The 135,605-nt window shown below is 59.2% G+C and overlaps 7 protein-coding genes across 12 annotated transcripts in view; 5 read left to right on the forward strand and 2 right to left on the reverse strand.

Annotated features, from left to right (window-relative positions):
* Positions 1-21,431: 21,431 nt before the first annotated feature.
* Positions 21,432-33,140, forward strand: Sema6b (semaphorin 6B). Of its 2 annotated transcripts, none has more exons than XM_026404222.2 (17): positions 21,432-21,778; positions 22,288-22,437; positions 22,582-22,705; positions 24,162-24,222; positions 24,331-24,393; positions 24,875-24,976; positions 25,369-25,459; positions 25,828-25,947; positions 26,480-26,568; positions 27,861-28,078; positions 28,551-28,682; positions 28,898-29,047; positions 29,461-29,643; positions 29,717-29,863; positions 30,559-30,636; positions 30,750-30,808; positions 31,357-33,140. In XM_026404222.2, exons 2-17 carry the CDS (start codon positions 22,317-22,319, stop codon positions 32,268-32,270), a joined length of 2,652 nt encoding a protein of 883 aa, XP_026260007.2. In that variant the 5' UTR covers positions 21,432-21,778; positions 22,288-22,316; the 3' UTR covers positions 32,271-33,140. The 2 variants fall into 2 exon arrangements, with proteins under 2 accessions (XP_026260007.2, XP_026260006.2); XM_026404221.2 differs by having other exon boundaries at positions 21,432-21,639.
* Positions 33,141-35,499: 2,359 nt separating this feature from the next.
* Positions 35,500-38,711, forward strand: Lrg1 (leucine rich alpha-2-glycoprotein 1). The gene is made up of 2 exons (XM_026404239.2): positions 35,500-35,608; positions 36,557-38,711. Exons 1-2 carry the CDS (start codon positions 35,526-35,528, stop codon positions 37,536-37,538), a joined length of 1,065 nt encoding a protein of 354 aa, XP_026260024.2. The 5' UTR covers positions 35,500-35,525; the 3' UTR covers positions 37,539-38,711.
* Positions 38,712-39,066: 355 nt separating this feature from the next.
* Plin5 (perilipin 5) lies at positions 39,067-46,543 on the forward strand. The gene is made up of 8 exons (XM_026404238.2): positions 39,067-39,158; positions 39,894-39,974; positions 40,665-40,860; positions 41,607-41,689; positions 42,146-42,326; positions 43,000-43,199; positions 45,163-45,273; positions 45,588-46,543. Exons 2-8 carry the CDS (start codon positions 39,915-39,917, stop codon positions 46,119-46,121), a joined length of 1,365 nt encoding a protein of 454 aa, XP_026260023.2. The 5' UTR covers positions 39,067-39,158; positions 39,894-39,914; the 3' UTR covers positions 46,122-46,543.
* A 2,762-nt stretch (positions 46,544-49,305) lies between these two features.
* On the forward strand, positions 49,306-60,160 carry Plin4 (perilipin 4). 3 transcript variants are annotated; one of them, XM_077796620.1, is made up of 8 exons: positions 49,314-49,410; positions 49,484-49,551; positions 49,916-50,063; positions 50,818-50,894; positions 53,040-56,982; positions 57,073-57,260; positions 58,340-58,426; positions 58,499-60,160. In XM_077796620.1, exons 2-8 carry the CDS (start codon positions 49,501-49,503, stop codon positions 58,826-58,828), a joined length of 4,824 nt encoding a protein of 1,607 aa, XP_077652746.1. In that variant the 5' UTR covers positions 49,314-49,410; positions 49,484-49,500; the 3' UTR covers positions 58,829-60,160. The 3 variants fall into 3 exon arrangements, with proteins under 3 accessions (XP_077652744.1, XP_077652746.1, XP_077652745.1); XM_077796618.1 differs by having other exon boundaries at positions 49,306-49,551; positions 50,833-50,894; XM_077796619.1 differs by lacking the exon at positions 49,916-50,063 and having other exon boundaries at positions 49,396-49,410; positions 50,833-50,894.
* A 1,257-nt stretch (positions 60,161-61,417) lies between these two features.
* Positions 61,418-85,517, reverse strand: Hdgfl2 (HDGF like 2). Of its 3 annotated transcripts, none has more exons than XM_077796622.1 (16): positions 85,338-85,517; positions 83,558-83,634; positions 83,326-83,464; positions 74,631-74,831; positions 68,878-68,991; positions 68,714-68,785; positions 67,751-67,910; positions 67,521-67,596; positions 67,053-67,359; positions 65,739-65,842; positions 64,472-64,545; positions 64,118-64,188; positions 63,644-63,745; positions 63,248-63,461; positions 62,312-62,441; positions 61,418-61,694 (listed from the first exon to the last, which is right to left on the reverse strand). In XM_077796622.1, the coding sequence occupies exons 1-16, from the start codon at positions 85,407-85,409 to the stop codon at positions 61,598-61,600; spliced, it is 2,010 nt and encodes a 669-aa protein (XP_077652748.1). In that variant the 5' UTR covers positions 85,410-85,517; the 3' UTR covers positions 61,418-61,597. The 3 variants fall into 3 exon arrangements, with proteins under 3 accessions (XP_077652748.1, XP_077652747.1, XP_077652749.1); XM_077796621.1 differs by having other exon boundaries at positions 61,418-61,697; XM_077796623.1 differs by lacking the exon at positions 61,418-61,694 and having other exon boundaries at positions 62,325-62,441; positions 63,270-63,461.
* Positions 85,518-98,033: 12,516 nt separating this feature from the next.
* Ubxn6 (UBX domain protein 6) lies at positions 98,034-112,456 on the forward strand. Its single transcript, XM_026404375.2, has 11 exons — positions 98,034-99,467; positions 102,388-102,551; positions 102,922-102,986; positions 103,723-103,851; positions 109,305-109,402; positions 110,005-110,080; positions 110,573-110,657; positions 110,770-110,989; positions 111,077-111,207; positions 111,409-111,557; positions 112,049-112,456. The coding sequence occupies exons 1-11, from the start codon at positions 99,385-99,387 to the stop codon at positions 112,175-112,177; spliced, it is 1,329 nt and encodes a 442-aa protein (XP_026260160.2). The 5' UTR covers positions 98,034-99,384; the 3' UTR covers positions 112,178-112,456.
* Positions 112,457-113,182: 726 nt separating this feature from the next.
* The window catches only part of Chaf1a (chromatin assembly factor 1 subunit A), a 25,369-nt gene continuing 2,946 nt past the window's right edge, over positions 113,183-135,605 (reverse strand). Inside the window, exons 3-15 of the mRNA XM_026404449.2 lie at positions 133,048-133,907; positions 127,644-127,700; positions 125,139-125,341; positions 124,708-124,768; positions 124,272-124,340; positions 122,650-122,876; positions 122,156-122,324; positions 121,951-122,031; positions 121,432-121,524; positions 120,300-120,558; positions 119,364-119,833; positions 115,620-115,719; positions 113,183-115,269 (exon numbers count right to left, since the gene is read on the reverse strand). Of these exons, the coding sequence (XP_026260234.2) occupies positions 115,169-115,269; positions 115,620-115,719; positions 119,364-119,833; positions 120,300-120,558; positions 121,432-121,524; positions 121,951-122,031; positions 122,156-122,324; positions 122,650-122,876; positions 124,272-124,340; positions 124,708-124,768; positions 125,139-125,341; positions 127,644-127,700; positions 133,048-133,907 (2,750 nt within the window). The 3' untranslated portion in view covers positions 113,183-115,168. The remainder of the gene's footprint in view (positions 115,270-115,619; positions 115,720-119,363; positions 119,834-120,299; positions 120,559-121,431; positions 121,525-121,950; positions 122,032-122,155; positions 122,325-122,649; positions 122,877-124,271; positions 124,341-124,707; positions 124,769-125,138; positions 125,342-127,643; positions 127,701-133,047; positions 133,908-135,605) is intronic.

Below are 135,605 nucleotides of genomic sequence, written 5' to 3' on the forward strand. Positions count from 1 at the left end.
CAGTCTTGCTGTAGGGGGGGTGCTGGGGTGCTCTGCTCTCCAGGGCATGATTTGGACAGGGACAGGGCTGAGAGGTGCCAGTCCTCCAGGGCTCTGCTGTCACCGAGTCCAGACAGAGGAGAAGGGTGGTGAGGGGCTGAGGGCGCCACCACGGGGACCCAGCAGCCCTCAGGCAGGGCCGCCCCTCCCCCACCTGGCCTGGCAGGTGCCCATCGGGTCCCCTTCTCATCTGCCAGTTGGCCAGGCTGTCAGGAGGGGAAGGGAAGGTGTGGGTGACTCGGGGGACACAGGGGCTACCTGTGGGCCGGTTTCCCAGGGCGCTCTTCATTAACCCCTGTCCACCCTGGGGCAGGCCCTCTGCCTGGGACCCGCCGGCCTGAGCCGCCCTTCCCCGCTGTCCCCGCTGTCCCCCCGCAGCATCTCTCCCGCGCCTCTAGCCTCCCCCCTCCATGGATCAGCGCTCCTCTGTGTCCTGGCTCGCCGCTCGTCGCGTGCCAGCGTTGCCCAGAGACGAGGGGACAGCAGGCAGCCCCCGCCCTGTGTGCCGACCCCTGCCCGCCCAGCCGCAGAGACCCCAGATCCAGGACAATGCACCGGCCAGGGGAGGAGGGGGACAAGCAGGGCTCGGGGTCTGGGGGGCCTGGGAAAGACGCTTGGGTTTGTGTCCAGGAAGGGGGCTCCGGAGGAGGGGCAGCTGGGCCTGGAGGGCTCAGAGAAGCGGGGCTCGAGCGCGGGGGGCGGGGCTGGGGAAGGACGTCGCTGGGGACCGCGGGCTCCAGCGAGGAGGCGGCCCTCCGGGAACAGGTGTGGGCTCCTGCAGCCCAGGAGGGACGCGATCCCTTTCGGAAGTGCAGTGGCCCGGGCGCCCCGCTCTAAATACGGACACAGCTGACCGCGTGGGGGGGTCCGCAGAGGGACCCAGAGGACCCGGGGAGAGCGGGGAGGGCGCAGGACAGGGCGCCCTGAGCCCTGGGGATGCGGTCAGGTTTCTGGATGGACATGGAACCCGGTGACATGATACGGTCCTGACCCTGGCCTCCTGGGGCCCCAGGGGAGGACAGAAGGAAGGCGACCCCAGCCTTCCGGCCAGGCGCCTCAAGCCCTGCCCTCTCTGAGTCCCTGCTTCTCAGGCCCCTCTTCTTTTGGACCCTCCCCTGGGAAGCTCCTCCCCTCTGGGAAGCTCCTCCCCCTGGGAAGCCCCTCCCCTCTGGGAAGCCCCGCCCCTGTGAAGCTCCTCCCCTCTGGGAAGCCCCGCCCCCAGAAGCCCCTCCCCTCTGGGAACAGGGAGCAGGTGGGTCCCAGAAAACCTCCCCAGGAAGTGCCACCTGAGCTGAGAGGTGAGGCTCCAGGGAAGGCCAGGAGGGCTTCTCCACCATGCAACCCTGAGTGGGCGCAAACCTGGGCTGGGAGCTGAGGATAAGGAGTGACCACAACAAGGCCAGCCCCACCTTCAGGGGCTCACAGCCCAGTGGTGGGGGGAGTGGTCAGGAAGCTCCCTCTGGGAAGCCCCTCCCTCTGGGAAGCCCCTTCCTCTAGGAAGACCCTCCCTTCCCTCTGCTAAGCCCCTCCCCATCAGCTAGGCCCCGCCCCTAGGAAGCCCCTCCCCACGAAGCCCTGCCCCCTAGGAAGCCCCTCGCTCTGTCTCTCCTCTGCTCACCCTTCCTCTTGCGGAGCACCTTCCCTCTCAGCTTCTGCAGAAGGCCACCAACCAATCGCTTGGCCTGCTCCTGTCCTTGGTGACAAGAACAGCCAGCGATTTCTGGGCTCCCTGCACAGGTCCCCCGATGCCTCCCCAGCGACATCAGCGGAGACCCCCTGCCTGTGCACCAGGCCTGGGCTGGGCTCAGGACCCTGTCAGAAGGACCGTCCCCATCCACCCCGGTTTCAGGTCCCAGGAGAGACTCTGGGCACCTGGTCCCATGGAGAGCCAGTTTCCCCAGCTCTGAGTGGGGATGGAGAGGAGGTTGGGCGTCACTCCCCCACCTGCTTCTCCACCATGCGACACTGAGTGGGCGCAAACCTGGGCTGGGAGCTGGGGATAAGGAGTGACCACGACAGGGCCAGCCCCACCTTCAGGGCTCACAGCCCAGTGTGGGGGCAGTGGTCAGGGGTCCCGGATGGGAAGGACGCGGGCAGCCATGGGGAACAGGGAGCCGGTGGGTCCCAGAAAACCTCCCCCAGGAAGTGCCACCTGAGCTGAGAGGTGAGGCTCCTGGACGGGCCAGGAGGGCTTCCAGGCAGAGGGCAGGGAGCAAGGCCCTGCGGCAGAGCAAGAGCCAGGGCCGCTGTCCCTGCTGTGATGACCCAGTGACTCCGCCTGGGGGCCTTGTAAGGGGGTCGGGTTCAGCGGGTCCCTGGCACCCCTAGGAGACAGTACCATTTCCCAAATGTGGGTGAGGAACGGGCTTCTGGGCCCTGGTCACCAACAGGAAGTGCGTGGCTCCCGCCTGCGGGGGCAGGGGCAGGGGGCTGGGACAGCTCATGACCTCATTTTCTGGCCAAGGCCCCTCTCCCCGGCCCTCCTCCCTGGCCACCAGTCTCCCGCCAGCTGTCCCTCCATGTGTGCGGCGGCCTGTCAAGAGCAGGCGCCCTGTTCCGGGACACCTGATGCCTCACTTCCCAGGGAATTCTGAGCTGCAGGTCCACGGAGTTCAGCTGCTGCACTGGCTTAACCCTGGAGCCTGGGCGCCGGGTCCTCAGAGGCCCGACGCCGGCCCTCTTGACCCTGTGGAGAGCCCTGGCACTGCTCCCAACCTCAGCTGGAGAGACCCTGCTTCAGCTCCTAGCTCTGGCACTGCTGCCGTGTGACCTTAAGTACACTAGTGAACCTCTCTGGTCACCTTCTCCGCACTTATGACAGGCCAGCACCTGTGCCAAGAGGCTTTCTATGCACACATATTCTCCTCAATAAGTCACCAAGCGTCACTGAGGCCACGGCACGGATGTCTCCCAAGGCTCCTGGGCCACGGGACTTACAGGGTGGGATACTCCGGTCAGAGCAACCTCGAGGGTCATCCCGGGCTCCCTGCGACCCTGGTGGGCTCTCTGCGCTCTGCATGACCGACTCGTGGAATTCTCCCCACACTCAAACGTCCATTCAGGTTTCTTTCTAGAGATACGGAAACTGAGGCCCAGAGAGGACAGGCCATTGTCCCAAAGTCACACAGCCACTCAGTGTGCAGCGGGGACCCCTGGGTGGACAGCACACTTCTCTGGCGCCCTCAGGCGCCTGCCGTGGAGACATCCACAGCACGGTGCTGGCTGGCATGACGCTGCTGAGCCCGTTGAGGAAACTTAGAAAATGTCACCAGAACTCGGACATGAGACGGGGGTGTCCTGCGGGCACTGCTGCTCCGCTGGGGCGGGCCTGCGCGGCCAGCCAGGGACCTTCACCTCACGACTCGCCCAGCCTGGCTGCCCCTGGCCCCGAGGACGCTGAAGAGCTAAGCTGAAATCATCAGAACCAGCGAGGGGCAAAGTCCAGTCCCCCATCTGGCCGAACCGGCCAGTGGCCACCGCATCACAGGACTCAGAGTTCCGGGCAGCACAGCCCTCAGGTCCCTGCCCTCTGGCCTGTGTGGCACTCTGCTGCGAGGGCCGGGTGTCCTGGTGGGAGAGTGCCCCGTGTCGGCCCTGCCATGCTCCCCTCCGGGCACGGCCTGGTGGCTTCCTGGTGGCATCCTCACATCCTTTAAAACATCCCGCAAAGCCGGGCGCGGTGGCCACGCCTGCCGTCCCGGCCACTAGGGAGGCTGAGGCAGGAGGATGGCCAGCCTCAGCCACTCGGTGAGTGCGCGAGCCGCTCAGGTCTCAATCCCAGGAGCGACCCCAGGGCCCTGCTCCTCCGAGGCCCGGGACCCCCGCCCACCGACCCGGGGCTGAAGGGGGTGGCCCGCTGTGTGCCCTGGAGTCTGGGGGTCCGGCTTCCAGGTCTCCACAACCGGGCCCCCACGTCCTTGTGTGGCCATCGGGGAAACGAGGCCAGCTCCCGCCTCCCGCTGCCCAGCCCAGGGTGCGGGGCGCCCACCTGGCCACCTCGCCGGCCGCCCGCCCCGGAGCAGCCCAGGAGCAGCCCGGCACCTGTCTTCCTCCCGCCGCAGCCAGGAACCAGGTCAGGAGCCCTGGGGACATCAAAGGCATCTATAAATACACTGCGGGAGGGAAACAGCGCTGTCCCCGCGGCCTCCCTCCCGCCAGCGCGGCCGGGCCCAGCCCCTGGGACCCCACAGAAAGCGGCGAAGGCCGGGGTCCCCCCAGGACGCCCCTGCCCTCCGAGGTGGGGACTGGGGAAGGGGAGCCGCGGCCTGTCCCCAGGTGAGCAGGGATCTGAGCCAGGGCTTCCCGCCCCCGGGGGCCACCACAGGGCTTCTATGGCCAGGAGAGGTGACAGTGACCTGCAGACAGGAGCCGGTGGCCTGGGGAGTGTCAGGCCCCTGTGGTGAAGAGGCCACCGACCAGGCCTGTCTGCCCTGTCCCAGGGGACTGCGGAAGGTGGCCCTGGGAGAGGCATCCAGAAGCCAGTCCACATCTCAGATCGGCCCCTCTCCAGAGGGCCCAGCGGCCTGCCATCCCAGCGCTCAGAGGCCCAGGCGGGGGCCAGGTCCAGGGGAGCCCCAGCAGCTCAGCCATCCTGCGTCCAACCAGAACTGGCCACGGGGCGGGGCGGCCAGCGGCCCTGGGCTCCATCCTCAGGGTGCGCCTCTGTCCACTCCTCCCCTGACCGGCCCCCTGCCCTGGTTTGGCCCCGCGCACACCAGTGCACTCACCCTGCTCCCCAGGGGCCACCCTGCCCTGGGTGGGCCTTCTCCAAGGCGGCCTGAGGGAAACCCTAGACCACCCTGTTGGCCCACTGTAAGCAAGAGAAGCTTCAGTCTCCCACGGCTCCCCAGCACCCTTGAAATCAAGTCCAGACTCTGCCCCGACCCCGCTGCTCCCCTCCTCCCATGCTCCCCTCCTCCCACACTCACTCAACCTGCCCCAGGGCCTTTGCACAAGGCCTCTCCTATTTCTTCTTCCAAAATGGCTCCTACGTTGCTTCAGGACCCGTCTCAAACATCACCTCCTCAGAGAAGCCCTCCCTGATGGCCCAGACAATCGCTGCCCTCATTCTCTCTTCTCCCGGGCCCTGCAGTGGCCCGAGAGTATTCCGGTCATTTACCCTCCTCCCCCTTGTCCGTGGAGGCTCAGCGATGGCAGAGGCCCTGCCTGCACCTTCCCTCCGTGGGCCTCAGTGTCCCCATCTGTAAAGCCAGGTGGGCCCGTGACAGGGTCCCCAGAAGAGGGGCCTCCTTTGCCGTCACAGTTACCGTGTCCCTCCACTTGCCTGTTCTGGAGGCTCTGGGGACGCACGTGCAGATTTTATGCAAATGACACGTGTGTTTCTCTCTCCGTAGAAATTCCCCCCTGGCCTGGGGGGTCCGAGCTGGGAGGGGGTAGCTGTCAGCCCACGTGCCCTGGGGACCTGCTGGCACCCCAGGGGGCCGGCTGTGGAGCACCTGGCCCCCCCCAGCTGCAGATTCAGACCCTGGAGACCAGGGGAGCCAGGCCCGGGTCAGAGGCCCAGAGCCGGGCTGCGGAGGTCGGGGGCTGCGGAGGTCGGGGACAGGAGGGGTCTGCGCACCCTCCTGAGCAGAGCAGGGACCCTCACTCCCCATCCCAGTCAGGGCCCTTGGAACCTTCTGGAAGGGGAAACTGGAGCCAGCCGGGGGAAGCCACCTGCCACAGGCAGCTCCGAGGATGCTGAGGGCAGAGGGTTCTGCGACAGCAGCCCGGACCTCACCCAATCCCGAGTCTCTCCTGAGCGCCTGCTGTGTACCTGGGCTGCAGGTGTGGCTGGGCTGGAGCTGGGCCCTGAGGGCGGAGTGAACAGGTCAGCTGCAGGGCGGAGTGAACAGGTCAGCTGCAGGACAGGCGGGCAGAGGCCAGGAGGGGCAGCCTGGAGTGGGAGGACGGATTTCAAAGGCCTGTCCCCTGGCTGCTTCCTGTCTTCCTCTGCTCCACGCCAGGCCGCGCTCCCTGCCTGGGGCTCCCTTTCCCTGTATTCCAGCTCACGTCCTCCCTCCCCTCTGCCCTGGCCAGACCCCGGCCACCTCCCAGCCAGTCCCCTGGGTGCCTGCGGTGGGCTCCGGCTCCTGGCCCCGCAGCATCTCCGACCCAGAACACACCTCCGTCCCCTGCCTGCCTCCCTGGGCAGCAGCCCCTGGGCCAGGCCCTCTGTCTCCTGTGCACGGCGGAGTTGATGGCCAGAGCTCCATGGGCCCACACTGGTCCACGACTCAGCCTCCGCCCCATGGAGCTGTGCCTGGACGGGGTGTCCCCAGGCGTCCTGGTAGGGCCACGGCGGTGGTGCTCAGTAAGGCGGGTGGCCCGGTCGGTCACCAGGCAGGACCTGGGCCCCTCCGCCCAGGCTGAGCTCATCCAGGTGCCGCGTGAAGGGTGCGAGGGTGACGCCAGTGTCACCTGTGCGGCTGGCCCTGGTGGCACTGCCAGGAGGTGAGAGTGAGGTTGTTCAAGGCGCTCCTCGCCCCTCCTCTCCACAGGCTCCGACTCCCTCCGCCCTGTCCCTCACCCAGCCCAGGGACAGCACAGCACTCACCAGCGCCACCGTCTTGAGCCTGGGTCGGGCCGGCACCACCTTCTCCAGGGCTTTCCCCTCCGGGCTCTGCCCCCACGTCCCCTCCCAGCCCGGCTCCCACAGGCCTCCCATCTCTGTGGCTCTGACCCTGGGCCTCCTGGGCTGACCCTGCCCGTGTCCTGCTGTCTGGCCCGGGGCACTGAGCACCGTGTCCTCAGGTGTCCCTTGTTCCCTGGTGTCGATGGACCAGCCTGAGTGTCCACGGTGCTCACCCCTCAGTGGACACTCAGGCTGCTGCTGCCCTCAAGGTAATGCCACGGACCCCGGTGGCCAGCAGCTGTCCAGCGGCAGTGTTTGTCCGGTGGCGGTCTCTGCTGTCCAGTGGCCGTCTGTGTTCTCACCTGAACCGCCTCCGGGTGCTGGAGCGCCTCACAGCTTCCCAGGGAGGGAGGCGCGGGAACCAGGGGAAAGGCAGAGCCTCAGAACCCGCGGGCAGCGGGAGCAGGAGACCACCTTCATCAAGCACCTACTGTGTGCTGTGCAGCTTAGAAACGGGCTCACGTCACCCATCTGCTCACGGCCAGCGGCAAAGCCTGGTCTGGGTCCTGGGGCCGGAGTCCTGAGTCCCCCTCCCTGCCCTGGCTCCAGAGGTGTCCAGGGCACACAGAAGGTGCTGACTGTGTGCTTTCCAGGTGGTGGTTTCACTGGACACGCCTGCTCACTCCTGGAGAGGAAGCTCTGCGGAGGAAGAGAGCCGTGACCCTGGCCTCATCCTGCCTCCTGGCCTCTTCCCCTCCATAAACGAGGCCCCCCCAGGCTCCTGGGCTCAGACCCTCGCCATCCACTGTCCGTCCACTCACACACACTTGTGGAGCGCCGACTACATGCCAGCCCTGTTCTAGGTCCCCAGACACAGCAGAGGCCGAGGCAGACCCAGGCCCTGAAAGCTGCCCGTGGTAAGGAGGGTCCCGAGGGCCGAGACATTCAGCAAAGGACTCCAACAGGAGGGCTGCAGGGACGTGTGCACGGAGCCGGGAGCCCTGAGGGATGGGGAGAGCACCCAGGCAGAGGGAGCCTGACTGGCCTGATGTTGGAGGAACCGCGGAGGGAGCAGGCCTGTGGTGCTGGAGGCGCAGGAGGAGGGGACTCAGCGAAGCTGCCCTGTGGCCTACCCACGGCTGCCTCTGTCCTGCCCCCAGCTCCCTGCCCCTGAGATTCCCAGGTAGCAATCACCCATGGGGCGTCCACTGTGTGTCAGGTGCTGTTCCAGACACCCGAGGGTCACCCAGCAGGAGCCAGGGACTATAGTGGCTGTAACTGGGAGGTGGGGTGGGCGTCCCCCAGTGGAGGTGACAGCTGAGCTGAGACTGGAGGGCAGGAGCTCCCTGGAGACTGCAGGAGGCTGGGCGGGGGGGGGGGGGGGGCAGCCAGTGCAAAGGCCCTGGCGCAGCGCAGGCTGCCCGGTGCTTACGGTGTCCCTGATGCTTCAGAATGCGGCTGCGGCCTTTTCCTACAGGAAGGCCCCGTCCTCCACAGCTCCAGGATGGAGATGAGGCAACGGAGAGGGAGGGCCCAAGTCAGGCCCCAGGGCACCCAGGCAGGGGACCAGGAGGTGTTGGTGGCAGCTCTCTGTCTCCTGCTACATCCCAGGTCTTAAGAGTCCCCCAAGTGAGGAGACCCCGCAGACCCAGACGTTATGCCCCAACCCTGGGGTCCAAGAGTGACTGCACCATTCTCTGGCTGTGCGGCCAGCCAAGCCCAGCCATTGGTCCCCAGGCCCCAGTTGCCACTTGAATATGGGATCATAGCTGTAGTTCCATTCTAGAGGACTGCCCCTGCATACAGTAGGAACCTAATACATGCTAGCTCATCATTCTCACCATTAATATGCACACAATATAGGGTATTTTTCTGGGCAGCAGGCTCGGGAATGCTGTGCCTTCTCTGAGAGGGCTATACCCTCTCTGGGCACCAGTTCCCCCAAATCCTCTCCAAAGATCCAGGAGGGAAATGGAGCTTAGGAAAGGTCCTCGAGACGACCCCTCGGGCCCGCAAGGGGGCAGGGGGCAGAGGTCGGACAGCAGAGAAGGGTCTGGAGCAGACCACCGACTCCCCCACCCCGGGCTCGGGCGGTTAGCTCGCGGAGGGACCAGCTGGGCGGATTTATCTGGCGCATCTGCCGCCGAGCAGCTGCCGCGCTGGGGGGGCCGGAGGGGGACTCGGGACGAGGGGAAACCTGTCCGAGGAGAATCGCGTCTGCGCCGCCCAGCTGCCAGCTCCGGCGGGGGACACCCGAGTCCCCGCGACCCCGGCCCCTCCCCCCATCGCCTCCCCCACGTGCCTCGGGGGGAGGGGGCGTCGGGGAGGCCCTGACGTCACACGCGGTCTCAGCCAATCGGAGCTGCCCTTTCCGAGCCCCGGGGGATTCCCTGGCCGGAGCCGGACCCGGGGGCGACCCAGCCCCAAGAGCCGCGGAGACCCCCGGCCTGGGCTCCAGAGTGCACGCAGCCGGCGGGAGAAACCGAGGCTGGGACCTGGGAGGAGGGGGACCCAGGTGACCCCTCCAAGAGGCTGCCCACCAGTGTGGCTGCAGCCGGGCCCAGAGAGGGCCAGAGACCTGCGGGAGGCACACAGCAGGGCGGCGAGCGCGGGCGCGGGGCGGGGCTGAGCTCCCGCGGGCGCGGGCGCCAGGAGCCGGCCGGCCGCAGCCCTCCCGGGGCCCCGCGGGCCATCAGCCCCCTCCGGGTGTCCCCGGGCCCCCTCGGACCCGGGGCCGCTGCCGGGCCGCGCTGGGAAGAAGGTGTCAGGAGCCGCGGGCGCCCGCAAAACCCGCACTGGAATCGCTCCGGCCGGAGCGGGACGGGAGCTCCACGCTGCGCAGGCCGCCCGCCCAGGCCGGGGAAACTGAGGCCCAGGGGGCGGGGCCTTCCCCAGAGTCCCACTAGGGGGACGCTGCTGGCTCCGGTGACCTCGGGCTAGGCCTGCCCCTCACTGGGCCTCCCGGGCTCACCCTGAGGGCGAGCAGTGAACTTCCGTCACCCCCCTCCAGGTCAGGTCGCAGACAGCCAGGAGCCCCGGGCGGGGGGAGCGAGCAGCCCGGCCTGACCTTGCCCTGGTCCAGGGCATGAAAGACCCATTCATGGCCGCCCAGCCTGGGTGGCAGCTGAGCTGGCCGCGGGGGTGGGGCCTCCCTCAGGGCCTTTGTCCCAGCAGGTCTCTGCCTACCCCGCCCTTCCCACAGCACCCCCACCGCGCCCCCTGTGCTTTGCCACATCTGTCTGTGACCCTTCCAAAGCTCTAGTGTCCCGCCCCCCTCAGGCTTCCTGGGCCCCAGGCGCCCGCAGTGCCGGTCTGGACCCGAGTCTGCCCTTGATCTCCCAGCCCTGGGGTTTTCTGTCTCCTGATTGCACTGTAAGCTGAAGGCAGTCTTGTCAATTGCCCAGGTCAGGTCCTGGCACACACTTGGCACTCAATAAATGTTTGTTGAATGAATGGAGTGCAGAACTGCCCCTTGGGCCCAGGGCCGCAGGTGCAGGAGGGGGTGCCTGGGCCTGCCCAGCACAGGGATGTGAGTTCAGCCGGAAAACAGAGGTGCTGGGTGGCACCCCCCTGGCCTGACAGGCCTCGGTCTGCCCAGGGCAGGACGGGAGCGGGCTGCCCGCACACAGGTGCTGTGGCTAATTTGTTTGGGAGGCTGGGGCCGCCGGAAAGCAGCCGGGAAGGCCCTGCTGCCTGGAGGTTGTGGTCGCCCCAGTGGCCAGGAACACCCTGAGCCGCAAGACCAGGGCTGTCTCCATGGACACCGGGAGCCTGCAGTCTGCCCAGGGCCAGAGGGACCCGGACCAGGGCTCAGTCCGTGTGGCCACTGGGAAGTCAGCACACACTGGTCTAAGGCTCTGGACACATGGGGAGCCATGGTGGCCCTAGCACACAGCGGCTCTGCAAGAAATGTCACTAAGTACACAAGAGTCAAGTGTCTGGGGACACCAGCTGCACACCAGAGATGCTGAGGACCAGCCCAGCACCGGCCCAGGGGGGTGCTCCCAATCGGCCACATGGGGAGGTGCTTTGATCTATGAGGGAAACTGAGGCACTCGGTGACGTCCCTACCCTCCTGATGACAGAGGGCCAGGGAGGTCAATGAAACCCCAATGCAGTCTTGGGATCTCAAGGACAGTGGACAAGAGAGCTCCCTGGGAGCAGAAGGGACCTGACCCCCCAGAGAGCCCTCTCTAGCCAGACCCCATGGGCACTGGGACGGAGGAAGAGCTTCCAGGGTCCAGAGGGGTGTACCTTAGAGACCCCTGCAGCCAACCTGCTGAAGTTCAAGTCCTCATTCTATTGGTGACCTTGGTCCAGACACCTCCCTGTGCCTCAGTTTCCTCAATGTCCAGTGAGTGCTGCTAACGGGAAAGCTTGTGGATGGAATAAGTGACCTCACTCATGCTGGGGGCCATCCAGACCACGAGGTGACTGCATCCACCCAGCGTCCATGCCCGCGGCTCTGATTGGGGATGCAAGTTGGAACAGAGGAAGCCGGGGCAGAAAACCGGAGCCCACCACCTGGACAACAGCAGGGTGACCCCTCGGGCCGCCCCCTCCCGCAGCGCCCCCCACGCGGCTCCGCCCTCCGCTCCGCGCCGCCGCGGCTCCGCGCCGGGTTTTGCGCGGCTCCGGCCGGGCTTCGGGGCGGTGGGGGGCGCCGGGGAGGGGGCGGAGGTGGCGGAGCCGCGAGTCGCAGCGGCCGCCGCGGCGGCGGAGGAGATGGAGATGCGGCCGCGGCGCGCCCCCGGTCCGGCCGCCGCGCAGCGCCCCCCCCGGAGCCGACGCCAGCGCGCGGGGGGCCGGGGCTGAGCCCCCTGCCCAGCCAGCGCGCGGCCGGGCGGACAGCGCCAGCCCCCCCCCCCCGGGATGCCCGGCTGAGCGGCCGCGGGACAGGTGCGCGCACGGCCCGCGCCCCCGCCCGCCGCCCGCCGCCCGCCGCCCGCGCACTCGCGGCCCCGCGGCTCCGAGGTAAGCGCCCCGGGGCGTCTGCGCGAGGGGCCGGGGGCGCCAGCGGGGGTGGCGGGCGGCAGCCGCGGGGCTGGTGGCGGCTGGGTGGCCGGGCGGGCGCTGGGACGGGGCTGCGGGCCCTGCGCGCACGGGAGGCTCGGGGCCGGGAGCGGGCTCGGGGCGCGCCGGAACGCGAGGACCCGGCGGCGGCGCATCGGGGCGGGGGCAGGGTTTGGGGACCCTCGGGCGGCACCGGCGGCGTCCGGGAGCCTCGCGCGGAAGCGGCTGGATTTTGGCCTGGGGCGCCGAGCGAGGCTCCATCCCGGGGGTGTCTGGTGGCACCGCGGCTGGGGGCCTGGACTGTGGCCCGGGGGCCTGTGGGGCGCCTTGAGGGGTCTGTGGGCACCGCAGCGGGCGGGGACTTTGTCCCTGGGGGGCCGTGGGAGGCACAATAATGGGGGCTCGTGGCTGCGCCGCGGGGAGCTGGATTCGGGCCCAGGTGGGGGGCTCGGGGCAGGCTGGCAGGCGGGGGCCTGCTGGCCCGAGGGTGGCAGGGTGGGGGGCGGGGCCCCAGAGCTAAGTCGAGGCGACCGGGGGCTGGCGCGGTGGTCCCGATTCGCGGAGGCCCCTCCGCCCGCTCCGCGGTCCCGCCGCCGCACCTTGGGCGCCCGAGTCCTCTCGGCCTCCTGCCTGGCCGCGACCAGAGCGAGTCCGGGCCCCGACCGCGGAGAGGAGCCGCGGTGCGGGGACAGGCCCGGCCAGTCGGATCCCCCCTGCTGCAGTGGCAGCCTGGGGGTTCGGGGCCCCCCAAGAGCTGACAAAGGGACAAAGAAAATGTCTCTCTCCAGGCGCGCGGAGCTGGGTGGGGGGCGCGGAGTGTGGCCCCCCGCCCGCAGGCGCTGATTGGTCCCTGGGGCGGGGGTCACGTGCCCCCCAATCCTGCTCTCCGCCTGCGGGAGTTTGGGGCACCTCCCAGAGGGGGCGCTGCTGTGGTGAACCCCCACCCTTGCCCGGACCTGCCCACACCACGGCTGGGAGTGTTTGCAAGAGTCCTGGGGTTGAGGGACGGATTTGCAGACCCTCACCGGAACCCGGCCCTCTCTGGCTAAGGTCTTTGACACCTTCCACCCAGGTGGTCCTCTGTGACCCCCAGACTGGAAAGGACCTGGAGTTGGGGACTACAGGAGGGTGTGCTCCAGCTCTGAGGGGGCTGGGGTCAAGTTCAAGAGGGAAGGAGTTGGGGGCTGACTGAAGGACCCCAGCCCCATTTGCAAAATTCGACTCCTTCATATTGTTCTGGGCGCCCTCAGCTCCTCAAGGCCTCCAGACCCCTCAGTGCTCCCGGGACAGCCCCCCAGACCAGCCCCCTGCTCCCTGTGAGGCTGGCGGCTCCAGGGGGGACTCCAGTGTGAGGCGATGGCCAGGGGTCCTGGGGGCATCCCCATCTGGGAAGGGTCCTCAGAGCTCCAGGAAGTGGCAGGGGGTCACGGCCACCCACTCGAGGTGCCCTGGATGCTGAGTGGGTGGCTGTCTGCAGAAAGCCTCGGTAGCTGTCCACGTCCACCCGAACCTGCTGCTCCCCCGAGCACCTGGGGACAGTGAGGCCCAGGGCGCTGGCGGTGAGCAGGGAAGGAGCCGGGCTCCTTCACCTGAGCAGCTGGACAGGGCTGGGGGATACACCCCTCTGTCACCTCGGAGCCAGAGTCACCCCCTTGCATTCCCTTCCCAGCCCAGGGTCGCCTGGACCCCCCAGATGGCAGGAATTAGGGCTGGGCCTTGGAGAGAAGGAGCCTTCTCTGTGTCCTCGGGCAGGTCACCCGCCCTCTCTGGGCGGCCTCCCTGGAAGATGCTCTTTGGGTTTAGGCCTGGATGGGCTCTGCCCCCAGCTGCTGTGCGGGGGCTCAGCACCCATGGGCCTGGGGTCCTCGTCACCCCTTCTGCTTGGAGGTGAGAAAGGTCGGGTCTCTGGGAGTCAGTGCTGGGCTGGAGGCTGGGGCTGGGGGAAGGCGCGGGTCTTCAGCGGCCACCCCGCGCTCCAGGCACATCTGCTGGGGTCACCTGGGGTGGCACCTAGGGGGTGAGAACCCCACTGCCCTGGGAAGGTGACCATGACGTCAGCGGGCAGTGCAGGTGAGCTGGGTCCCTGGGGATGCAGGGTGTGCCGGTCACTGCCCATCTCCAGGGAAGGTGTCCTGAGCTGGCCCTGGGGTGTGGCCTGGGCCGTGGTGCTGGTGGGGGGACAGGCTGGGCTGGCTGGAGGGGCACGGGCCCTGGGCTGGTGGAAGATGAGCCAGGGGACAGGGACGGACGTTGAGGGGGAGACTGTGAAGAGCGGGAGAGTGGGAAATGCGCCCCCAAAGCTTCCAGCTTCCTGCCTGGGGTCCTCGGGCGCCACTCGGGGTCTTGGAGAGGGGACCTGGCAGCACTCAGCCCGCCGCGGTCCTGAGGGGGCTGCCGGAGCCGGTGAGCAGAGGTCGGCCACTGCGGGGACAGGAAGGGACAGTGGCTGTCCCGGGGAGGGCCCTCGGCTCGTGGTCCTCTGGGCCCCGCAGCCCTGTCCTCACTGGATGGACGGTTCCTGCTCCCTCTCGTGCCAACGGGAAGACTGAGGCTGATGGCAGCTGAGGACACGGGTGGCCAGGCACCTGCCCACGTCCAGGAGGAGAGTCCTGGGAACGGCCCGGGGCCCTTCAACACTGAGAAGGGCCACCCGGTCTTAGTGTCCGTCACCTCCCTCCTGGGGGCCCAGGTAAGGTGTGGACATTAGAACGAGGTGGCTTTGCAGGCTGGGGACCCCGCCTGTAGTCCTTTGGGTGGACATGTGTCCCCTGGCCACTGGCCCCGGGGCCTGCTGGGAGCTGGGCCCAGCCACAGAGGACTACATGTCCCAGGATGCACCTCGGCCCTGCCCAGCTGGGCCTCCAAGGGCGAACTTGGGAGGGAACTTGGCAGAACTGGAGCCCAGGAGGATCATGGTTCTCGTGGGCCTGGGTTCAGGGCAGCCTCAGGGAGGACAGTGCTCCCAGGCCCCACCCGCAGTGGCCCATGTCGGTGTGACCTGGACCCCAGACAAGGAGTCGGAGCTCTGGGGTCTGGCCGGCCTTCAAGAGGCTTCCAGACGAGGGCAGGGGGACAGATAGGCCCCTCTGCCGTGGGGCGTCAGGGCTGGGGAGTTGGGAAAGAGGAGTGCGTGAGAAGGGCCTCGCAGCTAGGGCCTCGGTGGATGTGTAGGAGTTCGCAGGGAGGAGGCCACCTTCTGCCAGTCGCAGGACTCCTTCCTGCTGGGGACTGGCCGGCCTTCCCTGCAGGCCAACGGGTCAGAGCCCTGGGGCAGCAGAGGGGCCAGCTGCCCTGAGCTTGAACCCCCGTCTTCCCTCGCTGGCACCCCATCTGTCAACAGAGGCCACCACCAAGGCAGACTGGGCCTGTCCCTGTGGAATCGGCAGCAGGCGGGGCCGTGGGCATAGAAATAAACAGGGCCGGTCTCCGCGGTGAGCTCCCGCAGACGGAGGACCAGGCTGAGGGGGCGGCTGTTCAGCTCAGGGTGTCAGGGAGGCTGTCTCTGAGGAGGTGACATTTGAGCTGAGACCAGGAAGATGAGATGGAGAAGGTCCAGCCAGGATCTGGAGGAAGAGCACTCCAGGCAGAGGATGCAGCTGTGCAAAGGCCCTGGGGCAGGAGCAGCCTGGCATCTTGGAGGCAGAGGGGGGAGCACGTGTGGCTGGAGCAGGGGGAAGGGGACAGGAGGGAGGCAGGAAAGGAAGGGTGGCCAGGACCTGCAGGGTCCCGTGGGCTACAGGGAGGACTTGGCTTTGACACTGAAGGAGGTGGGAGCCTTGGAGGGCTGTGTGCAGAGGAGGGAGGGGCCTGACTCAGGTGCTCACGGGCGCCCTCTGGCGGCGGCTGCAGGACCACAGGCCGTGGGGTGCAGGTGGAGGGACCAGGGGTGGGGAGGTGACAGCTGGTGCAGGCTGGGGAGGCTGGGGACTCCCGGGCAGGGGCTGTGGGGAGGAGGGTGGCCCCAGGGCAGCTCTGTGGGGTCTGAGCCCTGGGTCTGGTGGATGAGCGAGGTGGGTTCTGCTGTGGTCGGAGTCTGTCCTGGACCACACAGGCCAAGTTCAAATCCCAAGTTCAAATCCCAAGTTCAAATCCCTTCCAGGCTGGGCAACTCGGGCCTCACCTGGTGCCCACTCTGGGCCTCAGTTTCTTCTCCTATTAAGTAGCAGAGCAGTGCCCTGGCCCCCCTGCTGAAGGAGGCACCTCTCTCAAGGGCAGCCCAGGGCTGGGAGGGCGGTCAGGGCCCTCCCGTAGTGTCCGCTGTGGCTGCCCTGTGAGGCCTGAGCCAGGTGACGGCACAGATAGGGCAGCATTCGGAGTGCCAGTCCCCGCGGTCACCCAGCCCCCAGGGGCCCCTGTTCCTGGCCATTTCTCTCCACTGTGGGACAGTTCTCACGCCCCATCCTACAGCAACACCCTGCCAGCTTCGCCATTCCTGAGCCCTGACTCACCAGACTTGTGGTCCACTCTGACCCCAGGGTCTTCCCTGGGGACCTGTTTCCTGCCTTTGTCTTCTCTGAGTTCATTTGCCAGTCTTCCACTCCCAGCAGCTCTGGCCGGGCCCCTCCTGTCCCCGCCCGGATCTCTCAGAGGTGTCCCCCTGCAGGACTCTCGTTTGGGTACTGCCCACTCAGGGATCCCTGTGTCCTTCCAAACAAGGCCCCTGCCAGGGTGCGTGGCTGGGTGAACTCTGAGGGGCTCCCAGGCCCAGGCGCTGGGTGTCAGGGTCCCTATGTTCTGCTCCTAGATCAAGGACTCTGAGGACAGGGACCCAGACCTGAGCCCAGCCCGCTCCTGGGCCCCTCCAGGGGGTCTGCGGCCTCGCCTGCCTGGCCCCGGCTGCAGGGTTGGGTCTGTGGGTGTCTGGCCCTCAGCCGGCCCGGTGCCGGTGCCGGTTCCCCTGGGTCTCCTGCCCCCCAGCTCCCTGCTGGGTGTAAATGACACTTTAATTTCACTGAATGGCCGCGGCCCCCCCACTCCTAATTAGGAGCTGCTGCTGCCGCTCTGCCTCCTGGAGGCCCGATTTCCAAACAGTGATTAAAATCAATTACCGGAGGCCCCCCTGTGCCTGGGGACCTGTCGGTGTCCCACGTGAGGTCCTGCCTCTGCCACCTCGTCTCCCTTCTCCCCGAGTGGCCCAGGGACAGGGACAGCCTCCCCGGTCTCCATTTTTTATCTGTAAAGTGCTTCCTGAGGCTGTGCCACCACGGAGGACAGATGGCACCCGCGAGCACTCGGCAAAACGCTGGCGGGAGGCAGGATAGCTCTCAGCTCCCCGCGTGCTGTGTGATCTCAGCCCAGCAGCCTCACCTCTCTGGGCTCCAGGTTTTCCATTGGCACAATGAGGCTGACGTGCCAGTCTCTGAGGCCTGGGGTGGCAATGACGCCAGCTCCTACCCGCCAAGGGCCTCTGGGCCCAGCCTCGACGCGCATGTCCCCGTCAAGGCTGAAGCCCTGCCGTATTGGCACACAGTGGGTCCTGGCATGCAGTGGGTCCTGGCACGCAGTGGGTGTGCAGGAAGCCTGCAGTGGACACGCCCTGGCCCCTGGGATGAGCGGGCCCTTCCTGGGGCGCACACCCTGCTGGCATGTGTCAGCCCCTCGTGCGGGCACGGGGTGGGGGGGCACAGTGGAGACCAGCCGGAGGCCCTGCCCTCGGGAGCCCGAGTTCTCCTCCCCATTTTGCGGAGGAGGAACAAGCCCAGAGAGGGCGAGGGTCTGGCCGGGGCTGCAGAGCGCCGTGCGGTTGGCTGGGTGGTCCTCGCGGGGCTCACGGCCCTGGAGACGTCCCCTGGGACCCTCACTGTGGACGTCGCTGGCGGGACGGCTGAGGGCGGGCAGGGCCCGGGCCTGTGGCCTTCCCGCCAAGTTCCTGGACAGCCCCGGAGCCCGGCCGGGGGGCCACGGGGGCCACCGAGGCAGCTGGGGGGCCGCTGTAAGCAGAGCCGGTAACCAGACCTGCGTGGCGCAGGGGCCCGGCTGCCGGACCGGTCACTCGATCCCCCCGAGGGACGCCTGGCCCTGAGCTGGATGCTGGGAGGGCCAGGCCGACAGGAGCCCCTGCCGTCTGGAGTCAGGGGCCCCGAGTCCCTCACCATCCTGTGCAGAGGCCCAGAGAGGGCGGGCTATTGGCTGAGGTCACACAGCAAGGTCACTGGACATAAAGTGAGTCCGCGGCCAGCCGAGCTGGGGCCTGGGTACGAGGGAGAAGCGGGAGGAGCCGGGCCTCCCTGGACAGGCGCCTCCTGACCCTCCTGCTGCTGCCCTCAGGCTCCCAGCCCGCCCCCCCCCCCCCCGCCCTGGCCACTCCCTCGCCCCGCCCACCTGTGCCCTCCCGTCCACACCACCTGCCCCGGTCCACACCACAGTCCCTGTCTACATGGCTGCTTCCCTCTTGCCCCAGGCCGCAGCCCCCCATGTGCCCCCCTCTGCGCTGGCCCTCTGCGCTGGGCCCTCGGCCCTGGGCCCTCTGCGCTGGCCCCGTGTGCAGGGCGGGCCTGGGTCCTCTGCAGCCTGGGGGTTGACGGGGACGGCTCTGCCACTAGCCACTCCCCAGCCCTTTTAGCTCTTTATTTTGAGACAGGGTCTCACAGAGTTGCTCAGGGTCTTGCTAAGTTGTTGAGGCTGGCCTTGAACCTGGGATCCTCCTGCCTCAGCCTCCTGAGCCGCTGGGGTTACAAGTGTGGCTACAGCACCCAGGAGCTGGGCCTTGGGAAGGCCAGACAGGTCCCCTGGCAGAGGGGCAGGCTGAGAAGAGGTGGCCTGGACCCTCTGGCAGGGGTGAGGCAGGAGGAAGGTGGGGGGGTGGGTTCTTTCCCCTGAGGGGCACTAGGGAGCCATGGCAGGGCTGTGAGCAGGGCAGGGCAGGACTCAGCCTGGCACGAGGGAGGCGCAGCCCGGGGCTGAGGCTGGAGCAGAGGGAGTGAGGGGGGAAGGAGGAAGGGGTCAGGGAGGGACGGGCAGGTTGCCAGGCCCTGAGGCCTGCGGGAGGCTGGGTTTTGACCCCGAGGGCGGTGGGAGCCCTGGAGGCCGAGGGCCGAGGGTTCAGCGCCCTCTGGTGTCCAGGACGGTCTGGGGTGTGGGCGGCCAGGGCTGAGCCCGATGCTGACCGGGAGTGGACAGGGCGGGGCGGGATTCTGGATGCGTTTGGTCGGCAGGGAGAGCGCCCAGGAGGGCGGGCGTTGGGTGTGAGGGGCAGGAGTGGACGGGGAGAGAGTGGGCGCCCTGGGCGTGGGTGGACCGGGCAGGCTGTGGACGCGACCGTGGAAACCCACAGGCATCTGCCTCTTTGTCTGGAACTTAGAAGAGGGTCCCCGAGGGCGTCCTGGGGCCCGGGAGCGCAGGGTGGAGGGGCACCAAGGACGGCCAGCCGGGGGCGTGTCGGGTGGGCACAGCCCGGGCGCAGCTCGGAGCAGAGACACCAGGGCCACTCGGGGCGCCAGGCGGGTCAGCAGCTGGTGTCCGGTGCGCGAGGTGGAGAGGCTCAGACCCAGGGGCCTGGGGAGAGGGGACGCCCAGGAGCCCCAGCAGGGACCAGGAGGGACGGAGCTGGGGGGGGTGAGGGCCGTGGCCTTAGGGAAGGCCACCACCAGGCGGCTGTCTCCTCTGTGCCGTGGCTGGTGCCAGAGCTGGAGTGACCGTGGGACTCGGGCGGGGGACGAGGTGGCCTCCTGGACGGGCTCTTGCTTCCTGGTGCCTCCCGTGGGTGGGGGACAGGGCTGCGGGCCTGGCCCAGCACACACAGTGGACGCCCTGGGCCTTTGTGGCTCTGCGGCCTGGCCCCGTGGCGGCTCCGTGGCCAGGTGCTGGGCAGCCCTGGCCTGGCAGGTGGCAGGCGCGCCCGGGAGGCGGGTGGGCACCGGCGGCTGCTGCCAGAGGCCCCTCAAGTTCGTGGCGGGAAGCAGATGGCCCTGGGGCGGGGGTGCCGGGGCCCTGGTAACGCAGGCCGCGGGGCGACTGGGCAGCGGGTGAGTGGCCCCAGGTGGTCAGACGCCCCCAGCTCCCGGGTCCAGTGCTGCACCGGGAAGGTGTCCCAGGGCTCTGGCCCCGACGCAGGCTCCCGGCCTGGGCAGTGTCTGCCCTGCGCGGGGCCTCGGTCCCTTGTCTGTAGAGGGACCTGCGAGCTGTCCCCGTGTCTGAGGGCGTCAACCGTGGACTGAAGGCTTCAGCAGTTCCCGACGCGTAGCAAGTGTTTGCTGTTTTTCTCACTTATTGAGCTCCTACTGTCTGCTGGGCCCTCTTCTGAGTGCTGGGGACAAGTGGCCAGTGCAGACCAGCCCTGCCCGGCCAGGCTCACCGTCCCACAGAGGAGACAGGGCTCGGTGATCAGGAGGCTGACGGGACGCTGCCGCTGGGCTAGGGACCACTCTGGGAAGGGGCGACACTCAAGATCCCCAGACGCCTTCCCAGGGCCTGGGGCCAGGCAGGGCCAGGCAGGGCAGTGGCCTTCGGTGAAGATGCCCTGGGGGGGAGCTCAGGGGACCTGGGACCGCCTCAGGGCACTGGGCAGCCGCTGCGGAGGGACACACAGCAGTGGTTCCGCTGCAGGGGACTCAGCCTGGCCTGGGGACATTTGTGGCTGTCAGGACGGGGGCTGGAGAGGCGGAGGCCAGGGACACTCCTCAGCACCCTGCTGGGACCCACCCAGAGAGCACCCAGCCCGGGACAGCGGTCCTCTGGCGCCGAGGGGACCGGGTTGGTGCAGGGAGGGATGGGGAGGCCTGAGCCGTGCAGAGGGAGCCGGTGCCCAGAGGGTCAGGGGGCCCGGGCCAGGCCGGCACAGCGCGGGGCTCAGGAACGGTGGGTCATATCAAGTCACAGGCCTGGGGGGGTCCAGGCCACACGGGCAGGCCTCGGGGCCCTGGGGGCACGTCCCGGGCTGGGCTGGGCATAGCCAAGGCCCAGAGAGGACATCCCTCTTGAGGTGCCCAGCTTGGGACCTCAACTGCCCATCTGTTAACAGGGCACAGAGTCACCGCCGGCCCCTGGGGGGTGTTGAGCGACTGGGCTGGCTTGTCACTCCTGTTCTTGTGACCTCACAACTCCAGAGGCAGAAACTGGGGTCCCCTGCTGTGCTGTCCCGGGTCAGGCCACAGCCCCCTCGTCCAGCGCCTGCAGATGAGCTCTGCCACGCCCGCTGGCTGGGGCGCTCGGTGCCGTGAGAGCCTTCACCTCCAAAGACAGTGAGCACTTACTGAGCACCCACTGCATGCCAGACACCAGGCCTCCCAGGCCAATACGGTTGGAATGTCACTAAGGTGAGGCACAGAGAGGGCGAGTGACCTGCTCCAGGAAGAGAGGGAGCAGCTCTGGAGCCCAGTCCTACACCCCGGGGCTGCACAGCGTGAGGGGTGAATAGTAGCCTGACCAACAGGCGGGGAGTGTTCCACCTCCAGGCCTGGCCCTGCGGCCACGTGGAGGCTGAGGCAGGAGTATTGCAAGATGAAGGCCAGCCTCTGCCACTTAGCAGCACCCTGTCTCAAATAAAAAATAAGAAGGGCTGGGGCGCAGCTCAGCGGTCGGGCGCCCGGCTCCATGCCGGCAACTCTCAGCAGAAAATGCCAAGTCGGTCAGTTTTATGTCACCTGTGTTTTATGATGGTCAAGGGAGGCCCCCTGTGAACAGCACTGGGCGGGGGTTCTAGGCGGGGGCCTAGACTCGGTCCGGGAGGCACCGGAGGCTGGGAGCTGGGCAAGGAAGGAAGCGCTTGAGGACAAAGGGCCGAGCCCCCAGCACGCGTGGCGTCCTCTGAGTCACAAATCCTGGAAGCCCAGGGTCAGGGGAGGAAGCCAGCTGGTCCCGCGGGGCCTTCCTGTTTCGGGTCTGACTGCCCCGAGGCAGCGCTGAGGCCACCCGCCCGCCACCTTCCCTGCAGGGTCTCCAAGCCACAGGGCCAGGGCAGGGCTGGGACACGCTGCTCACATGGGGAGACTGAGGCCGGGGCTCGGCAGAGGCGCCCCAGGAGGCGGCCAGGACTCTCACTGGGGCCTCTGAGACCAGGATGGCGGCCCTTTCTGGTAGGGACGTGGCCCGGGCGGGAGGCGCTGGCTTCAGAGCGTGAGTCCCCCACGGTGACCTGGGGGGGGCCTCCAGCCCCACACCCAGAAGGCCCGGCGGAGCCACCCTGCGTGGGAGCAGAAGGAGCAGCCTCCGGAGGTACCGAGGCGCTGCCCTGCGGCAGGGTGGGCCCGCAGAGGGCGACGGCGGGAAGGGCCCGGCCGCGGGCTGCAGCGGGGTCCGCACTCCTGCCCTGGCCAGGCGGCGGTTTATAAAGCACTAGGAAACTTTGACTTTTTCTTGCATCATTAAGATCTTTGTGTTTTAATTCCAAGAATTTTTAAATCCCATTTTGAGACTGAATCTTAAGTACAGAGTGAAGTGTATCTATTATTGTAATTATTGTGATTGGCTTTTAATTGCCCGGTGCCTTGTCGTCGGAAGTCGTTTCTGCGCTTCACTCCGTGTGGCCGTGAAGCGGGCCTGTCACTCGGGGAAGTGCCCCGGCGTGGCTGTCCTCGTTACTGTTATTGCCGTCGTGGTTGTTTTCTTATTCCCACCCCCGCGGGGGTTTCCGGGCCTGCAGCGGGGTGGAGGCTCGCGCGCCCTCTGCCGGCCACGGGCGGGACTGCAGGCCGCGCCGCTCACCGCCGGGTCCTCGCCCGCAGGTGTCACCTCCCGCCACCTGGCGCTCGCCATGCGGACCGCGGGGGCGCCTCCTCCCGGCCCGGCCCTGATGCTCTTGCTGCTGCTACTGGGGGACTCCCAGGGCCTCTTCCCCGAGGAACCGCCTCCGCTCAGCGTGGCCCCCAGGGACTGTGAGTGGGAAGGGACCTTGGGGGCGGTCGAGTCCTGACCGAGGCTCTTGCTTCCAAATGGGGTCCCCTGGCCCTTCCAGGAGGGGCGGCCCCCAGTCGGGAGCCAGTCTAGAAGGGGCGTGACCCCGTCCCACCTCTCCCTAGACCTGAGCCACTACCCCGTGTTCGTGGGCGGGGGCCCTGGGCGCCCCAGCCCCGCGGAGGACACCGAAGACCTCAACATCCAGCGCGTGCTGCGGGTCAACAGGACGCTGTTCATCGGGGACAGGTACAGGGCACTTGGGGACGGCGTGTCCAGGGGTGGCGTTGCCTGACCGGCCTGCTGTTTGGCCGGGTTGTGTGACCTTGGCCTTCGAGGGCTGGGTGGGACTGGCTCGGGTGTGTGAAGGTGGGGACAGTCCCTGGCGGTCCACCATGGTGGTAGAAGGCTGTTCTGGGGTGGGAGGTCTAGTCAGCCAGGAACTAACCACACAGATGCCATGGGGATGGTCAGGAGGGCTTCCCCGAGGAGGTGACATTGGGTGGGACCTAAGTGAATCTTCAGCCAGGGGCACCTGGGGGGAAGGGTATTCCCAGTGAAGGGCAGAGGCTGTGCAAAGGCCCTGGGACAGGGTGGAGCCCAGTCTGCTGGAGGAACAGCATGGCCCTGGTGGCTGAAGCAGAGGGAGTGGGGAGGACAGGGCGGTCAGCTGGCAGAGGACCCTGTGAGCAGTGGCAGGACTTGGGAAGTCATGGAGGGAAAAGAGAGGGGTCCTGGTTCAGGTGGTCACAGGTACCCTCTGGTGCCTGCTGTCGGGAGGACAGACTGGGGACCAGGGCAGAAGCAGGGAGTCCAAAGTGTACTGGTCCAAGGCTGGACAGGGAGACGCCCTGGAGGACCACACGGCCTGGGGTCATCAGGGAGTCTCGGCACAGCCTGCAGGCACGGTGGCCTGAGCCGTGTGGGACCAGGAGGGGAGGGGGCCGGTGTCCGGGGTTCCTCCCAAAGATCGGCCTGAGCCCCTAGACAGACTCGGGAGGTACAGGGTTGGGGGTCTGTCAGACGTGGCCTGGCCACGTTGCCTATGTGACCCATGAACCCCCCCAGACATCCAGGGGCAGCTGGACCCCAGGGTGGGCCTGGGAAGCGCAGGGCTGGAGAGGTGGGAGCATGGGCATCGGCTGGGCGCCACGGGGTTGTGCACAGGAGGGGGCCCACAGAGGAGAGGGCAGGCAGGGGACGTCCCAGAGAGTCACAGGCAGCCAGGAGGGCGGGGCACAGGGGCTGCTTAGGAATGGCATTTGCAGGAAGAGGGTGACCAGCTGGGGGGAGGCCTTGAAGAGGACGAGGAGGGTGGACAGGTGACCGCTGTAACACTGAGAGGTTAGAAGGACCAAGGGCACGTGCCCGCAGAGAGACAGTCCCTCACCCCCACCCCGGCTCTTGCTCTGACACTCCACACAGGAAGTGAGCCGAGGTGGGCGTGTGGGACAGTCTGTCTGGGGACACGCGACCTTGGTCCGCTGAGGTGGGACATCCGGGCATGAGGTGGCCTGCCCTGTGAGTGGACCCGTTACAGGTCGGGTTGGGCCATTAGAGGGTCCACACGGTGTTGGACATGCTCGTGCCAGAGGGGCTGGCGTGTGCCTGCATGTCACCTGTTGGACACCACGTTTGGGGGACAGGGTGGAATGGGGGAGGGATGGCGGAGACCTCCAACCTGCCTGCCTCTGCCCTCTCGCAGGGACAACCTGTACAGGGTGGAGCTGGAGCCGCCCGCATCCACCGAGCTGCGGTACCAGCGGGTGAGGACGGGGTGCAGGCCCGTGGGCAGGGGGCCGGGACCGGGGGTTCCCACCAGCATATCTGGGAGGTTGGGGACCCCGCCCCGCTCACCAGCTCTCTGCCCACAGAAGCTGACCTGGCGCTCCAACCCCAGCGACATAGACGTGTGTCGGATGAAGGGCAAGCAGGAGGTGAGCCGTCCCTGGCCACCCCCAGGCTCGGCCCCGCCCCAGCCCCCGGCCCCGCCCAGGGCCTGCTCCTCCTCCATCCCCTGGTAGGACCCTGAGTTTCTGCCCTGGTGGCCACTCTCCCTGCCGCCCTGACCAGTCCACGGTTGTCCAGCACATGGCCACACGCCTAGGCTGCCCCGACCCGCCCTGGCCCAGGGTCAGGGCTCCTCCTTCACCAGGGCTCGAACCTGCTGTCTCCATGGTTATGCTCAGAGCCTGAACACGCCCCCGAGAGGGTCTTCCGTGTGGCCACGCCCACAGCCCTGACCTTGCCTAACTGCGGAAACCAAGTATCTCCTGGTCTTGGCCCTTCCCTGGTCCGCAGCGGCCCTCGGTTCCGCCCCCACCTGGTCCCCGCGCCTCCTGGCTCCTCCCCCCGCCCTAGCCACGCCCCCCGCAGTCCTAGCCACGCCCACACGGGCCTCCACTCCCCCGACTCTAGGGCGAGTGTCGGAACTTCGTGAAGGTGCTGCTGCTCCGCGACGAGTCCACGCTCTTCGTGTGCGGCTCCAACGCCTTCAACCCCGTGTGCGCCAACTACAGTGTGAGTGTCCCTCAGGGCCTCCCACCCCAGGGCCGGCTTCCAGCCCGTCCCATCCGGCCATGACCCCGTGACCCCTATGAGAAGCCCCCCAGATCTGTCCCCCACCCCGGCTCAAGAAGGGTCAGTGTTTCCGGAGGAGGCCCGGGCAGCCAGGCTGCTGATCTGAGAGCCGGTTTCCGTGGGAACTGGGGTGGACTCGGGTGAAGGGTGAGTCGGTGTGGAAGGAGGTGGACGAGTGACTAGGACCACTCTGAGCAGGAAACTGGGGTTCAGAAAGGCTAAGGGACTGGCCACGGTCACAGGGTCCAGGGGAAAGCAGGATCCCCCTGGAATGGAGGGCGGGGGAAGCCAGAAACAGCCAGACCTCTGCTCAGCCCCCATGTTCCCCACAGATGGACACGCTGCAGCCTCTTGGGGACAACATCAGTGGCATGGCCCGCTGTCCATATGACCCCAAACATGCCAACGTCGCCCTCTTCTCAGGTGAGTGCCCCGGCCCCTGACCCTGAGATCAGCCCCAGTCTGGCACTTTCCATTCTTGAAGACTCCGTGGCTTAACAGGCAGCAGGGGACCAAGTGTCTGTAAAATGGGCAGCGTCTCTGCCACTCGGAGGCTCACTGAGGGTTGGAACTTGGAGAGGGTCTAAACTCAGCCTGGGGTCAGCGATTCAACCTGCCACCAGAACCAGCCCAGGCTCAGGGCCATGGGGTTGGGGCTCACCAGGCTCCGGTCTCGGCCAGGCTTGGGACGGGGTGGTGAGCCCCAGGCTCAGGGCTGAGACTGGGAGCTGGAGTTGGGCCCCTTCAGCCAAGTCTCTCTCAGACCTCCCGCCCACCCTCCCCACGTCCAGGTGGGATGCTCTTCACAGCCACTGTGACCGACTTCCTAGCCATTGACGCTGTCATCTACCGCAGCCTTGGGGACCGGCCCACCCTGCGCACCGTGAAACACGACTCCAAGTGGTTCAAAGGTGAGGCTGGGGGCAGTGCGCCCGGGCCTGGGGGCTGGCGTCATCCAGGCCCCCAGGATCAGGGTGGGGACAGGACGCCCTCCTGGTGTCGGGAAGCCCCGGGCATTTTGACTTGGTTGATCTTTGCCTTCGAGCTGAGTCCCAGGCCTTGTGCCTGCTCGCCCCACGCTCTGCCCCGAGCCTGTCCCCTTCTGCTGGCTTTTTTGAAGCTGAAGCTGGAGAAGACTGGGTCTAAAGTAGAGCTGGCCGGAGGTGGGCGGCTCAGGAGCCTGAAGTGGAAGGACAGGCTGGGCAGCGCCGGCCTCGGCCCGCACACACGCAGGAGGAAGGGGACAAACAGCAGCAGATGTGGCCGTCGGGACGGGGCGGACACGGGGTTTCAGCTTCTGACCTCCTCCCTCCCACGACACTTTTGAGCCCGGCTCCTTTTGCCTGGTGCCACGCTCAGTGCCCCTGACCATAAAAGACCTCCCAGACTGTGGGGCCCGCCCCAGCGCCCCTGGTCCAGGGTGCTGACTGCCCGCCCCCGCAGAGCCCTACTTCGTGCACGCGGTGGACTGGGGCAGCCACGTCTACTTCTTCTTCCGGGAGATCGCCATGGAGTTTAACTACCTGGAGAAGGTGAGGCCACGTTCCTGGAAGCTGGGCAGTGGGCACAGCCCCAGGGGCTCTGTGGGGGGTGTGGCGGGGGAAGTGGGTCGGTGACGCTCCAGCAGCTCTGCGGGAGACACCATGGGAAGGCCACCTGGATACACTGCTGTCGCCGCCCACCCAGCTGCTGTCCACTCACCCCCATCCACTGTCCACCTCCCTGCCACCCTCCATTCCCCCATCTGCCCTCCAGCCACCCACGGCTCCACTGACCCCTTGGCCCATTCCCCACCTGCCCCCACCCACCCACCCACCTGCTCCTCCCACAGACCTGTTCACCCCTCCACCTTCCTGCCCCTGTGTCCACACCGCCCGCCGCCCATCAGTCTGTCCTGATTACCAGCTCGTCCACCCCCCCCACCTCTCCTCCGCCTGTGCATCCAGTTACCTAGCCACCCGCTTCTCCCTCGGAACCAACAGGCCACCCCCCACCCCCCACCACCCCCTGCCCCAGCCTCCCATCCACCCCCCAATCCCCCACTCCCCACCACCCACCGCCCCAGCCTCCCATCCACCCCCCACTCCCCCATCCCACCCCACCCCCTACCACCCACCCACCCAGCCTTTCATCCACCCCCCACTCCCCCACCCACCCCACCCACCGCCCCAGCCTCCCATCCACCCCCCACTCCCCCACCCCACCCCACCCCCCACCACCCACCCACCCAGCCTTTCATCCACCCCCCACTCCCCCACCCACCCCACCCCCCACCACCCACCGCCCCAGCCTCCCATCCACCCCCCACCCACCCACCTGTCCCACTCTCTGTGCCTTCACCACCCCCTCCTCTGCCTGCCCATCCACCCCCCTCCCTGAGACCACTGCTGCCCTCCCCCTCCCCTCCCCCTCGCCCATTCTTGGGGGCAGCCCCTCGTCCACCCGCCTGCTGACCTGTTGCCGTCTCCTTTCTCAGCCTCCTCCTCGTGTGTCCCTTCTCCAGACTTGCTCTGTCCCCAGCCCCGTCCCTCCCGCCCTCCCTTCCCTACTCACCTGCCGCTGTCCGTCCAGCTGTCCTGTCCACCCAGCCTCCCAGCCCACCCAGGCAGCCACCCGGCAATAAGGGGCAAAGGCCGTCACTTTGCTGTGTGACTTGGGGCTGGCCACTCCTTCTGCTGCGCCTCAGCGTCTGCGTGTGCAGCGGGACCGTGGCCTCCTCGCAGAGCCGGGAGGAGCCTCCGTGGCTGGCCCTGGCCGGCGGGCAGCTGGCCGTGGTGGGTCTCGCCCAGGCGCAGGCTCAGGCCCTGCCGTCGGCTGTGCCCAGGTGGTGGTGGCCCGCGTGGCCCGCGTGTGCAAGAACGACGTGGGGGGCTCCCCGCGCGTGCTGGAGAAGCAGTGGACGTCCTTCCTGAAGGCGCGGCTCAACTGCTCGGTGCCCGGGGACTCCCACTTCTACTTCAACGTGCTGCAGGCCGTCACGGGCGTGGTCAGCCTGGGGGGCCGGCCCGTGGTCCTAGCCGTCTTCTCCACCCCCAGCAACAGGTCGGTGGGCGCCAGCGGCGCAGGCGGCCTGGGGGGATGGTCCTGGGTGGGCAGACTGAAGCCGAGGGCAGCAGCCCCCCAGGGCGAGGCAGAGCAGGCGAGGGCTCGCGTCCCTGGGCTGGCCGGCTGCCTGGGGACGAGGGAGGGCTTCCTGAGCCGGGCGGGGTGCGGGTCCCAGGAGGAGGCAGGGCCGCCAGGGCACAGCAGCGGGAGGAGCACAGGGGGACAGGCCATGCGGCAGCCTGGCCCCCCTCCTGAGAGCGCTGGGGACACACAGGAGACTGAGGAGCGGGCGAGGGAGGTCAGAGCTGAGGCTTCAGAGCGGGGACAGGGTCCACGGGACAAGAGCAGCCGCTGGCAGACGGACATCCAGGCAGGGACGTCCCTGAGCACGAGGTGGCCTTGGACAGGGACCCGGGTGCCTTCCTGGGGCGCGGCCCCTCCAGGCTCACCAGGGTGCCCTCCGACCCAGCATCCCCGGCTCGGCCGTCTGCGCCTTCGACATGACCCAGGTGGCCGCCGTGTTCGAGGGCCGCTTTCGAGAGCAGAAGTCCCCCGAGTCCATCTGGACACCGGTGCCCGAGGATCAGGTGCCACGGCCCCGGTGAGAGCCCCTCAGTGCTGGCACACGGGCCCGGTGGTGTCCTGGTGCCCCGGACATTGGGGGGGCCCTCGGGTGGTCACCGAGCTGTCACTGAGTTTACCTGTGTCCATCACGCCCAGGGGGTGCCAAGGCCCTGGGGCAGCGTGGCCAGTTCCCAGGTGGACTAGGCCCCTCTGTGGGGACCCGTATCTGCCTGACCGGCCTCTCCCTCCCAGGCCCGGGTGCTGCGCGGCCCCGGGCACGCAGTACAACGCGTCCAGCGCCCTGCCCGACGAGATCCTCAGCTTCGTCAAGACCCACCCACTGATGGACGAGACGGTGCCCTCGCTGGGCCACGCACCCTGGATCGTGCGGACCCTGATGCGGTCAGTGCTGGGGGCCCGGGGCTGGGGTCCAGGTAGCACAGGGCCCACTGAGCCCGTGGAGGACACAGGGAGTCGTCCTGTGTGGGCACGCACAACATGGCTGAGTGCCAGCCTCTGAGGCCACCAAGAGAGCTGGAGATGGACAGAGAGAGAGGGGCAGAGGGGACAGACAGACAGGAGAGCCAGGCAGATACAGAGGCGGCCAGGCCGGGCCCTCGGGGTCTCTGTCCTGCTGGGCACAGGGTGTCCCCGTGTGGCTGCAGGCTGGTGCCCACCCACCACTCTGTCCTGCGCCTCACGTTTATGGGTGACAGTGTCCCTGTGACCATGCCTGGGCCCCCACACTGGTGGCACATGGGAACCAGGGTGCCCTGGGTGCTGCTGGCCACCCTGACCCCCGCCCCGGCCTCCAGGCACCCGCTGACTCGCGTGGCTGTGGACGTGGGCGCTGGCCCCTGGGGCAACCAGACGGTGGTCTTCCTGGGCTCCGAGGTGGGTACTGTCCTCAAGTTCCTCGTCCGGCCCAGCACCAGGCTCTCGGGTCCTGCTGGACCCAGCGTCTTCCTGGAGGAGTTTGAGACCTACCGGCCAGACAGGTGAGTCTGGGCGGTGGGCGGCGGGCGGTGGCCGGACGGGCCTGAGCCTCATGCAGCCTCCTGCCTGCCCCAGGTGTGGACGGCCCGGCGGTGCTGAGACAGGGCAGCGGCTGCTGAGCCTGGAGCTGGACACAGCCTCAGGTGGCCTGCTGGCGGCCTTTCCCCACTGCGTGGTCCGTGTACCTGTGGCCCGCTGCCAGCAGTTCTCGGGGTGCATGAAGTGAGTCCCCCCTGGGCCGCGTGGGGGAAGCGGGGGGGGGGGTCATGGGAGAGAACCAGGTCGAGTCAAGGGCTCCGCAGCACCCTGACTCACAGAGCAATGAACTCAGCAGAGGGCACAGCAGTGCAAAGGCCCTGGGGCAGGACTGAGCCTGGTGTGTTGGAGGGACAGCCAGGAGCCCGTGTGGCTGGAGCAGAGGAAGTGAGGGGGGAGGGGAGGAGGGTGGCAGGGAGGGGAAGGGCAAGTCGTGCAGGGAGGACTTGGCCTTCGCTCTGAGAAGGTGGGAGCCCTGGAGGACCATGGGAGGACCAGGGAGGAACCTGGCTCAGGTGTTCAGGGTGCCCTCTAGTGGTTGCTATGGGGAGGACATTCTGTGGTGGACCTGGGAAGGGAGGCCAGGGTGGGAGGCTGGTTCCTTCCCTGCCTCTGGGTGGGAAGGTCAGAGGCCTTCCTGTGGTGGCCCAGCCTGGGCTCACCCCAGCTCCCGGGCCCTGCCTGCTGTCACTGCAGACAGGATCCCACAGCATGGGGGGGCGACTGGGGCCAGCCTGCCTTGCCCCAGGCTCAGTTTCCTTACCTGTAAAATGGGAAATGAAGAACACCCAAGACGGGCCAGGAGGACTCGGGAACTAGTGACAGTGACAGGGCCTGGCACCCAGGGGCCACCCTAGTGACTGTGACGTGGTCCATTCCAGGAACTGCGTGGGCAGCCAGGACCCCTACTGTGGGTGGACTCCTGACGGCTCCTGCGTCTTCCTCAGCCCTGGCACCAGGTACCGGGGACAGGCGGAGCCCAGGGGTCAGACCTGCCCCACAGCCCAAGCCCCTGCCCTGCCCGGGCTGTGTGGAGGGCGACTGCTGACCTGCCTCTGTCCCCCTCCGCCAGAGCCACCTTCGAGCAGGATGTGTCCGGGGCCAGCACCTCAGGCTTAGGGGACTGCACAGGTAAGGGGTCAAAGGGAAGCCAGGCGGGGAGGGGCCGCCAGCCTCAGTCCTGTCCCCCCCCTGCCCTGGGTGGTAGGCTTTGGGGAGTGCACGGGTCAACTTCCTGGCTAGAGAGGTGGGGGAAGACAGATCCCAGAAGACAGACAGACACCAGGAGATACATGCTAAGAGATAGACAGATGGACAGACAAGCTCTGGGAGGCAAGGAGACACTGTGGGCAGACAGACAGCCCGTCCTGAGAGGCAAGTACTGGGGACAGATGCCCACAGACAGACTGACAGGCTTTGAGGTGGACAGAGAAGGCAGGTGTGGCGCCACGGGTCATCCCAGCTGCTCAGGAGGTCCAGGCGAGAGGATGGCAATTTGAGGCCAGCCTCAACTAGCAAGATCCTGTCTCAAAATAAAATGGGCTGGGGCGCCGCTCAGTGGTGGGAGGCCTGGGTTCAATCTAGAGAGCCGCCCCCTCCCAAAGAAAGAAAGGACCCGGTGGCGACCAGAGAAGACCCCCCTGCGGGCCTGCTCATGGCCACACCCACCCGCCCTGCAGGCCTCCTGCGAGCCAGCCTCTCGGAGGAGCGGGCCGGGCTGGTGTCCGTGAACCTGCTGGTGACCTCGTCGGTGGCGGCCTTCGTGGTGGGCGCCGTGGTGTCCGGCTTCAGCGTGGGCTGGTTCGTGGGCCTGCGCGAGCGGCGGGAGCTGGCCCGCCGCAAGGACAAGGAGGCCATCCTGGCGCACGGCGGCGGCGAGGCGGTGCTGAGCGTGAGCCGGCTGGGCGAGCGCCGCGGGGCGGGCGCCGGGGGTCGCGGCGGCGGCGCCGGGGGTCCCCCCGAGGCGCTGCTGGCGCCCCTGATGCAGAACGGCTGGGCCAAGGCCACGCTGCTGCAGGGCGGCCCGCACGACCTGGACTCGGGGCTGCTGCCCACGCCCGAGCAGACGCCGCTGCCGCAGAAGCGCCTGCCCACCCCGCACCCGCACGCGCACGCCCTGGCGCCGCGCGCCTGGGACCACGGCCCCGCGCTGCTGTCCGCCTCCGCCTCGTCCTCGCTGCTGCTGCTGGCCCCGGCCCGCGCCCCCGAGCAGCCCCCCGCGCCCGGCGAGCCGGGCCCCGACGGCCGCCTCTGCGCCCCGCGCCCCGGCCGCGCCTCGCACGGCGACTTCCCGCTCACCCCCCACGCCAGCCCGGACCGCCGGCGCGTGGTGTCGGCGCCCACGGGCCCCTTGGACCCCGCCTCGACCGTCGACGGCCTCCCCCGGCCCTGGAGCCCACCCCCGACGGGCAGCCTCCGGAGGCCGGGCCCCCACGGCCCGCCGGCCGCCGCCCTGCGCCGCACGCACACGTTCAACAGCGGCGAGGGCCGGCCCGGCGACCGCCACCGCGGCCGCCACGCCCGGCCCAGCACGGACTTGGCCCACCTCCTCCCCTATGGGGCGGGGGACAGGACTGCGCCCCCGGTGCCCTAGGCGGGCCCGACGCCTTCGCAGTGCAGCCACGGGAACCGAGCCAGAGGCCCCGCGGCCAGGCCCGGGCCAGCGCCCGGGGGCCCGGCCCCGCCCCGCCCTCGTGGGGTCCCCTCGGCCACACGGAAGCACAAGAGCTCGCGGACCCCGACGGGCGAGGACGCTGGGGGCGGGGGCTGGCGGGGGACTGGCTACCCCCCGGGGCGGCCTGCACATGGATTTTGGTTTCTTTTGCAGTTTTCTAACTAATTGCACAACTCCGTTCTCGGGGTGGCAGCCGGGCTCCGGCGGGCCGGGAGGGGCCGCAGCTGCAGACCCAAGCCCCCCCAGGTCCCTCCTCGCCCCTGGCCCCTGGCGTGTGTGGGTGTGTGTGCGTGTGCATGCCGTGTTCGTGTGCAGGGGGCCGGGGAGGCGTGCGTGTGCGTGCCTGTGGGCTGCGGTGGGCGTGTGCGTCGGGGTGGGCCGCGGGGCCGTGTGTGTGTCTATGTGTGAGCCAGGCGCCCGCCGCCTGGGCATTGGCTGAGCCGACCCCCGGCTTCCGGAAGGCCGGGGCCTCCGAGGTGCCGGTTAGGAGTTCGCACCCGCTTCTGTGGAGGGCAGCGGGGACAGGCCGGGCGGCAGGGGACGGAGAGCCTGCCCGGAAGTCACACTGGCAGCAGCCATCTAAAGGGCTGGGGGTCTGGGGGGCGGCAGAGGCGGGTGGGGCCCCCCTGTAAATATGACCCCAGGGTGGTCAGAGAGTCCCATGCCACCCTACCCCTTGTGACTTCCCCCTTCAGCCTCCGGCTGACCATGCATGCCACGTGGCCAGCCCCTTCCCAGACCCTCTCTGGAGATTGCCTCCCCGCTCCTTCCCCATCAATAAAACTCTGTTTACAACCACCGGCCCCCAGGCTCCGCGTCTGCTCTGTGACCTCGAGGTGGCTGAGGACAACTGGGGACACGGTTGACACCCACAGCCAGGCCAAGGGAGTCAGGTGTGAACTGTGGGGAGTCCAGGGGGATCCCCATTTCTGAGTGTTTCTTTAGCGGACATTCAGTGTGCGCCACCTGTACAGCCCACCCCCACTGGGGCCCGAGGACCCTACCCTTTCTTTTTTTTCTTTCTTTTTTTTAAATTTTTTTTTTTAAAGAGAGAGAGAGAGAGAAGTTTTTTAATATTTATTTTTTAATATTCGGTGGACACAACATCTTTGTTGGTATGTGGTGCTGAGGATGGAACCCTGGCTGCACACATGCCAGGCGAGCGCGCTACCGCTTGAGCCACATCCCCAGCCCCGAGGACCCTACCCTTGCAGGACCCGAAGCCCAGTCTGGGGACCAGTAGCCTGTGGTGAACTAGGTCTGAACACATAGGGCGCTTGTGACAGCCAGGGTCCGGGAAAATGTGTTTGAGCTGGTGATGGGTATGACCAAGACAGACAGCGGGACACGGTGCAGGCTGACATGGGGGAGAGGTATGGAGTGGCCAGGGAGGGCTTCCTAGGTGTCCTGTCAACTGAGAGGTCAGCGGAGGAGCAGGCCAGTGGAGGGCTGCAGAGAGTATCCATGTGCAAGAAGCCCGTGGCCAGAGAGTGGGTGCAGGAGGAAGAGGGGGCGAGGGGACGGGGAGGTGAGCCGTCACTGCCATCCATGTCCAGAGCTGCTACTTCCCATCCGAAACCTCAGGTCCATTGGACCCCGAGTCCCCCTTCCCCTCCCCCTGGCCTTGTGAATTTTAATTGGGACACAGAGCTATGGGGATTTTAAGATGGGATGTGACCTGCTGGTTTTGGGAGAGGGCTTTGGCCACGCCACCATGGCTTTCCATGCAGCTCTCTCTGGGGGCTGGACCCTGGGCACAGGATGGGAAGGGACAGGCCAGTTCCCTGGCCTTGGGAGACCAGCAGGGCAGAGCCTGCTGCAGCCTCCACAGCTGCTCTCTATCGGCCCTGTGTGTCTGTCTTTGTGGGTCCGCTCCTGACAGCGGCTCTGTGGGCCTGTCACTCTGTGTGGGGTGTCCAGCTCTGAGTCTCTGGCTCTGTCTGGGCCTCTGCTGTCTTTGTGTCATTCTGGTCCATGTGTTCCTGAGTGTTTACCCTGCCTTTCAACCAGGGCTGCCACCGTGAGCCAGGGGTCCGTCTCTGAGCCTAGGGGTTCCACTAGGACAGACTCCTAGGTCACCCTCACAGCTGAACTCAGCCCACGAGTGTCTGGGCTGGAAGAAAGGGCCATGGCAGGCACCGCGGGTGCGCTGGCACTTCATACTTGAGTGTTTGGAACTTGGTTTTAAGGCTGCAAGCGGCCCTGCCTGGCCGAGCCGTGGAGCGCAGCCAAAGCAGTTCCCCAAGGTCAACGTGTAGCCCCCAGATGCATCGATGTGGAAACGAGGGGCTCGGGGCTGGGTTCCTTCCCCAGCACCACACACACACACACACACACACACACACACACACACACAGAGCATGCCAGTCTCCACTGAGGAACAAGATAGCTAAGAAAGCCCTGGGAGGAGGGTGAGTCTGGCTTCGTGGGTGGGAGGCCCAGCCCCGGGGAAGCTGGGCACCGTCTAAGCGCATCAAGCGGAGCCGTGTTGCGCTGAGCTGTCATTCAGAACCGGGGCGAAGAGGCAGCGTGTGTGTGCTCCAGGCGGGGACAGAGAGGGCAGAGGTATGGCCCAGCCCCTCCACCCTGGGCAGGCCTGGACGCCAGGCTGTGCAGAGACAGGTGGACCTTCGGTCCTCCCTGTTCATGAAGCCACAGGGGAACAGGCCTGCAGGTTGGCACAGACCACCCCTGCCCATGGACAGACAGACTGCTCCAACCTGCACCCTTCTGCAGAGCCGGGGCCTTGCACCAGAGCCGGGCTCCTCCCCAGCCATTGCTATTTGACACTACTCGTTACTGACCTCCCTGATTAAATCAGAACCCCCACAGAACCCCTCTTCATTTTAAAAAAGAAAGAGGACGTGGCGACTCCCTCCAGGTGGTGCCCCCGCCAGGTGGCACCTGGCCGTCCTGACCCTTGGAATCCTGGGCTGGGGGAAGTGGGACTCAGCTCGAGAGACTCTTGGGTGCCACAAAAACAGAAAGTCAGGGGAGAAAAACTGGGTTTAGAAGCCAGAGGTGGGAGAAGCGCTGGCAGACGCTGCTGCCCGGAAGCGGTTTCGCAATCCCCCCGCCCCGCCCGCTTGCTCCTCGGGTTCTGGCACTAACGGGAACAGGATGGGTGGGGCCTTCCACATGACTGGGTCCCCCGCCCCAGTCCAAGCAGGTATAATGCCACTTCCCCAGGCCATAGAGACCCAGGACGACCAGAGAAGAGCCACCATGTCCCCCTGGAGTGGGCAGCAAATGCAGAGGTAGGTCCCCCGTGCACCCCAGCGGGCCCAAGGCCAGGCTGTGTAGAGACAGGCAGCTGTCCCAGCCCGACAGTCACGGGGGCCGAGCGGCTGGCACAGACCAACCCCGTACCTGCACACACCTGCAAAACCAAGGGGCCTCCGGTCGGGCAAGTAGTGGGAGAGACCTGGGGCCGTGGACGGAGGCTGTCCAGGCGATGTCTGCTCATCGGGCCAAGCCTGGAGGAGCAGGAGAAGTCCCCCAAAGCCTCCCAGGGTTATGGCACCAAGTAGAAACCACCCCCTGCTTGACCCAGTCCTCATCCCCAGACCTGCCCAAAGCAGGACTCACTTCCATGTCCAGGATCCCCTCTTGGCACCTGAGCCATGAATTGTTTTCAGGTGCAGATCAAAGACCACCGAACCCTATTTGGTCACAAATAGAGTGAGGAAGAGGCTAGAGTGGGCACTCCTGCCCTGTAGGGAAGGGCAGGAAGACTTCATGGAAAAGGGGCACTGGATCCAGGGCTTTGTAGGTTGAATAGGAGTTCACTGGCTCTGCCATCAGAACACACAACTAGGGAGACAAGAACTGACCCAGAAAACAAGCTGGATCAGAAGACACTAGCAAGTGGGACCGTGAACAGTTAATAGCCCATTAGGGCTGGGCCGGCGATGGGGTAGGGCACATGCAGGAGTCAGCTCAGAAACCCCAAGACACAGACTGAGGATTCCCCCTGGAACAGGCTCCCTCCTGGCAGCTGTGGGGTGGGGCAAAGAAGGAGGCCGGGAGAGGAGGAGGAAGTGATTGCAGTGTCCTAGCCCTGTTGAGCCAGGCGAGGGCACAGGCCAGGTGGCGGGAGGCAGAGGAGGGTCCGGGTGTTGTTGCTAGCGGGGCGTTTCCGCTGTTGCTCACCAGCACCTCTGTGATTGCCTAAGCTCAGGCGGCCTTGACCCCCCTCTTTCTAGAACCCTGTTCCTAGTACTGCTGTTGGTGGCCCTGGCCCAGGGCGTCACACAGAGCCCCAAAGCATGCGTGACCTTGCCGTCCCCTGGGGGCAGCACCGTCTCCTGCTTCTCGCCTGCCCGGTTCCCCGCGCACCTCCCGGCTGACACGGTCCACCTCGTGGTGGAGTTCTCCACGCTGACCCAGCTGCCGGCCAGCGCCCTGCGCGGCGCCGCGGGCCTCCGGGAGTTACACCTGGCCAGCAACCGGCTGCAGGAGCTGCCCGACACGCTGCTGCTTCCTGTGCGGCGGCTGGAGGTGCTGGACCTCACCCACAACAACCTCACCCAGCTGCCCGCCGGCCTCTTCCGGGCCTCTGCCGCGCTCCGCGTCCTGGTGCTGAAGGCCAACCGGCTGGAGGCCCTGCAGGCCTCGTGGCTCCTCGGCCTGAAAGCCCTGGAGCACCTGGACCTGTCCTCCAACAGCCTCCAGACGCTGCCCCCAGGGCTGCTGGCCAGTCTCGGGGCCCTGCGCACCCTTGACCTGGGGGACAACCAGCTGGAGACCTTGCCACCTGACCTCCTGAGGGGCCCGCGGTGCTTGGAGCGGCTGCACCTGGAGGAGAACCGGCTGCAGGTCCTTGGAGAGCGTCTGCTGGCAAAGCAGCCGGCCCTGCGCTACCTCTTCCTCGGTGACAACAGGCTGACCACGGTGGCTGCCGGCGCCTTCCACAACCTGAAGGAGCTGGACATGTTGGACCTCTCCAACAACCTGTTGTCCAGCGTGCCCAGAGGGCTCTGGGAATCCCTGGGAATGCCCTCCAGGGACATGGGGGACGGCTTTGACATCTCGGGCAACCCCTGGGTCTGCGACCAAAACCTGGATGACCTCTGTCGCTGGCTTGTGGCCAACAAGCACAGGATGTTCTCCCAGAATGACACTCGCTGTGCTGGGCCTGACGCCCTGAGGGGCCGGATGCTGCTGGAGGTGTCGGGGTCCCCGTGAGGCCTGGGGCCGGGGTGGGTGGCCGAGACCCCAGGGTTCCCACTGGTGCCCGCGCCCAGGGCCCAGTTGGCAGCCTCCTGACCTGCGCCCACACCCGCCCTCCCCGGATGCCGATGCTCCATTTCCCACATCCCTTGGTCCCCAGGTTCCCACAAGCCCCTGGTTCCTCCTCGGGCGGTGTCCTGGCCACATCTGGCTTCTCTGAGTGCTGGCCTGACCCGGCACCGCCCCAGGGACTTCATAAACACCTGCTGGCCTGCATCAGATGAATCTTGTGTTTCTGCACCCTTGATGCCCAGGATGGAGGAAGAGCCCATGGCCATGGGGATCAGATAGCCCCGTGGCTTCTACTCTCCCTCCCTATCTGGGGCCCTGACTGGCCATAAATCCCGACAGTCGCTGGGTGTCGTCTTACAGGTGGATTCCTGCCAGAGCCTGTGTCCCAGATTGCTGAGGTCTCCAATGCCTCATGCAGGCATGGGATCTTTTGAGGGGACGCCTGCCCGGGGCCAGCTCAACAGGGCACTGAAGGCACTGGAGGGGCCGGTTGGAGGGGCATGTTCTCAGGGCTCAGAGACTGGGCCCCCGCCGGTGCAGAGTTGGGCATGTGGGGGCTGGGGTCAGATTTGGGGGATCCTGAAGTGTGGGGCCCAGGCTTTACAGTCCCCTTGGAAGGCTATGTCCCCCGTGAAAAGCAGGGACCTGAAGTCTAACAGCTGGTTTCAATCAGATTCTTCAGTCCTAGGACACGGGGCAAGTGGTCTAGGCTTTGAGCCTCGGTCTGCTCTTTGGAAATATGTGGACCCCAGGGACGGGCTGCTGGCTCCCAGCTGAGTTAAATGGCAAATTTAATCAGGAGCAGAGCCCCCTGGTACACACCTGTGATCCCAGCTTCCGAGGCAGAGGCAGGAAGATCACAAATTTGAGGCCAGCCTCAGCTACTTGGCGAGGACCTCAGCAACTTAACAAGTCTTTGTTTCAAATAAGAAAATTAAAAGGGCGGGGATCCGGCTGGGCAGTAAAGCATCTCTGGGTTCGATCCCCAGTGCAAACGAAATTAAGAAGAAAGAAAATCTTTGGAGGGGCGGGGCCTGGGGCTCAGTGGTGGCTCGCTTGCCTAGCACACGTGAGGCACTGGGTTCGATCCTCAGCACCACATAAAAACAAATAAAGATATCGTGTCCACCTACAACTAAAAAATAAATATTAAAAAAGAAAATCATCAGAGACTTGCCCAAGCTCACTTGGTCACTTGGCAAGGTAGTGAGGAGGCTGTAATCGCCCTCCATTGTCCCTGCAGCACAGCAGTGAAGGTGACAGGTGACACTGTCTGGCCAAGGCCAGCAGCCCAATCCTTGGGCATCTGGCGTCCCTGGATTACTATGGCAACCTCAGAGTGCTAGGCGAGGGGAGGAGCCCAGGAGGGTAGACTGGAGCCCCGCCCATGGACCGGCCCTGTGCTCTGTGCTCTCTTCCTATTGGTCGGTTCCAAGAGGCCCCGCCTCCGAGCCACTATAAGGCGGGCGGAGCCGGCGGGGGCGGAGACTGGGGCCCGAGACTGGAGCCGGCCCTGGGGTCCTCGGAGGCACCTGGCTCAGGTCCCAGGCTGCGAGCCACCAGGTGAGTGCTGCGGCCTGCGTCCCGGAGTCCCCCAGGCTGGGGACCCCCAGTCGGTGGCTGGAGAGAGTGCGGCGGTGTGGCAGGGGTTCGATGGGCCAGAACAGGTGGCTGAGACCCTTGGCCCAGTTGGCCCACGCTCAGGACCCAGTTGGGAGGGAACCAGGGCTCAGAGGGCGCAGGGGTGGCAACAGGGGAAAGAGCCGCAAGTGGCCAGTCTGAAGTTTGAGGTCGAGCTGTGACCCTGCTAGCTGAGTGACCTTGGGCGCAGTGGGGACCTGTTGCGTGCAGCCCGGGCACCCTGCCCCCCTCTGCCAAAGGACTGTGGGCGGATCCGGATCCTGCAGCTACCACCTGTACCTCTGCCCGCGTGTGTAGGGGCTGCTTAGGCAGGTCTGTCCCTGGCAGGGGCAGTAGGGATCGTCCCCATTTTACAGAAGAGGAAACAGCTCAGAGAGGTGAAGGACCTTGCCCATGGTCACACAGCAGGTAATGGCAGGACTAGGGCCAAGTCTGTCTCTCTCCAGCCCAGGTTGTCACCAGTGGCAGTTCACTGTGCACCTGTGGGTTTATGCGTTGTCTGTGCCCTGCAGGACACCCACTCCATGAACCCTAGAGGGAAAGCCATTTGCCCACATCACAGCCCAGGTGGACAGGACTCCAGCTCTGCGAGTTTAGGGAGGGCAGGAGCTGGGAGTGCTGGCATGCAGGAGTCCCCTCACTCTGTCCTGTCCCCAGGTGACCCTGTTCGCAGCAGCCATGTCTGAGGATGAGGCCTCTCAGGCCCCCCAACCCAACTTGTGTGAGCAGGACCAACAGGTGAGGGGCTGCCCCCTCCGTGGAGCAGGGGCTCAGGGAGGCAAGGGGGACAGTACTTCCTGGTCAGTTTCAGGCCGATGTCCCACCCTGCCCTCACTGGGAGAACCAATTCTGGGCACGTTGAGAGCCACGGAGAGGCTGGTGCAGCCTGCTGGTTCCCCAGGCTGTGAGGAGGTCCTGGCCAGGGACCATCTCCCAGGACATTGGCCCTGGCCAGCGCAGTGCCTCGTCCACTCTGCATCCCTGCTGCCCCTTCCTGCCTGTGTCCACTGTCACTCTCCACAGTAACAGTAATGGCAGCTGTCAGGATATGGTACTGGCCAGTCCCCTGGCTCACGATCGAACACCACCCACTGCCCTGGAAACCCACTTTACAGATGGGGAAACCGAGGCTCAGAGCAGGCAGGTCACTTGCCTGAGCTCACACAGCTCCGCAGTAGCCCACCAGAACCGCACCTGGGCCGAGGTGTCAGAGGCGGTGCTGTGATGGCTGGGTCCTCGTGCCCGCCAGTGCCCGCCAGTGCCCACCAGGAACACAGAGGACTCCCGAGCTTTGGCACTCTGGGTGCTCCTGAGAACCAAGGCTGGCACCGCAGGGGGCCGCCAGGCTTCTCCCTGACGCCCATCCCGTCCCTCAGCGGGCTCTGGGGTGGCTGGGCCCCTGTCCCCTGACGGCACCCCTTCCCACAGAGCGTGGTGCAGCGGGTGGCGGCACTGCCCCTGGTCAGGACCACCTGCACAGCCATCTCTGGGGCCTACAGCGCTGCCAAGGACAGGCACCCGCTGCTGGGCTCCGCCTGCTGCCTGGCCGAGCACTGCCTGGGCGGCCTCACCAGCCGGGCCCTGGGCCGCGCGCAGCCGCTGCTGGACCGCCTGCAGCCTCAGCGTGAGTCCCTCCGCAGGACGCGCCCTGGGCTGTCCCCTGAACAGGGGTCCCTCCTTGGCCGTCCGCCACCCTGCCTGTCCCCTCACGTGACCTCCCTCGGCCCACCTGGTGCCTTGTGGCCCCTCCCCCCTTGCCTGGCGGCCACTGCCTGTCCACCTCTGTCCCCTGGCCTCTCCTCCCCTGTCCTGAGCCCCACAGCCTGGGCCCAGCCGCCACCTCCCGCATCTCCCAGGCCCCTGTCACCAGCTCAGGGGTCCCCCTTGGTGACGGGCAGAAAGACCCCTTGCCCCCCATGTGAGCCAGAAGCGGCTGCCCTGGCCTGGGTCCCCAGCTCCTCTCCTGCTGTGGCCTTGGGCTGCCCGCTGGGCATGGCTGAGAAGTCACCTTGGGGCTGAGGGGCGGGGCAGGGGGAGAGCCAGGGCCAGGGAGGCGGGCCCTGCCTGGTGGCCCTCCCGCACCCTCCCTGGGAGATGGCCGCTGGCTGGGAGGCTCCCGGGTCCCCAGGGTCCAACGCCTCCTCCAGGTCCCTGTCCCACAGGCCTGGTGCCCACCCGCTTCTCTGGGCTCTCTGGACGTCTCGGGGCCGGCACAGCTGCCCCCCACCCCAGCTGGGCCTCTCAGCTGCATCTCTTCCAGTCTCTCCCCCCGCCCCCTGCCGTGTCCCCCACGGTCCCCCACGCTCCTCTCTAGCCCGCCCTCCCTCTGCATCCCTGCCTGTGTCCCTCTCTCCTCACCCCTCCCCTCAGTGGCCACCGTGAATGACCTCGCCTGCAGGGGCCTGGACAAAGTGGAAGAGAAGCTGCCCCTTCTCCAGCAGCCTTCGGACGCGGTACCCAGACCACAGGGCCCCGGGGCTGCGTGGGCTGGGCCAGAGCAGAGGGGAAGGAGGCGGAAACAGGCCCCAGCAGAAAAGCCCGCAGGTGCAGGCCTGTCATCCCAGCGGCTCAGGAGGCTGAGGCAGGAGGATGGAGCCAGCCTCAGCAACGTAGTGAGGCCCTGAGCAGCTCAGTGAGACCTGTCTCTAAATAAAACACCCCCGGGGCTGCGGAGTGCCCTCAAGTTCAGCCCCAGTTCCCGAAGACCAGCCAGATGAAACAGTGATCAGCACCAACTCACACGCCCCCCGTGGGTGCTGGTGACCGCCCGCGGACCCCGGGGGCCATTTTATAGAGGGAAAGCGAGGCCCGGGGTCAGGAGTCTGAGGCCTCTGAGTCCCAGCTCCAGGGAATTGGGCAGGGGACAGGACCAGAAACGGGCAGCACCTGCAGTGGGCCCCTCCCACCAGGTGGTGACCTCAGCCAAGGACGCGGTGGCTCGGAGTGTCACAGGCGTGGTGGACCTGGCCTGGCGGAGCCGCCGCTGGAGTGTGGAGCTGAAGCGCTCTGTGAGCCACGCCCTGGACACTGTGCTGGACAAGTCCGAGGAGCTGGTAGACCACTTCCTGCCCATGTCGGAGGAGGAGCTCGGTGAGGCCAGCACCCTCCCCAGCCCCCCCCCCACCTTCCTGCCCAGTGAGCCTCTCCGCAGTGTCCAGATCAGAGAGGTCCGGGACTGGCCCGAGGACACACAGTGGGGCAGCAGGAAACTCGAACCCAGGCCTGCCCTCCCAGCCCCCTCCAGTGGACCCTCGGCCTGTCCTTCTGCAGAAGGACACCCAGACCCCAGCAGGGCATCTCGGGTTACAGGCTTGAGGACCGGGGTCTCGAGCCTTGGAACCCGTCTCCGTGGCTGTGTCCTCCCTCCGACACCCAGCGAGCGCCCCTGGCCTCTGGCTGGTCTTGGAGAAGCAGGCACAGGCTCGAGCACTCGTCCCGTGGACAGGCTCCCCAGCCCCACTGTCCCCGAGCTTCCTGTCTGGTCTGGGGTCGTCGACCAGGAGACGACCCTTCTCCAGTCCTCTCTTGAGCACAGCAGAGCACGCGGGCCGCGCCCCTGGGAAGAGGGGCCGAGGCCTAGTGGGCAGCCCGGGTGCGGACCGGCCCTGGAGAGGCGTCGGGCTAGTCGGGAGGCAGCGGCCTGGGGGTGACGGTCTGCCTCCTGCCTCCCGCCTCAGGGCCCCTCTGTGATGTGGGCTGACAGGCGAGAGGAGCTGGCTCTGGGAGGAGCCACGCTGACCCCTGTCGCTGTCCTGTCTTCTAGCGGCGCTGGCAGCTGAGGCCCAGAGCCCAGAGGTGGGCTCCGTGGAGGACCAGAGGAGGCAGCAGGGCTACTTCGTGCGTCTGGGCTCCCTGTCGGCGAAGATCCGCCACCTGGCCTATGAGCACTCCCTGGGGAAACTGAGGCAGAGCCGCCTCCGGGCCCAGGACACCCTGGGCCAGCTGCAGGAGGCCCTGGAGCTGGTGAGCGCCCTCCCCCTCTGCCGTCCGCGGTGCCCCCAGCGGGCGTGGGCTGAGCCGGTGGTGGCTGGGCCCAGGGCGGGCTGCAGAGGCCCCAGGATGAGCCTGGGCGGGACTTCCCAGGGCGGCTCCGGAGGAAGGGCCTGCCCTCCCCGCCGGCCCTCGTGTCCACACGGCCTCCTCCTCCCTCCCTGGAGACGCCTGCTCCTCCACCTCAGGGGCTCAGGACCCCACCGGGGAGGACCCCAGGCCCCTCTTCCCCTCCGGGGTCCCACACCTCAGCCAGACTGTCCGGGGCTGGCTCACCGGGCCACTGGCTTCTGGTCCCCCACCTTCCCAGGCTCCAGCTCCATCTGGACCCGCCTGGCTCCTGAGCCCCTCCCCTCACTCACGGCCTGTCCTCCCCACAGTGAGCCCCAGAGGGCACCTGTGAGCACCAGGTCAGGTCCCTCCCTCCCCTGCCCCCAGCCCTCCATAGCTCCCACCTCCTTCGGGATCCTCCCGGTGGCCCAGGAAGCCTGGTGCAATCCCGGTTCCCTCCTGCCTCCTCTCCTCCCCCCCCACCTCTGCTCCAGCCCACAGGGCAGGCTCCTCCTCCGCTCCAGGGCCTTTGCACAAGCTGCGCCCTCTGCGTGGGGCCCTTCAGTTCCTGCCTGGTCACACCTTGCTTCTGGAAAACCGTGTGACCTGCCTCTTCACTTACTGGGTTTTGACATCTCCCCTCCAGACTGAGAGCTTGTGAGGACAGGGACCTGCCCTGCTCAACCACTCAGTGGTGTTTACTGAGCACCAGCTGTGGGCCGGGCCTGGCTGCAACACTGGCTGGCCCATCCCTGGCAGCAGCACATAGTTGAGGCTTACTGCATACACGTCGGGAAGTCAGCCGTGTGCCGTGTGCCGCCACCCGCGCAGCTTGCCGAAGCGGCCCTGCCTGTGGCCATGCTGCCCGCTGTGGCTCCAAAGCATGCGAGGAGACTCGCCCCTTTAACCCCACCGAACAGCAGCTCGGCAGCCGGAAGCCCGTGCCCAGGGCCGGGCAGCGTCCCCACCCCCCACCCAGAGCTCTGTCCCCATGAAGCACCCTCCCTGCCGTTGTCCACACGCTGCGTCCTGTCTGTGGCTCTGAAGGCCCGCACTTCCCTCCTGTCCCACGGGTGGCCCCCCCGGCGTCTGGCCCTTTCCCTCAGCACAGCGTCCTCAGGGTGCCTCCCCCAGGAGACAGGTGTGGGACTTCCTTCTTTGATGGGCCGCTTGAGCCGGGCCCGGTGGCCACGCCTGTCCTCCCAGCGGCTCAGGAGGCTGAGGCAGGAGGTTGAGAGGTCAAAGCCTCTCGGGGAGGCCCTGTCTCTAACTAAAAACTAAAAAGGGCTGGGGACGTGGCTCAGTGGTCTAGTGCCCCGGGTTCAATCCCCCCGGGGTCTCCATCCTGGGGGGGGAGGCTGGTGACTTCCAGTGGCACTGGGACCGGGTTTGCTTCCGCCTACTTTCCTTGGCAGTGCTGGGGTGGACCCAGGCCCCGCTCTGCCGGGTGCTGTCCTGCCCCTGCCCAGGTGTGCGGCTGCACCTCGGTGGGACGGCAGACCCCAGCAGCCCTCTGGGCAGGCCCTGTCCCTGACGCTGAAAGCCTAGTGCCCCGCCTCAGGCCATGATGTGTGCTTGGAACCCCAGGGGTCTGCCAGCCCCAGGGCAGGAGGGGAGTCCTGGGGAGGGCATCTTCTAGATGAAGACTGGGGGTGGCCAGGCAGGAGCACAGGAGGGGAGCACGGGCCAGCTGTGGAGCTGCGGGGAGGATGGGTCCTAGGGGCAGTGAGGTGGGGGGGGGGGGCAGGCTGGCCTGCCAGATCCTCAGACCTGGAAGGTGGCATCCAGATGGTGCTCACTAAGTGCTCACTGAGGCCAGTCCAGGCTGAAGCTGGTCCTCAAGCCCTCAACCCAGATCCTTCAGTCCCGGCCTCCATCCCTGCAGATCCACCGATCGCAGATCGGGGCCGGCCCCTCCCCTGCAGCCCAGCCTGGGAAGGTGATGGCGCAGTGGGAGGACCAGCGTCCCCTGGAGAATGGACGCAGGCGGAGCCAGGTGAGGAGGGGGGAGGGGGGCAGGTGAGGCTGCAGGGAACGTGGGTTTCTGGAACGATCGTGGGCGGCCAGGAGCCAGTCTTGAGCTGCCTAAACCAAGGTTGAGGTCAGCTGGTTGGGGGACCCTGGGGAGAACCCAGACAGGGCAGCGGGCCTACTGTGTGTCCCAGAGAGAAACTGAGGCCGAGCGGGGTTTCAGTAGCCCTGTGTCTGCACGGCGGAGACTGAAGTCCCCAGCCCCACTCCAGGTCCACTGAGGGCCAGAGGGATCCCACCCGGGGCGTGGCCAGGCCCCTGAGGTCCCACCCTCCGCAGGCGGAGCTGGAGACCCTGGTGCTGTCGCGCAGCCTGACCCTGGAGCTGCGGAGCACGGTGGAGGCGCTCGAGGCCAGCGTGCGGGGCCTGCCTGCCGGCGCCCAGGCGAAGGTGGCGGAGGTGCGGCGCAGCGTGGACGCCCTGCAGGCCGCCTTTGCCGACGCCCGCTCCTTTGGGGACGTGCCGGCGGCCGCGCTGGCCGAGGGTCGGGGCCGCGTGGCCAGGGCCCACGCCTGCGTGGACGAGCTGCTGGAGCTGGTGGTGCAGACCGTGCCGCTGCCCTGGCTCGTGGGGCCCTTCGCGCCCATCCTCATGGAGCGGTCCGAGCCCCTGCTTGGCCTGGAGGACTGGGTGGACGAGGTGGTGGGCGACCCGGACCCGCGCTGGGCGCACATGGACTGGCCAGCCCAGCAGAGAGCCTGGCAGGCGGAGCACGGCGACGGGACGGGCCTCCCCGGGGGCGCCGGCGTGGAGGAGCCCGAGGCCCCCCGGCGCCAGGTCAAGCACACGCTGATGCCGGAGCTGGACTTCTAGCCCAGGGCGGGGCCGGCCTCTGCTGCCCCCTGGTGGCCAGCGCTCGCGCCAACGGCCTGGCCCGGCCTGGGCGTGGCTGGGACCTTTGACAGGCACCTTCCTTCAGGTCCAGCCCTCCCACTTTTCCCTGGACACTGGGGATCGCGCGGCCTAGGCAGGGGCGTGGCCGCAAAGCCTCTCAGGCCATCCTCAGCTCTTTACCGCCCTGTCCTGCCCCAGCCCCCAGGGCTGCTCAGAATCCCCTGGGAAGGACACGTTCTGCCCAGTGGTGTCCTTAAGGCTTTGGAAGGGAGCCCCTGTCCTCCAGACTGGTCATCCCACACTGAGGGGTCTCCAGAGATGCCAGCTGGGCCCGCTCAGCCCACCAGACCCAGGTGCTTTGTCCTTTGCTCTCCAGAATAAAGACGCTTCGCGTTGTCCAAGGGTCCAGGGCCTCTGTACCTGATGGATGGGCCTCAGAACCAGGGTATGGGGCCTCAGAATGGGACTGCAGGACATGAGGAGGGTGGCCTCAAGTCAGCATTTGGGGCCACAGAGGAGTGGTACCTCCCTGTGTGTGGAGCCTGCTGCCTGAGCCAGCCGGGCCCTCGGCGCACAGCCTGGGGGAAGCCCTTCTCACCTTAGTATAAATGAATTTCTTGGAGACCACAGGGAGAAAGACCTAAGAGAAGGAAGCGGATGAGGAGGCCCCTCTTCCGCTCCCAACCTGCTGGGCTGGCATGGTTGTGTCCCCTGCTGCACTGGTGGGGTGGGGGAGACAGGCAGGGCCAGGCCACAGCCAATCTTGGGGGCCCTCCCATCTCCTGACCCCGTTCTTGGCTGCCCCCCTGATTCCCCTGTGGCTGGAAGGGTGTTGGGAAACCACCGTGTGGCTTGGTGAGATCAGGCTGCCCCCTGGCTTCCTTGGTGCCCGTCCCGAGGATGGCTCTGGGAGCCCGGCCCCCTCCCACCAGCCAGTTAGCCTCCGGCCTCTGCTCTGGAATCTCCATGCTCCCTCTGACACTGGTCTGTGTCCACCTCCCGGGTGCCCTGCCACCCTCCTGCCTGACTCTAGGACATGTGTCGCCCACCTCCAGCCCCAGCTGTGCCTCTTCCAGGAAGCCTTGCGGGCTGCACCCACTGGCAGGCCCTCCTCCGCCCCCAGCGGGCTAGGAGAGGCCAGGACTCCTGCCCCGCCCTGGGCCACGGCCCCTCCCACACCAGGCTGCCAGGCTGCAGGGCCAGGCCTGGTGAGGGGTGCCCAGGGGTGCGGGGAAGGGCATTCTGGTACCGGGACCAGCCCTGGCAGAGGCGTGACGGGGAGTCACTTTTGAGTGGGTGGGCGGAGGAGAGGGGAGAGTGGTCAAGGCTACCCTGCCACTGGGGTTGGGTCCCAACTTGCCGCCAGCTACAAGGGCAAGGGATGCCCCTGAGCCTCCTCTCTGGGAGCTGGGAGTGAAGGGGTGGCTGCTGTACCCACCCCAGTAAAGACCCAGTGTGGACACTGCCATGCACTCGCTTGCTGGTTCCTTCAACAAGCACTTATTGAGTGCCTGCTGTGTGCAGGCACTTCTCTGCCCTGGGGACACAGTATTATGTCCTCTGGGAGACAGATAATGAAGAGAAAAACAAGGGATTTTAGTGTTAATAGATGGGAAAAATGAAAGGGGAGGGGTGGGGGCGGTACAAAAGGGTGAATATTTTACGTTGGGGCAGCTTAGGGAGGCTGCTCTGAGGAGGTGGCGTGGAGATAAGGGGTTGGGGAAAGGTGGCCTGGGTGGAGCCAGAGCCTGTGCCCAGGCCCTGGGACTAGACCAAGCCTGACGTGTTGGAGGAGCAGCAGGGAGCCCCCATGGAGGAGGGTGGGGAGAGGAGCCAGGGAGGGGACCCGGTACTCTGGGCAGGACCTCGGGGGCTGTGGGCAGAGGAGGGGGACTTCACAGGGGTGTCCCTCATCGTTTTTACTGGCTTTCTCTCGCCCACTTGGCGGAGGCTGCCTTTGGGAAAGGGAAGGGCACGTCTGGGGCCCTCCTGCCACCCTTGGAAGCACAAGCCTCCCGAGGAGGGAGGGCGTGGGGCACCCCTCTGTGTCCCGACTGTTTTTGCTGATTCCAAGGAGACGGCCTGGGGTCACCAGGCCAAGAGGCCAGACCCTGCCTCCTCCCAGCTCGGGCCGGAGCGGATTGGATGCGCTGGGGCTGGGATCCCGTTCTGGAGGGGTCCCAGCAGTGGGCAGGGGACACCCAGGGAGGGCGAGTGTTAGCGCTCTGCTTTGCTGGCCCCCTTGGTCCACCCGTAGCCCACTTGGCGTGGGACCCGAGACTGTCCAAATCCTCTCTGTCACTTCCTGGCCCTGTGGCCTCCTCCTGGGAGGCTCCCAGGAGGCCCAGCCAGCTCCTCGGGCACCTCCAGCTCTGCTCTGCTCCATCTTGGTCTGTATTTTGACCCAAGTCCTTTCTAGAAAGAGACATGTCCCTTCCCTTGTCAGGACACCCCTGCTCTTGCTAAGCGAGTGCTCGTGGGGGGCGAGCACTGGGGCGGAGAGGTCACAGGTGTGACCCTGCTTCCTGCTCAGCACCAGCCTGATGGGCCTCAAAGTTTCCCAAGTGTCACACGTCTGCCAGGCACTGTTCTAGGTGCTGGACTCGAGGGGAGACAAAACAGGCCTGGCAGAGGGGCGGGATGGAGGCAGCCTAGTGGGTGTCTGGGGAAGGTGCACCAGCAGAGGGCACAGCTGTGCAAGGGCCCTGGGGCAGGGCCACACCTGGTGTGCCGAGTTCATGGCAAGGCGCCTGTGTGGCTGCAGCAGGGGAGCGCGGGGGGGGGGGGGGGGGGGGGGCCGGGCACCTGCGGGCACAGTGGGGTGCCGGGGGTGGGGGAAGCCAAGGCACCAAGATGGTAGCTAGCTAAGGCATGGGGGGGGGGGGCAGGACCTGAGCTGTGTCCATCTGGTGGGTGGAAATGGAGGCAGAGGGCAGGCAAGGGGTTCCCTGGGGCCTGGGTGGGGAGCCTAGCGGCCCCTGAGGCGCTTGGCCTGGTGCGGGCGGGGGGCGTCGGCACAGTCACCAGCCTGTGCTGAGAGCAGGGGAAAGGTGCTGGGCCCTGAGCCCACGCTGGGCCCACAGGCAGGCATGTGACTGCCCCCCCAGTCCCACTGGCCGCCTGCCTCTGCTGGCCCGGCAGCACCCGCCCCAGACCCTATAAGGCCTGGGAACAGGGAGCTCAGGCAGCTGCCAGCTGCAGCCTGTCACCCCGTGGGAGCCTGGCGCACTTAGGTCGGCCGCCTCCTGCGCCGTGACCCGGGCTGCAGGTGGGTGCAGAGCTGCCGGACCACTCAGCAGGGCCACGAGGACCCCATTCCCGCTCCTTCTCTGTCCTTCTAGCTGTGGAGACCGTCACCATGTCTGCTGCAGAGGAAGGGAGACAGGACCCCCCCAAGTCCAAGGGCAAGGTAAGGGGGGGCACATCCTGCCTGGCCTGGGGACTCCAGCCTCCAAGGTGTCCTCGGCTCCGGGCAAGGCCCCCGTGGGGCGGGAGGGCTGGAGAAGCCTGAGGGCGTCACAGCCTCCAATGCCTTCCCCATGGCGTGACCCAGGTGAGCCCCGCCCCACCGGCCTCAGTTTCCCGTCTGTGCAAGGGCAGCAGCAAGCAGTGGCCTTGGCATTCCGGTGGCCAAGTCCCTTCTGTCCACGGGGCAGGCTGTGTCTGCCCGCTGCTGCGCAGACGTCCAAGGTCACTGTTGCAAAGGCGGGGTGGGGCCGGGGGGCCGCCCGGGGGTCCCTGGGCGGCCGAGCTCACGCTGCCCCACCCCGCAGACCCTGAGCAGCTTCTTCGGGTCCCTGCCTGGCTTCAGTTCCGCCCGCAACCTGGTGGCCAGCGCCCAGGGCTCCGGCAGACAGAGCCGGCCAGCAGCCAGCACCACAGGCGCCCCTGCCCCTGAGGCCACCCAGCCTCAGGCCCAGGGTGAGTGGACGGTGGTGGGGTGGGGGTCTGAGTGGGCCCAGGCAGAGGGAGCCCCCAAAGGCACAGCTGCGTCCCAGACCCCACAGGCGGCCTGACAGGCGTGAGGCCGGGAAGCGAGCTGGCCGTGGGGGCACAGACGGCGTGGGGACAGCACGCTCTCGCAGGCCCCACGCTCTGGGCTCCCACCCGGCTGCTGGTGTCCTGTGGGAAAGGCCGGGGGCTCTGCCCATCAGAGCTCCTGGAGGACTGCGATCCTGGCTCCAGAGAGGGCAGCAGCTTCCCTGGGGCCACACAGCCTGGGTCTCCTTGTCCGAAGAGTCAGCTGGGACACCCCGGGCAGGCCCAGGACACGCAGAGCAGCTGCTGAGGGAACCCAGGGCTGGGGCGGCCACCAGGGCTGGGCCTCGCTCTGGGCCCGGGGCCCCGGGCAGCTGACTTGTGCCTCACATACCTTGGCCAACAGACGGCTGGCAGCTGCCAGGGGCGGGGCAGGGGAGGCCAGGGCTGTGTAGCCCGGGGCTGGGCTGGGGCCAGCTGAGGACCCCACCGAGTCCTGCTCCAGGGCAGTGCGCTGCAGGGGGCAGGGAGACCCTGCAGGGGTGAGTGGCTGAGCCTGGCTGGACCCTTGATGTCACCTCCTGCTGTCCCTGGCCGGATGGCTGGGACACTCCTGACCTTTTGGGCTGTGCTGGGAAATTATGCAACAGGCTCCAGGGCAGCTGATCCCAACGGCGTCCCACACCCTCCCTGACAGCTTCTGTCCCCGCAGTGGCCACGGAGCCATCACAGGTGCCCAGGGGTACAGAGGGACTGCCGCAGCCTCCAGAAAAGGTGAGAGGGGCGGGCGGCTGAAGCCTTGGGGCCTCTTCTGGGTGTCCCATTCCTGCCACCTAGGACGGGGAGGAGGCAGGCACGGCCCTGCGGGTCCTGCTGGGGGATCTGCGTGGACCCCGCCCCCCGGGCTGTCTCCACGCTGTGGAACGGGCACGGGCTCCACCCGGCCTGCAGCCAAACAGCACCATGCTCTGTGCTCACCAGGCCGAGTCCTCCACCGCCCCTCAGGGAAGGCAGCACAGAGGTGCTGAGCCACCCGCAGGTCACACAGCAGGGTGTGGCAGGCCGAGGTCTGGACCTTTGGCAGTCACAAGCTCAATAACCCATGCCAGAAAGGGGGTCCACTGTGGTACCAGAGTCCCTGAGGCCTGGCTAAGCTGAAAGTCACAGCAGGACAGCAAAGCCCTGGCACCAATCTCCCCCGCACAGGTCCCCAGTCTAGAGCTGTCCATGACTCCCCGCTCTGCTCATCTGCCAGACCCGGGGACCTCAGAGGGCCAAGAAGTGCTGGGCTCACCCCTGAAGGCTCCTGAGCCCCAGTCCAAACACACCTGGCAGCCGGGCATGGGGCCACACCTGTAATCCCAGTGGCTTGGGAGGTTGAGGCAGGAGGATCGCCAGTTCAGAGTGGCCCTGGGTTCATTCTCTGGCACCAAAAACAAACAAAATATACACTCACCAGCAGAGGCCACATCCCTCTGCATCAATTGAGCACCTACTGTGTTCCAAGGGTTAAGGTGCCCCGAATCATCTCCTGCACCATTCCTGGAGGAGATGCCATTGTAATCACCATTTTTCGGGCTCAGAGAAGGACTGTGTGTGGCTTGTCTCAGGTCAGGAGAGAGCTGGACTCAAATCCAGTTGTTTCAGAGCCAAGGTGGGCACCTGAGCTAACTGTGGGCAGAGCCAAGTGTGGAGAAGAGAATGTCAGCTTCTCCAGCCTAGTAACCATGGAAACCGGGGCCAGCTCCTTCCCTGCAGTGCAGCCGTCTTGGCCTGGCAGGGTGCTGAGCAGGATCCCTGGCCTCCATCCCCGCCAGGCCAGCACAAGTGTCCCAGGAGGCAGGACCTCCCCAGTTGAGACCTGTTGAATTAAAAAGCGCATGCTTGGGCTAGGTGCGGTGGCACACACCTGTCATCCCAGCAGCTCAGGAGGCTGAGGCAGGAGGATTGGGAGTTCAAAGGCAGCCTCAGCAAAAGCCAGGCACTAAGCAACTCACTGAGACCCTGTCTCTAAAAATGCCAAAAGGAGTGGGGATGGGGCTCAGTGGTCGAGGGCCCTGGAATTCAGTCCCCGGTACTGGGGGTGGGGGTGGGGAGTGGGCACACGATTATAGTATCTCCTGAAGGTGGTGAGCACCAGCCTGCCACCCAGTGTCCTGGGGAGCCTACGGAAATCTGCCCTTCTGGAGGCCAAAACTGATTCAGGTCACCGAGACTTTCATCTCCAACCCAACAGTGCCTCTACTCTGGCTATTACTTTTCTAAATCTTGATTTGCTTCTTTTAACTCGAGTTTGTTCAATTTTCAAAAAGCAATCTGCCGCCAGGCGCAGTGCCACACACCTGTAATCCCAGCGACTCAGGAGGCTGAGGCAGGAGGATCACGAGTTCAAAGCCAGCCTCAGCAACTCAGTGAGACCCTGTCTCTAAATAAAATACAAAAAGGTCTGGGGATGAGGCTCAGTGGTTGAGAGCCCCTGAGTTCAATCCCTGATACCAAAAAAACAAACAAACAAAATCCCCCAAACCAAACTGCTGCTGGGAAGCCAGGCTTGAAATCTGCCAGAGAATACAACAGGTGACCACAGCACAGGGACCTTCGTGACATGGCCGAGCCTGAGGCCTGGGACCCTGGCGAGTATGCGAGAGCCACCAATGGGGACTCTACTGAATGGGGCGTTGGGAATAACTGGAAAAGACCTTTGGGCGCACTGTGACACCGGGCTCACGAGCCTGCCCTGGGACACCGGGGCCAACGTGGCTGACAAAGGTGCCGGTGTGTCTGGTGGGACGGGGCAGTGTTTTCAGGGAGCAGGGCTCTGGTGATTGCAGCCGCCGCAGGGCCTGCTGCCAAGGGAGGACGTGAGCTCCAGGGTGCAGCACCCCCACTCTGCTGACCACTTGTGTTCTTTCTTTTCAGCCGATGTTAGAGGCCAAAGCCCTGGCATGCTCCCAGGTGACCAGGACCAAGGGGGCCATCTCCTCTGGAGTGGCCAGTGTGATGGATGCAGCTAAGGGCGTGGTCCAGGGAGGCCTGGACACCACGCAGTCAGCACTCACGGGCACCAAAGAGGTGCTCTCCAGCGGGGTCATGGGGGCAGTAGACATGGCCAAAGGGGCTATCCAGGGAGGCCTGGACACTTCAAAGGCCGTGGTCATTGGCACCAAGGACACAGTGACCAGTGGGCTCACTGGAGCAGTGAATGTGGCCAAAGGGACTGTCCAGACTGGCATGGACACCACCAAGACCGTGCTGATGGGCACCAAGGACACTGTATGTAGCGGGGCGACGGGGGCCATGAACGTGGCCAAAGGAGCTGTCCAGGGAGGCCTGGACACGTCAAAAGCTGTCCTCACAGGCACCAAAAATACAGTGACATCTGGACTCACTGGAGCAGTGAATGTGGCCAAAGGAACTGTCCAGACTGGCCTGGACACCACCAAGACCGTGCTGACGGGCACCAAGGACACAGTGTCCACTGGGCTCATGGGGGCAGTGAATGTGGCCAAAGGAACTGTCCAGACTGGCCTGGACACCACCAAGACCGTGCTGACGGGCACCAAGGACACAGTGTCCACTGGGCTCATGGGGGCAGTGAATGTGGCCAAAGGAACTGTCCAGACCGGCATGGACACCACCAAGAACGTGTTGACCGGCACCAAGGACACTGTCTGCAGCGGGGTGACGGGGGCCATGAACGTGGCCAAAGGAGCTGTCCAGGGGGGCGTGGACACCACAAAGTCTGTGGTCCTGGGCACCAAAGACACTGTTTCCGCGGGGCTCACAGGAACAGTCAACGTGGCCAAGGGGGCCATCCAGACTGGACTGGACACCAGCAAGGCCGTGCTGACTGGCACCAAGGATGCAGTAACCACTGGGCTCATGGGGGCAGTGAATGTGGCCAAAGGAACTGTCCAGACCGGCATGGACACCACCAAGAACGTGCTGACGGGCACCAAGGACACCGTTTGTGGTGGACTCACCGGAGCCTTGAATGTGGCCAAAGGAACTGTCCAGGGGGGCCTGGACACCACCAAGACCGTGCTGACGGGCACCAAGGACACAGTGTCCACTGGGCTCATGGGGGCCGTGAATGTGGCCAAAGGAGCTGTCCAAGGGGGCCTGGACACGTCAAAAGCTGTCCTCACAGGCACCCAAAACGCAGTGTCCACAGGGGTCATGGGCTCTATGAACGTGGCCAAAGGGGCCATAGAAACTGGATTGAGCACGACCCAGAATATCGCCACAGGCACCAAGGACACTGTCTGCAGTGGGGTGACTAGCGCCGTGAACGTGGCCAAAGGAGCTGTCCAGGGGGGCGTGGACACCACAAAGTCTGTGGTCCTGGGCACCAAAGACACTGTGTCCGCGGGGCTCACAGGAGCAGTCAACGTGGCCAAGGGGGCCGTCCAGACCGGACTGGACACCAGCAAGGCCGTGCTGACTGGCACCAAGGACACAGTGTCCACTGGGGTCATGGGGGCAGTGAATGTGGCCAAAGGAGCTGTCCAGGGAGGCCTGGACACGTCAAAAGCTGTCCTGACAGGCACCAAAAATACAGTGACATCTGGACTCACTGGGGCAGTGAATGTGGCCAAAGGAACTGTCCAGACTGGCCTGGACACCACCAAGACCGTGCTGACAGGCACCAAGGACACTGTATGTAGCGGGGTGACGGGGGCCATGAATGTGGCCAAAGGGGTAGTCCAGGGGGGCCTGGACACCAGCAAGGCCGTGCTGACGGGCACCAAGGACACAGTGTCCACTGGGCTCATGGGGGCAGTGAATGTGGCCAAAGGAACTGTCCAGACTGGCGTGGACACCACCAAGAACGTGCTGACGGGCACCAAGGACACCGTTTGTGGTGGAGTCACTGGGGCCATGAATGTGGCCAAAGGAGCTGTCCAGGGGGGCCTGGACACAACAAAAGCTGTCCTCACAGGCACCCAAAATACAGTGACATCTGGACTCACCGGAGCCTTGAATGTGGCCAAAGGAACTGTCCAGGGGGGCCTGGACACCACCAAGACCGTGCTGACGGGCACCAAGGACACAGTGTCCACTGGGCTCATGGGGGCAGTGAATGTGGCCAAAGGAACTGTCCAGACCGGCATGGACACCACCAAGAATGTGCTGACAGGCACCAAGGACACTGTCTGCAGTGGGGTGACGGGGGCCATGAACGTGGCCAAAGGAGCTGTCCAGGGGGGCGTGGACACCACAAAGTCTGTGGTCCTGGGCACCAAAGACACTGTGTCCGCGGGGCTCACAGGAGCAGTCAACGTGGCCAAGGGGGCCGTCCAGACCGGCCTGGACACCAGCAAGACCGTGCTGACTGGCACCAAGGACACAGTGTCCACTGGGCTCATGGGGGCAGTGAATGTGGCCAAAGGAACTGTCCAGACTGGCATGGACACCACCAAGACCGTGCTGACGGGCACCAAGGACACCGTTTGTGGTGGAGTCACTGGGGCCATGAATGTGGCCAAAGGAGCTGTCCAGGGGGGCATGGACACCACAAAGTCTGTGGTCCTGGGCACCAAAGACACTGTGTCTGCGGGGCTCACAGGAGCAGTCAACGTGGCCAAGGGGGCTGTCCAGACTGGACTGGACACCAGCAAGACCGTGCTGACTGGCACCAAGGACACAGTGTCCACTGGGGTCATGGGGGCAGTGAACGTGGCCAAAGGAGCTGTCCAGGGAGGCCTGGACACGTCAAAAGCTGTCCTGACAGGCACCAAAAATACAGTGACATCTGGACTCACCGGGGCAGTGAATGTGGCCAAAGGAACTGTCCAGAGCGGCCTGGACACCACCAAGACCGTGCTGACGGGCACCAAGGACACTGTATGTAGCGGAGTGACGGGTGCCGTGAATGTGGCCAAAGGGGTAGTCCAGGGGGGCCTGGACACCAGCAAGGCCGTGCTGACGGGCACCAAGGACACAGTGTCCACTGGGGTCACTGGGGCAGTGAATGTGGCCAAAGGAACTGTCCAGACCGGCATGGACACCACCAAGAACGTGCTGAGGGGCACCAAGGACACTGTTTGTAGTGGGGTGACAGGGGTGATGGATGTGGCCAAAGGCGTAGTCCAGGGGGGCCTGGACACCACCAAGACCGTGCTGTCGGACACCAAGGACACCGTCTGCAGTGGGGTGACTAGTGCTGTGAACATGGCCAAAGGAGCTGTCCAGGGGGGCCTGGACACCACAAAGTCTGTGGTCATGGGTGCAAAGGACACTGTGTCCACTGGGCTCAGTGGGGCTGCAAAAGTGGCTAAGGGGGCCGTCCAGATAGGCGTGGACACCACCAAGACCGTGCTGCCCGGCACCAAGGACACCATCTGTGGTGAGGTCACCCATGTGGTAAGCCTGGCCCAAGGAGCCTTGCAGGGGGCCCTGGACCCCAGCACCACTGCACTGACCAGCACTGCGGAAGCTGGTCCTGCTGGGCTGGCCAGGGCGGGGAATGCGGCCTTGGGTGCCGCCCACACCAGTCTCAGCAGTAGCCGAAGCTGGTGTCCTGGGGCCCAGGCCGAGGGCTGGAGTGGACCTGTTAGCTACAGCGCTACAGACCCAGGTGGCCAGCAGACCGCTCTGACCCCCCCAGAGGCCCTGTCCTCCAGGGTCTTCATCCTCCCAGACCCCCCTGGAGCTGGCTGGGAGCCTGCTGGGGAAGCCACAGGTGTCACCACGGCCCTGGCGCCTGATGTCGCCCACCTCACCCAAGGGGCCCTGAGCGAGGCGGCAGGGCAGCAGAGGGCCTCGGCTGTGTGCCAAGGAACCACTGGCTTCGCCACGCTTCGAGACGAGCTGGAGGGGCTGGGGGAGATCTTCCACCCCATGAGCTCCGAGGAGCAAGGTGAGTGGGGCCGCGGGAGGGCAGTCTCCCTGCCCTGGGCGCCCAGCCACCCTGCAGGGCAGCCTGGGCTGAAGGCTTCTTCCCCTCCAGCTCAGCTGGCGGCCTCCAGGCCGGGGCCCCGGGTGCTCTCAGCAGACCAGGGAAGCTACTTTGTCCGCCTCGGTGACCTGGCCCCGGGCTTCCGCCAGCGGGCTTTTGAACATGCCTTGAGCCATCTGCAGCACAACCAGTTCCAAGCCAGGGACACACTGGCTCAGCTCCAGGACTCCTTCCAGGTGGTAAGAGACTCCCCCTCCCGGGCCCCCTACCCCCAGACCCTTCAAATGCCCCTGTGCCAAGGCATCCACGGGGCCTCAGCACTAGGCCCAGGCCATGCTGTGCAGAGAGCAGGTGGTGGGGTGGCCCTCTGAGGCATGTTCTGGCCAACAAGACGGTAGTGTGAAAGCCTGGAGAGGACAGAGACAGCAGGATAGCAACCTGGGTGGGCACGTGCCAGGAGCTGGGCACAGTGGTGCAGTGGGAAGCTGGGAGGGGTGCCACAGGCTGGTACAGCTGGAGCAGCTGGGCTCGGGGTATACTGCAAACGTGGAGCACCCAAAGGTGTGTGGGTGAGGACAGAAGGCCCTGGTGACGACAGGAGGAAAGCAGGGTGCTGCGCAGCTGGGGACGGAATCCTGAGACTGGCTTTGTCCCTGGAGGCTTCTGCAGGAGCAGCAGGCTCAGTCTCACTGCAGGGAAGGCTGGAGGGAAGGCCCTGTGTGGGACAGGACGACGGGTCCTGGGAGGGCCGGGTGTATGTGCTGGGGACACAGCGACCAACAGTGAGGTAAGAAACATCCAGTGAAGGACAGCGATGGACAGTTAGTGACAGGAAGGGACAGAGCCACTTCCCGCAGTGCGCAGGGAGGGCTCACCCAGAGGCAGCCTGGAGGAGTATGCCTGGGCTGAGTGGGCAGCACATGTCAAGGCCCTGAGGCCAGAGCATGCTGGGAGGGGTCCAGGGACAGATAGGAACCTGAGTGACCCCTGCAGAGAGAATGATGGGGTGTTGGTGGGGTTAAGGCCATAGATGTCCCTGAGGCTAGACCACATGGGCCTAGTGAGGACTTGGGTTTTACCCGAATGACGATGGGAAGCCATGTAGGGTCCTGGGCTGAGCGTGCCATGATCCCACGGGCAGTCCACCTGAGCACCTCAGGGGATGGGACTGTGTCCTCCACCCAGAGGAGCCCACTGCTCATGGCCTTCCTGCCAGGCCATGGGGAAGGTCTGGTTGTGAGACTCTAAGGCCAGCACCCTATGAACGTCCCCAGTCCCGGCCAAGGCACCATCATGTCCCCAGTGCATCTCTTTCTAGATTGAGAAGGCCATGAAGGCTCCGCAAGCACAGCTGTGCCTGGACCGGGGATCGAGTGCCGGAGCAGAAGATCTGGGTCCCCAAGAGGTGTGTCTGGTACTGGGTGGACCCCCTCCAGGCTGGCCCTGGGTCCACTCACCGTGCTTCTTCCTCCCACAGGCGCAGGACACAGCGGCTCTGTCTAGGGTGTGCACCCTCCTCAGGCAGCTGCACACAGCCTCCAGCAGTCTGGCCTCTGGCCTCCAGGGCCTGCCGGCCGGGCTCCAACAGCAGGTCGGGCAGATGCGGCACAGCCTCTGTGAGCTCTACGGCATCGTGTCCTCGGCTGGGTCCTTTGGGGAGCTGCCAGCCGAGCGCCTGGCCCAGAGCCGAGCAGGAGTGAGCCAGGCATGGCAGGGGCTGGACCAGATGCTGGATGGCCTGCAGCACAGGCCCCCGCTTGGCTGGCTGGTGGGGCCCTTCGCCTTGGCCCCTGGTGGGCAGCCATAGGCATCTACAGACCAGAGCGCAGGCGTCTTCTACTGCTTGCACTGCCCAGGGAGCCACGCTCAGAGCCTCCTCCTGGCCCCCAATCCAGCACTGGTCCCTCAGAGCCCTGGGCCCTGCAGGCTAGAGCTGGCCGAAACAGGAGCCATAGGGCACGTGACTATCTGAGTTCAGCCACCATGCTCCAGGGCCTAGGCCTGTGTCCCCACTGCTTTCTCCCCTCTCCTGACTTAGGAGCTGGGCTCGCTCAGACCGCTGACCAGGGCCCCGCCTGAAGCCCTCCAGTGAGCACGTCAATTAGGAGAATGGAAACGCGCCCAGTGTAAGGTGCGCCCCACTTGCCCCACTGCAGACTCCTTATCTTTAGGGGGCTCTTCTAGGCCCTCAATGTGGCTCCACCGCTATTGTCTTACGGGTGACTCCCACGACCACCTGGCTCTGAAAGCAATCCCAAAGCCCTGAGAAACCACACTGTCTTTTTTTCTCATTTGGTACCAGGGATTGAACCATTGAACCAAGGGACACTTAACCACTGAGCCACATCCCCAGCCTCTTTTTTATATTTTATTTAGAGACAGGGTCTCACTGAGTTGCTTAGGGCCTCACTAACTTGCAGAGGCTGGCGCTGGCTTTGAACCTATGATCCTCCTGCCTCAGCCTCCTGAGCTGCTGGGATTACAGGTGTGGCCACCATACCCGACCCATATGGTCCCCCCAACCCAGTACTAGGTATGGAACCCAAGACCTCCCACATGCCAGAGAAGTGCCCCACCGCTAAGCTCCGCTCACAGTCCTTTTATTTTGAGATAGGGTCTTGCTAAGTTGTCCTGGATGGCCTTGAACTTAAGATCTTCCTGCCTCAGCCTCCTACCTAGGTGACAGGTGCACCCCCATACCTCATACGTAAGGTGTCTTGAGAACCTTGCTCCCTCGTTGCAGAATTGTGTTAGAATACCACGGCCACTCTGAGGCAGACGCTCGTCACCTCTGCTAGCAGCCAGTGAGGCTGAGAAAGGGCTTTCTGAGGACAAAGCTGCTGCCAGCCAGCAGAGTCACCTCCAGAGCTCTGCACTGGCTTGGCTGTTGGGTGAGGGAAGTGACAAACCAAGCTACTTCCTGTCTCTGGCCACTTACCCACAGTCCTCTGGTCCTTGAGGAGGCAGAGGGGATGGAGCCTGACAGAGCCTGCTCAGCATGCTTTGAGATCTGGATTAGGCCAAGGCCTGCCTGGGTGATAACTATGGAGACCCCTTCTTCCCTAGCCATACTCCCCTTGATCTTCAGGGGGACCCTGAGAGGGGGATGAGGACATTGGAGCTGCATTGATCAGAAAAACTGACAGGTGACCAACCAGCCTGCTTTCCAGTTCTAACCCTCTCCTCTCCTTGCCCCGAGTGCCCAGAGATGGGGACACTCAGGGTGTCCATGAGCCAGGAGCTTCCTTGCTGCTGGGCCCCACTCACTGCTACAGCGGGGAGCAGCTGCCTGATGGAAAGCCAGCGACCAGAGACCTGCTCGGCCGCCCTTCCCAGAACCCTGTAGCACAGTGATGACCACGCTACATCGAAACTTGCATCTCTTTTTTAAGCACCATCTTCTCAGAAAAGGACCCAGGTCCTTTGAGCTCCAGCAGGTGCAGGATGGGTGAGCTGCTTCGCTCAAGGGTCACGGTGGATGCCTGGAGTAGTGCAGGACCAGGTCACATCAGCTTAGCTCTAAGCTGGAGAAGCTGTGCCTCAGATGACAGGGCTACTCTTGAGTGCCCAGCCAGCTCTGCCAAGGCTCCTTCTGTCTGTGCCACATGCAGTCACTAGACGGCGGGGCCAGGACATCAGGTCCATCCAAACCAAACCTGGGTCTGAGGCTCAGGAGTTCCTCCCTGCAGACCATACCTACTTCCCATCTGGATAGGGGAACTTGGTCATCACAGGCAGGGGACAAACACTAGAAGCCACTGTTAAAAGAACTACCGAGTAATAGATGTCCATACAGCAGAGTCATGAGGTGGGGTCACCCTCTTGCACCCGTGAGGAAGGCCACATGCCAAGCTCAGAGGAGCTGGCAACGCAGTTGGCACGAGCGGGGAGGCCCACACCAAGGCTCATGTGGGGTAAAAGCTCAACAGAGGAGACAACTGCAGCACCCCTCTAGGCACCAATGCCTCCTACAGCCTAGGGGCGACAGACACACTAGAGTCAGGGCACATAAGCTGGGACATTCAGGGAGGGTGTACTCTGCACTCTGCCCTCTGAGCCACCTCTGTTCCTGCTTGGCCTGCCCGCACCAGGCTGCCAAAGGCAGGAAGAGCCACCCCACAGCCTCTGTCTGAGCTGTGAAGTTCTGAGCCTCGTTTCTCCTCCTCTCCTGGAGGCCCTGCTCCATCCGGCCTCCTTTGCCACTAGCACCACAGGGCCTGAGGTACTGCAAGAACAGTCACTCTCACTGTTCATGGTGGCCCAGTAGCTTGACACTCTGTCCCCTAAGGGCCTCTGACAGCTGCAAACTGCTCCCTGGCCTTGGGCCCCGCTTCCCCACCAGTGATGTTGGAAAACCAAGTCAATAAAAGCAATCTTTTTTCATTAAAAAACCCTTTATAGTCATTTCATGTCGGTCAGAAATCAGAAATTAGGCAGAAAAAAACCCAAGGAGACAAATACAAACAGCACAGCGTTTCCCCAAAAGTTCTCTGCTCTCATGGGAGGCTGGGAAAGAGACGGGGCAGGCCTAGGACTCTACTGTGGCTGAGCTGGGCCAAGGCCAGGGCTGCTGGGCTCAGCTCTCCTCGTCCAGGGACTCCGAGTCCAGCTGCGCCCTCTCGTGCTCCTGCTCCTCGATCCCAGGCCTGTCCAGATCGGGGCCCTCCCGTAGGCTGCTGGTGGAGCACAGCAAAGGTGGCACATGAGGCTGTACTGGCCCTGTCCCTACCTCTGGAGCTGTCAGGCAGGGCCAGTCCTGAGAAAGAGCTGGTCCTGGCCCCAGGCACTGCCTTGCTCTCCTCTCCTGCCCGGCCCACTGGTAGGCGACTGCGAGCACCTGGAGTGCAGCGCCCACCTGCTGTGGACGTGCCGCGTGGGAGGCAGATGGGCCATCACAGATCAGGGCTGGGTGAGTGGGCACTGAACTAACCAGCCTCACCTGCCAGGCACAGCCCGTGGCCTCAGCCCTGGCTGCAGGCGGGGACTGGTGCTCACAAACTGTGCCTGCCTGTCCCACGGGTCTGCAAAACAGCACCTGCCCAGGATGCCTGGCCCAGGCAGCTCAAAGGCCTGGAGCTGCCCAAGGGGGGGGGGGGGGCACTGTTGGCCAGTGCCAGCCAGGTGGACCAAAGGCTAGCTGCGAATTTGTGACGGGGGTCCAAAGTGGAGGGAACATCTCTGGGACTCTTCCCAGCAAGACCAGGTCCATCAAGAACCAGTGATAAGACAGTGGGGTACACTGCCCACTGCCTCCTCCCACAAAGGCTCCCCTCTTGCAGGTGACACTCACTTGTTGTGCAGATCTTCAGAGGAGCCACGTCTCAGGCCCTCCTCAGAGTCCTGCCCGTCCTCCTGCTCCTTGTCCTCCACATTCTCCCCCTTCTGGGACATGGCCTCACCATTCACAGGCGCTGAGAGACCTGGAGGACAGAGGGCCATGGCACACTGCTGGACTAGGTCTGGGATTCCCTTACCCTTTTTGTCCAGAGTGAGTCGGCTTTGAGACAATATGCTGAAGGTGAAGGACAGTCGACCCTCCTCAAAGGGTCCCCCACGAGGTGCTAGCTGGGTGAGTCACTTCTACAGCCAGCTCCAGGCCCTCAGGGCATCAGTCTTAAGAGAGGGGGGCCCCCAAGTGACAACAGGGAAGAGCACATCTCAGCCTGACATATAAATAAAGAGCAGCCTCAGGGCTGTCCTGACTGGCCTTCAGCTAGGCCACCTGGTCTGAAGGGCTGACCTGAGCACCTACAGTTGGGACCACCTGACCCTGGCCACCCTACGAATCCCTCTGTGCTCTCAATGCCGCCAGCCTCCTCAGCCACCTGGGGCCCAGCAGCTAGGCCGAGCCTCGCACCCACACTGCCACAGCTGCCTTTCTGGGAACTCCCAGCTGCTGGCCTCACACACACTTGGATCCCAGGGGCACGTGTGGCCCCCAGGCATCTGGGCTCTGGGCCCACAAGCAACACAGGCACCTGCCATCACGAGCAGGCACTGTCAAGGCCTCAAGGCCACCTGCACCCTGTCTGGCACTCAGCAGAGCCAGAACACCCTTTGCCAGCTATGCCGGGATGGAATCCGGTCTGCAGACGCAACCAATAAGAACACTCACTCCAGACAGTCTGGGGAAGAGAGCAGAGCTGGGTTCCCACCCAAAACATCCTGCAAGCACCTGCTCTTCTGGCCAGGAGACCAAGGCTCAGAGGCCCATCCCACCCCTCACCGGTGCTGGGCTCCTCCTCCACCTTCTCCTTGGGGGCCTCTTCCCCAGCCAGCTTCTCCTCAGCCTTCTCTGCCTCGGCCTTCTCCTTCTCTGTTCCAGTTTTGTTCGCTTTTTGGATCGCCTCAATCTTTGGTCCCAGGACCCGTGACTTGAGCCGAGTGTAGACTTCTGCCGCCTTCTCCATCACATCCTTGTTGGCCTTATATCGGCGAATCTGGCCACCAGGAGGCCCCACTTACTGAAGGCAGCTGGCCTTGCCCACCCCAGACCCTCCTCTCCAGTTGAGGCTGCCACCCTCCATGGGGTGCCCACAGCCACCAGCCCACCAGGAACCCCAGCTCAGGCATTCCTGACTGTGCCTGGCCCACCGCAGGCCCATCCCTAGTCCCACCACACCTTCTTCAGTGTGGCCACCACATCTGTGTTCTTCTGTAGAATCTGAGAGGTCACCTGAAGGGTCCCTAGTTCTTCCAGTGCATTAAGACACCTCTTCACATCCTGTCGGATGGGGAGTGAAAAATGGCAGCTCTGGGCAAGAGATATCCTGGCCTCTCTGCAGGGAAGGCTGCATCCTGCAGAGCAGTGCCACTTACTATGCCACTGGCAGGGACTCAGGACAGGCAGGGAGAACCCAGAATCCCACTGTTGGGGATCCTCCTGAGGCACCCCTGCTGGTGAAGCTAGGCACTGCCTTTGGCAAGGCCATCCCAGGCCTTCAGCTGACGGAATGAGGGCTCCACCAGTGGGGCCCTGGATTTGCCCAAGCTTCCCAAGAATTCTAAGGAAGCCCTGGATGCAAGGTGGCAGAGGGGACCACACGGCTCAGGGAAGTGGCTGTGCTATGATACCATGGCCCCAAAAATGTCTTACCGGGTTGTCAACCTTGAGGGCAAACTTGATCTCACTGTGCAGTTTCTGGAGTTTCTCCTCCACAGAAGGTTCTAGGGCCAGGAAAGACAGCGAGCGGCAGGACTTAGCGAGCCTCCAGGCCCAGGCCACAGGAGTACCCAGCTGGGGCAATGCCTCAAGACCCCCAGAGGAGCCAGGGTAGGGGAAGAAGAGGGCAGGGGCCAGCTAAGCCCACCCTGCACACGCTCCAGCCCCCGCCTCAGGGGTGCTGAGGACCTGCCTAGTGCTTTCTCGGACCAGAGAACCCCACCTCCATGCACTTGCCCCCACCCCCAGCAGACTCGGGATGCGAAGCCCAGGCTGCTGGCTCCTCACCTTTCTTCTTCTCCACCTTCCGGTCTAACTGGAACCCTTCGGACCGCTTTCGGGTTCGTTCTACCTTCATGGGCCTGTGGAGAGGCACCCCATCATACGGAACCCAGCAAACCATATAGTCCTCCCACCCAGGAACCAGCGCCTGGGGGTGGACCCACCCAGAGGGCAGAAGGAAACCTTTAGGAGGCCCCAGGGGCTGGGTTAAGGACAGGTCAGAGCTTGTCACTATCTAGCTCCAGGACAGGACCAAGTCAGCTACAGGCCTCAAGCAGACCAAGACCCAGCCCCTCTACACGGGCTCTGTGAACCAAGCGGTGTGCTAGAACTCCTCCTCTACCCCTATGGCAGAGGGCTGGCAACAACAGAAAGCGCTTGAGTTATATTCGAACGAAAGCGAGCACACTTGTCATCCCAGTGACTCGGGAGGCTGGGGCAAGAAGATCACAATTTTGAGGCCAGCCTCAATAACTCAGCAAGACCCTGTGTCAAAATAAAAAACAAGGGGCTGGGGTTGAGGCTCAGTGGTAGCATGCTCGCCTCGCACGTGTGAGACCCTGGGTTCAATCCTCAGCACCACATAAAAATAAATAAACAAAATAAAGATATTGTGCCCATGCATAACTTAAAAAAAATTTTTTTTTTAAAAATTAAAAATTTAAAAAACCCAAAAAGGACTGGGGCAACTTGGCTCATCGGTAGAGCGTCTTGGGTTTATCCCAGTACCAAGGAAAAAAAGCAAGTAAGTCGCACATCACACTCCATGGCACAGCAGTCAGAGGGCCACGCTGGCCGGTTCTCCCGGGCTGTCTGTTCACCAATGGCTGGAATTCCATTTACAAAGAGGGCCAGGGATGGGCTCCACCTCCCTCCCTAAGTGGGTCTCAGAACCAAAACTACCAGGCTGGGGCTCGGCTGCTGCCCTTGGCCCTGTGGACACTGGCCGTGTCCTTCTCTGGGGGAGGCGTCCTGGGCACTGCAGGATGCTGAGCAGCATCCCTGGCCTTCACCTGCTCCACGCCAGGAGCTCCTCCAGTCATGACAGCCACCACTGCCCCCAAGTATCACCAGGGATACCTAGGGGCAGAACTCCTAGCCTTGGGAAGGACCACAATCTTGGAGCCCTGGCTCCCCCTCAACTTGAACCCTCAAGTGGATTTGGCTCCAGGGCTAAATTCCAAAGCCAGGCCTTGATGAGGGAGGAGACCTCCTGGGAGGCGGAGAAGCACGGGGTCCAGGCTGGGGTCAGGCTGGGGGCTGTGGAGCTGACCTGGCTCTGGGCTTCTCCTCAGGCCGCCCTCTCTTCTCCTTCTGGCTGGGTTTCCTCGGGGGGTCTGTGCTTTGCGGTTGCAACTTCTTGGTCGCTTTCTTTGCCTACAGCAGCCAGGGCCAGGGGTGGGGTTGGAGCATAGGTGGTGGGGCTCATGGTCCCAGACCCCAAACCACCCTACCTAGAGCCTCCCCACTCTGCGGCCCTTCTCCCTGCCTGCAGCTGGTGGGCAGGAGGCGGACGAGGTAGAACCACATGTGGCCTTCCGAGGTCGACTCCTGTTCTCCGGCCCTGAGAGGGCTAAGCAGACTTGGGAGTCCAGGGCTCCACCAATGGGAGGACTGAGCTACATTCTTGCCCAGCAGCTCAGGGTGGGGTGGGGACCCCTCCTCTGCCAGAAGCTGGGTTCCCCTTTGTAAATAAAGGGGGTGATGGAGAGAAGAGTTTTTTTTCCAGGTTCCAACAAAGAAAGAAGACCTGACCTGGGGTTGCCATCATGTGCGATCCCTGGGCTCAGGCTATGAGGCCAGACTGAATTCTGCCAGACTGCCAGCGTCCCAAGTTATAGAACTTAATGGGATCAGAGCCCAAGGCACAGAACAGGCTCACCAGCTGCCACCACTCCTCAGAGCCCTAAATGCTCCCACACCCACCCACAAGCTGTTTGATCCCTTACAGTGGCCAGAGGGCACGTGTGAACACCTAAAATCAGACCTCTCTCCCCTCTGCCGACAGCCTCCAAGGCTCCCACCTCCCTCAGGGTCAAAGGCCAAGTCCTCCCCATGGCCCATAGGTCTCTGTAGGACCTGCCCCATGCCCTTCCTGCCTCCCTCCTTCCTCTTTCCCCCTTGTTCCCTCTGCTCCAGCTAGGAGCCCCTCACTGTGCCTCTAGTATGTGAGGCCTCAGGGCCTTTGCATGGGTGGTAATTGCTGCCTAGAATGCTTTTCTCCCTAGATCCCCTCTCACTTCATTGGCTCCTTCCTTAAATGTCACCTTCTCAACTAAGGGATCTACTCCTATTTAAAGTGGAAAAGAGGCTGGGGATTTATTTGGTGGTGAGGCCTTGCTGGCATGTGTAAAGCCCGGGGTTCCATCCCAGCACCACAAAAATGGAAACCGTACCACTCTCCAGTTTGAGCCTTGGACACCCATGTCACTAGGGCTCTCCGTCAGCTCCCCCAGCCTGGGCTTCCAAGCCCACTCACTGCTTCAGCGCTACCTCCCCAGCAGGTGAAGGAACTGTACACTAAGGCCACAACAGGGTGAGGGGGACAACACAGGCAGCAGCCCCCGCCACCATCCAGGGCACACACCTCTCTCTCTGGGTCGGCCTCTGGCTCTGAGTCAGAGGAGGATGGGGGTCCACGGCCCCGGGCCCGGCGGCCGCGCTTCCTGAGGGGCTCGTCCTCCGTCCTGAGCTCCTCTCCACTGCTGCCGCCACTGCCCCCACACTCAGTGTCCCCGCGCTCCGCACGCCGCCGCTCCTTCTCCTCCTTCTCCTGCTCCCGTAGCCGCCTCAGCTCCTCTTCCTGCTCACGCCTCCGCCGCGCCTCCAGCTCCCGCCGCCGCTCCTCATCCCGACGCTTCCATTCACTGATGCGGTCCACTTCGTCACTGTCGCTGGGGCAAATGGCATTGGGGCCTCTGGTTCCCTCTGGACTCTGCCCCAGTACCCCAGCCCACCTCACACCTGGATTCTGTCCTAGGTGGACAGAGGACTTGGCCTGAACTCATACTGCCACCCCAAGACTGAGCCACAAGTAACCCCGGCTGACACCTACCTGTCACTGCTGGAGGAGGATGGTGGCCGCTCAGGCTTTGGTTTCCGCCCTCGGGGCTTTGGGGGAGGCTTCTCAACTGTGGAAGAAGGGGAGGGGGTGGTTCATCCACCATCACTCCCAGAGCTGCTGGGTGAGGAGGACAGGGACGGGAAGCCTGCCCCAGCTCCCTAGCAGAGGCGGCCCAGAGTAGCAGCTGCAGAGAGCAGGCCTCAGGCCCGGGTCAGCCCTACCTGGCTTTCTGCCACGTGGAGGCTTCTTGACAGACACATCCGAGTCGGAGGAGGAGGGGGAAGAGGAGGAGGAAGACGCTGACCTCTCCAAGGCTACTGGCTCCTCCTTAGCCCCATCTGAATCTGCTTTGGATTCCGAGTCAGAGGCTGATGGCACCTTCTGGAAAGTGACAGGGCCAGCCAGGAGGTCAGGAGGCTGAGGGGTGGGATGGGAGGCCAGGTGCACAGGGCAAGGAGAGGCTGAATCTGCCCTGGCCGGCCCGCCCCCCATTCAGGGCTCACTCTGAGCATTCCATCACCCCCTAAATCCACCCCCATCTCCACAGTGAAAACACAGGGCCACAGGCAGCCCTGGCATCTTGGGCCACGGCTGGATCCTTCACTTGGGGTAAGGGGCCTCTCCCCAGACCTCACTTCCTCACAGGTGACAGGGAGCAGAGCAGAGCCCCAGGGTTTGGTGGCAGGATCGTCGTGCAGTCCTACACAGGGGCTATCCAGACAAGCTGCTTCCTTTGCCTTCAACCGCCCAGCCCCAACAGATAGCGCAAGCATACAGGGACACAGCGACACAGCTTTGTACACACTCTGGTACACCGACACACATTTACAAACACACAACACACTCATGCACAAAAAAAACTCAGTGACACACAAAACACATCCATGGACACCCACCCACACTTATTCATGCTCATATTAGCAGACACACACACACAATCAGACACAGGAACCCTCGAGTCTGTGTTGTTCCAGAATCCACTTTTCCAAGCCTGATGGCGGCCTCTCAGCACCTGCTCCTGGTACAGCATGAGCACGTGGGCGTTCAGAAATCTGCTGCTCTGTGGCACCTCCCTGCGGCCTGGTCCCCCTTCCCACAAGGGCCAAACTCTGCACTGAGGGCAGGGCCTGGCACCGTGACGAGAAGCCCTAGGTGAGCAAGGGAACAAAACCGACAGGGTCTACCTTTTTCTTCCGTCCTCCCAGAGGGCCCCGTCGTGGCGCTCGGACCACGGCTTTCTTCTCGGGGGTGAAGTCCTGGGTGAAGAGACAGGAGCTTCAGGGGCCGTTGCTGACTGGCTCCCTCACAGGCCCCCGAGCCCCCCATCAAGGAGCTGCTGCCTGCTGACCTGGTCACTGGTCTTTGCTGACTCTGATGAGCTCTCCGAGTCCTCTGCAGATGGAGACACACTGGCCTCATCCAGATCGCTGGAGGCTTTTCGAGCTCGTTTTGAGACTGACATCTGTGAGGGAACAGTCTGGTCATATCAGCAGCTGAGAAACCTGTGATCCCCACCTGGTCTCTCATAGCTCAGTAGAGGTCAATCCTAGAAGCTTCCACGGGAATCTTTGAGAATCTAATAAAAACCAGGGATCCACTCTTGAGGACATAATAGTCAGTGAAATGAGCCTGTCAACACTAGGTGACACACTGCAGGACTCCACTCACAGGAGTTGTCAGAGCCACAGACACAGGAAGCAGAAGAGAAGGAGCCTGGGGCTGGGAGGGGCTGGGTTTAGTGTTGAGTGGAAGAAGCTTCAGTTTAAGTTGGAAAGTTCTAGAGATCTATGGCAGTGATGGCACACACCACATCAATGTGCCTGATACCACTGAGTCATACACTTAAGGATGGTTAGTGGGGCCGAGCATGGTGGCGCACACCTGCAATCCCAGAAGTTCAGGAGGCTGAAACAGGAGGGTCACAAGTTCAAGGCCCACCTCAGAAACTTTAGTGAGGTCCTAAACAACTCGGCAAAACCCTGCTTCTAAATAAAATATAAAAAAGGGGTGGGAGGGGCTGGGGTGTAGCTCAGGGGCAAAACGTTTGACTCGCATTTGCAAATCCCTGGGTTTAATCCTAGGCGCGCGCGCGCGCGCGCGCTCACACACACACACACACACACAGAATGGTAGTGGGATGTTATGTGAGCTTCAGGTCAATAAAAAAAATCAGATAGTCTTTATTCAATTTCAGGGACATACGTGTTCTCTGAAGTCCACGTGAAGAAAACAACTTTAGAATCATACAAAGGATTAACTGAGGCAGTAAAAAGAAATGGGCCTTAGAAATCAATCCCTGCCCAGTAACAACAGCACAGTTTCCCATCAGGACATCTGTTCAGAGTCACGAAGCACTTCTGCCCATTCTGCCACAACCAGAGACGTGCTCATCTTCCTAACAACTGTTGACTACTGTGTGCCCCACCTGAGGCCTCAGCATTAGGGACTAGTTGTGTATCTATGTTTGGCAATAAGGTCTTGAGAGAGGGCACAAGGTAAGAAGAGGTCACTAGGGTAGGCCTAATGCAGTATGACTGGGTCTCTCTGAGAAGGGGAGACTCGGACACAGACACAAAGGAACAACTATGACGGGACACATCAGGAAGTCCCAGCCCCACCACACCTTGATTTCAGACTTCTGGCTCTAGGGTTGTGGGAAGTAAGGTCCTACCATTTGAGCTGTTCCAGCTGCAGCACTCAGTTGCGGCAGCCAACCTAGCACATACGTGTACTTGGTGACCCCTCAATGAGAGGTGAAGCCCCTGCTCCTGGGTGACTTATATTTTAGTCCAGAGACAGATGTAAATATTAAAGAAGACTCTGTTAGAACAAGAAGTCCTGTGAAATAAAAAAGGGCTGGTTGGGGTGCCTGAGATCAGCAGCTCAGAGGTAGATGCTGCTATGAGGCCTGGGGCAGAACACGGGGAACAGAGGCTGGACAGCCACAGGTGCCAAGGCCTTTGGGACGAGGAGCCTGGCATTTCAGAAGATGTGAAGAAGGCCTGGTGGCGGAACAGGCAGTCAGAGGACAGGGCTCTGGCTGGGGCTGGATCCACAGGGCTGCACAGGCTGTGTGGAGTTAGACCCCATCTTACAGATGCCAAGCCAAGGCCTGCTGAGGCTCATCTCACACCACACCTTTAAAAAGGGAGGTGGGGGCTGAGGTTGTGGCTCCGCGGTAGAGCACTCGCTTAGCATGTGTGAGGCCCTAGGTTTGATCCTCAGCACACATAAATAAAATAAAGGTACTAAAAAACAAAAAAGGAGGTGGCTGAGATGAGCAGCGAGCTTAGGCCAGGGTCAGAGAGAAAGGACATCAAGAAAAAGGAAGCGAGGGAATTAAATATTCTTTGTTTCCTTCCTCATCTGCATTAGGATGAAGACTCTTAACCCAGCATTCAGGAAATGCCCGAATTATACATTTTTTGTATCCTGAAGCAGCTCCAGACCCTGAGAAAGGTTAAGCATTTGAAGCTGGGGTGTGGCCTGGTGCCCTGGACAATAGGGCAGAACGGGAGGACTAAGACGACCAGGATGTTAAAAGGGCAACTGAGCTGGTGTGGGTGGTGGCTCACGCCTGTAATCCCACTGGCTCAGGAGACTGAGGCAGGAGGATCATAAGTTCAAAGCCAGCTCAGGAAAAGCAAGATGCTAAGCAATTTAGTGTGACCCTGTCTCTAAATAAATTACAAAATAGGGCTGGTGATATGGCTCAGTGGTCGAGGGCCCCTGAGTTTAATTCCTGGTACCAAAAAAAAAAAAGAGCAACAGCATGTGGTCCTGAAGCGGGCCTTGTAAAAAAGGACGCACTCTTCCTATATGCACATGGAAGGCTGAAGAGGAGGCCAGGGGGTGGGCGCCAAGTGTCCCTGAGCAGGACAGCTCTGTACCATGGCAAAAACAGCACACAGGCAGTGTCCAGGTGGAAAGACCAGCTCAGTGTCCCTACTGGCCAGGCACCATGCTAGGCCCGACTCCAAGAAGGCTCATGGTGGGGGTCTAGGATGTCTTTTTTAAAAAAATATTTATTTATTTATTTTAATTTTAGGTGGACACAGTATCTTCATTTTATTTTTATGTGGTGCTGAGGATCGAAATCAGTGCCCCCACATACTAGGCGAGTGCTCTACCCCTGAGCCCAACCATAGCCCTAGGATGTGTTTTAACCCATAAAATCCTTACAAAAGGAGGTACTCAATGGGGCCTTCAGAAGATAAATATGAAGTCCAGATCTACAGCTAAAAGGAAAAGTTCTGACAAAATAATGTGGCCAAAGGGAGAGTATAAAGCTGATTGCTTATTAAACCACAGCCCCAAAGACAGGAAAGGAACGCCAAGGGCATGTTACGGTGAAGATCACAAATGGAAGGGCTTTCCAACAAATGCCCAATGCTATTAAAAAGAGTTATAATAATTTATATTTGTTTAAAGCAAAATTGCAAAAAAATTGGTACATACTGAATACAGACTGAACCATACTGACTACCTCTAAGTGTGAGAGGACGGATTCTATATATTTCTGTGTGACTCCTCAAACAACAAGTGGAAATAAATGGGAACTTCTAAAAAACAATGTCAAAGCATATCATAAAAAGTTGGGGAAGGGCAGAGGCTGAGGCTGGGGCTGGGGTTCAGTGGTAGAGCGCTCACCTATCAATGCGAGGCCCTGGGTTCAATCCTCAGCACCACATAAAAATAAATAAATAAGGGCTGGGGATGTGGCTCAAGCGGTAACGCGCTGGCCTGGTGCACGCACAGTGCTGGGTTCGATCCTCAACACCATTTAAAAATAAAATAAATAGGTTGTGTTCACCAAATATGAAAAATAAGTATTAAAAAATTCTCTTTAAAAAAAAGTAAATAAAATAAAGATATTGTGTCCCATAATAACTAAAAAATAAATATAAAAAAAAGTTGGGGAAAAAACTACTCAACAATCTTAGGATAGCAGTTAGAATTAATTTATATTATAGACAACTTCTCAGCCATTGAAAACTTCAATGTAAAACAAAATGCAGACAAGAGCAATGGTATACTCCTGTAATCCCAGCAACTTGGGAGGTTGAGGCAGTAGGATCCCAAGTTCAAAGCCAGCCTCAGCAACTTAACGAAGCCCTGAGCAACTCAGCAAGAAACTGTCTCAAACTAAAAAATAAAAAGAGCTGGGGAGGTGACTCAGTGGTTAAGTGCCCCAAGGACATCAATCTCTAATAACCAACCAACCAACCAAAATGTAATGCAAGGAAATGCTCATAACACTACTTACACAACAAATAAGCTCCCCAATACATCAGGATATCATGTATCCTTGCTTTGTTCAGTAACACCCCACAGACAGCAAGAAACTTTTTTTTTTTTTTTTTTTAGCTTTCTGCATTTTCCAAAATACCTACAATGAATATGGCTCATGGCTTTAGAAGCAAAAGCAAATGTTATTATAAAAACTAATTGGGGGGCTGGGGATATGGCTCAAGAGGTAACGCGCTCGCCTGGCATGCACGGGGCGTTGGGTTCAATCCTCAGCACCACATAAAAATAAAGATGTTGTGTCCACTGAAAACTGAAAAATAAATATTAAAAAAAATAATAATAATAATAATAATTGGGGGGCTGGGGTTGTGGCTCAGGAGTAGAGCACTCGCCTCACATGTGTGAGACCCTGGGTTCGATCCTCAAAAAATAAACAAAATAAAGACATTGTGCCCATATATAACTAAAAAAATAATAAAAAACAAAAAAATAATGGGGGGGGCTGGGGTCGTGGCTCAGCTGTAAAGCGCTTGCCTAGCATGTGTGAAGCCCTGGGTTCGATCCTCAGCACCACGTAAAAATAAATAAATAAAATAAAGGTATTGTGTCCAACTATAATTAAAAAAATTTTAAAAATTAAAAATAAAAATAATGGGGGGTGCTGGGTATATAGCTCAATTGGTAGAGTGCTTATCTCACATGCACAAAGCCCTGGGTTCAATCTCCAGCACCACTAAAAATAAAAATAAAAATAAGGAGCCAGGGTTGTGGCTCAGGGGTAGAGCACTTTCCTTGCAGGTGTGAGGCCCTGGGTTTGATCCTCAGCACCACATATTAAAGATATAAAATAATAATAATAGGGGGCCAAGGTTGTGACTCAGTGGTAAATAGCATGCATGAGGCACTGGGTTCGATCCCCAGCACCACAATAAAAAAATAAATAAATAAACAAGTAAAAAACAATAGGGGCCGGGGGATAACTCAGTGGTAGAGTAGGTACTCAGCATGTAGAGGGTCCTAGGTTTAATCTCCACCACCAAAAAAGTAAAACAAAAACATATTAAAAAGAAATTTTTAAATTTCTTCCTCTATCAAAGAATTTACTACTAGAACCTGGTCATTTCACCATGTACCCATATATTTAGAAGCAGTCAAAAGACAGGGAAGAGACTGTCCCCAACAGAATTGAACACACATCATCTGCATTAAAAAAAAAAAAAAAAAATCTGTACAGGAATTTTCACAGCAGCATGAGCCATCCTGGCAAAGAAGTGGGAAAGAAGCCAAATGACCATTGACAAATGGACATGGGGCTGGGATTGTGGCTCAACGGTAGAACACTCACCTAGAATGCACAAGGCTCTGGGTTCGATCCTCAACACCATATAAAAATAAACAAAGATTAAAAAAAAAAAAAAAAGCACAAATGGACAAACTCGGGGGCCATCTCTACAGTGCAGCATTGCTCAACAAACCACCACATGAAGAACCTTGAAGATATCATGCTCATGAGAACCACACAACGCCCGACTCCACTGACAAGAAATGCCCCAAACAGAAAAGTACGGAGATAGGAATTTGTGGGTGCAAATTTGAGGGGATGGGGTGACAGTTCATGCATGGTTCTGGGATCCCTTTTGAGGTGATGAGAATGTTCTGGAACTAGAAAAAAGGTGGCAACTCTGCAAATATACTAAAAATCACTGAGTTGTACACTTTGAAATGGTCAATTTTGTGGTGTAAGAATTTTATCTCAATTTTGTTAAAGAAGAGAAGGGTGCTGGTGGGAGAGGTTTCAGGGTGCCGGGGTGCCTGTGCCACGCACAGGCCATGCCCCGGCTTGACCCCTACCTTCAATGCTGATGTCTTCCGTTTCAGGCCACTGTTGTCACTACTCTTATCAGAATCCGAGTCACTTTCCATCCTGTCACTGGCAGCTGTGGCAGTAACGGCTGTGACGGCCATGACTCCCCGGTCGTCCTCGTCCTCGTCTGCGTCGCTCCCACCTGCTGGGTCAGCTTCAGGGGCCTCACTGTCGGAGGAACTCACCGGCTGGGTGTGGAGGTCAAAGAATACGTGTCACCCTGAGTCTTGTGTGGATTTCCCAAATAGGAGGGGGAACCCACCAGTGGGGTCTCAAATGTCAGGTCCTGGCTTCCTTGCTTTACAAATGGGGTAACCAAGGCCCAGAATGCCCAGAGAAGGAGACAGGAGGGTAAGATGGTAGACACCAAGGTCAGGAAGTGGCACCCAGGGTTAAATCTCGGGCAAGTAACTCCAGCCTTTCTTGTACCTCAGTTTCCACATCTGAGCACAGTGTTGGCCATAGAGGGCTATGGTGAGGGTGCGCCTGAAGTGGTGCGTGGAGTACCAAGGGCAGGGCCCAGGCATGTTTGCTTTCTCTTTTTTTAATCATTCTATCCTGAGGAAGCTGGCCTAGGACAAGACCTCTGAGCACCTTCCAGGTGCTGCTCAATTTCTACTGCATTCAAAATGACAGCAGAGGCAGCAGCAGGCACAAGAACAGCCACCACTTCTGTGGGCTTCCTCTATGCTGGCCAGTGCCAGGCTCATTCACACCATCAGTCAATGCTTGTGGGACAGCGTACTGCCATGTGCCCAGCACCACATGAGGGGGTAGTGAAGACACAGAAGGGACTGAGGCATGATCCCTTGACCCCGGGAGTGACTGATAACATAAATATGGTTCCCAGTTGTGGCAACGGGCAGAAAATCACTGCATGTGGTTGTAGAGACTGAGGGGTGGGAGTATTTTGCACTGGGTGGTCCATGAGGCCCTTTAGAGGATGACATTTCAGTGGAGAATCTGTCCCTAGCACGCAGAGGGGGACAGGCTATATGCACTCTAAAGAGCAGGAATGGCATGAATGATGGTCCCCTTAGCAGCCAGAAGAGGCTGGTATAGCCTTCCCCGGGCCCGGGAAGATGAGATGGCAAAGGAGAGGCACACAGTGAGACTGGGTGGGTCACTCAAGGTGTTACTGAGGCTCTAAAATCATCAGGCAAAACGCACAGTGAAAGCACGGGGCTTTCTTGGGTCCCTTTCTGAATTCAGTTAGGATGTCTTACGTTTGTGGAAGGAAAACGCAGGAGCCCCAGGAATATTCAGCCATCACTCCTTCATCCAACGAACATCCTGGAATACCTACTATGTGCCAGGCCCTGGCTAGAGACGAATAAGACACGGTCCCTGCCCGTAGGGAGCTCATGGTCTAATGGGGAGACAGCCAAGTAAATATACAGTCACAAGAACAAGAAGGGGATGCCACAACAGTTCTCGAGCACAGAGGCGCTGGGTGACACCAGCCTAGCTGTATCCGAGTAAAACCCACCCGAGCTATTTCATGTCATTTCTATTCTGAATATCTATCACTTAAGACAGAAGAGAAGGCAGATTTTTTTTTTTTATCTTGGTTGTTGATGGACCTTTATTTTGTTTATTTGTAAGTGGTGCTGAGAATCAAACCCAGTGCCTCACACATGCTAGGCAAGCGCTCTTCCACTGAGCTACATCCCCAACCCGGGGATAAGATTTTTTTAAGGCCGCAATCTCTGAAAACAACACAGATGTCCATCAACTGATAGATACGCCATGTGGCAGGGGTACAGAATGGAACAGTCAAGCACAGAGGGAAGGGAGCACTGACACTCTAAGCAGAGGAAACCTGGACCTCCGCGCAGCAAGGAAAATGGATAAAGGCCCCAAAGCAAGAGATCCCACTTAAAGGAATTTCTTGGCTAAATTAGGCAAATCAAAACAGTAGATCTGGGGCTGGGGATGTGGCTCAAGCGGTAGCGCGCTCGCCTGGCATGCGTGCAGCCCGGGTTCGATCCTCAGCACCACATACCAACAAAGATGTTGTGTCCGCTGATAACTAAAAAAATAAATATTAAAAAAATTCTCTAAAAAAAAAAAAAAGAAAACAGCAGATCTGAGGTTGTCAGGAGCTAGAGGGATAACTGAGGATGACTGTGAGTGAGTTTCTTTGTGGAGCAGGGGAATATTCTGGAATTAGAGTGATGATGGTTATATACATTACAAATGTACTAAAGCTACTGTAGAGTTTTAAAATGGTTAAAATGGAGGCCGAGGGTATAGCTCAATGGCAGAGGGCTTGCCAAGCATGTGCACGGCCCCAAGTTCAAACCCCAGGACCACAAAATTTTTTTAAAGAAAAAAGGAAATAGAAAGTGGCTAAAATGATGAATTTTTTATTTATTTATTTATTTATTTATTTATTTATTTAGTTTTCGGCGGACACAACATCTTTGTTTGTATGTGGTGCTGAGGATCAAACCCGGGTCGCACGCATGCCAGGCGAGCGCGCTACCGCTTGAGCCACATCCCCAGCCCTAAAATGATGAATTTTATGTCAATTTTATCTCAATTTTTTTAAAAAGATCACAGAGAAAGGCAAATTCGGGGCTGGGGATGTGGCTCAAGCGGTAGCACGCTCACCTGCCATGCGTGCGGCCCGGGTTCGATCCTCAGCACCACATACCAACAAAGATGTTGTGTCCGCCGAGAACTAAAAAATAAATATTAAAAATTCTCTCTCTCTCTCACTCTCTCTTTAAAAAAAAAAAAAAAGAGAAAGGCAAATTCTCTTGTTATAACTAGCTAGCCAGGGTACAGTGGATTAGACAGCAACCTACTGGCCAAGTAAAATCAAGGAGGAGGACTAAGGGCCTGAGAGAACGTGAGAGGAGTTTCAAGGCACATGCTGACAGTGAGACCAGGAAGGAGAAGCAGAGAGGAGCCAAGTCTGTGTCGAGGTGCTGCAGCTGGGTGGGCGGGAGTGGGAGGGTTGGGGGGAGGTAGCGGTGGAAGGGCTAGACAGATGCTGAAGGTCAGGTCTCTGCAGCACATCAGCGCACACACAGGCAGAACAGAATGGAAACGTGCGAAGAAGAATTTGGGTAGCAGAGCTGGGCTGGAGGGAACCTGGATCGAGGGAATGACAGGCGGGGAACTCAGCCCGCCTTCAGTTTCCTGCCCCCTCCAGTCTCCCTGTTTTATAAAGCCCCTTATTCTTCCCCCACCAACCTCTGCACACAGTCTCAAGCTAACAATCCCTGCTTAACAGAGAAGAAAAATGAGAAACAGGTGTTGAAATGACCTCGCTGCTCAACACCAAGCATGTTTTGTCTGCCTTGTGCCACTGTGGCCAAGGGCCCTTCGGCACAGCAACAGGGCGCCCTGCCTATATAATTTTTGACAAGATTATTATTAAAAAGGACAATACTTAAGTAGGTCAAGCCCCAAACTGAATATGCCAGGAGAGAATAACAACATTTTCACAGTGATTTCTCTCACACCTTTCCTTCAGAGAGTTCAGAGGCTCTCAAATCTGTTACTTCCCCTTGGAGCACACCTGGTGAGTAGAGCAGGGAGAGCTTCAGCTCCACTTTTCACAAGGGGAAGCAGCAGCTCAGAGAGTCTAAGTGACTGAATGATGGGACCAAAGGTCTTTTGTCAAAGGTCTACATCATCATTCCAAGATCTACCATTATTTAAGTCATACTGAGCTTGTCATGACTCTCTATGCAACAGGTGGGAAGTACCACTCTGATTCTGGGGATGAGGATACAGTCAGAGAGAGGTTAAGTCACAGCTCAAGAACAGAATGAAGCCAGGAGCAGTGGCACATGCCTGCAATCCCAGAAACTCTGGAGGCCAAAGCAGGAGGATCGCAAATTCAAAGCTAGCCTCAGCCACCTAGCGAGGGCCTAAGCAATTTAGCAAGACCCTGTCTCAAACTTGGATTGTGGATGGGCTGGGATTGTGGCTCAGCGGTAGAGCACTCGCCTACCACGTGTGAGGCTCTGGGTTCAATCCTCAGCACCACATAAAAATAAATTAATTAATTAATTAAAGGTATTGTGTGCAACTACAACTAAAAAATAAATATTAAAAAAAAAAAAACAGGGGGCTGGGGATGTGGCTCAAGCGGTAGCGCGCTCGCCTGGCATGCGTGCGGCCCGGGTTCGATCCTCAGCACCACATACCAACAAAGATGTTGTGTCGGCCGAGAACTAAAAAAATAAATATTAAAAAATTCTCTCTCTCTCTCTCAAAAAAAAAAAAAAAAAAAAGGGCCGAGGATGTGGCTCAAGTGGTAGCACGCTCGCCTGGCATGCGTGGGGCACTGGGTTCAATCCTCAGCATCACATAAAAATAAAGATATTGTGTCCACCTAAAACTAAAAAATAAATATTTAAAAAGAAAGAAAGGAAAAAAAAGGGGGGGGGCACCTGGGGATGTGGCTAAGCATCCCTGGGTCCAAACCCCAGTATCAATAAAAAACAAACAAACAAATAGAGGGCTAGGGATGTAGCTCAGTGGGACACTGCCCTGGATTCAATCCCTAGTACCAAAACAGAGTGAATGACTAACAGAGCAGGGACCCAGCTCAGGTCTGCTCTGGCCTCAAAGCCTGGGCCACTGGACACAGGCACACATGTAGTCAAAGCCCCTCCTCACTTCAGCCCTTCTCTTTACCGGCTGTAGTCTGGTTTGGGCCTCCACAGCCCATCAAGCGATTGGGACCAACTTGCTCACCCTGAGTACATGCGTACAGCCAGGACCTCTGCATCTTATGGAGGTGGCTTTCAGCAAAGGTTTTGGGAAATCTGACCCACAGAGAAACATTTAGTGGATGTGAATGCTGGTGGCCCAGAGAAGAACCCAGAAGAAATAAAAAGCCAAAGCTTGCCACCTCCAAACATCCCAGCATCGGATGGGTATGAGAGAAACAGCTGGCTGTCTGAATAAGCCTGGAGGTAACTATGGTGCAGAAGAGGCCAGACCTTGCATAGTCTCCTCATTTCCCATTGTGGCCTCTGCTATCCACTGAGCATTTACTGCACATTTTCTCACTGAAGCCTCCCAACAACTGAGAGGCTGAGAACAACATGAGCATGATCCTAGGAACACAGTCAGCAGGCGGCACAAAGCCAGGACCTGAACCCAGGTCTACTTGGCCCCAGCCTCCCTTGTGAGCAGGCAGGCCTCAGGTCCTCCTCCTCCCCACAGAAAGAAAAGAAAATGGGCCTGGGGGAGGGAGGCCTGCACTTTGGTCTCAGCTCAGTTCTGTTGCTGACAAACTTGAGAGCCCTATACAGGTCTCTGCCTCTTCACCTATCAAGGAACAAGGATATATAAAGTGGGATCCTTCTAAGCCAATGGTTCTCAACCATGAGTGATTTTGTCCTCAGGATGCATCTATCAATTTCTAGACATATTTTGGTTAATGAGATTGGAGGTGGAACCAGCCATGTTGGTGCACACTAGTAATCCTAGCAACTCGGGAAGCTGAGGCAAGAGTATCACAAGTTCCAAACAAATCTAGGCAACTTAATGAGACCCTGTCTCAAAATAAAATAAAGGCTGGGCATGGTGACACACACCTCTAATCCCAGCAATTCTGGAGGCTGAGGTAGGAGGATGGCAAATTTGAGGCCAATGTCTCAAATAAAAAATAAAAAGGGCTGGATATGTAGCTCAATAGTAAAGCACCCATGGGTTCAAACCTCAGTGCCAAAAAATAAAATAAAATAACAGGACTGTGAATGTAGCTCAATGCTACAGTACTTGCTTAGCATGAGTGGAGCCCTACATCCAAAATTCAATAACCAGAACCAAGAAAAAAAAAAAAAAAGATTGGGGTGAAATGGACAGGTAGTACTGCAGCTAGCAAGTGAAGACCAGCCATACTGCTCAGCAGTCACAATGCACAGGGGAGACCCTACTGCAGAGAATGATCTGGCCCCACATTTCACTATTATACTGCTAAAAAGGACAAATATTGGGAAACCTGGCCCAGGTCTAAGGGTTATCAGATTTTAGCTGGGGCCCTGTGGATATTCAAGCAAACTCTCTGGGCTTTAGTCTGCTCATCTGTACAATGGAAAAACAGCACGTGCCCAGGCCACTCTCACTGTGGGGACCAAAACACACTTAAGTAAAAAAACACCCCAGATGCCATTTTTACCTGCTGGCTTCTGAGGGGATGAGAACTTGGCCCTCCTTTCCTCTTGGGAGGCCTAGCCAAGACTGTCAAAGTATTGAGGCTATTCTGTGGGCTGAGATGGACCAATTTTCAAGATTTACTCTTGAGTAAATACATCAAAGTTCAGAATTATATGCTTAAGAAAAGAATGTTGGAAGGGTATACAAGGAATTGGCAGCTGTGGTTATCTTGGGAAGAAAAAAAAAAAAAACGGAGGCAGTAGGCTTAGAATGGAGGTACCAGTGCCTTTCAAACCAAAAACCTTGGGGATGAGGGGCTGGGGATGTGGCTCAAGCGGTAGCGCGCTCGCCTGGCATGCGTGCGGCCCGGGTTCGATCCTCAGCACCACATACCAACAAAGATGTTGTGTCCGCCGAGAACTAAAAAATAAATATTAAAAAAAATTCTTAAAAAAAAAAAAAAAACCTTGGGGATGAAAAAAAGATTTGCTCAGTTTCCTAAAAAGCGATGACTTCAAAAACCTACCTATGCCCTGGCTACATCCAAAGGCTCGGAGACAGCACTTGGCAGGGAAGACCTCAATGGTCCCAGGCCTCAGTCCTACACTACTAAAGCTACATCTCAAGGAACCTGCATTTTAAACAAATGTTCCACTGAAAGCACATACGGTTAGAGAACCAAAGAGCACAAATAAGCTCTAACACTTACAGCTACTTGGGGGACCTGCAGAGAACTTGTTTCATTTCAAGGGTGCACTATTTTTGCATTTCCTTTCCTCGAGGGCAGCATCTATGCAGTACTTAGCAAGCTGTGGGTGTCCAATAAATATTAAATGGTGTGATGATTCACCAGGAGGTAATAAGCTTAGGACATAACCAAAGAGAACTTGAGTCAGGGCCAGAAAAGGATCTCTGATCCACAGAGCCAGACTGGGGACAAGTAAAGCCTCAGGAAAGATGCTGAGTTATCAAACAGGGGAATCCTCTACCTCCTGGACACAGATTCTTTATCAAGAATAAAATACCATCAACATGAATACACAGGGGCCCCAGCCCCTTGATAAGAGGCTACCAAACCATCAATGTCCAGGACACATCTGCTGAGTATATCCCAAATTCTAGACCCACAGCCCATGGCACATGGCAGGTGTCAACACAAAAACGTGTGTGGACCCATGAGTGGTTGCTCGAAAGCACCACCCAGCCCAGATTGAGATAGAGAGGCACGTCCAGACCGTCTCAGGACCCTGAGTTCTCAAGCAGGACCAGGGGCGACAAAATGACTTCATCCATCTTCAGTTGATGAAAAACACATGCCAGACCTGACGCTCACCAACTCCCAATTTCCACTCCTCAGACAACCATGGATATCCTTTCCTTCACTTAACAAATTTTCCCTCACTGAGACCTGTTCCCTTGGCCTCCCCCATCTTCATGCCCACCTCTTCTAAATCCAGGCCATCACTGCCCCCTACCCGCAAAAGCACTGGTTTAAAAAAAGAGTAAAATCCCCAGTACAAAAAAAAAAAAGAGTAAAGAACCCCAGCCCAGCTTTCCTCCACCCACACCTCACTCCAAAATGCCGACCACAGGGCACCACTCTCTGGCTTTTCAAGGCCTTCCATTAATGACTTACTTTTCAAAAGTTCTTCTTTTCCCAGAACATTCCCAGACACTGATACGCCACTGAGATGTCCCCATTGCTATGGTTCCTGACTATTTTTTCCCACCTGACCATGAACTCTCATATCTAAAAACTATCACTTATTCTCCTGCATCCAAAACCTAAGGAGAAAGAAAGGCAGTTGTTTTTTTTTTGTTTGTTTTTTGTTTTTTTTGTGGTGCTGGGGATTGAACCCAGGGCTTTGTGCATGCAAGGCAAGCACTCTACCAACCGAACTATACCCCCAGCCCAGGCAATGATTTTTTAAAGAAATTATTTTCCTTAGAAAAAAATAGGTTTTATAAGAATTTTAATAACATCCTATTATAAATTCAAGCTCGCCAGGCATAGTGCATACACCAATAATACCAGCCACTCAAGAGGCAGAGGCAGGAGTACCACAAGTTCAAGAGCAGCCTGGGCAACTTAAACTTAAATCCTATCTCAAACTAAAAAATAAAAAGGGCTGAGGATGTGGCTGAGTGGTAGAGGGTCCCTGGGTTAAATCCTCAGTACAAAATCAAAAACAAAACCACAAATAATTAAAGCTCATTCTACAGCAGTGATTCTCAGCAAAGGGTGATTCTTCAACCCTCTCTCCCTACCCAGAGGACACAAGGCAGTGTCTGGGAACTTCACAGCACCCCTGGCATGGAGTGGGCGGGGACCACGGGTGCCACTTAGCATCCTGCATTCCAGAACGCTCCATCCCCAAAAAACAATCTGGTCCTTAAAGTCCACAGTATCGAGGAGGAAAGACCCTGCCCTAGAAACTTCCTTTTCCTATGAGATAAGGAAAAGGCTATTTCTAACCCCCACTGTAAAGAAGTATCCCCAAATGGGCCCCACATACACCCCAACTGGATGTTCTCCATCTCCAGGGTACTCACCGGAGGAGCACTGTAGCTGGCGTGGGGGTTGTTCTGAATCTCCCACAGCCCCTCATTGAAGCCTTTCCTCTTGTTGGGTTTCCCGTACTTATCTTTACATTTGTCGTAGGGGAACAAGTCCTTGGGTCCCAGAAAAGCTCTGGAGAAAGGAACAACAGATCACCTCCAGGTGAGCCAGACCACACTGGGAGGCACCAAGTGGGGTAACCAAGCCCCAGTTGGAGACACTTACGTTTCGTGTGTACCAAAGAAGAAGATGGGGTATTTGTTGGGTGGGGGCTTCACAGCACCATCAGCAATGTCATCAATCTATAGTGAGAGGTCAATCAGCTCAATCAGGGGGTGATTTAGCGGGAGAGACAGGAGACAACTTCACAGAACAACCCAGGAAATCACCAAGAAACCAACCAAGTTAGTTGGGGAAAGGCATGAAAGGAGAGGGGAGCCTTCAACCTAGAAAGACACATCACTTTCCAAATAGGAATCTGCATTCTTCTAGATACCCCTCATTGCACCTGTCCCCCACCCGAGGTGATCTTTCTCCCCCTACAGAGAAAGCTGGCTCCAAGGCAGGTGCTTCACCTAAGCAAAGCCAAATATGGCCCCCTGAAGAAAATAAGGGGTGGGGCCAAGATCAGCTTCTGTGAACTCCCAGGACCCTCCCCTGGGACCCCTCCTGTAAAGAGGAGATCATGCAGGCAGGAGGCCTCCCAAAGGATGCAGCTGGCAGCTCCAAGGATGCAGAGGGTGGGGGTGGGCTGCAGGAGACAGGCCCTGAGCATCCAGGAAGTCCCACCCTCTCCCCGTAGGCCCACGGGCTCCAGCAGCTGTCAGTCACTTCCCCACAAGAGGGTAGCAGCCCCTTCCCTTCCAATCAGGTGCTTGGAAATGTTCTGGGCTCTCTGAGCTGGAGAAGGGGGGTCAGGGGAGGGAAAAGCTAGAGCTCTGGAAAGGAGGGAAGTGTCGGTAAAGTTTCCCCTCTATGGTCTCCCCCAGGAAAATGAGTGACAGCAAATTAGGATGGAGTGGGTTCTCTGGTACCAAATTCTGCCTTCCCCATCCACCTCTCCAGCTCCTGGGTGGCCGCTGGAACCTTCCCGGTCCCTCGGTTCTCTAACTCCTCCCTCCGCCCGTGGTTCCTGGCCTTGGCTATGGGCATCCCGGCCACACATGCCCTCTCCTGCAGAGAATCCCAAACTCTGCCCCAGGACCGCGCTGGCCCCCACTCCTCAGAGGTCAGCGCTGGCTGTGAGCGCCCTCGGAGCCCGGCCACACTCCTGGGCCTCACCCCTCCACTGCCCGTCCGCCCAGGGGCTGGTCTTCAGCTCACCCAGCCTCCCTCAGTCCCCCTGGCCCACTGCACCACCCTCAGCCCGGGGCCACTGGAGCCCTCAGACCTGGGGTGACAGGAGCTCCTGGGGTCCCCGCTGCACACAGCCCCCCAGACAGGGCCCACCCCAGCCACCGACCACCGCACACGTTGCACTCCCAGGCGCGGGGCGCCCTTCAGCCCCGGGCACCGGCTGCCGCCGGAGGGGAACCCGAAGTCCGCGCGGTCAGCGAGGGAGAGCCGCCCCACGAACCCCCGCCGCGGGCTCCGCCAGCCGCCTCTCCGGCCGGGGCCGGCCACGGGGCCCGAAGCCGGATCGCAGCCCCGCCGCGCCTCCCGCGGTCTTGCCCACCAGACCCGACCCTCTCCTCAGGCCCACCACGGACCCCCCGGCCTCAGCGCGCCCAAACCCAGCCCCTCAGGCCCCGGGTCCCGAGCCCCCGAGCCCGGCGCGCGGCTCCCTCAGCCCCTCGGACCCGGACCCCCGGCGCGCGGCCCCTCGGACGCCGGAGTCGCCGGACCCCCGCACTCAGCACCTCAGGCCGCTGATCGCCCGGAGGCCCCGCACTCAGACCCGCCGACCCCGGGAACCACAGGGCCCTCAGAGCCCCGCGCGGCCCCTCAGGCCCGGGGACCCCGCTGCCCCACCCCCCCGCAGGGCCCATCATCCGCGCGGCCTCACCCGGGCCGGCCAGTGAGGGTAGCCCTTCATCTTGGCGAACACCAGGTCTCCGGGCTTGAAGGCGTGTGGCATACTGGCGGCGGGAGGCCCAGGCCGCGGGAAGCGGCAGCGGCGGCGGAGACGGCAGCGGCGGCTGCAGCGGCGGCTGCGGGAGGCGAAGCCGGGGGCGGGAGCCGGACGCTGAGGGGGCGGGACGGCCGCACAGGCAGCCGACCGGCGCGCACTTATTGGCCTCGACGCCACCGGAAGTCCCGCCCTCAGGCCGTCACGGGCCGGTGACTCCGTCGCTCAGGCCCACGTGCGGGGACAGAGAAGCGCGGCGACCAATGAGAAGAGGGGTAGGAGCGGAGCAAGTTAACGGGATTGGGTAACGGGCGAATCCAGAGGCGTGACCCAGAGGCCTAATGGGAGGGGGCGGAGGTTATGGGAGGTGAAAGGGAAAAGGTATGAGGAGGGAAAAGGAGTCGCTACGGGAGTGAAGGGGCGGGACTTAAGGGAGAGGGGCGGAACATAGGCCGCCGCAAGAGGAGGGGCGTGAAATGTGGGACCAACCATTGCATACCACGGGAAGAAAGGCCCAATTAACGTAGGAGGCGGGTTATTGACAGCCTACCTCCCTGAGGCGGGTCTCAAAATGGCGAAGCAGGACATTGGATACCACAAGAGCCGCTTCTCGAACTAAGGAACAAGCATTGGCTACCACAGGAAGCGGGGCCTAGTAGGGCGTCTGCCATTGGCTGCCCCAGGAGACGTTCAACTCAAAACGGGGCCTAGGAGGCGGGGCCCAGGGAAGGGGCGGGCCATGTGGGATCGCCTAGGATAAACAGCCTCAAAATGCTCCGCTTATTTACTTAATCCTGAAGAGAAGTTTACCGAGCACTTACTGCGGGCCACGGCCACAGAGTACTCAAGACTCACGTTAGTTGATTTAAAAAGTGAATGAGCCGGGCGCGGTGGCGCACGCCTGTAATCCCAGCAGCTAGGGAGGCTGAGACAGGAGGATCACGAGTTCAAAGCCAGCCTCAGCAATGGCGAGGCGCTGAGCAGTTCAGTGAGAGACCCTGTCAGCCTGAGTGCCCCTGAGCTCAATCCCTAGTAAAAAAAAATGAAATAAAATAAAATACTGCGTTGCCAAGTTCCTTAACTGCTCTGTGCCTCAGTCTCCCCACCTGCGAAAAGGGACTCATAACGGTACAGATTCTACAGAGCTGTGAGGGTGGCGTGACTTCCCCAGCCCCAAGCACTTGAAACTATGTCTAGCAATAGGTAACACTAGGTGCTTTCAATGCTGTAACCCTGGTTTCCAGGAATTCAAGTCTAGCAGGGCATTAAATGACATTTATTTACTTATTTATTGGGTACCAGGGATTGAGCTCAGGGGCACTTGACCACTGAGCCTGTTTTGTAATTTATATGGAGACAGGGTCTCACTAAGTTGCTTAGCACCTCACCATTGCTGGGGCTGGCTTTGATCTCCTGATCCTGCTGTCTCAGCCTCCTGAGCCACTGGGATGACAGGCATGTGCCATCATGCCTGCGAACAGTTTTTGTTTGTTTGTTTGTTTTACGAAGTTAAAGACAGACTTCTGCTGTGATTCAGAAAATCTATTCCTCCGTGCTATGGGACTCATCATGTCCACCCACAAAGTTATGTTGAAGCTCTAAGCCCAGCAGAGGCAACTGTCTTGGAGCTAGGGCCTCAAGGAGGTGACTGGGTTAAATGAAGACACAGTGTGGGGCCAGGCCATGGACACTGGTGAAGACACTGAGGAAGCTCGGGACCTAGCTCAGTTGGTAGAGTGCTTGCCTCGCGTGCACAAGGCCCTAGGTTCAATCCCCAGTGCCACACACACACACACACACACACACACACACACACACGACACTATGAGGAGGTGGCCATCCACAAGATGGCCCTCCCCAGATCCTGACCATGATCTTGGACTCCAGCCCCCTGAACTATGTCTGCCTATGTCTGTTTAAGCCACGCAGTCTATGGTATTTTGCTGTAGCATCCCTACCTAACACAATAGATATCTACCCAAGAGAAATGTGCACACAAACACCTGTATAGAATCTGCGTGTGGTGGTACCAGCCTGGGTGGAGCTCAGTGGTGGAGCACCCCTGGGGTCACTGCCTAGCCACATAATAATAAGTGAAATAAATGTACATATCATCAGATAAAAATATCTAACGTGTAGTTTTAAAAAATAGTAAAAGTGTGGTGGCATATGCCTATAATACCAACAACTCGGGAGGCTGAGGCAGGAGGATCCTAAGTCCTAGGCCAGCCTCAGTAACTTGGCAAGACCCTGTCTCCAAATAAAAAAGGGCTGGGAATGTAGAACGTTCCCAGGTTCAATTTCTAGTACAAAAAAAAAAAAAAAAGTAAAACCATAAATTTAATGCTGTGTGTTGGTGGTGGTTGGTCTGAATTCCAGGTCCCCAGCATGGGGACCAGCATGGAAGCTGCCCCGATGCAGGAGAGGGTTCTGGGCTAGACCATGGTACAGATGGAAAGACTGAGGCTGGGGGAGGGACAGGCTTTGCTCCAGGTGGTGGGAGTTTGAAGAACAGAAGCCACCTCTGTGAGTTCTGCCCCCCCCCGAGACCCTGCTGTTTGGATGCACACTTCTCCTCTCCCAGACCCTGAGCCAGTTCAGGCCTGGCTATATTAGGTTGAGCAGCCAGAGAAAGATGGAAGGTGGGACCTGGTTCCCCAAGAGCAAGGGGAGGCCCAAGGGACCCCTTCAGCCAACCAGTGGCAGGCTGAAGTGAGAGGGGATCTCCAGCTTCTTGCCAAAACAGAGTCTGGTCAAAGCAAAGATTGGGCCAGAAATCATCACCTGAGGAGGTGACGCACCTGGTCAGGGGAGGCCAAGTGGACAGAGGCAATGCTCCAACTCCAGATTGACACACAGACTCCCTGTGATCAGCTGACGTCCCGAGCACCTGCTCTGTGCTATGGGCTTGACCTCTGCTCTCCTGTTTACCTACTGACACATAAACCTCCAGGCCTTTAGCTCAGAAATGCTTGGTGGATACTGCACCCCCCCTGGGTAACAACACACACTTATTAAGCAGTCACTGTGTGCCAGACCCTGTGTGCTATGAATCTAAGGTGGTTTGCTCCCCTGTCACCTGTTATTTTCCATTCCTGCTGTCTGGGTGGGGGAACTGAGAAGAGCACCTGGGGACGGAACCCGGGAGGGGCCTGACTCCATTCCAGCCAGAGCTTCTCCCTACTTGAGCCTCGAGGCCTACATCCTCATCTACTGTGGACCTGGTAGGTGCTGCGGAAGCACCAGGCAGCGCCCTGACCTGTCCATCCCATGTGGACCAACCTCTGCCTCTGGTAGAGGGCTTGTTGGGAAGTGGACTCTCAACCTCCTGGAGACCAGCAGCTTCCGCACCTGCACTTCTGCGTTCCCATCGTCAGAGAGCCCTGGGTGCTGGGCATGAATCCAGCCCTGGCGCACTGGGGAGGCCTGGAGGCCACCTTTGAGTCCCTGCAGTGTCCCTGTGCGCTGAGAGCTGGCAGGCCTTATTTCCCAGGGTTGCCTGGCCGGAGATGGCCACCACAATCTGAATTGCCCCAACTAGCCCGATTCATCCTTATCTCTGGAGGTCAGAATTCCAAAATGAATCCTCTGGGGCTAAAACCAAGGTGCTGGCAAGATGGTGCTCCTCCTGTAGGCTCCAGGAAGTCCCCACCTGGCCTCTTCCGGCCTCCTGCCCCACCTCCTCAGCCAGCAGACCAGCACCTGGCTCTCCCTGATCCCTCCCCTGAGGACGCAGGGCAGGGATGTCTCTGTCTCCTTCATTATCCCACCTGCAGAATCTCTTTTGTCACAAATGGTAGCATATTCACAGATTAGGTCCTGGGCACCTTGGGGGCGGGGCATCCTCTCTGATCTCAGGGTTCCCAGTGCAGACTCTGGAGAGCTGGTGTCCTCCTGTTGTCTGGCTGAAGAGCCCTGCGGCCTGGGCGGCTCTCCTGACTGACAGGGACACAGAGCTTATCAGCAGGGTCACTGGGAAGATTGTGCACAGAAAATGAGTCCAGCACTTGGGAAAGTACCTGACTTGTCGTGAGCACCCGGGAATTGTCACCAATGGTGATTACAACAACGGGGGGTGTCATGGTGTGGGTGTTTGTGTCCCCGTGGCTGTGTACTGGAGGCTTGACCCTCATAGGGTGAAGATGGGGGAGACCTTTAGAGGTGGGGTGATTAGGTCAGGGGGGCAGGCCCTGTCAAGATTAGGTAGTTCTTGTAGAACGTTCAGCCTCTACAATTGTGAGGTAAATAAACCTCTCTTCTTTATGAAGTGCCCAGCCTCTGGCATTTCGCTGAAGTAACAGAACACAGGCTGACACAGAAGGCCAGCCCCATCAGGAAGGTAGCCAGGGGGCTTTCTGGAAGCAGAGGACTGAGTTAGACAAATGAGGTCCCTTCCACCAGAGGGGACTGCCGGGCGGGTCCTCCAGGTGAGTTTCAGCAGTTCCAGGAAAAGCTGGACCCAGGGCCACACAACTGCAGTCCCAGCTACTGGAGAGGCTGAGGCAGGGGGACTGCTTGGCCCCTCAAATTTGAGACTAGCCTGGGACTAGCAAGACCGCATCTCAAATTTTTAAAAAATTCCAGATAACTGGGGCTGGGGATGTGGCTCAAGCGGTATCGCGCTCCCCTGGCATGCATGCAGCCCGGGTTGGATCCTCAGCACCATATACAAACAAAGATATTGTGTCCGCCGAGAACTAAAAATAAATATTAAAAAAAAATTCCAGATAACTGAGGCAGAGAGGGGAAGGTGTGTTGAGAGCCACAACCAAGTCAAGATAGCGCCTGGCATTTGCCAGAAGGAGTGGTTGAGAAGTAACGCCAGTGAGCCATTAAGATGATGATAATTAAGTTAAGCTGTGTATAATTATTAAGATAATGACTGAGTGCTGTAACTGGATGATGCTAAATTGAAGCAAGCTGTGTATTCAGTTGTGTATATAAACCTCTGCTGTCCGGCAATAAGGCGGCTCCTGCTACCTCGGGTGCCCGCTACTTTCGAGTCCTCGCGGAGTTCCCGTTGGGTTCTGGCAATAAAGTAGTTCCTGTTTTGAACCTACAAGTGGCTCAGGACCTCCCGGTTATTTGTGCCCAGCCAGACTGCGGCAAAGGTGGATGGTGACAGGGATGAGGCCTTTCACTTTCCCAGAGCCTCAGGATGGCCACAGTTAGGCTGAGGAGCCCGAGTGTTACTCCTGGGGAGTTACTTCCTTGGTTTTCGATCATCAGGTGGCGGAGGGCCCTTCCCCCACAGTGCCCAGGTGATGTCTAAAAGGAAATCGAGGCATGAAGGGCGGAGAGCAGGCAGAGATTACACAGGAGAGTTTGTCAGAGCTGACAAATAAAGGCCATCCCTCTAAGAGGAGAGAGGCCCCGAGACGTTCGGGGTTCAGCTTTTGTGGGGTCGGGCTTTGGAGCTGGAGCTGTGGCGCTGTGGGACAGGCTGGGGACGTCAGAGCTGGGCCGTGGGAATAGCATGGGATTGGCTGAGGTGGATGGCACCTGGGGCTTTCCAGAGCCAAGGGGTCGTGTCCTTCTGCAATTGGCCTAGGGTTAGGGTACGTGGGGTAGGTCACTAATGGGGGGTTGAGCAGAAGGAAGCACAGGAGAGGGAAACTTATAAGGTAGCTGCTCAGGTGTTAAGTCAGGACCCTGTATCCCTCCCTTTTTTGTTTGTTATTGGGCCCCTTAAGGGACAGGGGCGTAAACCAATCTTTTTCCTGCCGGGAAGGGACGGCATCCGGACGCTTGTCAGGGGCGCAGGGTGTCATTGAGGCCGTGGTGAGGGTCGGGAGGTGATGCTGACCCTGGACACCCCATGTTGGTGAGGGGTTGAAAGTCCTGTGACAGCAGCTGGTTCATGGTTTGGTTCGAGATTTTTTGAATCTGATCTTGAACAAATCTAACGACGCAAGGGGGGGCATTAGCAGAAGGCCTATGACCAGGCGAGGGGTCAGGAAAGGAAGTGCCCCTGGAGAGGGGTGCTTAGCTGCCATCCCCTGAGAGAGGAGAGCTGTTGTCTCCAACGTCCCAGGGCGCTGTAGGTAAAGACACCGTCTGCCTTTCTCTGCTGTTAGTAGGTCCAGCCCATGGCGGTCTGGGAGGACCACAGAGGCTAAGGAGTCCAGTTGATTCTGGAGGGTTAGTGTGGACTGGCTACCTGTTGAATGTCCCCTACCAGCCGAGTGGAGAGTGATGGCAACAGGCAAGGGGCGGTTATTCCTGCCATGACCCCAGGCCGGCCACTGGAGAAACAAACGGCATAGCCCGTTTGTGTCCAGGGCTCCTACGAGTAGGGACTTCCCAGGAGCTGTTCAGGCCCAGAAGACCTGCTGCTAAGTGAGAGCAGCCCAGAATCTCTCGCCAGGAGGTGTGAGGCCTGAGAAGCTGTCCCCAAAACAAGGTTGGAGAGGACAAGGCCCTTACTTGGGGATATAAATCCTTAACATCCCCAGAGTTATCAGGAATATAAACACAACAGTTAACTTTTCATGACACCGATGTCTGTCATCTCAAGATGCTGTTAAGGTACTTAATGTCATCTGATCTTGTAAAACCTTTCTATGGGTGTGACCTCTGTGTCTGGTAGAGAACCCTTCATTTCTGTACTTGGGGCTAGATAATCATGTTAGCCAGTTTTTAAATATTTATTTTTTAGGTGTAGTTGGACACAATTGCCTTTATTATGTTTCTGTGGTGCTGAGGATCCAACCCAGGGCTCTACCACTGAGCCCACAACCCCAGCCCCCACATTAGCAAATATCAATCCTTCCTGTGAAGGGGGTTAGGAAGATGTGTAGGCCTTAAACGGACTGAAAACTTCTGACTTGGCAGTTTCACTTGGTAGTTATTAGGCATTCCTTCCGAAGAATCTCTCTTTTCTAGCCTCCCGTCTTACTTATTTTAGGGGGCTATCACAAATGTATATCCAAAGTGACACTTAACTACGATTATTTCTAAATGCTCAGGGACGGCTGTTTTGGTTTAACTGATTTGCTACGTGTTTAAGACGAAGCAGGTCAAACTGACTGTTTCTATCTGCTGTTAAAAGTTCCCATGGGAGTCATTCTTGGGGAACCGGAGAGCAGCTGCTTAGCTCTGCTCGTGCCATTTGCGCTAGGATGGGTCCAGGTCTTGTTGACCACGTGGCTTCCCTTGAAAGCATCGGGGATGTCTCCCTTCTCCAGTGACTGTCCTCTTCATAGCAAGTGCACTGAGTGGCTTCCTGTTCTCCAGTGGCCTCCTGAATCGCCCCAGAGGATTTCCCTGTTCCCTGGATTCAGACTGACTCAGAGGGCAAGAGCCAAAGAAAACATTGGTTCTCTTGGCCCTTTTAATTTAACTTTAATTTTTAAATCTTGATCTTAAACATCCAGCAAGTCAGTCTCATCAGTCTTAAATTAAGAGTACTGGGCTCGAACTTCAATGTCTATAAGCTTACAGTCATTGACACTTTTATTAATTGGCCTCTGTATTATCCTATCTGTCCTATAGGTGATGGCTTATTATCAGGTTGTGTGTTCTTTTTTTTTTTTAATATTTATTTTCTAGTTCTCGGCGGACACAACATCTTTGTTGGTATGTGGTGCTGAGGATGGAACCTGGGCCGCACGCATGCCAGGCGAGCGCGCTACCGCTTGAGCCACATCCCCAGCCCCAGGTTGCGTGTTCTTGAAGGAATACCTCTGCAAAACATTAACAGGCAACATTTAGACAGTTTATAAGGAAAATACAAAATAAATTTAACAAGAGTAAAAACATATTACAGGGGCTGGAGACGTGGCTCAAGCGGTAGCGCGCTCGCCTGGCATGCATACGGCCGGGGTTCCATCCTCAGCACCACATACCAACAAAGATGTTGTGTCCGCCGAGAACTAAAAAATAAATATTAAAAATATTCTCTCTCTCTCTCTCTCTCTCTCTCTCTCTCTCTCTCTCTCTCTCTCTCCTCTCTCACTCTCTCTTTAAAAAAAAAAAAAAGATGTTGTGTCCGCCGAGAACTAAAAATAAATATTAAAAATTCTCTCTCTCTCTCTCTCTCCTCTCTCACTCTCTCTTTAAAAAATATTACAATATTCCAAAATAACAGTTATTGTTTAATCACAGGCCTTAATTCCTTCAAGATTACTTGCTCAAAAAAAACAAAAACAAAACTTAATGAACACAATGTTATGGGTAAGTTAATGTCTTAAGAAATCTTTGTCCTTTTAACACCTAGATTAAACTTTGGTTTATATTAGTACATTAACATTTGACCTTAGGGGAAAAAACCTTGAATAACTTTGACTGATTGTTTCACATACATATATAAGCAACTTACACAGATCTTCCTTCTGACTTATTTAAACCCTTTTATTTACTTCATCACATAAAGACTTTCTTATCCAGAAACACTTTCTTTTCCTTCTATTAAATATGATTCCCATACCTAGAACCTTCTAATTTCTCTTTGCCATCTGCTGGACACAATACCTTTATTTTACTTTTATGTGGTACTGAGGATTGAACCCAGCGCCCTGCATGGGCTAGGCAAGCGCTCTACTGCTGAGCCACAACCCCATCCCATCTTTGCCATCTGTTAACCCTCTTTTCTGTTCACATTCTGAAACAATTCTGGTAAATTTCTGAATTTAGATAAATAATTTCATTTTAATAAAAAGAAATACTTTGTTATTGACAGTACTCTTAATTGGAACAGTCAAAACTTTTGGGCCTTTGTATACAGAAATCTTCTATAACCTTTGTATATAGAATCACATCTGTTTACCATTTCATGAAAACACAAATGTTCAAACATATAGACTTATACCTGTTGGGACTTGAAATTTTTAGTAACCTTTTTCCAGTGATGACAAAGCAACTTTAACCCCCCCCCTTTTTTTCATTTACCAATTTATTAAAACATCAATAATGTTACCCAATGGAATTTGAATTAGGAATACTTGATGGTATATTTAAGAGTTAGCATTTTAACCTTGTGAATCAATCAGATGTCTAACAAACACATTTATGAGAAGTCCCATGTCAAATCTACTTTACTTATTTTTATCAAGATATAAGCGTATCGAACAGTAGCCATTTCTTCCTTGTTGAAGAAAACTCCTAGAAACAATGGATATTAGACATTTCATAGACATCAATATTTTATTAGTTCTTTGACCACCTAGAGAGACTTAAGTTTAATTTTAAAGACATCTTTACTTTCATCTCTTTACCCCATTTTAATTGAAACTTCTTAAATCGTGAATTAAAGGTATTTGGATCCATTTTAATTTATGAGCGTTCATTTTCAACCTGCCAATGTTGATATCTTGTACACGACATACGGACACACACACACATATATGGGCAGACAACACAACACACAGTGTGACACATACAAAAGTAAAGGCCATGTAGCTTTTCCCAGGTGAGTCTCCATTGCAATGTTACAGCTGTTTAAAAACTCCATAGTTGAATAAAAATAGGACTGATCAGAAAAACATTGACCTAGGTGCAGAGGACCAAAATTATGAGTTTAAATTATGGAATTTAGGGAAAAAAGTTCCTAGAAAAAAATGACTGGCTGGTAGTTAGTAAAGTACCATTCAATTTACTTTTTGGTTTAGTCTGAGTTCAGGTAAAAGACACTTTTACTTGTTTTTGGTGTGTGTGTGTGGGGGCTCAGCAGATATCTTCTATTTGCATTTCAATGGAAGTCCTGATGTAGGTCAGGGAGGAGCTGGGAAAACTGCTGTCCCTCACCCTGCTCCCAAACTCACTTGTGTTCCTCAGGTAGGAGGGTGTTGGGTAGGATCATGTGAAAAGTTGGATCCTGTGATTGGGTTGGATATTGGAATTCCTTAATGCATCCTGAAGGTGCCGCAGTCTGGCTGGGCACAAATCACCGAGCCCCGCCACAAAGCACTTGTGTGTTCAGACAGGAAACTTTATTGCCTGGACTCCACCAGCACTCCAGGGACACTCCCCGGGGACTCTCTGGGCTCTCCTCCAGCTCCGCACCTACCCCACTGGACCCGGAGAACTCCAGGGGAACTCCAAAGTAGCCGCCCCCCCCCCCCCAGGCAGCAGGGACCACCCTATTCCCGGGGCCTCACAATTCTGGAGCCACCCTAGGGCCGGACAGCAGGGGTCCATATACAACTGAATGCACAGCTTAACACAACCATCATCATCTCAGCTCTCAACCACTCTCTTCTGGCAGAATGCCAGTGTCTTCCCGACTGGGCTGTGGCCCTCAACACCCTAGCCTCCTTTTGATTCAGGAGAGGTCACTAAGGGAGAAGGGATGTGTACCCAAACAACTCCCTGACCCCGCTACTTCCTGAAAGGGAAGCGGGGGTGCGGGCTGGGTAGAGGGGGCTGTGCGACAGCGAGCGTGAGTAGCAGGTGGACGGAAAGTAGGTGCAGGAGTCAAAGTAGGAGAGGAGTCGGAGCAGAAGGTGGAGAGCGGTAGGGAGGGGTTTGTCAGCAGGCTCCTGAGGATGAGAAGAGAGGGTTTAAGGACCAGCAGAGGGGCTGGGGTGGTGGCTCAGTGGTGGAGCGCTTGCCTCCAATGTGTGAAGCACTGGGTTCAATTCTTAGCTCTGCATATAAATAAATGAATAAAAAAAAAATAAAGGTCCTTCAACACTAAAAAATATTAAAAAAAAAAAAAAAAAAAAGAGAGCAGAACCTGGGCCTGAGAACCGGAGGAGCAGAGGGATGGTTTGGAGGAAGGAGAGAGAAGGCTGAGGGCGGGGATGGCTTCTCATTGTCCCAGGTGCTCACAATGGCTGAAAGATCCTTACAACACTGGGATCTAGGGTGCCGAAGTGGACATTCAGGGTCCGAAGGATACTGGGCCAAGATCTAATTGCACAAGCCGATAAGTTTTGGGGGGCTTAGGTCTGGGGTGGAGAGACACCCTAGGTTAGCCAGGAAGCAACCCAGGGGACTATGGGAGGGAGCGGACAAGGAGCCACCCATGGTGAGATGCAGGGGGCGAGTTCAGAGTGGGGTGTCCCTCAGTTTCCAGTATCTCCCAGTCGGGAGGACAGTGATGCTCAGGGCGTCATCACCACCGCTAGATAAACCACCACCACACACCATTATTGTCTCATAGGAACCACCCAGACTCCTGGGTCTCTCTGAGGTTGCTGTCAACCACATAGAACTTGGGTCTGATCCACCTGCGGGGCTCCTTCTGATCTCTCTGAGACGTTTCCCATGGCTGTTTTGAGGGTAAGTCAGCAATTGCTCACTGATACATCGCTTGGAGGATTTTCCCTTGTTGCCATCTCCTTCCTGGGACCCCACTTCCCGGTGTCTACAGAATACCCCACTGAGGGGACTAGGAGGTCAAGTGGACCTGGTCTTGGCTCCGTCGATTCCCCCCTCACTAGTCCCGTTCCAGCTTCCCTGGTTGCCTCTCTGCTGGAGATGCTCCTCTGCCACATGCCCCTGGTCACTCATCTTCTTCATGGGGCTGATGCCTTTAGCGTACCTAAGACCGTCTCTCAATCTGGAGGCAGTGGCACACATCTGAGATCCCAGCGGCTCCGGATGCCCAGGCAGGTGGGTTTTAAGTTCAAAGCCAGGCTCAGCAACTGAGCAAGGCCCTAGCAACTTAGCAAAACCCTGTCTCGAAACTTAACCTAAAGGGTTGGGGGTGTGGCTCAGGGTTTAACCTTCCAGCAGGTTTGGTGTGGTACACACTGGAGTCCCAAACTACTGAGGAGGTGAAAAGGGAAGATTGCTTGAGCTCAGGAGTTCAAGACCAACCTCACCACATAGTAGGACCATCCTTCATTCCTGTCTTCTCTTTTATTTTTCTCCAGGGTAGGTCATCAGCGCCTTCTGGAACCACCTAGATCTTTCATGGTGTGTCCCCATTTGACGGCGAGTCCCATGAGGGCAGGACCCTGTGTTGTGCCCTGCTGAAGTCTACTGGCCTGACAAAAAGGAGATGCTCAGTACACGTTTGAGAACTGCCTGCTTTTCTCTTCCACCTAACGTAAGAATAGGTAGCCACAAGGATTCTTGTGTGTGTTTTTGTGTTTTTGAGATGGGATACCAGCAATCCTGCCTCAGGCTCAGCAGGACTCACAATCCTCCTGCCTCAGCCTCCAGAGCTGCTGGGATTACAGGTGTGGCCACCTTGCCTGTCTCATTTCTGGAGTATTTTTAAGGCAAACCTTAAATGTAATTTCACCCATAAACACTTTGAATGCATCTCTGGCAAATACCTTTTTTAAACCTTTATTTTTTTGTTTATTTTAATATTTATTTTTAGGTTAGACACAATACCTGTATTTTGTTTGTTTTTATGTGGTACTGAGGATTGAACCCAAGGCCTCACATGTGCTAGGTGAGTGCTCTAATGCTGAGCCACAACCTCAGCCCCAAATACCTATTTTTTAAAAATACTTTTTTAGTTGTAGATGGACACACCATATCTTTATTTTTATGTGTTATTGAGGATTGAACCCAGTGCCTTACACATGTGAGGCAAGTGCTTTACCACTGAGCTACAGCCCCAGCCCAACAGATACCTTTATATATATACACACACACACACACACACACACATTTATACAATATTTATTTACTTGTAGATGAAAACACAGTATCTTTATTTTTGCGTGGTGCTGAGGCTCAAACTCAGTGTCTCACACATGGAAGGCAAGCACTTTACCACTGAGCCCAGTCCCCAAATACCTATTTTTCATACAATTATCATGCCATTATTCCTCCTAAACAACTTAAATCCTTCATGTCATCTAAAAGCCAGACATATTTAAACTTCCGTGATGGTCTCAAAAACGGTGGCCATGCCAGTAATCCCAGCGGCTCGGGAGGCTGAGACAGGAGGATGGCAAGTTCAAAGCCAGCCTCAGCAAAAGCGAGGCGCCAAGCAACTGGGTGAGGCTCTTGTCTCTAAGTAAAATAGATAACAGGGCTGGGGAGTGGCTCGGTGAGGAGTGCCTTCCCTCAAACAAAATGTCCTTTTGGGGGGTTGCTCAGTCATACAGTGTGTGCTTAAACCGCCCAAGACCCCGGGCTCCTTCCCCAGCAAGCCCCCCAAAGCCTTTCCTGCGCCGACCCCTTTACTCCTGTTGCAAACTGCTCCAGGGCTCCCTATAGCCTTTTCCCATCCCCACTTTGTGCCTTTCCTCTCCACCTCCCTCAAAACCCAGGCAGCAGCCCTCCCGCGCTCCGGGCGCGTAGGGAAGCGGCCTTCTCTCGCCCGCTGGCCGGGTGCCTACGCTGGAGACCCTCCCGCCACTGATCCGCACCCCGGGCCCACCTTCCGGGGCCGGCGCCACTGGAGCCCACTTCCCAGGGAGGCAACCGCTCTCCGCGCCTCGGGTGACCGCGCTCCCTCTCCAGCCACGCGGTCTTCTTGGGGGACAGTTCGCGGAGGGCGTCTCCTTTGCAGCCCGCACAGCGCAGCACATGCCCCCACGAGCTGGTTTCCCCCGGTGCCCTCCGCCCGGGAGGGCCCGCAGGCCACAGCCGAGGTCCCCCCGCGCGTCTCCACAGGGGCGCGCGGGGGCGAGGCGGCCCCAGCCCGGGAAGGCCGAGGGGCTCTGCATGTCCTCTTCCCGTTGAACTGGACTTTGTTGCGTAAGCGCTGGGTGCCAGGGGAGGTTCTTGAGTAGGGCAAGGGACAAAGCCAGCGCATCCTCGGCGGGGTCAGGCGCCTGGTAGCTCAGGCACCCCTTCGGGAACGCCGCGGGAAGCGCGCCGTCGCCCGGGCAACGGATTCCGGTAGAACCACCGAGACGTGGTCTCAGAGTGCAGAGCGGTCGCCCCGGGCCAGCGAGGTGCGGAGAGCTAGAGAGTTGCGCTGGGCCGATTGTCACGTGGGCGGCCGCTCGAGGGAGGGACTTCCGGCAGCGCGGTATTTTCTTTCCGGTTGTTGGCTCCTGCCGGCTCCTCCCCGACTGGGCCCTGCGCCCCCCGCCCCGCGCGGCCCCCCGCCGCCGGGCCTGCTGCCACCATGAAGAAGTTCTTCCAGGAGATCAAGGCCGACATCAAGTTCAAGAGCGCGGGGCCCGGTCAGAAACTCACAGACTCCGCGGGGTGCGTGACGGTTGCAGGGCGCTAAAGCCCGGCGGGGACGGGACGGGTGGTGAGGAGTCTGAGCTCAGAGGCCGGGAGGCTGACAGGGAGAGGCCGGGCAGGCCTAACGGCGAGATTCCGGCAGCAGCGGGGGGACGGGGGCGTGCCAGGAGGGGCGGAGCGTGGGAGAAGCGAGAGGGGGCCAGGGGCGGGACAAAGGCGGAGCTCGGGGAGGGGACTTGGGGGCGGGCGGGGCACGAGGGCGGAGCGTGGAAGCTGGATGGGGCCTGGGGCGGGGAAAAGGGCGGAGCGTGGTGAACGGGGGCGGGGCAGAAGGGGCGGAGACAGATCAAGAAGGATCTGGCGGGGGCCAGGGGTGCAGCCTGGGGCCAGCTGCGGATGGTTCAGGAGGTGCGGAGCATGGGGGCAGCTGGGGGTGGCACAGGAGGGGCGGAGCATGGGGCACCTGAGGGTGGCACAGGAGGGGCGGAGCATGGGAGGGGGTTGGGGGAATGTGGTGAAGTTTGGGAGCCGGGGCTGGAGTGAGATCTCCGGGCGGGGCAGGAGGCCAATGGGTACTGGCCGGTGGAGGATGAGGGAGTCTGGGGCTGCAGTTGCCGGAGGAAGATCAGAGACCTAGAGGAATAAAGGAGAGGCTTGGGAAATATCTGGAATGACCTGAGATTTGGGGCTGAACCTGGAGGAGCAAGTACTGCAGGGATCCTGGAGTGTCAGTGAGGCTGAGCCTCCTTGGGAAGAGGGCTCCTGGGTTCTGGCCCTGCAGTGCTAGGAAAGGGGAGTGAGTACTAGGAAGAGTCTGGAAGGCCAGCCAGCCTGAGGCTGTGGTCTGGGGTGTAACCTGAGTGGCTGTGAGGGGCCAAAGGAGGTCTGGGAGGTAGGAGCCTTTTTGCCAGGAGATGGAGGCCTGGTGGGAGAAGTGTCTGTCCACTGGAGGCTCCTGGGGAGGCATGGGTGGGAATGGAACAGGTGTGGCATCAGGCGTTCCTGTCTGAGACTGGGGCAGGTGGGGGTGAGGAGATGGGGCCTGGAAGGCTAGGGCTGCTGCAGGAGGCAGCGATGAGCTCAGCCACAGTATGTGGGGGATAGTGGAAGGAATCCTGGAGGGGTTGAAGGTAGGGGAGGAGCCCAGAGGCAGGCAAGAAGGGGCAGGGGAGGCACCAAGGTGTCCTGCATGAGGACTGGGTGTCCTGGGATCTCAGGGGTACAGCGCTGATTGGAGAAGGCAGGCCATGAGGGCCAGGTAGCCAACACCTTGGGTTCCTGCACCCAGGCAGGGAGGAGGGTGGCAAACCTGGAGATGGTGAACAAGTGGTGGGGCTGTGTGATGGGAGGGACATGGGGGCTTGGGGCTACCTCAGTCTAGGGGTTTAGGAGGAACTAGGAGGACTCAGGGTGGTCAGGGAGAGAGCTTGTGGAGGTCCACGTGTCTGTGGCATGTGGCCTGCTGGAGCGGGACTTAAGAGCAGCATCCAGGCTGTTGGAGGCTTGGGCAAAGGTAGGGCCTTGTGCTCTAGGGCCTGCCTTCCAGGGGGACAGTCAGCACAGATGCCACAAGAAGGAGGTGGCGCTGAGGCCCCTGGGAGAGAGAAGTAGTTGGTGGGCAGTGAGGCAGCTGTCAGGTGGTCCAGGAAAGCCCCTCTGAGAAGGTGGCATGTGAGCTGAGAATGGGACTCCCCAGGACCAGTATGTGGCTCTCGGCCCCTCAGCAGCAGCCCCTGCAGACCTGGCTTTATCCCACCCCCAGGTGGAGTGTTCTGCACAAAGGTAAAAAGTGCAAAGACTCCTCAGTGCCACACACTGGGCTGCCTATGGGGGACCAGAGGGGAGCCCCAAGTGGAGGGAAGTGAAGGTGGCACTTGAGTTTGTCACGCGAGCCATGAGGGGGTTGGCGCAGGGGAATGGCGAGCCAGGCTTGGGTTCAGGGGGTCCCTCTGGTTGCCCAGTTAGAGTCCCTGCAGGCTGGCAGCGCTGTGGAAATGCTGTTTCATGGAAAGGTCTAGACAGTGGATGATGCTGGGCGGGTTTGCGGGAGCCATCTTTTCTTCATCTCAAGACCCTCAGCTGTGGGGACGATGGAGAGAGGTGGGGTGGGCAGGAGGCAGGCCCCCAGGTGTCAGGACAGGATGGCTGCTGAGTGTCTGATGGAGCAGAGGAGTGAGGGTCCAATGCTACGCCAGGCCCCTAGAAGGTTCTGTGGACCTAGAGCACAGATGATGGGAACCACTGGGGTCGGGTGAGGGTCCCAGGGGAAGGCGAGACGATTGTATCAGTGCAGGCCCCAGAGGAGTCGCTGCCAGCACCCTCTATGCTAAGTCGTCATGGAGCCACCCATTGCCCATCCAGGGTGTGGAGTAGTGACACCAGGGTGACAGGGATCAGGCCTTGTGGTCAGCCCTGGCAGGGATAGCTTGCCCATGCTCCTGTGAGCCCAGGAGGGTTTGTGAGGAGGGGCCAGAAGCACTCCTGGAGAGCCTGCGGGCAGCACACGGGCAGGGCCAGCCAAATCCAGCAGGGCAGGCCCTCCGCAGTCCTGTGCTGAGGGGCGGAGGGAGGGAGGCAAGGTCGTGACCCATGGGCCTCTTCAGTGCTTGGGAACGTCAGGGTGACTTCTGCAGGGGAGGATGCTGTGGGTCCATTTTACAGATGTGGATGTTGAGGCCCAGCTGGGGCACCACTTGCCCAAAGGGGCAGAGCTCCAAGTAGAGCTGCCTCTCCTGCCTTCAGAGGCTCCTCCACTGTATCAGGACTGTCAGGGCCCTGGGTGGCCTGGGAGGGCGAAAGACAATCCTGTGTAGATGGGCACATGTCTGTCTGAGGGGTCAGGAGGCAGGAACGAGGCTGGGCAGGTGCTCTTCCTACTTCCCCGGGTCAGCCTCCCTGGCCACCCTGGGAGGCCATTTACTCCCCTATCTCTGCCCAGGGAGAAGGCCCCCAGAGAAAAGCCCCAGCAGCCAGCCCTCAGGCAGCCCCGCCAGGGACCCACTGACGAGGCACAGATGGCAGCAGCAGCTGCCCTGGCCCGGCTGGAACAGAAGCAGCCCAGGGCCCGGGGCCCCACGTCACAGGACTCTATTCGGAACCAGGGTGAGTGGTGGTCATCCTGGGCTGAGGTGGGGGACCTAGCACTTGGCTCTGGGTGAAACAGTAAACAGGGTGTTTTAAAGTCAAGAGGGATGTGCCAGGTGGGAGGGTGGCACTGGCCTGGTGTCAGGGGCGCGGGTGACAGAGGTGCTCCTCGAGGAAGGAGGGCAGCTGAGCTATGCAGAAGTGGGGGTGCACAAAGACCAAGCCCAGCAAGAGGACTAGAGCCTGACCCAGAGCGTCGGGTGGGCGGGCGGGCGCTTGCCAGGCGGGCAGGCCGGCAGGCCTAGTGTGGGTGGGGCCCGGGGCCCGGCCTGGGCAGGGCGATGGCTGTCCCATTTTCCTCTCTTCATCTCTTGTTTCCTTCCTCCAGTGAGAAAGGAACTACGCGCCGAGGCGACCGTCAGTGGTGGTCCTGAGCTTCCAGGGACCAAGGAGGTAAGGCTTTTGCTGTGGAACTGCCCCCAAGGCGGGCGGCGGGGACCCCTGGCAGGGCTGTGGCAGAGCTTGAGCCAGGAGGACTTGCTGCCAGGGGCATAAAAGAGGTGTTGTGTCCACTCCGTGCTGCCCCGAACCACAGAGGCAGGTGGGTGTGGACGCCCGCGCCGTCTGGGGCCTCGGGGCTCAGCACCCCGAGGGTGCCAAGAGTGCTCCTGAGGTTCCCAGGGGTGACGGCTGCTGTCCTTGGCCAGGAGGGGCAGGACTGGAACCTCTGTGTGCCTTCAGAAGCCACAGTCTGGCACAGCCCTCCTGTGTCCCGGGGCCTGGAGGGCTCCATGGAGGAGGGATCCTTTGGGAGTCTCGGCAGAGCTTGGCCAGGAAGCGGTGATTTTAGAATGGAAGAGACCCTAGACGTGGCCTAGAATGTGAGGTGCTGAGCCCCCCGACTCCAACCCAGCCCCACACTCGCTCCCGGTAGCTGGGGGTGGCTGCAGGCGCAGGACGCCTGCGAAGTGCAGCGGTTGCTCCCGGCTGGCCTTGCTCTATGTCGGTGCCCTGGGAACTGGGGGATGGCGCATGGGCCAGGGAACCTGGGAGGAAGGGCTCGGCCCTCAGCTGACAAGTGGAAGGGATAGTGAAGGCCAGGAGCGCCAGGCTCTAGGGGCCATGCTCGCCAGCACTGTCCTGGGGCCGCCTCTGTCCACAGTCTTTGCTCAGCGCTCTCACCCCCCAGGTACCTGAGCCCAAAGAGGAAGGCTCGACACACCTCGAGGTGCCTGGCGTGTACTTCACCTGCCCACTCACGGGGGCCACTCTGAGGAGGGACCAGCGGGACACCCACATCAGAGAAGCTATTCTGTCGGTGAGTGCAGTCCCCTGTGTGTCCTCCCAGGGCAGCAGCCAGTTCCAGGTGGGCCTCGCCCTGCCTTCGTGCCTGTGATGCCTACCCAGAGGGCAGCACCCGAGGACGCCATCAGAGCAGAGCAGGGGGCGCGCCACCCCTCAGGCCCCCCTCCTGGCGGCTGCTGGAGGGGGCTGAGGTCCTTTTCTGAGATGCCCTGAGGCGTCTGTCTGTCTCTCCTCCTCCACATTCTGCTCCACATAAAGGGCCGCGGGCGGCCAGGCACGCTTAGCTTAGACACTCGGAGGCAGTCTGCGTGAGGAACTGCTTTGGTATATTTTTTTCCTTGTAGCTCTTTTTTTTTTAGTTGTAGATGGACGCGGTGCTTTTATTTTTATAATTTTTTACTGTAATTTGTTACACGTGACAGCAGAATACGTTACAGTTCCTAGTACACGTACAGGGCACAGTTTTCACGTCTTTGTTATACACACAGCATATTCACACCGTTCGTGTGTTCACGCCTGTACTGAGAGAAATGGTGTCGGTCTCGTTCCACTGTCTTTTTATCTCCATGCCCCCTCCTCCCCGAGGACACAGTGCTTTTATTTGTTTATTTTTACATGTGCTGAGGCTCACACCCAGTGCCTCACGCATGCTAGACAAGCCCCAGCCACAGCTCCTTGTGGCTCTTTATGTGGAAGAAGAACGCAGGAGGAACACAGACGATACCTAAATACCCTTTACCCAGCTGTGTGGGTAGCTTTTTGTTGCAGTAACCAAGCCGTTTGATAAGAACAACTTAGAATGGAGAAAGTTTAGTTGCGGTCATGGTTTCAGAGGTCTCAGTCCATAGATGGCCGACTCGGGTACACTGGCCTGAGGTGAGGCAAGGCATCATGGTGCTGGTTTGCAGAGGAAAGCTGCTCCGCTCCTGGCAGGGTCCGGAAGCAGAGAGAGAGGGGAAGGGACCCCAGGGCAGATGCACCCTGCTGGGCCTCTCAGTGACCACTCCGCTGGCCACACTCCTGACTACATGTCAGGCCATTCAAACCAGGATGGACTGGCTGGTCCCAGCTCCCACCGTCCGCTCATTTCACCTCTGAACCTTCCTGCCTTAGCACTGGGGCTTGGAGGGACACCTCACCCCACACCAGGACACTCAGGGTGAGTTTTCCAGCTCTTACAACCAGTCACTGCAAACCTGGTGGCTTAGGGTCTGTCCTGGCCATTCTTTTGTATTTGTACCCTCCACACTGTGACCCTAGGCTTCCCTGGGCAGGATTCAAGTGCCGCAGCGGGGGTCCTTCCTGAGACTCCAGGGAGATTCTGGTCCCACCTCCTCTATTCTCGGGAGGAGCCCACAGCTCCCGCCCCTGCCTCCTCCTGAGCCAGCTGCGCCCAGGCCAGGTGTTTTCCAAGCTGCCAGCTCTGCTTCTCTTCCTATTCTGGCCCCTCTGGTTACCGGACCCTCCTGGATGACCCAGCACACCCTCGTTCCGTTCCCTCTGCTGCTTCATTCTCCTTTGTCATGAGGCTTCTCCTCGTGGTCCAGGGATTAGGATGCAGGCGTCTTTGTGTACGTGGAGGGGGGCATTAATCTGCTGCCCCCCCATTTGCCAGGTGTTAATGAGATTTGTGCTCCACTTTCTTCACCTACCCTCATCTTTTCCTGAGCTGTCTGTGGGAAAGTTCTACATGCTCTTTTTTTTTTTTTTTGGTGCTGGGAGTTGAACCCAGGGGCGCTTAACCACTGAGCCACATCCCATCCCTTTTTATTTTATTTTATTTTAATTTTTTTTTAAACTTAGAAAGATCTTTTTTTAAAGCAGTGACAAATATGTGCAGAAGTAAGTGTCCAGGGGCTCAAAATTCAAACCCCACACTTCATAGCAAGAGCTCATTGTGTAAGCATTAAAACACTGCCTGATAGTTCAACATTCAAGCTAGAAATGAAATTTTAAGAAACATAAGCAGTGTCTTATCCAGTTTCACAAGATGCTTCCTACACGGGACATCAGGGCCCTGGAAATAATGGTCCTCTTGTGTTGGATGTAAGTTCTTGAGCTCATCTTTGGTTAAGATAAGCCAGGTCTCCAAAGCTGGAAGTCCCTGGGAGCTGCAGTTGCACTGTGAGGGCCTGAGACGTTTATGAGAACCACGCAGGAAACTAGCATTTCCTTCAAGTGCTCATCAGGACTCTGCCCTTAGAAAACGTGAGAACGCACGAGTCGGCAGGTTTGCCAGCCTTCTTCCAATGATTTTAAGGAACATACTTCAGAGCTGATAAGAAATTTGGAGAGGTGTCTCCCAGTTTCCATGTTATGGGGCCATCCCAATCCCTCCTAGCAGCCAATCATCCCTCTCCAGGTTGTTTTTAAAAACACCTGCGGGAGCCCACCGGGGGATTTTGTTATTGTGATGGTTCTTTCAAGGGGACCAGGGGCTTGAAGGTAAACCAGGGGGCCCCACAGGAGAGTCTGGAGCCCTATGGTTTGCACTGGCCATCTACAGGTCAGGTCCGGCACTGAGGCACCTTTACCAGGAAGCAGCAGCTTGAACCCTGTCGCCCGTTTCAACCTTTCCCAAAGCTTTTTCTAGTCGAAATTATCTTGTCTAAATGATGCAGAATGGCTCGAGTTAGAGCTGGACATTTGACCACAATCCTGACCACGCCTAGAGGCGCCCAGGGGCCTCGGCCACCTGGGGCCAGTTGACCCAGCAGGGCGTTCAGGAAGAGGTGCCTATGAGCCTGGGCGGAAAAGGCGCAGAACCCCAAACCTCATGTTGTGGGGCTCCTCTTCACCTCCAAAGGCGGCCTGGCCGCCCTGGAGAATAAACCAGGCCATCCCTCATCGCCACAGAAACCTCACTCATCACAAAGTGTCCTTTGTGGTTCTGACAGCCCTACCTCTCCTGGTTCCCAAATCGCTCGCATCTGAACTGTTTCCCCAGCCAGTATCGTGGCGAGGCTGCCCCGGCCACCGCCAAGTTCGCATACTCCACGCTAGATTAGAGGAGAGGCTGTCCTCTGCTGCCTTCATGGTACTGACGGCGGGCAACACGGGCCCCAAAGTTTCTCCACTCCCCCAGAATGCGGCCGGAGGGCCGAGTAGAAACTTGGAAGGGACAGGGAAGCTGGTACTTGGCATCCACATGGCGGTGGCAGCGAGCAGCTGGAGGAGGAGTGGGAGCACCCGGGCGGGGCTCTGGGAGTCGGACCTCTCCCCTGCGCTGGGCCCACTCAGCGTGGTCATGGGGGGGGTGCATGCGTGGCAGACCCGGGTTAGAGGTGTGCACCTCAAGCAGGGTCGAGCCAGGTCGCTTGGATGCCACGGCGACTCTGCCTCTGAGTCCAGAGCCTCGAAGTCTCGCTCTGACGCCCTTTTTATTTTTTATTTAGAGACAGGGTCTCGCTGAGTTGCTTAGGGTCTCACTAAGTTGCTGAGGCTGGCTTTGAACTCCTGATCCTGCTGTCAGCCTCCCAGCTACTCTGTGCCACCTGTGTGCTCTTTTTTTTTTTTTTTTTTTTAATTATTGGTTCTTTTTAGTTAAACATGACAGTAGAGTCGGGCATGATGGCACATGCCTGTAGTCCCAGCTGCTTGGGAGGCTGAGGCTGGAGGATCATGAGTTCAAAGCCAGCCTCAGCAACCTCAAGACCCTAAGCAACTCAATGAGACATGTCTCTAAATAGAATACAAAATAGGGTTGGGGATGCGGCTCAGTGGTCGAGGGCCCCGAGTTCAATCCCCCAGTTCAGCCCCTGGTACCAAAGCGCAAAAAAACAAAATGACAGTAGAGTCCATTCTGACCTGATCATGGAAGCGTGGAAGGCATCCTGTTCCAGTGAGGAGCCCAGCACCTCTGGTCCCCTCACACTGCTCTGCCCAGTGCCACACACGGGCTCTTCCGGGACTTATTCAGCAGCTTGTGTCAGGCGATTCTGGTTTTGGCTATGAAAACAGGCAGTGAGGGGCCTTGGCCACAGTCATAGGGTGGAGCTTGGGACAGAGGCCACTGCACTGTCCTCTGGGGACTCTTCTAGGGGCATCCCGCTCAGGCTCCCTCCAGTGGTGAGGGAGAGCCCCATCCCTCACCAGGCTTCCTGGTCTTTGTTCAAATTGTAGCCAAAGCGACACCACGGGACAGACTCCCCTGAGCCTCCCTCATTTAGGCTGAGGCTGGCTGTCCTCTGGGAAGGGTGGCCCTTGGTTTGTAGCGCTGTTTATCAGTGAAACTAGACTTGGACTAGGACGTGGGTGGGTTGCAAATATTTTCCCTCAATTGTTTATGTTTTGACTGGACTTAAGTCACTGCCCGGGAGAGATTTTGATCACTGTAACTGAAGGTGTCGGCCTTCCTTTATGGCTTCTAGTTTGGGGTCATACTTAGGAAGCCATTCTTAGCCCCCTCCTAGAATAATACTCCTGTGGTTTTTCTAGCATTTTTCTGTTTGCTTCTCCTTGTCTTGCCTGGGTGGTGTGCGGCACTGTTGGAAGCTCTCACGCAGCTGGAGTCCACCTGCGGGGAGCTATGAGCGTGAGGCAGTTTTCCTGGAGAGCTGCCGATTTCCCGACCCCGTGTCGCGAGAACACTGCTCGCGCATGTGAGGTTTGCCACAGAGAGTCTGGGTTCCTTCCTGACGCCTCTCTGCCACCTCTGGCAGACCTGCTTTCTCTGTCCCCCACTCCCTGGCAATGAAACTAGCAGGTGGGCCGGGTCCCAATCAGGCTGGTGGGGAACTGGCTCATTTGGGAGCCGACGTCTGTGTGCTTCTGATGCAGCTGCCCAGGGCCCCCATGTAGCTAGGGAGGGTGCTGGGAGGACAAGGCCCAAACCCACCTTCCAGGAGCTTTAGGCAAGCTGGTGGGCCCTTGCTGGGCTGCTGTCCACCCCTCCGTCCTCTGCACCTCCCAGTTCACCAGGACTTGCTGGCTGCAGGGCAGCGTGTGTATGGCTCGTTTCCTGGTCGTGCACAGGGTGAGCATATGCTGTTCTGGTCCTGTAGGTAGGCCCTGTCCAGGTTTGGGGCACTCCTGTGCATCCTCTCTGTTCCCCGACACCTGTGTGCCCCCGGGTAAAGATTCGCAGTTCTCCGTCTGCAGGGGTGCGGACCGGCAGGGCTGGGCGTCGTGTGCCAGGATCGCGGGGCCCACTGCTGGAGTTTCCCATGCCAGGGCGAGAGGTAGAGATCTGTCACTTTAGGCCACACTGACCACTGAGGTCACAGAGAGGGCAGCTGTTTCTCTCCTGCTTTGGTGGCCATTGCCCTGTGCCTGGAGATGAGAGTGCCTGAGGCAGGACTGACCTCTGGGGTCCTTCTCCTTGACTCTGTGCCGTGTGTGTAGTTGGATGGCGGATGCCCCTGCTCTGCCCCAAGAGAGCCAGTGGCACCACTCTGGCCACTCCTCTGTGGCCGGCGGTGCAGTGAGGTACCAGGAGTGGCTCTCAGCACGCCATGTCCCCTGCAGCACTTCTCCACAGACCCTGTAGCCGCCTCCATCATGAAGATCCACACATTCAACCGAGACCAGGACAGGGTGAAGCTGGGCGTGGACACCATCGCCAAGTGAGTGCCGTCAGCCACCCAAGCCGCTCCCAGTGGGGCTCTGGGGACTCGGTGGGGCCAGGAAGGAGCAGAGACTGGGAGGGAGGCCAGGCCACCTGAGGCCTCGGGGAAGGCGTCGGGCCTTGGTTTACCTGTCTGCAACAGAAGGGTCGAGGGAATTGGGGGTTCACCACCCTGGTTTCCCTTGGGGTTATCTGAGGAGTGTATAAGGACAAAGGGGACCAGCTCACTCCAGCAGCTGGTCAGGCAGATCGGGTAGATCCAGAAGTGCCCTTGAGTACAGCTGCCAGGGCACCGCCCACGGAACCCCAGCCCTGCTGTGCCTTTGTGCAGGGGTTGGTCATCGTCTCTGTCTATTGTCTGGTCTCTGTGGTTAATCTGTCCTTGGCAGATAGGGCTGAGAGGCCAGGCATAGTGACAGCCCCTCTGGTTGGCTGTGAGGGTGCCTGTGATTCCAACCCCAAGGTGCAGCGCCGGGTCCCACTGGGCCCTTCTTTCTTGCTGCTGCTGCTGCTGCTTGTGACTCTTAGCTGTTGTCCCCTGGTGCTGGCAGTGTCAAGGAGCCAGGGACCCTGTGTCCCATTCCCTCGTCCTCTTCTCAGGTACCTGGACAACATCCACCTGCATCCTGAAGAGGAGAAGTACCGGAAGATCAAGCTGCAGAACAAGGTGTTCCAGGTAAGGGCCGCAGTTCAGCCCGCACAGCTGGCCTCAGCCATGGTGGGATGGCCGGCATGGCGGGGGGGGGGGGGGCATCTTTGAAGTGGCCAGCAGAAGGTGGCAGTAAGGTGACCAAAGTCACATGCCGTGGATGGGCTTGGTGGGCGGCTCCCTGCCTGGAATAGTCTGACCCTTATACTGGGAAGGCACACGTGACGTTCTTCTGCAGCAACAGCGGGTCTGGTGACACCCCAGCCTGTGTTCTGAGCAGAAGCTGTGTCCTCCCCTGCTTTGGGGGATTCCCCAGCAGTCCTTGGGTCTGCCTCCTGCCCCCGGTGGTTGGCCTTTAGGGGAACTGTGTCCTCCAGGAGGTGCTGGGGGAGCTCCAAGGTTCTCCTTAGGAAAGCGAGTTTGTGCTCAGCTCTGCCACAGCTTCAGGGTTTGGTCGCCATCAGGGGTCACTGGGCTTGTGGCTGAGGAGGCCCTGTGTGACCTCTGCTGCACTCCTAGGAGCGCATTAACTGCCTGGAAGGGACCCACGAGTTTTTTGAGGCCATTGGGTTCCAGAGGATGCTACTGCCTGTCCCGGATCAGGGTGAGGCTAGAGGAAGGGCCTGGGCTGAGCCTCAGGTGGGGGTGAGGGGCTGGGTGGGAGGGCCCGGCTTGGGTGGCCCTGCTGCAGTGTCATCTGTGTGGGGGTGGCACAGAGGACCTGGAGGAGTTCTACGTGCTGAGTGAGGCCGCGCTGGCGCAGCCCCAGAGCCTGGAGCGGCATAAGGAGCAGCTGCTGGGTGCAGAGCCCGTGCGGGCCAAACTGGACCGGCAGCGCCGTGTCTTCCGGCCCTCACCCCTGGCTTCCCAGTTTGACCTTCCTGGGGACTTCTTCAACCTCACGGCAGAGGAGATCAAGCGGGAGCAGAGGCTCAGGTGGGCAGGCACACCTGGGGCCCCGGGCAGGTTGGGTTTGGGGCCCAGGCAGCTGCCTGAGCCCTACTCTCTGGGTGTGGCTTGCAGGGCTGATGCTGTGGAGCGGTTGAGCGTGCTGCGGACCAAGGCCATGCGGGAGAGGGAGGAGCAGAGGGAGCTGCGCAAGTACACCTACACGCTGCTGCGCATCCGCCTCCCTGACGGCTGCCTCCTGCAGGGTGGGCCCAGGGGCCAGGGCAGGGCTCGCTCTTGCTACTGGGCCTTCAGCTCTTATAGGGCCAAGGCCCTGAGCTGCGCTCTGCCCAGCTCCTCTCAGACTGAGTTGCTGGTGGTTGGGCTTAGGGGTATAGGAGTGGGCACAGGAGGGGGCACAGGAGAGGGCCAGCCTAGTGGCTGGATCTGACTGTCCTGCTTCCCAGGGACCTTCTACGCCCGGGAGCGGCTGTCATCACTGTACGAGTTCGTCAGGGAGGCCTTGCAGAACGACTGGCTGCCTTTTGAGCTGCTGGCCTCGGGAGGGCAGAAGCTGCCAGAGGAAGAGAACCTGGCCTTGAACGAGTGTGGGCTGGTGAGCGAGGGGCCAGTGCTGGTGATGCAGTTAGGACCCCCAGGGGCTCACCAAGGAGGACCAGGAGACGTCCTGGGAAGCTGATTGCTGTGTCGCAATCACTTTGTCACCAAACCCTCCCTGTGGTCTGTGGTGCTCACAGGGCAGGACTTGGGATAGCTCCAGGCCTGGTTCCTGTGTTAGAATCCCACCTTCCCTCTGGTGCTGTGACCTTGACCTTGCTGTTATCTTGAAGGGTTCCTAATTTCTTGCTGCCTCTTGAAATGGGCCTGGTGGGTCCTCTGAGGAGCAGAACTAAGGTGGAATGAGGGGGGTGGATTTCCCAGAGAGGATGCCCGCGGAGCAGGTGCAGGTCTGCTGCCCGGAAGGGAGGTGAGGGCCTGGGTGGGAACCTGGGGCTCTGGCTGGTTCTGATGGCTTTAGCCAGGCGGGGGCATCTCCTGTCCAATTCACCCATCAGGGGACGATCTGGATCCCACTGTCCCCCACAGGTGCCCTCAGCCCTCCTGACCTTCTCCTGGGATGCCGCTGTGCTAGAGGACATCAAGGCTGCGGGGGCTGAGCCAGACTCCTCCATCCTGAAGCCCGAGCTCCTGGCGGCCATAGAGAAGCTCTCCTGAAATAAAGGCAGGGTTGGCCTCAGCCCACGGGTCTGTCTCATGCTCTCCCTGTCCCCTGTCCCAATCCAGGGCCACCCAGCCACCTCTGGAAACACTGGGCCTGGCCCCCAGCCCTACTCGGCAGGCTGGAGGAGCTGTGCCCGCCTTGGTGGCAGCACCTCTAACCACCATTTTGCAGAGCCCTGGGGCGGGCAGACGTGTCTCCCTGGGCAGAGCTTGAGCACAGGTTCCATGTGCTGTGTATGGGGGTGGCCCCATCTGGCACTAAGCTGGTGACAGTGGCAGGAGAGATGCTAGCCCAACAGCACAGTTGACATGTAATTTCTAAATTATGAACCTAAATAAATGAAATATTTGAAAATAGTTTCCTGGTGGTGAATATGAACCACTGGACTTAGGGCAAGGGTCACCTCTGCTGAGCTCCCCACTACAGAGGGCGCAGCATGGCTCATGCTCTCAGGGCTGCTGGCTGTCCAGCCAGGGGTCCCACGTGCCAAAGGCCAAGCTTTCATGTCCGATTATCCCTAACTGCTCACAGAACCACAGTGAGCAAGCTTTATTTAGGGGGCCCTGTGCCAGGTACCTGAGGCCCAGGGCCCCTTTGTGATCTCCTAGCCCTGGGAGGGGTGTGTTCAACTAGCTTGTTGCTGTAACAGAACATCCAAGACTCAGTAAAGTGTGAAGACGAGGTTTTCTGAGCTCACGGTTTTAGAGGGAGAAGGGCATGGTGCCTGTGTGAGCCATGGTGCCTGCGGCTGCCTCACGGGGTGCAGGGTGTGGTGGGAGAACACGTGAGGCGATCACGTGTGATCCAGGAGGACAAGTGTGGACAAGGGCCAGGCCTGCCCTTTTCTCCTCTGCAGGCACACCCCCTGCAGGGTCCCAGGAACCACATCCGTCTCCAGAGGGCAGCTGCCCCAGTATCTAAACCTCTCAGGAGGCCCACCACTTTTTAAAAGATGTTTTTATTAGCATATTGCAGTTACACAGAATATTGGGGTTCACTTTCACATGATCATAAAAGCACGGACTGTGACTTGCTCCACTTGGGTCCCCAGCACTTCCCTTTTCCCTCCTCGTGTCCTCTTCTATTTATAGATTTTTTATATTAATGCTTTATAGATATACACAAAGGTGATCACTGCGGCACACTCAAATATGTACATAGCACAATTTGGTCAGTCTCTTTCCACCATTGCACCCGAGGCTCCACCTCTTGAAGGTCCCTTTCCACGTGGCCACCCTGAGGACCAAGATCCCACAGGCGGAGCCTTGGGGGACATACTCAGACTACATTGTTCCCCCAAACCTCCACCTCCCCCAACTTGTGTCTATTCCCTTTCAGCAGAAGGCAGGGGGGGTCACCCTGGGTTGTGTGGGGCCCAGTGTCACCAGGGTCTTCGTGGGAGGAGGTAAGAGGGTCAGACTGGGAGACCCTGCACTGCTGGCTCTCCTGGGTTGGAGGAAGGGCTGGGCGCCCAGGGCTGCAGGGCCTCCTCAGGCCCAGCCCTGCTGTTCCTGGGTCCACCTGGGGAACCACGAGCGACTGCAGCCTTGACAACTGTGAGAAGATGAATCTGTGCTGTTTTAAGCCACCAGGTGCGGTGATGTGCTACAGCAGCCACAGGAGCCTGGACAAGGCCTTAGTGTTGAAGGCCCTGGTCCTGTGGCTGACACATGGGCACCATCTCTGCAGCCAGGCAGCACTGAAGCCGTGGACCCGCCACCCCAGACACGGTGGGTTATCACAGGCACCAGGCTGTGACCATCTAGCCTACTCCAGTGGGGGCCTGTGGTGACTGGTCATCTGGCTACCACCAGCTGCATGAGTCAGACTTGAAGCTTGAGACCCCACATGAGTTTCCTTGTCCCTTACAGAAACTAGCAAAAATATGTCCCTTCTAGTTCCCACAACCAGGAGCCCACCATGACTTTTTGTCACACCTGAGCCTCTAGAGCTGCCCAATGTGGGTTTCTGAGGATCAAGGCCGACTCGACTCTGACGCACGTCCCCTGCTTACTCCAGGAACATTGCCTGAGAGCCACGTAGACATAGGCTCTGCTGGAAGCAGGAGGGCCTGCAGCCCAGACCTGGGGATGAGCCCAGCCTACTGGCCAGGCTAAGGTCAGAGCCCTCACCCTGCACCTGGGGCATCTGTCACCACACCCATGGGGGGCCAGGGGGAGCAAGTCAGGGTGAGGATGGAGATGGCCACCTCATGTGGGCTGTCCAGTCAGTGCCAAGCCACTCTGCAGGGGACATGGCTAGACCCAAGGGCAGGAACAACAGGAGGGCCCTTTCTGGGTCTAGGTTTGGACAGGAAGTGCCCAGCCCTTGGCTTCCCCCACTGCTGTCAGTCACCACAGCCCCGAGCACAGGGCTCCCTCGTTCCCTCCCTGCTCTGGGACGCACAACACTGGCTTCTGAGTGCCCTGGTGGGGAGTGGGACCCCTCCTCACACCTGAAGGGCAGGAAGAGGAACTGGGAGAAGCAGGTGCCTGGACTAGTCAGCCAGGAGGACAAGGACTTAGTGGCCAACAGAATGGTTGGTGCTTTCAGATGCTGGGCGGAGGGACGGGCGGACCTGCTCAGAGACAAGGCGGCTCAGGGTAGAGAATAAGTTTATACACGTCCACACAGTCCAGGTGCCCGTGCTGCTGGGCCACGGGTGCCTCTGGTGCTTTGCTTGAGTTCATTTCCAAGCATCGAGCCCTGCCCCTGCTCTGGAGCTTGAGGGGCGGGCACGCACCTGCATGTCATCGCCTCATAATGCTTTATTCAAGGGCAGATTAATATGCAACTTTTTGGGACGATTTTCACAAACGTCAAGAACTAATCAGGCATCCTGTACAGACTCTTCAGACCTGGGAGGTCTGCAAAGCAGGACAAAGTGCTCTTTACACAGGAATCGGTAGTACGCTCAAGTATCCGTCGTGTGGAGGCCCCTGACCGCCCTACACAAGCCCCAGCCAGCCAGGCCGTTGGGATGCTCAGGAGGCACAGAGTGGGCTGGCAGGCAGTGGGTTCTCGCTAACGTCCATTCTCACTACTTCCTCGGCTCCAGAAGTGGGTCCACACGGGTCCTGGGCCTCTGCAGGGTGTGAGAAGGAGGGGTGTGTGGCTGGCTGTACCCACGGGGCTCCCTGTGAGGAGCCACCACCCCTGCAGCCAGTGGAGGCTCAGGTCACCACTGGGGCACCCCAAAGCTGTAGACCCACTCACCTGCTCTGTCAGATACTGTCCTCTCCCACCCAGGCTCTGTCCCAGCTACCCCCTCACTCGGAGTGGCGGACAGCCAGGCTCAGCCCCTGTCCTCACCCTGCACTCACTCCTCCCGCTCAGCCATTCCCGCTTCAGAACCTTTGCACGTCCCTCTGCCTGGATGGCTCTCCCCTTTCCTATCGATCTGAATGAGATGCAGAGGGTTGGAACCCTTCTCACCCCCAACATCTGGGATATCCATGATCATGCAGTCGCCGTCTTCCTCCTCCTCCTCCTCCTCCGTGTCTGCCTGGAAGCCATCCACATCCCCGGCTCCAACCTGGACAGACAGGGCACACAGACCATCAGCAGGGAGAGGAGCCCACATGCCACATATGTGGTGGGCATCGGTAGCCCCCCTCCCTGCCTGCATGTGCACACCCGCTAAGGCCCCCAGCAACTGGCAACAACTTCTTTAAACCTGATGGTTTGTCCGAGAACCTGTGGCTGAAGAAAATCCTGGGGTTCTCTAAATGCGCTGAAGTCAGATCGCTGACAACTACCATCATTATCTGCCTTAGGACAAAAATGGTTTCTGTTTTGGGTTGAGCCAGGCACATGCCTGTAATCCCAGGAGGACAGTGAGTTCCTCAGCAAAAGTGAGGTGCTAAGCAACTTGGTAAGACCCCGTCTCTAAAATACAAAATAGGGCTTGGGGTGTGGCTCAATGGTTGAATGCCCCGGAGTTCAATCCCTGGTACCTTCCCCCACAAAAGGTTTCCAGTTTGGGTTGAGAGAGAGGTCGACAAGCTCCCACTTCCGGACCTGAGCCAGCCTGCACTCTCTGCTGCCGTCTGTGGTCTCGGGCACTCTGCTCCCTCGGCCTGGCCTCGCAGCCCCCACCTGCGTTATGCTAGACCAGCTCTGCCGGTGGGAGTGCCCCAGACTATGGAGCAGGGGCCGCTACCCAGAGAAGCTCGAGCCCTCGGCTTTTGCCCAAGGAGAACAAGCACTCAGGCAACATGAGTGACCAAGGGTCCCACTCCAGCGGGGGCAGCTTCACACCAACTGGGAGGCCGTTCCGAGACACTTCTGAATTCCTCTTTTGTAAAAACCTGCCTGGAAGAGTGACAGCCCCGAGGGGGTCAGTCGTGCAAGGTGCTTTCCTGGCTTCCCTGCCGGCTGGCCCAAAGCACAGCCCTATGGCCTCCTGCCGCCAGCACCGACTGGACAGGCCCACCTCCCCAGACCGCCTGCAGCACTGCTGCTCTCACACAGGGAAGAGCAGGTGGGGCGAGCAAGGCTTTCTTCAGATCCAGAATGTTCAGAGGAACCAGCACCCTGCCCCTGGGGCCCAAGCAAGGGACAGGGACCACGAGTCCCTCAGCCAGGAGCTGGCCGACCACCACCATCACCAGCACTGACCGCAGTGGCCAGGGAAACAGGAGCCAACGCCTGCTGTTCTTTGCCTTTTATTTTTGAGACAGGGTCTCACTCTGCTGCCCAGGCTGGCCTTGAACTGGGCTCAAGCTTTCTTCCCGCTTGAGCCTCCCAGCAGCTGGGGCTCCAGGTGCACGTCACAGGGGCTACCTGGCTTCAGGGCAAGTAGACCCTCTATGTAATCTTGTTTATGGGGTGCTGAACCCAGGGCCTTGTGTGTGAGGCAGGCCCTCTACCAGCTGAGCTGTATCCCTAGCCCCTATTTAAACATTTTTTAAATACTTATTTTTTAGCTGTAGTTGCATACAGTACCTCTATTTATTGATTGATTTTTATGTGTACTGAGGGTCGAATCCAGGGCCTTACACATGCTAGGCGAGTGCTCTACCGCTGAGCCAGAGTCCCAGCCCTACACTTTTAAAAATAGAACTGAGGCCCAAATAGTTGAAGCACCCTAGAGCCAGAGGCCCTTGAGGAGGGCCTGGAGGCCCAGTGCAGCCCTACTGTCCAAGGCCAAATGTCACACTACTCTGAGCTCTAGGGAGGCCATTTACAGCCCCGGGAATGAAGACCCCAACTTAAGCTCTATACACATGCCACCTAGGGTCTTGAAACTGTCCTCCCCAAGGAGGCAGGACTGGGGTACCCAGCGTCTGCAGCCACCGGCGGCCTCTGTGCACTCAGAGCTGCTCAGTTCCTACCCAGGACTGCCTTCTGGGAGTCAGGGTCTCCTTTCCTCAGACTCTGGCAGCTAAAGAGCACTCTGAGGGCTGGGGAGGGGCTCAGCGCCCAGCATGCACACAGTCCTGGGGACTCAGAAAACACCTCAGAAAAAACACGAAACTGCCCCTTTCCACCCTTCCAGCCTCCCCAGAGGGAGGTGACCAATGACGAAGAGCTGGAAGAAAGGCCTGGTGCAGTGGCACGTCCGTGTTGGTAATCTCAGCAACAGAGGAGCCAAGATGGCAAGTTCAAGGCCACCCTGGGCAACTTAGCAAGACGCTGTCTCATAATAAAATTTAAAAGGGCTGGGATATGATTCAGGGGCAGAGTGCCCCTGGGCTCCGACCCCAGTACTGTGTAAAAAGGAAGAAGAATACGAGGAGGGAGCTGAACATGGCAGGAGGCTGGCCCAGCTCTCAGGACACACTGGGGAGCCAGGTGCTATGTGCCTCCTGGTGTGATGCACCCACTTCTCTTCCCATCAGTTTCTGGGGGTGGGGTGGGGGGTACCTTACAAATGCAGACTTCAGGAAGCCCTGGGGCCTGCTGAGGCAGAACTGTGGGGCACAGGCTAAGCTGGGTCTGGCCTGGGCTGCACTGCAGGGTCTTCAGCCAGACCCCCTGTGCTGCCAAGCCTGGAGGAGCCTCATGTGGGAGGGGTGGAGACCTTGCTGATTACTTGAGGCTGCTGCAGACAAGACGCCAGGTATCACCACTCCTGAGACCCACCTGCAACGTGTCACATGCCAACCCTTCTGACCGCCACCTTCTCTTTGTTGGAGGTTGGATAAAATAACGAAGCACCACACTGCCCATGCAACGCAGATCCCCACACCAGGCTCCATCCAATGCTGCTCGCGTGCCTGAGCCACTGTCCTCCACATTGAGGGACGTGGGCCAGCACGAGAGAGGGGGAAAACAGCTATGTCTAACAAGGTGGGGGACATGCTGCCTGGGGACAGGAGGCCTGATAGAGCACTGGGCACTAAGGGTCCCCAGGGAGGGCAGATGGGGGCAAAGGCCAACACAGCTGCTTGGAAAGTGACACCAACAGAAGGGTGTCTTTGGGCCCTGGCCAGTCTCAACCTGGGACAGTTGGTTCCCCAGCTAGTTTTGTGCCAGGCAACCAAACCTGGGTTCCTTCTCAGATGGCCTGGGAGGAACAACCAGAGGGGACTCTGCTCCTCAGGCACAGCTTACACCGACGACAGACCAACCAGCACTTCCTGTTTTAGGGAAGGATTTGCGGGTCCTCCACAATGTCAAGTGGCACTTCCTGAGGGGAGCTCTGCATACAAACCACATGAGGTCAGAGACTCTGGGGCTGACAGGAATAGCCACAGCAATGACACCAGATCCTCTTGGGAGTTCCCAGAGGTCCCCTTGCTTTCAAGGTATCCAGGTCCTCACCTGGCCTCCGCCCCTACAGTCTTTCACGTGTGAAGCAGACATAAGCAGGGGTCTGCGCTCCCTCCCCTCACCTTCCCCACCCAGCTGCCACCCACGCAGCACCACTCCCTGAGTGGGGGGACTGCTACCTCCGTCTCAGTGCACAGGACGCTGGTCTCAGGAGTGGGTGCCCACAGGGCAACGCCACAGTTCATGACAAAGGACACACTGAACACTGATCAGGCTGCCATGGTTGGGCAGGAACCCAGGCCCTAAGCAACTCAGCAAGATCCTGTCTCTCAAAAGGTCTGGGATGCGGCTCAGTGGTCACATGCCCCTGGGGTGGATCCCTAGCACCAGAACACAGAAGAAGGCAGGAACCGCAGGGCCCGCTGCCCCGCAGGCTCCGCTCCTGCAGCCGGGGCAGCTCACCTGCCCGTCATGCCGGCGCTTCTTCATGAACTGCGTGATGCACATGCTCCCCGCAGCCTTCCTCTTCAGCAGGACGGGCGGTCCCTGGCTGGGCCCTGCAGCAGGGGCGCTGCCACTGTCCTCCCTGGGGGCCGAGGGCACCATGGTGACGTAGCTCCACTGGCACGGCACGGGGAGGTGCTCTTGGTCGAAGCTCTTCAGCACCTGCGGGTGGACGTACCAGCACATCCTGTAGTCCGGCCTCTTCTCGTACACCGAGTTCTCAGAAATAATCCGCTTCAGCCTGGCCTTGGAGGGCACAGCGGCGTCCTCGCTGGTGGCAGTGGGGGTCTGCGGGCGGGAGGCAGGGCTGGGGGGGCTACCCCCGTCACTGCTGAGCAGTCCCCGTCGGCAGTGCTCCTGGAACTCCCGGATGATCACCTTGCTCCCGTTTACGTTGCCATGTAGCAGCGGGAGCAGCTGGGCCAGGACTGGTGGGACAGGGGACGGGGTGTGGGTCAGATAGAATGTGCACCCAGACAGAGCCCGACACGGCCACAGAGGTCCTCAACTGTCTGCAAGGTGCAGGTTCGGCCGCCGGGGCCTCTGGAGAGCAGACCCAAGGCAGGGCCGTGCACCTATTCCCTGGGAGAGCAGCGCCGCCCAGGCAGCTCGGGCCTGCCGCCTGCGTGCTCCTTCAGCACCGTGCCCCTGGCTTCTGAAAAGCCAGGAGGCAGAGTCGGGACGTGCCCTGGAGACACAAGTGGCCTCCCACTCCTCAGCGCTCCAAGCTATGCCCAGGACAATGACTAAAGTCACCAAGGACAAGATGGGGCTGAGGTGCAGAGAGGCAGAGCATGAGCCTGCACCTGGCCTGGGTCCCCTCCCCAGCCCGGACGACAGTCAGCTAGGACAGGCAGATGAGGCCGGCCTTGCCCAGGAGCAGACCCCACTTACTCTGCTGGTCCCTCCTCTCCTTCTTGGAGGCCCTGGGTGCCTGCTCCTCTTCCGAGGGCGCCGTATCCAGAAGGCAGGCTGTGAACTGCTGCAGCACCTTCAGCTCGGCGACCGAGCAGCTGTCCCTGTCGGCCGCCCACACGCAGCCAATCATCACGGGCTGGAGGACACGGAACCGCTTCCCCTTGGCCAAGTACTCGTCCCACTCCTTGGCCTTCAGCTTCTGACGCACCTTGTAGTTCTCAGGGTCCGTGCACTCCTTGCAGGAGGAAAGCACAGTTGCTGGGGGCTCCCACCGCCCTCCACCCAGGCCCTGGCCAGGAGCCACTCACAGAGCCAGGCCCAGTGGGGAGGATGTTGCCTCAGAGCCGACCCCCAGCCCTCGGGAAGGAGGCATGGCAGGGCATTTCCAGACATTCGACAGCTGGAGGCGAGTCAGATGCTGCTATGACCTTGCTACGATCCTGCCCTGCAGGCAACTTACTGCCCAGCTGCCTTCCTGGTCAGTGTGTGACCACCACCAACCCCAAATTGCCACCTGCCAGACCTAGACCATCCTCTAAGTGGCAGACGTCTGGCGGCACACCAGGACACAGGAAGGCAGCCCTCCCTTCCACTGCTGCGACATGGCAGATGACGTAGAGCCCCAGAGTGGCTTCTGCACGGCTGCTCATCTTGCAGGTTTTGGTGAGTGGTGGCAGGGTGGCAACCTGGAGGCACGAGGGACCGCTGGTCATGGGGTCCTATGTTCTCCACACCCTGGGAGTAGTTTCAAGAACGCAGTGCACCCTGAGCCCAAGAGACTGAATGCTGGGACTACTGGGGACCACAGGTGGTGCTGCGCAGTCACTCTCCAGCCGAGCACGTTTGGGACCCTCTGAGTCCCCACCATGGCTGCCCAGTCCTCAGGGATCTGCCAGGAGAGCCCCATAGCTGGAATCTTCCACACACTCTGCTGCCTCCCAGGCAAAACCAGGTCCAGGTCCAGGTCCAGCCACCTCCAACAAGCCCAGGCTGAGGACCCACCTGCAGCTACAGTGGAGCAGGTAGTCCAGTGGCCAGGGCAGGCATGACCACGTCACCAGCCCCTGGGCGAACTTCTGAGCCAGTCACTTCCTCCTTCACCCTTTACCTCAGTCACGCCTTCGTCCTCAGACAGGTATCCATGGGGCACGAAGAAGCCATCATCCTCATCTTCATCCTCTCCAACCTCATCATCATCGTCCTCAAAGAGAAAAAATGAATAAGTTGTCAGGTAGGAAACAACGTGGGTGTCACTAAAACTCAAATCCAGGCCAGGGCTCTCATCCAGCCTGAGAGGCCCGGGTTCCATCCACACTGAGGGTCACTCCTACAGATAGCATGGGGTCAGTGGGAATCCCATGGGGTCATGGTGGCTGGAAGTCAGGCTACCAGACTCGGGCAGCACAGCTGGCAGGAGGAGGCAGTGGAGCCCAGAGTAAGGCCAGGCCCCGGGCCAGCTGCCTCCAATGCCACCGGCACAGGAAGCACCTCCATAGGAGAAGTGAGGCCCAGGCTGGCTTTGCCAGGCTGAGGTGAGGTTCAGCGTCAGAGCACCTGCCTAGCACGGGCCAGGCCTGGGTCTCAGACCTGGCTGCAGGGGCCGCTCTGTGCTCAGACCTGCCCTCACCCCTTCACTGTGGGACAGGGACTCCCCAGGCTCCTCCTCTTCCCACTCGTCATCGCTGTCCACCTCATAGTCGAGCAGCGCCTGCCAAGAGACATAGGGTGTCACTGTCGTTGACAGGTGGGAGAAAGGGCATGGCCAAGAAGTGAGCAAACATGGGGTCTGCATGCAGCAGGACATGTGGGCCTGGGCACCTGAGAGCCCCTACCTTGTCCTGGGCCCAAGGGTTCCGCGGGTGGATGACCACTGTCTTCTTATTCCACGTCCCCCAGTATGCTGGCCGGTGATTCTCAGAAAATTGCAGGAGCTTCATCCGGCCAAACTTCCTCCGCTCAGGAATGCCAGTCACCTTGCTGCTGCCCACGATCACTATGTCACTGGCAAATGAAGGCATCCAGTTTGCTTCGTCTGCCACTGGCTCCCCACCTCCCGCACCCCAGGACCCACCGAAGGACAGGCGCACAGGTTAAAGCTGAACAGCAGCACTGCCCGGCTCACGCACAGGGAGCAGCACACGGCGGGATGCCCCCATGGCAGGTACCAGCACAGGGCTATGGACTAGGAAGCCCAGCAGGAGCACGGGGCCACCCTCTGCTGCAGAGGCTGGAAACAGGAGCCCACCCGGCAAAGTGGGGACAATGAGATGGCAGGGTTCAAAGGCAGGCAGGTGGCTGGGAAGAGGACGGTGTCCTCAGGCTCTACCTGTTGAAAACATCTGTGTCCCGGCTGCAGAGCCTGGTGGGTCCGGACCTGAGGGGCTGGCGGCCTTTTAGCTCTTTCAAGAAGGAGCTATCTCCACTCTGCTGCTGGAGGAGCTGGTCCAGCTGATGGCAGTGGTCTTGGTTGAAGGTGGCCCGACAGCGGGGGGCAAGGACCATGTGCTCTTTAATTTCAAAGGGGGCAAACTTTCCACAGGAACCAGCCAGGGTCTGAAAAAGAGTGACCCAATGGGACACTGAGTAGAAAATGAAGACACTCATCAATGGAGAAAATGTGCGGTGGACACAGGCAGAGCCTGCTGGCTCCACAACGGGCCACTGTCAAAGGACACATCCAAAAGCAGAAATACCGCCAAGTTCGTCGGCATGGAATCCTGAAAAAGGCAAAGCCGCAGGGTTGTCCATCCTGTGGCTCATGAGCCGGGAGGAGGAACCAGAGGCGGTCTGCAGTGACTGGTGGACAGTTTCTAGGCCTTGACCAGGGAGACAGTTACAAGGCCTCTACCACCTGTCAAAACTAACCAAACATCTCCCAAAGTGTAAATTTTACCGTGTGTAAGCTACCCCTCAATAGATGGATGGACAGACACAGGTGACCTGAGACAGAGGCAGAAGTGGGTCTGGTGGGCCACCCCTTCCCCTCCCAGGGCCCAGGAGAGCCACGCCATACTGCAAACTGCCTGGAACTGGGAACACCCTGCAGCTGCTCCGTCTCATCCAAGTGTGAACTCTGGGAGATCGGATTCCTCTGGCCAACCCGGTTCAGGGGCCACCCTCGTGTGAGCAAACATGGGGTCTGCATGCAGCAGGACATGCAGAGGAGCACGGTGTGCGTGAGGAGGAAATGCTGCCGGTGGGCTGTGGCACCACTGCACTGGGCAACGTGCAGACAACAGGTGGACCAAGCGGGTGTAGCCACAGCACGCGCACCCACAGAGCCTCAGGCCAACCACCTGGAATTCAGCCACTCCAGGCCAAGGAAGTACATGTTTAAAAATGGCCAGAATGATAGGACACCTGTCATCCCGGGGACCCAAGAGGCTGAGGCAGAGGGTGGCCAAGTTCCAGGTAAGCCTGGAATAAAAAGGGATGGGGATGTGGCTCAGTGGAAGACACCTGGATTCAACCCCTGGAACGAAAAGTTAAAAATTGAAAAAAAGGAATCAAACAGATGTAAAATGTACCACGGCAAGAACCTGAGACCATGGCTGAACACACAGAGACCAAGACCAACTCAGAACAACCCTCAAGTACACACTCGTGTGCACAGGGTGTGAACACACAGCACAGCACCCGGTAGCTCCCTTGAGAAGAGGGCCAGGTGCACTGCAGCCCGGAGCGGAGGTCTGGCCCCAGCAGGCTGGGGCAGCTCCACGCTGTGCCCGTGTTGAGCACCCGACTCCCACTCACAGGCAAGCTCTGTCGGCTCTGCACTGTACCAGGCACGCACATTTCTGTTTTGGGGATGAAATGAATGACCAGATATCAAACCTGCAGATACCAGCAGAAATGAAGGTGCCCCTGGGTAAGCGAAGGCCCCGTCTTCAGCAGACCCCTCTTCATTTCTAGAAGGACATGAGGAGCCAGGGAGGGGGTGCTGCTCACCTTGGGGGCCTGTGGAGTCTTTGGCTTCTGAAAGAACCTCGTGATCTCAGCCTTCTCTGCCTTAATGCGCTATGAAGAGACAGGGATGGGGTGGGGTGGAGAAACACTGTGTTCAGGGCACAACCGAGTCCCAAGTACTCCCGAGCAAAGGGCCACGAGACTGTAGCCCACAAACCCATCAGCCCACAACATAGGGAGTGCGGCCAGTCTCAGAATGGCAGCTACCCTCGAAGGCCCAAGTCCTGTCAAGATGCCCGGCCAGCAGGAGCGTGGAAAGCCAGCATGGAGAGCCGGTGACACCAGTGGCATTTGAACAGGCTACTTGGTCCACATGGGTGTCACCAAGCTGCCCGGAACGCTCAAGGCGTAGCGGGGGCAGAGAGGGCATTTCCAACACGCGGCCTCAAAAGCTGAGAGGCAGGGGGCAGCACGCTACCTTCTCTTCTTCCCGTAACCGTTTCTCTTCCTCCTTTTTCCTCTTCTCTTCGAGTTTAGCCCTGTGAGACAGCAAGCCACAGTTCAGGTTTTGGCTGCTGGCAGGGACTGTGGCACTCGGCGGTTAATACCACAGTCTACACCCACCAATCACCAACTGCTCAAATCTTCCACAAAGCCGGGGTACAGGGTCAACCAAGAAAACTGACGACGCTGGACAGGGAACTGGCGGGAACAGAAGGCAGCCCAGCCAGCGGGAAAGCCCACCCACCCGCATGCCCCAGGAGCCCCTGGGTGGCAGCTGTTCCAGGTGGAGGGGGGCAGGAGGCCGGTCCCCCCAGTGCAGTAACAAGTGGGAAGCCCGTGGAGGCCTCCGCCTTGGCTCAGAGGTGCGGCCTGCACGGGGCAGGGTGCCCTCGGGAGGGCACTCACTCGAGAGCCTCCTGCCGCTCCTTGCGCCTCTCCTCCTTGAGCCGCTGCTTTTCCGCCCTCTCCTTCTCGTCCTTCTCCCGCTTCTCGCGCCGCTCCTTCTCCTTCAGCTCCTTCTCCTCCTCCTTCTTCCTCCTGGCCTCCTCCTTGGCCCGCCGGGCCTCTTCTTTCAGCTTCTCCTTCTCTTCCCTCAACTGCTCTTTATCCTGGGGGACAACCACAGTTGGTCCTTGGGCCCTCCCTGAGGGGAAGCACGAGGAGCAGCTCCAGAGGCCTCTGCGTCTCCAGAGGCCACCACGTCTCGTGCCCTCATAAAACACGCCATGACACCAGTCCTTCATCCCAGCGCCTTGGGGGTGGTGCAACGGAAGATTCATTTAAAATGATTTTAAATATGGGCACCGCAAGGCGTGGTGGCCACGCTGCTTTCCAGCTGGAGGCCGAGGCAGGAGGACTGCAAGTTCCAGGCCAGCTGGGCAACGTGGCGAGAGCCTGTCTCTCACGAAACAAAAATGGAGCACTTATAAATAGGGGGGCTGGGGCTGAGCGGTAAAGCGCTCGCCTGGCACCTGCGAGGCCCTGGGTTCACATAAAAATAAATAAATAAAACAAAGATTAAAAAAAAAAAAAAATCAATAGGGGCTGAGGCGAAGCTGTGGTAGGGCGCTTGCCTGGCCTGGGCAGGGCCTCGGGGTTTGATTCTCACAGCACACACACCAAAAGCCAGGACACGGCGCCCCACGCCCGGCTCCTCTATTAAATGCCAACTGTGTATTCAATCAGAAAAGTGTGTCAAAATGAACAGGAACACCCAGGCTCCGTCTCCTACCTTCAAAACAAACAGCCCCCACCTGCCACCCCAAAACCACAGAGCGACAATGAAGACTGGGATGAGACAAGGCCAGGGGACCCATGAGCGAGTCTTACCAGGTGAGAGTAAACTAGAAACAAAGTAAAATAAAAATCTAACTAAAACTTAAACCCATCTTTCATGTGAAGAAAGGACAGAGTAAGCTCAATGGCTGGGGCAGTGTCAATGGTACTGGGGGCTTCAACGACCAGTGTCCCTGAGGCTTTCCACGGAGGGTGGGCTTCACTTCACGGTGCTTTGTTCTGCAGAGTGGCCTGTGGCTCAAGGCACTGGCTGACTACAATCCCCACATTACCCTCGACAAGCCACCTGACTGGCCGAGGGTGGACGCGTCCTTCTTGGACAGCCAAGATCATCTCCACAGGACCAAGCTTTCGGCTGTGAAGCGCCTGTCCGCCCACACATGAAGAAACACGCTGACCCTGCCTTGATGGACCTCCAATCACGTTGACAGGGTGTTGAGTGTCTATTTCTTGTCAAGAATCCTATGCAGCACCACAGGAGATGAAAGATGCCCAAGAAAGGGGACAGGTCTGTCCCAGATAAGACCACGGGCACAATGGCAGGATGGGGAGGACCGCTCCCAGGTGCTAAATAAGGAAGCCAAGGCTTGAAATCCCAGGTAAAGCACATGTCTTTAGCTATACCTGAGGCTGTTTCTTGACATTTATGGAGAGACTCGAAATTCCAATAAGAAGATAGGGCTGGGGTGCAGCTAAGAGGTAGAGCACGAGCTTAGCATGTGGCTTAAATACCCAGTACAAAAAACCTGAGCGCAGCTGTAACGAGGCCCAGGAAACCCTGGGGAACTGAGAGCCAACTGCTGAAAGGGCCCCTTGCCTAAGCCGCAGGGGATGGGGTACCTCAGTGGCTGTCTCTGAACTCTGGCATAATAAGAACCAAATGAGCTGGGTATAGTGGCACCCGCCTGTCATCTTAGTGACTCAGGAGGTTGAGGCCCGAGGATGGCAGGTTCAAGGACAACCTCAGCAAGTCAGCAAGACCCCAACCCAAAATAAAATAAGGGCTGCATAAGTTAGTAGCAAAGTATACCTAGGTTCAATCCCCAGTAACACACATACGCACACACCCGAACATGGAGAAACCCATTAACAGAAGCAAAGCTGGACAGGGAGCCACTAACAATTATCACTCCTCTAGTGTATTATTATTATTATTATTATTTTTTGGTGGTGCTAGGATTGTGAATGCAAGGCAAGCACTCTACCAACTGAGCTATAGCCCCAGCCCCTCACTCTTCTAGTGTAGGGACTAAAATTCCTCTGAAGAGACAGGGCTGCAGGGATCAGGTTCCTTCTGGTGCTAGGGGTGGAGCCCAGGGCCACACACCTGCTGAACAAGGTTCTACCACCAAGCCACGCCCAGGCTTGTGAGTGGCCAGCTACTGAGGCAGAGGACTACCACCCCTACTCCTAGGCTAGGAAGAGGCGGTGTGCAAAACCCTAGGATTTAGCAAAAAGTGATGCAACCCACAAGCTACAACGTCCACAACATCACCCGATGGTCAGGGAAGGCGAAAATGGGACAAGGGAGGAGCAAAGGGCTCTGCTGGTGACAAGGCCAACAGGCACAGCAGGCACATGGGACTGTGCTCTCCTGCAGGGAAAGCGCCTTACTCTTTGCAGTCTCATCCTGTTCTTCTCTGTGGACCCTTTGACGAATTTCTTGGTTATCTGAAATAGAAAGACATTTGTTTTCTTTTTTGCAGGACTGGGGATGAAACCCAGGGCCTCACCATGCTAGGTAAGGGAACGCCCAGCCCAGGAGATTTATTTTTAAGCAGGGATTGTTTGAATCACTTTTCCCAATAGACACCTTCCCTGAAGTCCCTGGGGGAAACAGATGGAGCAACTAGGAGGGCACCACTATTAAGAATGTCTTTGCAAAAGAGGATACACTTCATCCTTTCACAGCCACCCATGTTCCTACCAAGAGAACCAAGATGTCACCAGGGTGTCACAGACTCCAATAAATGTGCATGTACCTGCGTGTACCTGGGACTAGATAAGGGGGAGGGTGGGGAGGCAGATAAAGGAAGGACTGAAGGCGCTGAGTGCAGGAGAAACCAGAGGCAAGCTCAAAAATAAAAGCCACAGGCAAAAAAGGCGTAGAGGGACCTGTAGCAAAGGAGATAGGACCTGTCACTCCCAAGGGATGAGCTCTTATTGGAACCTGAGCCAAGAGCCACTGACTCCCAGGAGGAGCTGACACCTGAATCATGCTGGGGATTGAACCCAGGGCCTTGTGCACGCGAGGGAAGCACTCTACCAACTGAGCCTCATCCCCAGCCAGGGAACATGCAAATTTTTAACATAATGTCTAAAAATTGGTACTACTTCAAGTAAATAAAACATATTTGCAGCTTGGACTTGTGTAGGCCTCTGATGGATACTCTGCCTTTGTGTGTGTGGTGGGGATGAAACTGGGGGCTTCACACCTGCCAGGCAAGTGCTAACCATGGAGCCACAACTCAACTCTGCTTCTCAGAAAACAGTCAGCTTCAGGGGTGGAGATCTGGTCCAGAGCCCTAGACTCTTAGGCACAAAAGTCTCTACCACCTTGAAAGGAGGCTACATGCACAGCCAAGACAAGGGGACTCCACTCGAATATCTGGAATAAGAGTTCACACTACTGGCCCACGCACCTCCCACCAGGTTTCCCGGACAGACGATTAAAACCAAGCACGGTGGGGAGAAATAACTCTCCAGGTTCCATTCAAACTCGCAGAGGAGGCTGAAAAAGAAAAGGCCCATAAGCCTGGAGAGGCTCCAACAGGCGCACAAGGCTGTGTTCAAGTGACATCTTTTTTTTTTTTTTTAATTTGTATGTGGTGCTGAGGATTGAACCCAGCGCCCCACGCATGCCAGGCCAGCGCATTACCGCTTGAGCCACGTCCCCAGTCCCTTGAAGTGACATCTTTATCTAGAAAATCTGAACCTCTGCCAAGGACCACGCATGGAATCAGACACAACCCAGGAGACGGCCTTAGCTCCTGGGTCCCACAGTACATGGGAGGTGAGCTCAGCGTCCGCTGGGTGAGTCTCAACAAACGCTGATGGAAAGGCATCTGTCCAGAACGCGCTTGGTCTGCGGAGTCTGTGGGCTTCACCTCCACACTAAAGGGCCTAACAGAAAGTGTGAGCGGCGGCATCTCTGTTGCTGCCCTTTGTGTTGGGAGGGTCCAGTGCACAATGAGAGCCAGCTTCTTAGATGAGGGGACTGGAGGGGACACACACTCACCGAGCTGTGCCCAGACTTACTCAGCCTCATCTAGAGTCTACAGCCTTGCAGGAGGTTTCTCTTTGCCACCAGTCTTCAAGCACTGGGTCCCCAGGAGGAGCAGGTTCACGTGACAGCAGGCTCAGGCTTGGAATATCCAAGGGCCCCAGCAACCGCCACCTGGTTCCAGACTGGCACTGCCACTGCTTCCCTAAATGTGCATGGACCTTCTTGTCTGATACAACACTACCGTCCTCAAATAGGATCTGGTGTTGATAGAGCTCACTCTAAATTACACATGATTCTGACACATGCTGCCCACCTGAGCTTGGCCAGACAGCAACTATCCAGCCAAGGCCTGACCCAGGATCCTAGGAGGAAGTTCAAGCACAAACCCAACCATGCTCTCTGCAAGATGGACCCCACTGAGTCTGGGTAGTAAAGCACCCGCAAAGCCTCTCCAGACCCAGTGGTTCTGACATTTTCTTTTTTTTTTTTTTTAAAGAATTTAATCTCATGAATTCTTTTTTTTTTTTTTAAAGAGAGAGTGAGAGAGGAGAGAGAGAATTTTTTTTAATATTTATTTTTTAGTTCTCGGCAGACACAACATCTTTGTTGGTATGTGGTGCTGAGGATCAAACCCGGGCCGCACACACGCCAGGCGAGCGTGCTACTGCTTGAGCCACATCCCCAGGCCGGGTTCTGACATTTTCTCAAGGACCAGAATTTTCTAGGTGCAGGAGAGAGAAACTCAACAGCAGGGGAGCCAAGGCAGGGAGGTGACAGCCCCAGAGCAGTCCAACCTACGTCAGGCAGGCAACAAGGAACGCACGCGCCCCTATGAGCTGGCAAGTGCTCAGTCTCTCAGCAGCCCAAGGTGGCGCAGAGGGTTATCATGTTGCCATGGCACAGCACAGAGGCCGCAGAAGCCCCCCGCCAGTGAGGACGGCAGCAGCAGCAGCAGCCACCCTTCCACACCACGGCAAGAACAGAGCAGTTAAAAGACGACTTCTCCTCCAAGGATGAGTGACACATATCTCTCCAAGGATGAGTGACACATATCTCTCATGAGGAAACAAAAGGTTACTGTGTATTTCTGAGGGATCTCTCCCATGCAGAGGATCAGAAAATGGCAAGAGGCAACCCCAGGGCAGATCCAGCAGGAGGTCCCGAGGTCAAGGTGCAATGATGAAATGTAACCCGTGCATCGGTCACGCCCCCTTCCCCATGTCCACCGATTCCAGAACCCCCACAGGTGTTCATGTCCTTATAGAGAATAGCATTATCATGTGCATACCCTCCCAGTGACCTTCAGTCACCGCTGCTCAGTACACGTATGCATGACTTTTCACCCAGAGATGCAGAAGCTGCAAGCCATGCAGCTGGCTGTAAATTCATCTGCATAGAAAAGACCTGAAACCTGGGCTCATTTGACACCAAGGCAAGCCAGAGGGTCCAGCACCGTGACTGCCCTAACATTCATCCTGTATCATCAATAAAATACACTAAATTTCACACCTAATTGCAAACAAACTACACGGTAAAAGGTCGTAAAACAAAAAAGAACCTTTGGCTTTTCCAGAGAGCTTGGTATTTTCTAAATAAGGCAGTCCCCAGATCATTGTTTTTCAAAGTGAAAGTCTCCTGCCCTATCTGGGTAATGCATGCCTGTAATCCCAGTAATAGGAGGCTGAGGCAAGAGGATCTCAAATACAAAGTCAGCCTCAGCAACTTACCAAGTCCCTCTCTCAAAATAAAAAATTTTAAAAAGAGCTGGGGAAGTGGCTCAGTGGTTAAGCACCCCTGGGTTCAATCTCCGGTACAAATTAAGATCCAATCACATAAAGATCTAAAGTGGGGCTGGGGTTGTAGCTCAAGAGTAGAGCACTTGCCTAGCACGTGGGAAGCACTGGGTTCCACATAAAAAACTAAATAAACAATATAAAGATATTGTGTCCAACTACAACTTAAAAAATGATTTAAAGTGAACATACAAAAGTACAATCAAATCAAACAATACATTTTGGGATTCTGGACTGATTTTTATGAGTTTCACTCTTGAGACCTTTTTACATTTTTGTACCAAGGAATTTAATCCAAAGGCACTTAACCATTGAGCCACATCCCCAGCCCTTTTTGATTTATTTTGAGATGAGGTCACACTAAATTGCTGAGGCTGGCTTTGAACTTGCAATCCTCCTGCCTTAGCCTCCCAAGATGCTAGGATTACAGGTGTATACAACTGTGCCTGGACCCTTTTCCTTATTTTTTGTGGTGCTGGGGAATGAACCCAGGACCTTGTGCATGTGGGGCAAGCACTCTACACCAACTGAGCTATATCCCCAACCATGTGCCTGGACCTTTGAGACCTTAAAAATGAGAAAATTGAGAAATTCACCACTGTGCTTTATTAGAAATAATAAAGATTGGGCATTCGTAATCCAAAAATCTGAAACCACAAATCCTCCAAAATCTGAAACTTTCTGAACACCAACATGACGCCACAGGCAGAGGACTCTATACTCTACCCTATGGGACAAATGCTATTCAGAATGTTGTGTATTAAAGACTGGGCTACTGCATAGGGCACAGAAAAAGGACTGGATGAGGTTCGGTGATCAGCATGTCTAAAGTCCTGGGTTCCCTCCCCAGCACCACACCACAAAGAAAACAAAACAAAAAAACAGGTGTACACAAAGCATAAATGAATTTTGTGCCTAAACTTGGGTGCCATCCCAAAGATATCTCATTATATATGTGCAAATATTCCCAAATCCAAAATGTTCCTTCTCCCAAGCATTTTCCACATGGGTGTGCTTAAAGCATTAAAGAAGCACATATTCTTGGGCTGGGGTTGTGGCTCAGCGGTAGAGCACTCGCCTAGCACGTGTGAGGCCCTAGGTTCGATCTTCAGCACCACGTAAAAATAAAATAAAGGTATTGTATCCATCTACAACCAAATAATATTAAAAAAAAAAAAGAAGGTCTGGCTGGGTGGGGCTCAGTGGTAGAGTGCTCTCCCAGCATGCACAAGGCACTGGGTTCGATCCTTGGCACCACATAAATGTAAAATAAGATGCCGTGTCCACCCATAATTTAGAATAAATATTAAAAAAGTACATTTTTTTTTTTGTACCAGGAATTGAACTAAGGGCACTCGACAACTGAGACACATCCCCAGCTATATTTTGTATTTTATTCTATTTACAGACAGGGTCTTACAAAGTTGCTTAGCACCCTGCTTTTAATGCATAATCCTCCTGACTCAGCCTCCTGAGCTACTGAGATTACAGGCGTGTGCCACCGTGCCCAGCAAGAAGCACATTCTTTGAAGGTCACCTTTCTGGGTCATTTACTATGGTGACAGGTCCCTCATGTTCCTATTCCTGTCACTGCAGACGAGGTTAAGAAGGTGGCATTGCTGCCAAGAGCAGATTTTAGTTTCCCTTTCATCTGCCCACTGTCTTGCTGCCACTTCAGAGACACCCCTACAGGTCTACACTGGGACCGAAGGAAGGAGTGGAGGAAAGAAAACTCAAGTAGGAAGCGAGGGCATACCTGCCCACAGGCTTTGTTCACCAACACAGCTATCCATCAGGTATGGGCGACAAAGGCTGAAGCGGTTGTTCCACAAGACATGGGCACCATGTTGAATAGCATCCTCAGCCCACCACAACACACACAGAACCAAACAACTCATGGATTTCACTATCAGAGAGAATTCTGCATCTTTAGTAAGTCCCAAGACCCAGTGTAGGGCCCAGGCAGCACCAGGACCTGGGGTTCTGTGGAGATACTCACTCTGTGGACAGGCGTGGAGGTAGAAGAGGGGCTGGGACCACGATGCTGTCTTCCAGGAGCCAACTGCCCCTCAGGTGAGCTGGTAGATGAGGAGCTCAGGGGTGAGTGGCTAAGGGCAGAGTCTTCCTCAGGGCAGGATTCTAGCGCCTCATTCTCTGAGGCCAGGCTCTTGTCCAGGGGTGTCCTGAGAGGCTTGGCTTGAGGAGGCTCCACTGCCAAGATATCCTGCAAAACCACCACAGGAACTTTCCCTCTGAACAGGATGCCTCCGGCTTCGCTCCAACTGTCCTGCTCCTTCTGGGGGCACATTCTTGGGCCCCCTGTTGGCTCTGAGCAGCTTTGAGGGGCACCTTCCTGAGAGCTGCCATCCCTCTTCAGGGCTTCAGAGCCAACAGGCTCCTCTTCTGATTTACAGGGAATGTCTGAAAGGGTTTCTGCAGGAAAGGTCGCCAGACCGTGGCTGTGAATGATCCCTGATGGCCCCTGACCTGGGCCTTCTCCGACCCCACTGGCAGTCTCCCTTGAGAGGGAGGCTTCGGGATTAACTTCATCGTGGTCCACAGTACCGTCTGGCTGGTCGCTGGAGTCTTCCGTCAAATCCACAATGACCATGTTCTGGCCAATGCTGGTTTTGATTCTATTTCTTATGAGGTTATCTAAGGGACCCTTCCCATTGACAAGTTTTGGTCTGAAGTCTAGGTCAGAACCCATATGACAGTTGTTCTCCAAGTTGTCCAAAGATGTTTCTAAATCGGGGACTTTCCCTTCCACAGAAACACTCTGGGAGCTTCCAATGTCTTCTGACCCATCCTCGCATTTCTCCTTGGGGACCAGATTTAGGCGCTTGAATGGCAGACGGGCTGGAATGAAGAGAGAAAGAGGTTGCCCTTTCAGTGAAAGTGTACAGTGACAATAAATACTTTAATATTCTGTATGCTTGAAAATTATTCACCTTATCAATAAAAAAATTGGGCAAAGAAAATAAACTTGCTGCACTCTGGGCGGAAACTTTCAAGTTTAAGAGGGGAATTCTGGGGGTTAAGGGTGTAGCTCTGTGGTAGACCATTTGCCTAACGTGTGTAAGGCCCTGGTTGTATCCCCAGTGCCGCAAAATGGTGCTCTCAGGGCTGGGGTGTGGCTGAGTGACAGAGTGTGCGCAGAGCATGCACTAGGCACTGGGCCCCATCCCTACCACACCAAAGGAGTGGGGAAGGGACAGGATGAGACTATTGCTTCAGCTGTACTTTTCCAAAGTCTTCATTAAAAAAAAAAAAAAAAAAAGGCGGGGGCAGGGGGCGACAATCTTTTAACAGGGATATTGCCAAAATTTTAAGATTTTCTGATCAAGATCCAGTTCAAAACCCAAATGTATTTACAGTGGGTAAAAAAAAACCCATTAAGATAACTGTTTCTGGTTTTGCAGAAACAGACCCTCATGAAAAGATTTCTCTTTGTAGTACCAGCATTCCAGGCTGCCAAATTTCCTCATCAGCAACTGTCTTCCCAGCACCTGGCTGGCTGGGGCTGGCTGTAAGAGATGTGTAGCCAACACCTGAGGAGCGCGAGGAAATTCAATCAAATGGACTTTCCAACAAGCCTACACCCACCTAAATGCCAAACCAGCATTTCAAAAACACTACTTTGTAATGTAACAGAGCAAATAAAATCAACCTATTCGGGATCATGTATACTTTCTCAATTTTTAAAACAAGTATTCTGTCCAGTTCTACAGCTTTGCCTTAGGTCTTCACCCTCTGGACACATGCCCTCAGCAAAATTCCCACCAACACCAATCCTGCTGTCAATTTCCACAGGACATAAACTGCTGCAGGAAAACTGGACAAACAACCCAGTTTATACAATCCAGCTGCTTCTGGATTAAGGATAAATACACTCCCTATTTCACACAAAAGGATTTGGGGACATTAACCTTCCTGTACAACAGTGGTTCTCAATAGGGGCAGTTTGTCTCCCAGGGCATCTGGCAATGCCTCTGGTTACCACAACTTAGAGGCCACTGTTATCTACTGGGAGGCCAGGGATGCTGCTGAACCCCCTGCAGTCTACAGAATAGCACCCCCAGGGAGGGGGGAAAGTTACAAAACCTCATAAATGCTGAGGTACAGAAACCCTACCTTTGGATCACTATTGTTCCCAAGGGAAGCTAAGGTACAAAAACGGGTTTCCGGGGCTGGGGATATAGCTCAGTTGATACAGCTCCTGCCTTGCATGCACAAGGTCCTGAGTTTGATCCCCAGCACCACACACACACACACACACACACACACACACACACACACACACACACACACATACTAGGCATGCGGTTCAGTGATAAAGGGCACCTGGGTTCAATCTTCAGTACCCAAAATGGGTTTCCCAGCTTCCTGGTACAGGTTATGCATCCCTGATTGGAAAAGCTCCAAAATCTAAAGTTTTCTGAGCACCAATAGTACATGTAAGAAGAAAAATCCACTCCCGCCTTCAGGTGACAGGACACAATCAAAACCCAGGCACATTATAAATACTGTAGGATTACCTTCAGGCTATGGGTATAA

Source organism: Urocitellus parryii, chromosome 3 (genome assembly GCF_045843805.1).
Source record: "Urocitellus parryii isolate mUroPar1 chromosome 3, mUroPar1.hap1, whole genome shotgun sequence".
NCBI lineage: Eukaryota > Metazoa > Chordata > Mammalia > Rodentia > Sciuridae > Urocitellus > Urocitellus parryii.

Excerpts from the sequence above, each read along its gene's own strand:
- Sema6b (XM_026404221.2), top strand. Across the intron at positions 22,438-22,581 it reads CAGCGTGGCCCCCAGGGACT|ACCTGAGCCACTACCCCGTG; the intron begins GTGAGTGGGAAG and ends ACCTCTCCCTAG. Across the intron at positions 24,223-24,330 it reads CCGAGCTGCGGTACCAGCGG|AAGCTGACCTGGCGCTCCAA; the intron begins GTGAGGACGGGG and ends CTCTGCCCACAG.
- Lrg1 (XM_026404239.2), top strand. The coding sequence starts at position 35,526 with ATGCCACTTCCCCAGGCCATAGAGACCCAGGACGACCAGAGAAGAGCC. Across the intron at positions 35,609-36,556 it reads AGTGGGCAGCAAATGCAGAG|AACCCTGTTCCTAGTACTGC; the intron begins GTAGGTCCCCCG and ends CCCTCTTTCTAG.
- Plin5 (XM_026404238.2), top strand. The coding sequence starts at position 39,915 with ATGTCTGAGGATGAGGCCTCTCAGGCCCCCCAACCCAACTTGTGTGAG. Across the intron at positions 39,975-40,664 it reads TGTGTGAGCAGGACCAACAG|AGCGTGGTGCAGCGGGTGGC; the intron begins GTGAGGGGCTGC and ends CCCTTCCCACAG. Across the intron at positions 40,861-41,606 it reads GGACCGCCTGCAGCCTCAGC|TGGCCACCGTGAATGACCTC; the intron begins GTGAGTCCCTCC and ends CCCTCCCCTCAG.
- Plin4 (XM_077796620.1), top strand. The coding sequence starts at position 49,501 with ATGTCTGCTGCAGAGGAAGGGAGACAGGACCCCCCCAAGTCCAAGGGC. Across the intron at positions 50,064-50,817 it reads CACCCAGCCTCAGGCCCAGG|CTTCTGTCCCCGCAGTGGCC; the intron begins GTGAGTGGACGG and ends CCTCCCTGACAG. Across the intron at positions 50,895-53,039 it reads TGCCGCAGCCTCCAGAAAAG|CCGATGTTAGAGGCCAAAGC; the intron begins GTGAGAGGGGCG and ends CTTTCTTTTCAG.
- Hdgfl2 (XM_077796621.1), bottom strand. The coding sequence starts at position 85,409 with ATGCCACACGCCTTCAAGCCCGGAGACCTGGTGTTCGCCAAGATGAAG. Across the intron at positions 67,597-67,750 it reads TCCACGTGGCAGAAAGCCAG|TTGAGAAGCCTCCCCCAAAG; the intron begins GTAGGGCTGACC and ends CTTCTTCCACAG. Across the intron at positions 62,442-63,247 it reads GGAGGAGGAGCCCAGCACCG|GTCTCTCAGCGCCTGTGAAT; the intron begins GTGAGGGGTGGG and ends TCTGTCCTCCAG.
- Ubxn6 (XM_026404375.2), top strand. The coding sequence starts at position 99,385 with ATGAAGAAGTTCTTCCAGGAGATCAAGGCCGACATCAAGTTCAAGAGC. Across the intron at positions 102,552-102,921 it reads GGACTCTATTCGGAACCAGG|TGAGAAAGGAACTACGCGCC; the intron begins GTGAGTGGTGGT and ends TCCTTCCTCCAG. Across the intron at positions 110,658-110,769 it reads ACTGCCTGTCCCGGATCAGG|AGGACCTGGAGGAGTTCTAC; the intron begins GTGAGGCTAGAG and ends GGGGTGGCACAG.